General features: G+C 41.6%; 16 protein-coding genes across 17 annotated transcripts; 7 read left to right on the plus strand and 9 right to left on the minus strand.

Moving 5' to 3' along the window:
- The first annotated feature begins 2,151 nt into the window (after positions 1-2,151).
- Positions 2,152-6,837, plus strand: LOC306960702 (meteorin-like protein). The gene is made up of 5 exons (XM_079553178.1): positions 2,152-3,001; positions 3,661-3,844; positions 4,153-4,375; positions 5,870-5,929; positions 6,212-6,837. The coding sequence occupies exons 1-5, from the start codon at positions 2,907-2,909 to the stop codon at positions 6,526-6,528; spliced, it is 879 nt and encodes a 292-aa protein (XP_079409304.1). The 5' UTR covers positions 2,152-2,906; the 3' UTR covers positions 6,529-6,837.
- A 12,170-nt stretch (positions 6,838-19,007) lies between these two features.
- On the plus strand, positions 19,008-25,788 carry LOC306961072 (polymeric immunoglobulin receptor-like). The gene is made up of 9 exons (XM_079553683.1): positions 19,008-19,091; positions 19,332-19,658; positions 19,730-20,044; positions 20,711-21,019; positions 23,217-23,525; positions 24,854-24,919; positions 25,062-25,175; positions 25,258-25,313; positions 25,556-25,788. The coding sequence occupies exons 1-9, from the start codon at positions 19,058-19,060 to the stop codon at positions 25,685-25,687; spliced, it is 1,662 nt and encodes a 553-aa protein (XP_079409809.1). The 5' UTR covers positions 19,008-19,057; the 3' UTR covers positions 25,688-25,788.
- A 319-nt stretch (positions 25,789-26,107) lies between these two features.
- On the plus strand, positions 26,108-30,835 carry tekt4 (tektin 4). Its single transcript, XM_079553798.1, has 7 exons — positions 26,108-26,738; positions 27,048-27,118; positions 27,198-27,341; positions 27,425-27,511; positions 29,033-29,168; positions 30,182-30,336; positions 30,592-30,835. The coding sequence occupies exons 1-7, from the start codon at positions 26,211-26,213 to the stop codon at positions 30,803-30,805; spliced, it is 1,335 nt and encodes a 444-aa protein (XP_079409924.1). The 5' UTR covers positions 26,108-26,210; the 3' UTR covers positions 30,806-30,835.
- Positions 30,836-32,664: 1,829 nt separating this feature from the next.
- LOC306960349 (lysyl oxidase homolog 4-like) lies at positions 32,665-47,051 on the plus strand (the record flags this gene model as incomplete). The annotated part of the gene is made up of 14 exons (XM_079552778.1): positions 32,665-32,920; positions 32,986-33,623; positions 34,158-34,360; positions 38,615-38,653; positions 38,723-38,912; positions 39,687-39,867; positions 41,051-41,202; positions 41,286-41,453; positions 41,844-42,006; positions 42,085-42,328; positions 42,945-43,060; positions 43,247-43,383; positions 45,244-45,355; positions 45,980-47,051. 14 exons carry the CDS (start codon positions 32,665-32,667, stop codon positions 46,048-46,050), a joined length of 2,670 nt encoding a protein of 889 aa, XP_079408904.1. The 3' UTR covers positions 46,051-47,051.
- A 1,001-nt stretch (positions 47,052-48,052) lies between these two features.
- Positions 48,053-52,399, minus strand: r3hcc1l (R3H domain and coiled-coil containing 1-like). The gene is made up of 7 exons (XM_079554272.1): positions 52,262-52,399; positions 51,557-52,017; positions 51,238-51,425; positions 51,087-51,157; positions 50,908-51,003; positions 50,693-50,833; positions 48,053-48,847 (listed from the first exon to the last, which is right to left on the minus strand). The coding sequence occupies exons 2-7, from the start codon at positions 52,007-52,009 to the stop codon at positions 48,795-48,797; spliced, it is 1,002 nt and encodes a 333-aa protein (XP_079410398.1). The 5' UTR covers positions 52,010-52,017; positions 52,262-52,399; the 3' UTR covers positions 48,053-48,794.
- A 203-nt stretch (positions 52,400-52,602) lies between these two features.
- On the plus strand, positions 52,603-58,464 carry crtac1a (cartilage acidic protein 1a). Its single transcript, XM_079553055.1, has 14 exons — positions 52,603-52,697; positions 53,532-53,756; positions 54,856-55,052; positions 55,133-55,269; positions 55,487-55,643; positions 55,714-55,848; positions 55,929-56,065; positions 56,137-56,273; positions 56,521-56,603; positions 56,716-56,816; positions 57,029-57,197; positions 57,917-58,062; positions 58,139-58,178; positions 58,261-58,464. Exons 2-14 carry the CDS (start codon positions 53,563-53,565, stop codon positions 58,266-58,268), a joined length of 1,641 nt encoding a protein of 546 aa, XP_079409181.1. The 5' UTR covers positions 52,603-52,697; positions 53,532-53,562; the 3' UTR covers positions 58,269-58,464.
- An 873-nt stretch (positions 58,465-59,337) lies between these two features.
- Positions 59,338-63,515, minus strand: golga7ba (golgin A7 family, member Ba). Its single transcript, XM_079553057.1, has 5 exons — positions 63,360-63,515; positions 62,430-62,555; positions 61,203-61,355; positions 61,016-61,117; positions 59,338-60,634 (listed from the first exon to the last, which is right to left on the minus strand). Exons 1-5 carry the CDS (start codon positions 63,369-63,371, stop codon positions 60,551-60,553), a joined length of 477 nt encoding a protein of 158 aa, XP_079409183.1. The 5' UTR covers positions 63,372-63,515; the 3' UTR covers positions 59,338-60,550.
- Positions 63,516-64,481: 966 nt separating this feature from the next.
- Positions 64,482-69,146, minus strand: zfyve27 (zinc finger, FYVE domain containing 27). The gene is made up of 12 exons (XM_079553056.1): positions 68,877-69,146; positions 68,240-68,473; positions 68,087-68,157; positions 67,798-67,984; positions 67,534-67,629; positions 67,344-67,456; positions 67,153-67,271; positions 66,845-66,916; positions 66,006-66,147; positions 65,880-65,926; positions 65,037-65,118; positions 64,482-64,951 (listed from the first exon to the last, which is right to left on the minus strand). Exons 2-12 carry the CDS (start codon positions 68,467-68,469, stop codon positions 64,881-64,883), a joined length of 1,230 nt encoding a protein of 409 aa, XP_079409182.1. The 5' UTR covers positions 68,470-68,473; positions 68,877-69,146; the 3' UTR covers positions 64,482-64,880.
- A 714-nt stretch (positions 69,147-69,860) lies between these two features.
- Positions 69,861-72,080, minus strand: LOC306960991 (uncharacterized protein). Its single transcript, XM_079553602.1, has 3 exons — positions 71,380-72,080; positions 70,851-71,159; positions 69,861-70,574 (listed from the first exon to the last, which is right to left on the minus strand). The coding sequence occupies exons 1-3, from the start codon at positions 71,921-71,923 to the stop codon at positions 69,988-69,990; spliced, it is 1,440 nt and encodes a 479-aa protein (XP_079409728.1). The 5' UTR covers positions 71,924-72,080; the 3' UTR covers positions 69,861-69,987.
- A 4,086-nt stretch (positions 72,081-76,166) lies between these two features.
- Positions 76,167-80,557, minus strand: pi4k2a (phosphatidylinositol 4-kinase type 2 alpha). Its single transcript, XM_079553083.1, has 9 exons — positions 80,062-80,557; positions 78,729-78,929; positions 78,521-78,652; positions 78,293-78,446; positions 78,085-78,146; positions 77,900-77,999; positions 77,496-77,629; positions 77,340-77,399; positions 76,167-77,233 (listed from the first exon to the last, which is right to left on the minus strand). The coding sequence occupies exons 1-9, from the start codon at positions 80,395-80,397 to the stop codon at positions 77,072-77,074; spliced, it is 1,341 nt and encodes a 446-aa protein (XP_079409209.1). The 5' UTR covers positions 80,398-80,557; the 3' UTR covers positions 76,167-77,071.
- Positions 80,558-81,675: 1,118 nt separating this feature from the next.
- Positions 81,676-83,717, plus strand: pgam1b (phosphoglycerate mutase 1b). The gene is made up of 5 exons (XM_079553592.1): positions 81,676-82,014; positions 82,377-82,651; positions 82,732-82,912; positions 83,037-83,310; positions 83,563-83,717. Exons 1-4 carry the CDS (start codon positions 81,876-81,878, stop codon positions 83,204-83,206), a joined length of 765 nt encoding a protein of 254 aa, XP_079409718.1. The 5' UTR covers positions 81,676-81,875; the 3' UTR covers positions 83,207-83,310; positions 83,563-83,717.
- A 238-nt stretch (positions 83,718-83,955) lies between these two features.
- exosc1 (exosome component 1) lies at positions 83,956-86,617 on the plus strand. Its single transcript, XM_079553125.1, has 8 exons — positions 83,956-84,009; positions 84,795-84,910; positions 85,095-85,169; positions 85,271-85,359; positions 85,474-85,507; positions 85,577-85,627; positions 85,726-85,810; positions 85,943-86,617. The coding sequence occupies exons 1-8, from the start codon at positions 83,982-83,984 to the stop codon at positions 86,047-86,049; spliced, it is 585 nt and encodes a 194-aa protein (XP_079409251.1). The 5' UTR covers positions 83,956-83,981; the 3' UTR covers positions 86,050-86,617.
- A 146-nt stretch (positions 86,618-86,763) lies between these two features.
- Positions 86,764-89,228, minus strand: knop1 (lysine-rich nucleolar protein 1). Its single transcript, XM_079553161.1, has 7 exons — positions 89,132-89,228; positions 88,851-88,925; positions 88,636-88,710; positions 87,472-88,557; positions 87,324-87,395; positions 87,187-87,255; positions 86,764-87,071 (listed from the first exon to the last, which is right to left on the minus strand). The coding sequence occupies exons 4-7, from the start codon at positions 88,522-88,524 to the stop codon at positions 86,769-86,771; spliced, it is 1,497 nt and encodes a 498-aa protein (XP_079409287.1). The 5' UTR covers positions 88,525-88,557; positions 88,636-88,710; positions 88,851-88,925; positions 89,132-89,228; the 3' UTR covers positions 86,764-86,768.
- An 853-nt stretch (positions 89,229-90,081) lies between these two features.
- Positions 90,082-95,406, minus strand: gprc5bb (G protein-coupled receptor, class C, group 5, member Bb). Its single transcript, XM_079552971.1, has 4 exons — positions 94,803-95,406; positions 93,289-94,369; positions 91,436-91,551; positions 90,082-91,360 (listed from the first exon to the last, which is right to left on the minus strand). The coding sequence occupies exons 2-4, from the start codon at positions 94,367-94,369 to the stop codon at positions 91,316-91,318; spliced, it is 1,242 nt and encodes a 413-aa protein (XP_079409097.1). The 5' UTR covers positions 94,803-95,406; the 3' UTR covers positions 90,082-91,315.
- Positions 95,407-105,329: 9,923 nt separating this feature from the next.
- LOC306960608 (LITAF domain-containing protein-like) lies at positions 105,330-107,169 on the minus strand. Of its 2 annotated transcripts, none has more exons than XM_079553059.1 (4): positions 107,055-107,169; positions 106,317-106,367; positions 105,790-105,925; positions 105,330-105,542 (listed from the first exon to the last, which is right to left on the minus strand). In XM_079553059.1, the coding sequence occupies exons 1-4, from the start codon at positions 107,128-107,130 to the stop codon at positions 105,437-105,439; spliced, it is 369 nt and encodes a 122-aa protein (XP_079409185.1). In that variant the 5' UTR covers positions 107,131-107,169; the 3' UTR covers positions 105,330-105,436. The 2 variants fall into 2 exon arrangements, with proteins under 2 accessions (XP_079409185.1, XP_079409184.1); XM_079553058.1 differs by having other exon boundaries at positions 105,790-105,928.
- A 5,801-nt stretch (positions 107,170-112,970) lies between these two features.
- Positions 112,971-119,865, minus strand: LOC306960646 (somatostatin-like receptor.1). The gene is made up of 5 exons (XM_079553117.1): positions 119,095-119,865; positions 117,857-117,997; positions 116,312-116,584; positions 114,996-115,142; positions 112,971-113,557 (listed from the first exon to the last, which is right to left on the minus strand). The coding sequence occupies exons 1-5, from the start codon at positions 119,701-119,703 to the stop codon at positions 113,351-113,353; spliced, it is 1,377 nt and encodes a 458-aa protein (XP_079409243.1). The 5' UTR covers positions 119,704-119,865; the 3' UTR covers positions 112,971-113,350.
- Between the last annotated feature and the right edge of the window lie 8,695 nt (positions 119,866-128,560).

Consider the following 128,560-nt stretch of genomic DNA (forward strand, 5'->3'; position numbering starts at 1 on the left):
CCACCCACTGCACGGGACTGTAGAAGAGCTGTGCAGCTCTCTCAGTGGCAGACTGAGACACCCTCAGTGCAGGACGGAGCGCTACCGCAAAGCCTTCATCCCCACTGCTGTCAGACTGTATAATAAGACTGTGAAGTAACGCCGACTGTAACAAGTGAATTTCTCCTTTGTGAGATTAATAAAGGTTTATCTTATCTTATCTTATCTTATACCAAAGATTCTCACTGGGGTTAAGGTCTGGACTCTGGTGGTCAAATCATGTGTGAAAATGATGTCTCATCCAGGTGGCCAATTTATTTTGGTCAGGCAGTGTATATTCATATACTGTAGGTCTACCTTCCTGCCCCATATTAAAGTGATGAATCAATTATTAAATCAGTAGTTTCAGATTACTTGCACCTAAAACTAACTTTTTTTTATTTGTCTAATTTGTTCAAATGAGTCACTGTTATAATAATGAACTACACATATTTTTGTTGTTCTGTGTTTATTGTGCAAATACCTGTTCAATGGGGAGAGCTGGCTGGAGGAGCAAAGCATGGAGGAGGCTGAGGCATGTTGAAATGAGAGATAGACCTGTGTGTGTACAGCAGTGAGTTTGAGTGAATACTTCAGATAGTGAGGGGAGCACCTTCTGAATACTTCAGATTGTGAGTGGCAAGACTTAATCTGTGTTTTCTGAAACAAAAGGCAAGAAATTATGTCACAATAAACTGCCAAAGCAACCAAGAGTAAACATACATTTTTAAAGGTCATTGGAGAGACCCTCCGCGGGCAGCCTCTTTTTCCTCCAAGGCCGGGTCCTCTACCATACGCCTGGGAGCTTCAGGGTTCTGTGCAGTATCTTGCTGTTCCTAGAACTGCACTTTTCTGGACTGAAATGTCTAATGTATTTCCTGGAATCTGTTGTAGACACTCCTCCAGTTTGGGGGGCTCACTGCCCCGAGTGCTCCGGTGATCACCTTCACCCTCCAGGCTTTCTCAAGCTCTTCTCTGAGCCCCTGGTATTTGTCTGAGCAGAGATGCCCAGATTTCCCAGTCCCTGCACACTTTCTGTTCTGGGAGGTCCCTCTAGTGTGTGCTGGGTCTTCCCGGGGGCTCCTGCCACTGCAACATGACCTTCCCTTAGGAGGCATCCGAAACAGAGGCCCAAGCCACCTCAGCTGGCTCCTCTCGAGGTGAAGGAGCAGAGGCCCTACTCCGAGCTCTTCCCGGGGAACTGATCTTGTCCTTTTGGTCATTACCCAGATCTCCTGACTATAGGTGAGGGTGGGAACATAGATCGACTGGTAAATGTGTAGCTTTGCCCCCCGACTCAGCTCCCTTTTCACCACAACAGTCCAATACAGCAACCGCATCACTGCCGATGCCGCACTGATCTGTCGATCTCACGCTCCATCCGTCCCTCACTCGTGAACAAGACCTCGAGATACTTGAACTTCCCCGCTTGAGGCAAGGACTCCCCACCAACCTGGAGCGAGCAAGTTACCTTTATCCGCTTCACACTCTGCTACAAACCGCCCCATAGGTGTGCAACCATCGCTCCACTGTTCTTATGGTACAGTGTGAACTATTAGAAATGTAGGATCTTAATTTTATCCCCCATTTGGGGAAGCGCATTCCCCCATCTTTCACTTTTTCCGGGTAAAGGATCAGGGAACTATTTTGGCAGATCCAGCAAAGTTTTGAGATGATATTGGCCGTCCCCGAATCCATCACATCAATCCAAAAGTCTTCGTGAAAATACTTATTTACAAATGAAGCACTGATGTTAGCTAATTGTGTTAGAGAGTAACTGATGATTAGAACACCCTCATGCAATTATGCTAGCACTGCAGAAAACAAAATACAAAATATCGGATTGCAATACCAAGTACTTTATCAAGTATATACTTTCAATATCAGTGTCTGGAGGCATTTTTATCATGCACTCCTTTGTTTTCCAGTAACAGTTACATCACTGCACTTTTCAATAATAACACTTCAATAAATGTCAAATGGCATTTGGTTTATTAACTTCGGATACATGTTAAGGTAAATATATTACTTATCATAATTACTCATAATAATAACTCATTATAATAATAACTATAACTAATAATAATAACTGTATAATTAGAATAATATTATTTTGTGAGGGTGAGCACTGAAGTTGCGTAAGGTAGTTTGTTGTTTGGAAAGGGCCACAGGGTGATTCTGTTGGTATTTCTCGAAATGCACAACATTGCTCTGGCTGTCTGGGGGAATGTGACGAGTTGGTACCATCACCACAGCGGCTGTTTTCTCACGGGAAAACCAGCCAGGCGTTTGAGTCCGTATGACTTTCAGGTTCCCTCACAAAATGCAGTCTTGTTGTAGACTGTGTAGGCCTTATTGTTTAATAATACTTTGATAAGTGGTTTCGCAGTGACAGTAAAACAAAGCTGATTTATAAACATGTAGCAAATGCGAGTCTTGTTTTGCGCGCTGCTCGGGTTTCACTTTTTTAATGCCATACATCTGGTCCTTTCGCGAACCTCAAGTCTTTTATGAAACATGTGAGAGGGCTCTGCGTGTATCCATGCACTGTGCGTAAACCCCCGCTGCTATCCAGGGTCAGTGGGAGGAGGCCTTGGGCGGGTTTTGGAGAAAGCGCACGCGTCTCACTCACGCAGACTCAGCTGTTGGCACGCGCTCCTGCTGGTGACGTGAGGCAGAGCTCGAGGCAGGTTTTAAACAGCTCCTGCTGCTGTGCGCGCAGCAGTTCTCTGTCACAGTTCTATCAATATGTCCTCTCCCCAGAGGACGTGGACAGACTGAGCGTTATGCAGGATTTATAGCGTTGAAGGACGCAGCTCCGTTTGAGAAAGTAGCGCACGGCGCGCTCGTGTGCGGGGTTTGGTGAAGGACCAGGCGGTAACACGAGCATGTCTGAGGGGTGGACTGCGCACTGGGTCACGGCTCTGCTCTTCTGTCGCGCAGTGGCCCAGTACTCCAGCGATCAATGCAACTGGCGAGGAAGGTGAGCAAGAAACTTTTCTACAACTTTCACCAGGCCAGTGCCAAGTCAAGTCATTGTATTTACAAATGAATAATCAAACAAAGTGACCGAAGTGTGTTCCAGCAAAGAATGGTAAATGGTCTCAACTTATATAGCGCTTTTCCACCTACATTAGGCACTCAAAGCGCTTTACAGCAAGGATCCACTCACCCATTCATACTCTCATTCATACACCAATGTATGCAGACACTGGGGGCAATGTGGGTGAAGTGTCTTGCCCAAGGACACAACGACAATGTGCACTTTCAGGAGATGGGATTCGAACCCCCGACCTTCCGATCATGAGACGACCCGCTCTACCATCTGCGCCACTGTCCAGGGTATTTCTTCGGGGTAGATAGTCTTTTGAATACTCTAAATTACCTTCACTTTTATGCCACAGCAAGGTCTCAGTTCTAACTATCTTAAGTTAATAGAGCTCGTGTCGCCTTTGTTCAATGCATTGGCTTTGAATGTTGTATTTTGACAATTAGTAAAGGACCAATATCATTACAGCTTTGTTACAAACTCTATGTGACTATTATTCACTTGTAATCACACTTAATGATCCTCATTTAGGATATACACTTATCGATATAGGCCTATATAATCAAGATTATATCATTTGTGTTCCTTTGCAGTGGTCTGAGCCATGAGCATCACCGGCGGGACGTGGAGCAGGTGTACCTCCGTTGTTCACAGGGCTCATTGGAGTGGCTCTATCCCACTGGAGCCATCATCATATATCTGCGCTCAAACTCTGAGCCGCAGTCAGGGCATGAGACTGGCTTTCATGCATGCATTAAGCCCCGCTCCGATTCCAAGGTACACATTGCCCTCAGGTTTTTAGTTTTATGGTTCACCAAAATAGAGAAACATTGCACATTTTTATGAAATTATTGAATGAACACCAGTGCCATGGGGATTCTCAGTACAAGTTTTAGGCTAATGGAGGAACCTTGAGTATCTGGATAGATCCATCACAAACACAGGGAGAACACAGACCTTTTTATCATTAAATCAAACTCAGGGACGGTCTTTGTTTACAAGAAAATTGCCTGATTTTACTAAAGTTCCTAATACTATTATTTTCCAAATCAAGCTGTCTTTTACAACTATTCATTCCTATGTAGGGGTCTCATATATATTTGGAGCGAGCGGGTGAGCTTAAGCTGCTGCTGACAGAGGAACAGCAGGCCCAGAGCGCAGTGCACTGCTTCAGCCTGGCACAGGGGGCGCTGTTTGTGGAGGCGGCTGCTCACACCGACATCAGCCGGAGGATCACTGCCTTTCAGTATGAACTGGTGCCCAATCACCCAGGGGTGCATATGTACCCTTATCTCCACCAGGAGCAAGGTGAGTTACTGTCGATGGGTTTCATTGTAATTCTGATGTTTGTTTGTAAATGTGGAGTTAATGAGAAATCAGTGTTGATAGGGTTAAGGCTGTGCTTTTACAGTGACCACCAATCTCAAGCCCTGTGTTATAGAGGGTATGCACACAAGTTCTTTTCACTCTAAACGGAACAACATTCAACAACCCAGAATGTCATCTGCATACATAACTTCTAAACTGGTCTTAAAGGAGCATTATGCAGCATTTTATGTGAAAAAAAAAAACCAAACTGGATATTTGTGCATAATTGACCTATAGGTGACCCAATGGCTGGGGTGGGTGGTTAAATGGCGCCTTTACTTCCCATCACAGTGGCCTCTACAACAACCCAAATAAAAAAAGTTGCATGATGCACCTTTAAAATGGCTTATTCTCTGTGTCAATGTGAACAATCTGTTGGTGGTTGGTCATGTCTGAGCACCTTAATTGAACATAGTCATTCATTAACCTTATTATAAGAAGATGAAGTAAAGTAAATAGCTTCATTTATGGTTAATTGTAGGGCACAGTCATATCTCAACCATTTTGTATTACTTCTTAGTTCCCAGAATGTCTTTATATGGGACAGTTTGCAGCACTTTATCGTCCCACACCTCCATGATGCTTTTCTCCGCCCCTCCCCCGCCTCACTCCCACACTTTCTTGTGGACTGAGCCAGACATATGAAAACAAGCAGGCAAATCATAGGTCACCTCAGGGTCAACCACACTGGCCCAATCATCTCAGAGCTGTCAATCAAGAGCAGAGGTCTCCCTGGCCTAAAACGGGCATTTTGGGTCACCCACACGTATGAGCCTGCTGAGGGCGGCTCAGCGGAAGCCTGGCTTATAGCCGTAAAGGTCTCTCTGTTTGTGTCTGGCACTTTTTATTGCTGTTTTAGAGCGACCTAGGTCAAAGATCAGTCCACTGATTATAGCTCACCTGCTCTTCTCATTCACCGTCATTGTGCTTTGATGTGTCCTCAAAAACACTTCATTGAAGAGTTCAAGTGACCATACTCAAACCTTTTTCAATATGTGGCTCAGGAAAAAATCTCACCTCTTCTATGGACTATAGCAACTGGTTAGTTCCTAAACTTCTAAAGTTGAATTATCTCATAACCATAACAGAAATTAGAACAGGCAGCTTCTGGTATCCAGCAAAAAAATGGTGCTCATGGAAGGAGGCAATGGAATGTGCAGAGAAAAATCAGGTCCAGACACTCAGATTTTGCAAAAGTAGAAAAGGTTTTATTTATGGGCCAGAAACATTAAAAAGCACATCAACGCGTGTCGGCTTGCGCCTTCGTCAGGGTGACATAACCATGTTTAAAGCAATTTTCAAACGTTAATTCACCAGAGCCTAAAGTAAGAAACTTTAGCTACTTCTCAATCAAGAGTTTAGTAATGTAAAGCTTGTACTGCAAAACACTCATGAGAGGAAAGTCACAGTCGCTCTTGTGCTTTTTTTTTATAGTTGCATGTAAACCTTGCTCAGATGAAGAGCTCCTTATGGCCGTGTGCACCAGTGACTTTGGTAAGTACTCGGCTTACGCTATCTGTACATGGCATGTTTACTACTGTATTTCTGACATAAATTAGATTGAAAGGTAATGAAATAATTCTTTACTTTTTTTGTTAATTGTCTTGAGTGGTAATTTATGAGAACTTATGTTACACTATTTATATTTTCTCCTCAAACACAATCCCATATTTGAATTGAACTGTTGAATGAATCAATCATAATCATAGACACCTGATAATATTAAAATGATAGTGTCTTGACTTACGTATAACACTGCCTCTCCTGGTCTTTCAGTGGGCGTTGGTGTGTTCCACAGTGCCGCCCCCGTCTCAGACTCTCACTCAGAGGCTGTGGTGGCCCTGAAGCGACTGCTGCGACAGAAGAGCAATTTGTTCGTGTGGGCCGGGGGCAGAGGGCGCAGCTGGACAGGACGGGTGCGTGTGCCCGCAAAGTGCCCCCTACTTCCTCAGAGAGATCAGTACCTTCTGACTGGGTCTGTTCACTTTGGAGAGGCCTGGCTCAGCTGTGCACCTCGATACAGGGACTTCCTGGATCTGTATGAGAGCGCTCATGAAGCAGGAACAAATCCCTGTGAAGTCGATGTTTACTGATCAACATGTCTGGATACGGGAGAACAGAAGCACGTTTGTCTTACTGAAAGAGACGGTTTTCTACAATGTTTCTTAATGACGTCAGAGGATGTTTTAAATGGTCTTAAACTAGTCCACTCTGGTTTTCAGTGACCAGAGACACTCTTAAAAGTGTTAAATGGAGTGACTGTTTATGGAGAAAAATGCTTCTCGTGTGGTCATTTTTATAAATGAATGCCTGCTTTGTAAAAAGCTTTTATGTAAAAATGGAAGTGTTCTTCTGACAGAAGTGAGATATATGAAGCTCTGTGAGTCTTCAGTTCTTAAAGTGTGTGGTTTTATATTGAAAATAATAAATACCTATTGAAACATTATTATTTACTTAATTATCTTGGTAATATGTTGGTGGGCAGTGAAGCGTAAACTGAGGTGAATGACCCTAAACTGTGTGGAGTGATGCCTTTGCTTTCCTCAGGAAGAGCAAGAATGGAAGGAATGTCTCCTCCCACAAAAACACAGATCCAAGTGTGCTGCTGCTGTGCAATAATGCCTAAGCATCTGTATTAACTTATTATGGCTTTCTGTTTGGTGTTATACAATGTAGGCTATATGTATTTTGTTGATATAGATTGACTAATAGGGTAACGCTTTAGAATACGGCCCGGTAATTAACAGGTAATTACGGTGGTATATCCCTGGTACTTACAGAGGTAATTAACAGGTAATTACGGTGGTACATCCCTGGTACTTACAGAGGTAATTAACAGGTAATTACGGTGGTACATTCCTGGTACTTACAGAGGTAATTAACAGGTAATTACGGTGGTACATCCCTGGTACTTACAGAGGTAATTAACAGGTAATTAAGGTGGTACATCTCTGTTACTTACAGAGGTAATTAACAGGTAATTACGGTGGTACATCTCTGGTACTTACAGAGGTAATTAACAGGTAATTACGGTGGTACATCTCTGGTACTTACAGAGGTAATTAACAGGTAATTACGGTGGTACATCCCTGGTACTTACAGAGGTAATTAACAGGTAATTACGGTGGTACATCCCTGGTACTTACAGAGGTAATTACTATGTAGTTGCAGCAGTACATTCCTGGTAATTACAGAGGTGTGTTTAGGTAACTTAAGTGGTAGTAACTAGGTACTTTTAGTGGTAAGACCTAGACCATCAGTGATATATTGTAAGAATGGGTTTATGTAGGTTATGATAGCTGGTACTGATATGATGGTTGCTTATGATTATGATGACTTTGTGAATAAACAAAAAGTAATACATTTAATAACACATGAGTCTCTTTATTTTGATGAAAACACAGAGAAAGCAAGAAAAACATTTATACATTTATTACATTTTGGTATACATTCTCCTACATAGGTTTTCCCATACAGGCAAATAATCTGTATTTACATCCCTGGACTTTCATGTACAAATGACTGTAGTTAACCAGTAATTAATACAGCAACCCCAAAGACTTACCAGTTAAAACACTTGTAATTACCAGGTATTTAACACAACTCACGGGCCGTATTCTAAAGCGAGACAAAGCTGGTAACTACCAAGGACTTACCAGTTACAACACTTGTAATTACCAGGTAACTAACACAACTCACGGGCCGTATTCTAAAGCGAGACAAAGCTGGTAACTACCAAGGACTTACCAGTTACAACACTTGTAATTACCAGGTAATTAACACAACTCACGGGCCGTATTCTAAAGCGAGACAAAGCTGGTAACTACCAAGGACTTACCAGTTACAACACTTGTAATTACCAGGTAATTAACACAACTCACGGGCCGTATTCTAAAGCGAGACAAAGCTGGTAACTACCAAGGACTTACCAGTTACAACACTTGTAATTACCAGGTAATTAACACAACTCACGGGCCGTATTCTAAAGTGAGACAAAGCTGGTAACTACCAAGGACTTACCAGTGACAACACTTGTAATTACCAGGTAATTAACACAACTCACGGGCCGTATTCTTAAGTGAGACAAAGCTGGTAACTACCAAGGACTTACCAGTGACAACACTTGTAATTACCAGGTAATTAACACAACTCACGGGCCGTATTCTAAAGCGAGAAAAAGCTGGTAACTATAGGGACTTACCAGTGACAACACTTGTAATTACCAGGTAATTAACACAACTCACGGGCCGTATTCTAAAGCGAGACAAAGCTGGTAACTATAGGGACTTACCAGTTACAACACTTGTAATTACCAGGTAATTAACACAACTCACGGGCCGTATTCTAAAGCGAGACAAAGCTGGTAACTACCAAGGACTTACCAGTTACAACACTTGTAATTACCAGGTAATTAACACAACTCACGGGCCGTATTCTAAAGCGAGACAAAGCTGGTAACTACCAAGGACTTACCAGTTACAACACTTGTAATTACCAGGTAATTACCACAACTCACGGGCCGTATTCTAAAGCGAGACAAAGCTGGTAACTATAGGGACTTACCAGTAACAACACTTGTAATTACCAGGTAATTAACACAACTCACGGGCCGTATTCTAAAGCGAGACAAAGCTGGTAACTACCAGGGACTTACCAGTTACAACACTTGTAATTACCAGTTAATTAACACAACTCACGGGCCGTATTCTAAAGCGAGACAAAGCTGGTAACTATAGGGACTTACCAGTAACAACACTTGTAATTACCAGGTAATTAACACAACTCACGGGCCGTATTCTAAAGCGAGACAAAGCTGGTATGTCCCAAGACTTACCAGTTACAACAGTTGTAATTACCAGGTAATTAGCAGGTAAGTTTGTAAGCTGTTAAGTTGCATTACTTACCAGTTACATCACTTGTAATTACCAGGGACATTTCAGGATTTTTGACATGGGGCCTCATCTCCTAGTTATCCAGAGTGTTGTTGATTTCTGGAGATATATTTACTTTTTAATTCAAGCAGTCCTTATATTTTAAGAGTTTAGTGGTGCTAGGCTAGTGCTGGGCTAAAATCAACAGCACTCTGGATAATTAGGAAATTATGCCCTATGTCAAAAATCCTGAAAAATCCCTTAAACAGAACTCAGGGGCCATATTCTATATCGAGACAAAGCTGAAAAGTTCCAAGATTTACCAGTTACAACACTTGTAATTACCAGGTAATTAACAGACCTCACGGGCCACCTCACGCGAGACAAAGATGGCAAGTCCGAAGACTTACCAGTTGCAACACCTGTATTTAGCCAGAAATAACGGGCAATTAACAGTAAGGTTAAGTTTTCAACAGGAGTCTCTGAACAACGTGTTCTCAAGATCCTGCCTGCGGGTCCATAAGCCTGGTTTCCATCAACAAAAAACAGCAATTCTTCTTCTGGTTCTGAGGCTTCTTATTTTCTTTGGTAGCCAAGGAGAGGAGCCTGCGATTCCACCGAATGGACTGTGGACTTAAGAACTTCATTCAGTCATCAGTTGTCCTCACACTGGCGGGGTAGATACAGGTGAAGGTTACCTCTGCAATACATAATGTTTATAAAGTAATTGCGTGTTGAACATTATTCTGTTCTAACAGCAGGTGGATAGCATTATCACTTACGTTTGTTTTGACCCATCGGTGTGCCTCTTCTTGGAAGCAGGACCTAAAAAATGTAAGTGGAAGATGTAATTTTAGTTGCAAAGGTTTCTATATTTTAAACTTGTAATGAAGTTCACATAAATACACAGACTATTTTTATTTATTTATTTTGTGTGTGTGTGTGTGTGTGTGTGTGTTGGGGGGTCTTGCAATTGTAATCGCAATTGATCACATTTAATCCTGCTTCATTACGTAAATGTATCTTCTGTGAACTATAAGGAGAGTGTTCCTAACGTGTGCACACCTGAACTATGGCAATGCAAAGCTCCAGGTTAGGAACCACTGCTTTAGGCAACAGTTTGTGCTTCCTACTATACATTTAGTCCATCTGTGTCACACACTCACAAATTATTAGGATCCAATTTGTATACACGTGTGCCTTAGTCCATGTAAATGCGACCACATGAAAGAAAATAACCCCCAAATAAGTTTGTCTAGAGCCAGCTAAATGCTTCAGTGAAATTAAAATAACAAACAGCTTTAGCAAGTGCATTACATTTACTCACTTTTAAAGTGAAGAGCTGAGAATCTTTCAGGGAATGCTTCTCATCGTCACATGGAAAATGGTCCAAATCTACACGGCGCTTCTAATGTCAGTGCACGAGCGGCCTCAGGTCTACTGTAACAAAACTTTTAACAACATGCACATGTGTAAATACTTTAGTCATAGATGACTGAGTCTTTGTCAAAGTGTGTGCTTCATTTCCCTGCATTATTCTTTTCCGCATAATGCACGACATACTGGTGGATACTGGAAAGCCTTCATGTCTTCATCCTCACAGGCCTTTAGATCACAGTACCTTCTCTGGTATTTGTAAAATGGACAAACAGGATACTGAGGTGAGGACACTTAACCTTCCCACAACTATTGCAAAAGTCACTTTACCGTCTTCTTTGTGCATATCACTGAATTCCAATGTAGTAAGATGTTGTTGCTAGAGATGATTCTCTAGTTGTGCAGACCCTGGAGACAATGTGGGGGAAGTGTCTTGCCCAAGGGCACAACAGCAGCATGTACCTGTGGGAGCTGGGGTCATCTAGGTAAAAAGGAGAGAGTAAAGAATTAGCCCCATTCCCATTTGTGACAGTTTTATGTCAAACACCAAAAGAAACTGTCCTTTTTCTTAAATTAATTCCAATAGAATTCTCAGATTAAATTAAACAGATAAATGTAATGCACAGGGATGGCCTGGTCAACCAGCTGCTCTTGCTTTCTGCTCAAAGACAAGAGTATCTGGGACTTTTCTCACAGCCAATCATTCAACACATTTTATAAATCGATCCAATCAGAGACGCCAGTTTGTAAATGAAGACTCTCAAATCACATCGCATTCAGAACAAACTTTATCACTCCTGTTACCTGTAATTAAAATAATTAAGCGTTTTTCCTGATTTGACACAAGATGAGAGCAATATTTGACAATTAAGTGTAGTGGGATGGGTCGGCAATGGCATGTTCTCCAGATTACATGTTTCTCCCATCCTGCGATCAATCTACACATTTGTGTGTGAATTGGAGAAGCGCGTTAGCTCGCTGGCTCAAGATCCAGTGCAAGCAGGAAAAAGAGGCAAAAGAAACCCCAAAACACAACAAACAGATCTCAGAATCGATTTGATTCTACATTATCTTAAAAAGGGACCATTGTACTCGTTTATATTCCATCCTTTAAGGCCCCGTTTATTTTGGATCAGCACTTTTACTCAAAGATAATTTTAGAATCATTTCTTGCTTAAGCCCTAAGAAGTATCACGGAGTTAAATTCTCAAAACTCTGCCTGTTTGCGCCTCTGCTGCGCCTCTGCACAGACGGAGGGGGGCAGGGGCGGGCGGAGCGTCTCGGTGCTGGTGTTACGTTGAGGGGCAGACAGCGTTTAGGATTTATGGAGACAATGCTGAAAACAGCGATATTAACGTTACTTGCACTTTACAGAGGCTAATTGCGTGCATATTTAATTAGGTCCTCGCGGTCATTTGTAAGGATTTTTCTTGTAAGACTCGGGCGGATGTGCGTCACGGTCGCCGTTTTAAAAAATGAGCGGGAAAGGTCAGACGCTACGCTTTATCGACTAACAGTACAGTCTGAAGCATAAATAATTCTCCTGGGTCAAACTACCTGCAAACGGAAGTCAGAAATATCATTTCGTTGGATATTAATGAAGTATATTACCTTATTTCGGTGGCTTAGGTGGTCTACGTTGCTTCACTTCAGCTCCCACAGCAGCGCACTGCGGCTGCGCAGAACCAAAACGTAACTCCATCCGAGGTACGCAAGCGTCATGACGTCATGACGCTCGCGTCCACAGACTCCACACGGCGCTGAAGAGCGTAGATCTGCAGTCTGAATAAGGTACTATGCTTTATTAATATCCAACGAAATGACATGTCTGACTTTAGTTTGCAGGTAGTTTGACACAGGAGAATTATTTATGCTTCAGACTGTACTGTTAGTCGATAAAGTCTGACCTTTCCCGCTCATTTTTTTTAAACGGCGACCGTGACGCACATCCGCCCGAGTCTTACAAGAAAAATCCTTACAAATGACCGCGAGGACCTAATTAAATATGCACGCAATTAGCCTCTGTAAAGTGCAAGTAACGTTAATATCGCTGTTTTCAGCATTGTCTCCATAAATCCTAAACGCTGTCTGCCCCTTAACGTAACACCAGCACCGAGACGCTCCGCCCGCCCCTGCCCCCCTCCGTCTGTGCAGAGGCGCAAACAGGCAGAGTTTTGAGAATTTAACTCCGTGATACTTCTTAGGGCTTAAGCAATAAATGATTCTAAAATGATCTTTGAGTAAAAGTGCTGATCCAAAATAAACAGTATAAAACTGCTGTATGGGCCTTAAAGGATGGAATATAAACGAGTACAATGGTCCCTTTTTAAGATAATGTAGAATCAAATCGATTCTGAGATCTGTTTGTTGTGTTTTGGGGTTTCTTTTGCCTCTTTTTCCTACTTGCACTGGATCTTGAGCCAGCGAGCTAACGCGCTTCTCCAATTCACACACAAATGTGTAGATTGATCGCAGGATGGGAGAAACATGTAATCTGGAGAACATGCCATTGCCGACCCATCCCACTACACTTAATTGTCAAATATTGCACTCATCTTGTGTCAAATCAGGAAAAACGCTTAATTATTTTAATTACAGGTAACAGGAGTGATAAAGTTTGTTCTGAATGCGATGTGATTTGAGAGTCTTCATTTACAAACTGGCGTCTCTGATTGGATCGATTTATAAAATGTGTTGAATGATTGGCTGTGAGAAAAGTCCCAGATACTCTTGTCTTTGAGCAGAAAGCAAGAGCAGCTGGTTGACCAGGCCATCCCTGTGCATTACATTTATCTGTTTAATTTAATCTGAGAATTCTATTGGAATTAATTTAAGAAAAAGGACAGTTTCTTTTGGTGTTTGACATAAAACTGTCACAAATGGGAATGGGGCTAATTCTTTACTCTCTCCTTTTTACCTAGATGACCCCAGCTCCCACAGGTACATGCTGCTGTTGTGCCCTTGGGCAAGACACTTCCCCCACATTGTCTCCAGGGTCTGCACAACTAGAGAATCATCTCTAGCAACAACATCTTACTACATTGGAATTCAGTGATATGCACAAAGAAGACGGTAAAGTGACTTGTGCAATAGTTGTGGGAAGGTTAAGTGTCCTCACCTCAGTATCCTGTTTGTCCATTTTACAAATACCAGAGAAGGTACTGTGATCTAAAGGCCTGTGAGGATGAAGACATGAAGGCTTTCCAGTATCCACCAGTATGTCGTGCATTATGCGGAAAAGAATAATGCAGGGAAATGAAGCACACACTTTGACAAAGACTCAGTCAGAATGTAAGTAGATTTGAGTAAGGTTTAATTTGTTTACCTCTCATCTATGACTAAAGTATTTACACATGTGCATGTTGTTAAAAGTTTTGTTACAGTAGACCTGAGGCCGCTCGTGCACTGACATTAGAAGCGCCGTGTAAATTAGGACCATTTTCCATGTGACGATGAGAAGCATTCCCTGAAAGATTCTCAGCTCTTCACTTTAAAAGTGAGTAAATGTAATGCACTTGCTAAAGCTGTTTGTTATTTTAATTTCACTGAAGCATTTAGCTGGCTCTAGACAAACTTATTTGGGGGTTATTTTCTTTCATGTGGTCGCATTTACATGGACTAAGGCACACGTGTATACAAATTGGATCCTAATAATTTGTGAGTGTGTGACACAGATGGACTAAATGTATAGTAGGAAGCACAAACTGTTGCCTAAAGCAGTGGTTCCTAACCTGGAGCTTTGCATTGCCATAGTTCAGGTGTGCACACGTTAGGAACACTCTCCTTATAGTTCACAGAAGATACATTTACGTAATGAAGCAGGATTAAATGTGATCAATTGCGATTACAATTGCAAGACCCCCCAACACACACACACACACACACACACAAAATAAATAAATAAAAATAGTCTGTGTATTTATGTGAACTTCATTACAAGTTTAAAATATAGAAACCTTTGCAACTAAAATTACATCTTCCACTTACATTTTTTAGGTCCTGCTTCCAAGAAGAGGCACACCGATGGGTCAAAACAAACGTAAGTGATAATGCTATCCACCTGCTGTTAGAACAGAATAATGTTCAACACGCAATTACTTTATAAACATTATGTATTGCAGAGGTAACCTTCACCTGTATCTACCCCGCCAGTGTGAGGACAACTGATGACTGAATGAAGTTCTTAAGTCCACAGTCCATTCGGTGGAATCGCAGGCTCCTCTCCTTGGCTACCAAAGAAAATAAGAAGCCTCAGAACCAGAAGAAGAATTGCTGTTTTTTGTTGATGGAAACCAGGCTTATGGACCCGCAGGCAGGATCTTGAGAACACGTTGTTCAGAGACTCCTGTTGAAAACTTAACCTTACTGTTAATTGCCCGTTATTTCTGGCTAAATACAGGTGTTGCAACTGGTAAGTCTTCGGACTTGCCATCTTTGTCTCGCGTGAGGTGGCCCGTGAGGTCTGTTAATTACCTGGTAATTACAAGTGTTGTAACTGGTAAATCTTGGAACTTTTCAGCTTTGTCTCGATATAGAATATGGCCCCTGAGTTCTGTTTAAGGGATTTTTCAGGATTTTTGACATAGGGCATAATTTCCTAATTATCCAGAGTGCTGTTGATTTTAGCCCAGCACTAGCCTACCACCACTAAACTCTTAAAATATAAGGACTGCTTGAATTAAAAAGTAAATATATCTCCAGAAATCAACACTCTGGATAACTAGGAGATGAGGCCCCATGTCAAAAAATCCTGAAATGTCCCTGGTAATTACAAGTGATGTAACTGGTAAGTAATGCAACTTAACAGCTTACAAACTTACCTGCTAATTACCTGGTAATTACAAGTGTTGTAACTGGTAAGTCTTGGGACATACCAGCTTTGTCTCGCTTTAGAATACGGCCCGTGAGTTGTGTTAATTACCTGGTAATTACAAGTGTTGTAACTGGTAAGTCCCTATAGTTACCAGCTTTGTCTCGCTTTAGAATACGGCCCGTGAGTTGTGTTAATTACCTGGTAATTACAAGTGTTGTAACTGGTAAGTCCTTGGTAGTTACCAGCTTTGTCTCGCTTTAGAATACGGCCCGTGAGTTGTGTTAATTACCTGGTAATTACAAGTGTTGTAACTGGTAAGTCCTTGGTAGTTACCAGCTTTGTCTCGCTTTAGAATACGGCCCGTGAGTTGTGTTAATTACCTGGTAATTACAAGTGTTGTAACTGGTAAGTCCTTGGTAGTTACCAGCTTTGTCTCGCTTTAGAATACGGCCCGTGAGTTGTGTTAATTACCTGGTAATTACAAGTGTTGTAACTGGTAAGTCCTTGGTAGTTACCAGCTTTGTCTCACTTTAGAATACGGCCCGTGAGTTGTGTTAATTACCTGGTAATTACAAGTGTTGTAACTGGTAAGTCCTTGGTAGTTACCAGCTTTGTCTCGCTTTAGAATACGGCCCGTGAGTTGTGTTAATTACCTGGTAATTACAAGTGTTGTAACTGGTAAGTCCTTGGTAGTTACCAGCTTTGTCTCGCTTTAGAATACGGCCCGTGAGTTGTGTTAATTACCTGGTAATTACAAGTGTTGTAACTGGTAAGTCCTTGGTAGTTACCAGCTTTGTCTCGCTTTAGAATACGGCCCGTGAGTTGTGTTAATTACCTGGTAATTACAAGTGTTGTAACTGGTAAGTCTGTGGGGTTGCTGTATTAATTACTGGTTAACTACAGACATTTGTACATGAAAGTCCAGGGATGTAAATACAGATTATTTGCCTGTATGGGAAAACCTATGTAGGAGAATGTATACCAAAATGTAATAAATGTATAAATGTTTTTCTTGCTTTCTCTGTGTTTTCATCAAAATAAAGAGACTCATGTGTTATTAAATGTATTACTTTTTGTTTATTCACAAAGTCATCATAATCATAAGCAACCATCATATCAGTACCAGCTATCATAACCTACATAAACCCATTCTTACAATATATCACTGATGGTCTAGGTCTTACCACTAAAAGTACCTAGTTACTGCCATTTAAGTTACCTAAACACACCTCTGTAATTACCAGGAATGTACCACTGCAACTACATAGTAATTACCTCTGTAAGTACCAGGGATGTACCACCGTAATTACCTGTTAATTATCTCTGTAGGTACCAGGGATGTACCACCGTAATTACCTGTTAATTACCTCTTTAAGTACCAGGGATGTACCACCGTAATTACCTGTTAATTACCTCTGTAAGTACCAGGGATGTACCACCGTAATTACCTGTTAATTACCTCTGTAAGTACCAGGGATGTACCACCGTAACTACCTGTTAATTACCTCTGTAAGTACCAGGGATGTACCACCGTAATTACCTGTTAATTACCTCTGTAAGTACCAGGGATGTACCACCGTAATTACCTGTTAATTACCGGGCCGCATTCTAAAGCGTTACCAATAAGGGAAACTAATATTTACTAAACAAAACAACAGGCCGTTTTTCTCCCTAATGTTTAACGAGAGGGACTTCTATATATAACGTGTCTCAGTTTTGTGCACGCTGTTGTGTGTTTGTCTTGGGGCGCAGCCTGAGGGACCACAACACACGCGCCCTGCACACTGCCAACATACAAATATACCGCAGCGCAGAAACCCAACCCGCAGGCTCTACACCCCCTGGTAACCCGCTCTGGCACCGGCCCAGGGCCCTCTGGCATCCCCGCTAATTCGGGACACACTTGACTGCACGGGGACTTCATGGTAACCTTTCAATGGGAGGCTGGCGCGCGCGCGATATGGAAACAGTTGAGACGCACAGCTGCGCGAGTCAGCTGGAGACGCTGAGCTTAGGGGAAATACACGCGCGCCTAAGGCCATATTTATCCAACGATGGCACTGTCCTTTAGCCTCGTGCCATGCGGTGGTCAGGGCTGGGCTTGTGGTGACTGGACTCTGCATGTTAAGTTAAAGAGTGCTTGCAGAGGCATGGACTTGTTTTAAACTTGCAGATCATTTGTCTAACGGAATGTCACATGATCCACACAGAATGTTTTTAGTTCAAGCACAGCTACAAGCTTCTACATGCAGATACACAAGGCCTATGTTAAGGTCTGAGTGCCCTCTCGTGGGGATAAATTGTAATATCTAGATATTTGCAATAGCATAAACTCTAAGAAGATGCTCTGCTAAAAATCTCCAAATATATCTGACTGTCAAAAGCATTTCCATTAAATTCTACATAGCAGGGCACACATGTTCGTAAATGAACAAGAGGCATAGACAGTTTCATTAAGAAAACTGTAGTAGGCTAATTCATTTATTTACGTTGTGTTGAGTTCAATAAATTAGGCAAAGCAAGGCAAGTTTATTTGTAGAGCACAATTCATACACAAGGCAATTCAAAGTGCTTCACAGTTGCATAAATACAAGAAAACAAATAGAATCAATAAAAAACATCAACATAAAATTAATCAATTACAGTAAAAGGCGAGAGTGCAGATAAAATACTTTCAGTCATATGCATCGGTAAAAAGAACTGTTTTCAGCCTGGATTTGAATTATTTAAATTTTATTTAGTTGCGTCATTCAAGTACCCTGAAAATAATTCAGTTCTCACGTTTGTTGTGACACACATGAGCACGATTGTTCCTCATTTAGTGGTCATGAACACAAATGGGTTGACCACAGGTGAGGCAACAACCCAGGCGAGATGGGTACAAGGCCTTTACTGCCTGGATCAAAACACACACTTACTTTTTCTTTTTTCTTTTATTGTCCTATATATTGAAATTTTAGGCTACTTAAACATGCATGAGTGAAGCAAGACACTCTTTAAATGTTTTTTTTTTTTGGTAAAGAAACATATTTGTTGTAGAAATCAGTTACAGTGTAGCCTTATATTATTATAGTGTCCATGGTTTCTTCTCATGTCATTTTCCCTGAGAGGTTTAGGTGTAGTGAGTGTTTTTGTAATCCATATCAGTGCAACATCTAATAGATTTTCGTTTCCCATTACAATGAAAAGAGGAAGCCACTAAATTAAAATGTTAGGTGTGGTCCAAACTCATTCTTAACTTTCCAAACATACTGTATTTGTAGCAGCCCAATTCTTCATAGGGGCAGATTTCTAGGTATGTTGCAGGGTCCGCTTTCACAGAAATGGCAGAAAACTACCCTGCAAGTTTGTAAAGTGATACAAATGTTTGGGACGCAGTGTTTTTACCACAAATGTCTGAGTTTACAGGAGGCCAGTACCCTTATTTATTACATGAGCTAAGTGTCAAGGCGAAACCGGAAGTAGCACCCGGCCTCGAGCTGAGATCACTGAAAGGTGGAAGTGAGACTCTCACCCACACACACACTTGAGATTATTCATTTTTAATTTTCTCTTTCCAGTATGCGGACCTCACGGGAACTGCTCTTCAGTCTCTGTAAGTTTTTTTCTATATTATATGAATTTAAAATGCTAGGATTTTTGGATGGGATCACCACCAATAAATTAAAACAAATTATAAGAAATTTGCTCTGCACATTGTATCAAAAATAAACTTAAACAACTTAAATATGAAATGAATCAAGGCTGAAATAGAAGTGGAAGAGGCTCCTTGTGAATATCAAGTCAATTAATTGTGTGATAATTGATCATGATAAATAGTGTGTGTGTTTGCCAGGTTTTGTGACTTTTGGCACCACTGCTGCATCTGTGGTGCAAGTCTTTGCGTATATTGGGGAAGAAGCCAACGTTTCCTGCTCATACCCGCATGGATATGAGTCGTATGATAAGTACCTGTGCACTGAAAACTGTGGAGGTGACGACGTTCTGGTTACAACCACCCAAGGGACAATGAACAGATACTCAATAAGAGATGACAGGAATAAACAAACATTTACAATCACCATTTCAAATGTTGCACAGTCTGATGCTGGAAAGTACTGGTGCGCGGTGAGTAGGACTGGGAAGGACATTTACACTGAAGTGAAATTGCAAGTACAGCCAGGTAATGAAACTGATAATGCTCCATGCAACAGCCACATCTGTGCAAAACTTAATTATTGTTTGTTTTGTTAGATGTGTGTTGTGACGGTGTCCAAAGCGTCCAGGCTTATGAAAGCGACAGAGTCTCCATGACCTGTTCGTACAGGCCCGAGCTCGTCAACAGTTTCAAATACATGTGCAGAGGATCGCACCGCTCTACATGTCGCCAACAGGCTCTGGTCACTACCAACACGCAGCAAAACGAACGGTTCAAGTTCGGACAAACACAAAGTGAGTTCACCGTGGAACTCACGGGCGTCACAAAACAAGATGCAGGATCGTACCTCTGCGGGGTCCAAGGAGACAACGACTTCGATGTGTTTTCTCGTGTTGACCTGACAGTGAAAGGTGAGATAACATTATGAGACGCTAAAACTTCATACATTTGTACAGCTTTGATAAAGGATTAGCAAATGCTCAATCTTTTCATCATGTATTGCGGCTTCCAAACTAACCTTATAGCCACAGAGAGAATGAGTTCTATGGCTTGCAACTTTGTGAAGCGCAAGGAGGCTATGGTTACAAATATGCTGAAAAGTTAGATTTTGGTGCATTTATTGATTGACTGCGGAATCTGATGAAATGAAGAAAAACAGATGAAAAAATTGATAATAATGGTGAATGGAATAATGGGTTGGGCCAACAAACAATTATGGCATCTTAGACCTGACCGCTCTCATCTGGGCCCGAGGTCAGTGCGCGCCTTTACACTCACACTCACCTCACACTATGTCAATGTGTGACCCCACCTCAGCAGCACACGTACACACAAACACACAGATATGTTTCCTTCACAAAACATCATTTTTTTAAGCACAAAAATAGAGATTGGCTTCCTTACTTAAAAGGATATTGCACAGTGTTGCTATGGTAACCCACTGCATGTTTTGTTTGATTTTTAAGATGAATTAAGAAGTATCATATATAGGAACAATTCTCATGGTCGATAGTATGTAGCCTTTTGGAATGATTGCATCTCCCTCTGAAAGATGACACTTTCTCTCTCTTTGTCAGAATGGTGCTGTGTGAACTCACGTGAGGCCAAGGGTTTACTGGGGCAGTCAGTGACGCTGCAGTGCCCATATCCTGCAGAGCACAGGTCCAACAGGAAGTTCCTCTGTAAGGGAGAGCACAGGAACACGTGTAAGACTGTGGTGACCAGCGCAGGACCCACAGACAGGTTCCAGCTGCAGGACGGGCGCTCCTCCTCTTTCTCTGTGACTGTCGCAGGGCTCAGAGAAACTGACGCCGGGACCTACTGGTGTGGCTCTGACTCACAATGGACCCCCGGGAAGCACTACACCAAAGTACAGCTTTCACTGGGTCAGTTTCTTGAATCTATTCATACTGAAATCCATTCTAGTGCAGGCGCATTGAGTTGCCTTGTGTTCGAAATGCGCGGTATAAATAAACATGCTTTGCCGCTTTTACCGGGCGGCTGAGCGGTTAGTGCTCTTGCCTTACAGCAAGAAGGTACCACGTGAGCTAGATTCCCGGACATTCGGTCGGGAGTTGCCTAGCAGCCATTAGCCTGGCTCGGTAATCTGGAGATGGGTCCTCGGCCGCTGTGCTGCGGTCGCCCACTTCTCCTTATGGGTTGCCCCAGTGGCATTGAAGGATGGGTCAAATGCAGAGAACACATTTCCCTACGGGGACAATAAAGTACACCTAAACGTAAACCTAAACCTTACCCACACAACCTGTTGGCAAGAATCTTAAAGAAGATTTTGCCTTCCACACTGAGCAGGGACATGGTGCAGTACAGTGTGATGTCACTTGTGTTCTCCTCCTTGGTACCAAACACCCTCTGTGTGATGCCATTGCTGGGCCACCTTCCCCCTCCGCCACCCTACCCTGATGAATCTCTACAACCTCTCCAGGAGTCTCAGGCAATGTCTATAGACTTTGCATGGCACTCCACTTGGACCTGGGGCTGTGCTGGTACGTGCAGCTCGTACGATGTTCCTGACCTCTGCCAAAGTTGGCTCCTTGATGTTAAACTGGAAGGAGGGTTCTGGTGGTGTGGATTGCACTCTGCAGGTGGGCAGATTTTCCTCTCTTCTTCTGTTGCTGTATGTGTCACTGAGGTACTGGTTGATCTCCTCCTTTGGGCATCCCAGGGTCCCACTTCTGCCTCAGCAGCTGCTTAATAAACAACAAAACCATTCGCTTGCGAGCCTTCTCTCTGCCTCTCCTCCTATGCCACTCAGCCCGTCGCAGAGAGATGAGTTTCTGCCTCAGGATGTTCCGGAGCTCTGTCAGGGCTGGCCTTTCCTCCTCGCTCGCCTGACGGTTACTGACGGTTTAGGGCCTTTCCAGCTCTTTCCTAAGCTGGGAGATCTTGGTCTCATGCCAGTTTGGTCTGATGCTGTTCTGAGCCTTTGGTGATTTGATGCCAAATCTCTCTGCACCAATGCTGATGATTAGTGTGCTCATCAACTGCAGTCACTGATCAACTTCTCCTCTGCATGATGCATTTGGAGTAGCATCAACATCCTTGTCAAACTGCCGCCATGTGTAGCATGTTGAGCCAGGAGGTTCTGGACACTGTGGGGTGACTCTGGTTCCTGCTCCTCCTCCATCTTACCAGGGTCAGTCAGGGGTGGACTGGGACTGAAAAAAGGCCCTGGACTCAGACCAGCCTGGCCCAAATTAGTGTAAATGAGCACTTCCACAAAGACATATTTTAACCTCTTACCCCCCGCCTTAACCGAGCACATTTTCTCCAGTTCGGTTTCACCCAAATCTTCACTTTAGAGCAACAGAGCCACGCCTCATCTGAAAGCTAAGACCTACAAAAGTGATCATAACTTTAGTCACATTTTCTTCACTTTTTGGTTGCATTTTTGTTGCTTTTCCAGCACATTTTTGTTCCGTTTTCATCCTTGTTTTTGTCGCTATTTTTATGCTTTTCTTTTAAGCTTTTAGACTTGGGTAAAGCTCAGTTAAGGCGGGGGGTAAGAGGTTAAGGAGAAAATTGAGAGGCCAGACCAGTGGACCTAGAGCCAGTGGCTCTTCTGTGTTCTTCCAGAATGGACATATGGCCAGTCCACCCCTGGGGTTAGTGCTTAGCACTGGCTTTGTGCGTTGCTCCACTTGCTTCCTCCTTGTGCAACCCATCTTGGCCTGGTAGATCCTCAGGCCTCTAAGGTTCTTACAGCCCTTGCCTCAAAAGCAGGTTGCTGTCGTCGTCGAAAATCCATTGTTTATGTCTGGTACCTGGAAATCCGTCCATTTGGGGTGCTCATCCTCCCCCACTCTCAGGCACCCCTGGGGTATCTTTTTTTAGGGCTTTCTGTAGCAAAGTGTGGTTGCCCACTCAGGGGAGCTGCAGCTCAGGGCACTGGCCTTTACTTGTCACACCTGATTCTGCCGGGTCCGAGCAAAATGGTCAATGTGCCGACATCTTTGACCAAAGCAATGCAGTTAAACCCCATGTTGACCGCTTATCATTTTGGAAACTGGAAACCTTAAAATACATATTTAGTAAATGCTTCTTTTGGGCTCTTGTCTTTGTCAGAGTGGTGCTGTGTGAACTCACGTGAGGCCAAGGGTTTACTGGGGCAGTCAGTGACGCTGCAGTGCCCATACCCTGCAGAGCACAGGTCCAACAGGAAGTTCCTCTGTAAGGGAGAGCACAGGAACACGTGTAAGACTGTGGTGACCAGCGCAGGACCCACAGACAGGTTCCAGCTGCAGGACGAGCGCTCCTCCTCTTTCTCTGTGACTGTCGCAGGGCTCAGAGAAACTGACGCCGGGACCTACTGGTGTGGCTCTGACTCACAATGGACCCCCGGGAAGCACTACACCAAAGTACAGCTTTCACTGGGTCAGTTTCTTGAATCGATTCATACTGAAATCCATGTAGTGCAGGCGCATTGACTTGCCTTGTGTTCGAAATGCGTAGTATAAAGAAACATGCCTTGCCTTGCCTTGCTTTGTAGCTTTTACCGGGTGGCTGAGCGGTTAGTGCTCTTGCCTCACTGCCAGAAGGTACCAGGTGAGTTCGATTCCCAGACACTCTGTGGGGAGTTGCCTAGCTACCATTAGCCTGGCTCGGTATCTGGAGATGGGTCCCAGGCCGCTGCACTGCGGTCGCCCGCTGCTCTTTACGGGTTGCCCCAGTGGCATTGAAGGATGGGTCAAATGCAGAAAACACATTTCCCTAAGGGGACAATAAAGTAGACCTAAACGTAAACCTAAACCTTACCCATACTGAGTATGTTAGTGTTGACTAACTCCTGTGTATAATTTGTATCTGTGTTTGAGTACACCAATATAATAAGTGTGATAAAACACGGGACACAGATCTTTAAAATAAAACATTTCACCCAATAAAAAGAATCAAATACAATCAAGTACCTCAGTAAACAAGAGTCTTTATGGTGAGCAGTCTCGCCTGATTCTGCTGGGAGTGAGACAACACCATTTCATCTCCATATACAGGTGCTGCTGCTTTGCTTTAACTACAAGAGACCAAGTATTAAGTTTGTGCACTTCCAAATGCATTTTGATAACCCATTACAAAAACATCATTGGCAATGCCTAGTTGATCATTTTGCTTATGTATCTGTATTTTACAAACGTTTTGTTCGAGAGAAGTAGCAATGTACTAACCTTTTACTTAGTCAGAACAAAATGGTCAACGTGCCGACATCTTTGACAAAAGCAATGCGGATGGGTTAAACCCCATGTCGCCCGCTTATCATTTTAGAAACTAGAAACCTTAAAATACATATTTAGTAAATGCTTCTTTTGGGCTCTTGTCTTTGTCAGAGTGGTGCTGTGTGAACTCACATGAGGCCAAGGGTTTACTGGGGCAGTCAGTGACGCTGCAGTGCCCATATCCTGCAGAGCACAGGTCCAACAGGAAGTTCCTCTGTAAGGGAGAGCACAGGAACACGTGTAAGACTGTGGTGACCAGTGCAGGACCCACAGACAGGTTCCAGCTGCAGGACGGGCGCTCCTCCTCTTTCTCTGTGACTGTCGCAGGGCTCAGAGAAACTGACGCCGCGACCTACTGGTGTGGCTCTGACTCACAATGGACCCCTGGGAAGCACTACACCAAAGTACAGCTTTCACTGGGTCAGTTAAGTTTATCCTGGGAATTGTGGAGGCAGATCATGAATATTCACATTTACCTTGTCATTCTGACAGAACATTTTAAAAGCACTGTGTCCCCAAAGCAAACCACTAACCCAAGCGGATCGACACTTAGCAAAGGTAGATGTTTATCACACTTCAATGAACCAACACAGACGTCATATAATTAAGTGATGTTTTATTAACAGTTCTACATCAAAACAAAGTTAAAGTATTCAGTAAATAATAATACTGTTATAATACATTTGCTATTTTATCCCAGGTTCTGATGCTGTGATTTCTCATGTGGTAATGTATGTTTTGCCTGGATTGTTGCTGATACTGGTCGTGGTGACTTCAGTCATTGTATACAAATACTCATGTCTCAGAGCACAAGGTATGTGGACCAGCTGTCAGTCATTTTAAACCAAAGTCCAAAATGTTTTTTTTTTTTTTTTACAACAATTTGTGATTTGTAGGAGACAGAGACAGCAACAACATTAGTCGTGCAAAAGAAGATATTGCAGTCAGTGAGGTAAGATCAAACTATAGCAGATGCTTGGTTCAGCAAACTGAAATGGATAGAAATTTGAGAGGGAGAATCTGTGATAGTCACTACCACAGAATTTATGTAGGTGTACATTATAGTATATATTGTTTATATATTGTTTTTGAAAACTTCTATAATAATGAATTTTAGTTGTACTTTAAATAACTCATACAAATATATGTAACACATTGCTACTTGTAGTGATAACGTTCTAAAATGCTTTTCAGCTCTATTGTAACCAGGAAGTTGTGAAAGCAGCAAGGGTTAATGCTGATCGCCATGGCGATGACCGGTGTGTGTCCAAGGATGAGGTCATGTATGAAAACTTCAGCGGTGACAACATCTACAATAACTGTTAACGAGATGTATTTTTGTAATTGTAAATTGTTATTTTTTTGTATAGTTTCCAACTTAAATATTTTTATTAACCTGTATTTTGTTCGTTTCTCAATAAAATTGAAAAGGCTTTTATTGGCATGTTTTCATAGTGGGCACCATTTTGGGTATTTTTAAACTTAGTTCCTCTTAAGATCTTTTGAAAACTTTGTCACACATGACTTGTTCTGCTGACATTAGTATCAAGTAAATTGTGGAAGTGACTAAGTGTCAAAGAGTTTTAAGTTTAAGATTCTGCAGAAACACTACATTTGCTGATATGTGTTGGTGTTGTTGCTAACTGCTTTAGGATTAGGACACTTCATTCATGATTGGATATCTGAGCTGAGGCTCCCCTCGCCTGTATCCCAGCAACAGGAAACAAACAGAGTTTGGGACAGTAACCTGCTCCCCTGCCCTCATTCTTTTATAGGAACAACATTTTCCCCACATGCTAACACAGTGTAGTGAAAGGTGAAGTCGTTTTTCTCAGTGTCCTGCCCCAGCATGAGTTCAGAGGTGCTGGTGTCCCGTCCTCAGCATGATGACAGACCAGTGGCACAGGGTATCCCGGTTCAGGATCCCACTGTGGAGCCGGACGTCCCGCAACCGTCTTCCGGTTCGGCCCCTGCTGGGTACCGGTCGGCTAAGTACACACCGGCAGAGTGGTTCTCCAACTACCACAGCATCCTGCAGCAGGCCTCCACAGACCACGGTGAAGCAGAGAGGGTCCAGAGACGCTCCAAAGGCCTGTCCCAGGACACTGAGGCTGACACTCAGCACACGCAGGCTCAGGGAACGCGCCTCCTCGGGGACAGGCTTCAGGACATCCACTACTGGAGGTCCGAGCTGCAGCAGCACATTTCACAGCTGCAGGCAGATATTGAGGCTCTGGCCGGACAGAAGCTCAGGCTGGAGAGGGCTCTGGATGCAACTGAGATCCCCTACGCCATCGCTACAGACAACCTGACCTGTCGCACCAGACGACCCCCACCAGACCTCGTCAAAGACACCGTGGAAGAGGAGCTGCTCAAGGTGAACTGGTCCTGAGAAACTGTCTAGTTACATTGCCTAATAAGTGGGTAGTTTGACATAAAGCAGAATTAACCATTTTCTCACCTTGTATAGAAATAACTAAAATAATGGCCAGGAATTGTAGCTATAAGCTCCATATGGGATCCCTAAATGAAATAAACTTACATAACATCACATTTCAGACCCAGGCGGTCAGTTTGTAAAACATTTACACTTATAGACTATCACAAATGTCTGCAATAACTGTTGTGTTATTAAAAGCCCACCAGAGGGCAGTAGAGGGCAAAGTAAGATTGTTTTTGTCTGTAGGAGGTGGACCTAATCAAAAACATCCAGGCTCTGCTGAGGAGGACCACAGCTCAGGTGGTCAGTCAGATCAAGTCAGTGCCACTCCTTATCTATCACACAGACACATATAGAGGAAATAATTCACTTGTTTGTGCTCATACTGTGTCACAGAATCAACAAAGACACCAAACAGATGCTGGAGATGGACTGGTCTGACAAATATGAGGCCTATAACCTGGACGATGCATGTGGGAGATACAAGAACACCAGTCCAGACACCAAACACCACCCCAGCTCAGCCAACCTGCAGGACCAGTGAGTCTGCGGGAAGTCACGGTGCAAAACATAATGCATTTCCTGCACAGGGTTAACCCCATGTGCCGTCTGGTCTGCTGCAGAGTGAGCAATCCAGCGTCTTGGACCAAGTTCACACAGGACAATCTGACCAAAGCCACGCAGGAGGAACACGCCACTTACAGCCTCAGGTCAGCTGACACTCTCACACAAACGGCCTTTTCTATATACTAAAATGATATTATCCCAGTAGTATTGATTAGTACTGCTGTCACAAACTGTTCCACACCAAAAAGTAATTACCTGCTCGATACTAGCACATTCTCCATGTTGAAAAAAAAAGTGATGCTTGAAACGTCACTTCATGTGGTGCAAGCAATAAACATTTCTGGGAGCTCTCCAGCTGTGCAGAGTTATCATCATAAATTTCAGTGGTTACTTCTAACTCTTGCTCAGCCAACTTTGGATGTGCGGCTTTTGTACAGTCTGCATCAGGGCCGGCTCTAGCCAATTTGGCGCCCTAGGCAAGAATGAACTAATATATAGTTGTATAATTCTGTGTGTTTCTTGACCGAAATAGCATGCTATAGTCGTTGTTGTTTTTTCCCCCAATCTTTTTGGATATGGATTATTGTTATATTATGATTATCTATTCATTCAAATAAAAAAAAAAGAAGCATATGCATCATGAAACGCGAACAACACTTCTATTAGAGGAGAAACCTCTACTTCTGAAGTAAATTTACAAATTGTGATTTCATTGTGATGTTACGCTGCTCCCCGGAGGTGTAGAAGGACCAGGGAGGGCTCGTTGGAAAGACAGGAATCTCTAGTTTTCAACACAAAAAACACAATAGATCCGAAAATCGGCTATGTAAATGGCGGGAGTATGGGGTTCAAAAATTAAAGTGCAATTCTGCGCCCCTTCCAGCAGATAGAGCCCCAGGCCTGGGTCGCCTATGCCTAGGGCAGGCCCTGATCTGCATGTTATAAAGTATTTCTGAAATTATTTCTGTTTTCTACAATGTGTAATGACTTTTTATATAGTGTTTGTTGGTTATTGTACAATTGTTCACGATGTAATTTCGCCGGATTTTTGTGGAGAGTATCAAAACTATACATTTTTGAAAACTTTATTGAATAAGGAATCAGACAAAACAATGTTTCCATTTGCTCTGATATGTAAAAAAAAAAAGTGCGATAATAGCGATGATAACATTTATATGGGGAGTAAAAACATAGTTTGGCGGAAATTTACAAAATTTGCCAGAAAATTCCATTTGGTCGTTCAATCAAAAAAGTCACTTGTCATATGTTTCATGGAGTAACCGTAGCGATGACAGGAATTCCCCATTTACTCTAATGGAAAGATGCTATAATTGCACAATTTTACCAAATGACAAGGGCAATTGTTTTTCTCAAAATATATTTATATCCAAAATATATAGTTTTCATACACCACGAAAATCCCACAACAGTGGAAATCTAAACATAGTGAACTGGACTCCAAGGACTGCAATGTTTTGATCTGTGTGTGATTTGCATGTCATAGAAGTGTCAGTAAAGCTTTAACAGAACTGAACAGAAATAAATTCTGACAGACCGGTATCTCACCATTATAGATCAAATCAAAGCCGTGCCTCCAGTTTCATTGCATGCAAGGCTTTAAATTATAGTGGGCCTATTTCTATCCTGTTTTGTGTGTGGCTCAGAATGTTGGTGGAAAGAGTTCTGGAGGACACCACCAGAGACCTGAGAGTCCAGTGTGCGAGTGTGGACCAGGCCTTCAGTCAGCGCTGTGAGGAGCTGATAGAGTCCAAGACACAGCTGGAGACCAAGCACGGACAGGTGACCATCCGGGAGGAATACTTTAGCGTCTAATAGTCTTTATCCAGATGGCTCCAATTCCTCTGCTGTATCTATATATATCCGTCATATTCGCTCACACACCAATTTTCACGACATACATAAATCTAGTCTTTGGTCTTCCTCTGAGCCTGTTGGCGGCTCTGCCCTCAACATCCCTCAACTGATTTATTTACTGTACTGACTTTTCAAAGTACATGACCCAACCATTTCAGTCTGGTCTTGCTTACACCATCGTCAAATCATCTGACACCAGCAGACACTTTGAGGTACACATTTCTAATCTCTTTCTTCCTAGTCAGTCTTAAACTCTTAGCCCCAGCCTGCACCGAGCAGATTTTCTCCAGTTTGGCTTCACCCAAATCTGAAAAGCAGTAAAAGAGCGACAAAAACAGGGTGGAAAAAAAAAATACAACTAAAGAGCGATGAAAAAGCAAGAAAAATGCCACAAAAACACCCAAAAATAAAGGGACAAAAAAGGGACAAAAACTCAACAAAAAGTGAAGAAAATGTGACAATAACTCAACAAAAAGTGAAAAAAATGTGACAACAACTCAACAAAAAAGTGATTATAACAAAAAAAAATTGACAAAAACGTGACAAAAAAACTGACAATAACTCAACAAAAGAGTGACAAAAATGTGACAACAACTCAACAAAAGAGTGACAAAAATGTGATGAAAACACAACATAAAGTGGCCAAAAAAAACTACGAAAACAAGACAAAACACTTCAAAAATGTGACAAAAAACGCAGTGACAAAGCAAAAAAAAGGTTATCAGTTTAGTAGGTCTTAGCTTTCAAATGAGTAAAACAAAAAAGCTCTCAGTTAAGAGGCTAAAAAGAACCTCAACAACTTTAGCTCTGTAGTTTTCAAAATACTTTCAATATCTTAAAATTACAGTGGCTCGGTGTGTTTACAAGCACGACAATGAAAATTAGAACCTGCAACCGTCTGATCATGTGAGTTTCTAAAATTGTCTCTTTGTTTTTAGATTTTGGAGCAGATAGGAGCTCAAGAGAGGAACATTGTGGCTTTGCAGCAGGCCATACACGACAAAGAAGCTCCTTTAAGAGTGGTCCAGTCCAGACTGTTTGTGCGCTCCCATAGACCGAACATGGAACTGTGCAGAGATCCTCCTCAGCTCAGGTACATTCATATGCTACAGTAGCATTATGTGTGTGTACTAGGACTGGCAGGAGAATTAAATGTACCAGAATGATCCAGAGAACGCATTAAGGAAGATAAGGGTAAAGGGTATTTTGTTATGAATGTGTAAGAACCAGAACAACATCTGGGACTGAGTTTTATTCGATAATGATGGTCAATTCGTATGACTATAAGATTGTAGGGGACCAAACTATGACCTCTCTCATTTCTCCCCTTCCTCTCTCTTCTCTGCAGTCTCGAGGCAGAGGAGAAGCAAATCTACGCCTCTGTGGACTCTTTGGAGCAGCAGCTGAGCCAGGCCCGCGGCTCCCTGGCCTTCCTGGAAGAATCACGGATGGCCATTGAGAAAGACCTAGCATGTAAAGCTAACTCACTGTTTATCGAGAGGGACAAATGTATGACAAAAAGGAAAAGATACCCGACTATGTCCACCTTATCCGGTTATTGACCCTTTTAGTTGATCGGACATTGTGTCTTGTGCTTCATTTAAACTCCTATCACAGCTTCTACTATATATTTCCCTGTTATTTTAAACTCTTAACCCCCACTTTACCCGAGTGCTTTATCTCTGGTTGACTTTACCCAAATCTTAAAGCTTCTTGACTGGGGTTTACAGCCTATAGGCCAGTGTTACGCCTCATTTGAAAGCTAAGACCTACAAAACTGACTTTTTTTATTCATCACATTTTTGACATAACATTTCATCCCTTTTTATGCCACTCTTTTGTTGTGTTTTTGTCACTTTCTCATCGCTTTTATTGTCACTGTTTTTGTCGCTTTTTTAATTTCTTTTTTGTTGAATTTTTGTTGTTCTTTTCTTGCGTTCTCTTCCTCGTTTTCTTCTCATATTTGTCGCTATTTTGACACTTTTCACTTCAAGAAGCTGTTATAATTAGACATAGGGTCATCTGAAAATGTGTTGTACATTCTAACACCACTAGGGGGTGAGCAGAGCCCTCAAGTTTCGAGATGTATCACTTTCTCAACAGTTACTAACACAAAATGAGCCTAAGTCTGATCTTTTCCAAATATCCCCTTAGTTTAATATGTAGAATGATATGTACTTACAATGAATGATCTGAGAGAATGCAAAATAAGTGCTCAATGTCATTACAAAAATAAAATCCATATCTACAATAAATAACCTACTTTTGTGATATAACTGAGCCAGTTATTGTAGAATAATTGGCTTCATTGGTACAATTTTGTCTTTATTTCTTTGCTTTTCAGTCCTAGTTATCCCTCAAAGGGTTACAGAATGAAACGTGACCAAGTGAAATGAAAAAAAAAAAGAAAAGAAAAGTTATTTAACCTCTGTGTTGGGAATGGGAGGGGTGCATGGCTGATGTGAGGGAGTGACATGGGGAGGGCACAGAGAATAGGACAAGACCCAGATCACTTCTGCTCCTTCTGGGCTGCACCCTTCTTTCTCTCAGTGACTCTCGACTGAGACCGACCGACAGGTGAGTCCAGGAATTTTAATATTTCTTCTGACTGCAACAACTGATTACATTTTTATTCACAATTTTATTCCATCTATTCATGCTCAAGCACATATTCAATTTAACCCAACATTTTATACCAGCACCAAAAATGTAAAATGACTTCACTTGGATTTGCGTGAGATGAACCATAATTGAGGTGCTGTAGTTAAGATGCAGTGTAAGTGGCCCCTGACTGACCGATTTTTCATTTTCCGCATGTGCAGCGTAATTTCATTTATAAGAATAGTCCGAGACAAATGAATAATGGTTCATTAACTAAACTGTCTGACAGATGCAGACCTGCTGTTTTATTTATGTGTGAGAACATTTTTATGACAGTGTTTATTTGCTTTTTGTGGCTAAATACATGCAGCTAAGTTTGAGGGTTTGTGGAAAGCCAAAGTTTCCGTTGGCTGAACGAAGACGCTACTTTTAGCTCTGGTTATTACTCCCTAGGCCTAAATGGTCCAGACTAAGGGCCACGTTTTCGCAATATTTCACAAGCCTCTGACTGTCCTGTAAATTACTCTAATTATTATAAAGGATAAAAACATCTATGAATCTTCCTTTTACTGTGGAATGTCCCATTAAAGTTAGAGCACTAGTTTGTAATTATATGTTTTGTTGAAGATTGGAATGTGGATGTTGAAGTCACGACTTTGAGTGATTTCTTGGATTTTTGTGGTGTCACATGTGTATTTATATAGGGGCTCAGATCTGCACACACCTTCTCTGTTTCCTCCATCATTTCCTTCATCCCTATTTACCACTCGACCACTTCCTGTTATATTCATGTGCTGTTCTGGTCCCCGGCCTCTCCAGGATGCTGAGCCTCAGCTCCCTGTTGCTGCTCCTTCTCTGCTCCTCTCAGCTGTCAGCGCAGGACGTGCAGGTGCGACTGGCCGGTGTGGGCCGGCGCGGTCCTAATGAGGGCCGTGTAGAGGTTTTCTATAACGGAGCCTGGGGCACCGTCTGTGATGACGAGGTGGACCTGAAACTGGCCACGGTGGTCTGCCGACAACTGGGCTTCCAGCGCGGTTTCACATGGGCACACAGTGCCAAGTTTGGTGAAGGACAAGGTAAGTCCAGTTAAGTAACTTATAGGTGTTTTTACTACAGAGCTCATTTGTACTTTTGTTGTCAGGTTTAATCTGGCTGGACAATGTGCTGTGCAAAGGCACAGAGAAATCCATCGGTGAGTGTCGCTCCAATGGCTGGGGGATCAATGACTGCACACATGCCGAGGACTTGGGTGTCGTCTGTAGCCCTGAGAGGAGGCCAGGCGCCCCTCCTGCAACAATGGATCAAACCTCCTCATCCAACACACACGAGTCCCGACAGAGGAGTCCTGAACCGGTACAGCCTGTGGAACCTCCAGCCGAATCGGCTCCTTCACGGGGGCACCAGATCGCCCTTCATCGCGGGGCATCCTCTACACGCCGCGGTGCCCTTTCTCCACAGCAGAATGGACATGAAATCCAGATCCTCCGTAGACAGCGAGGAGGCTCCAGGCCGGGACTACAGGGCAACCCTGTCCCACAAGGGCACCAACTACCATCCCGCCTTATTAACAGCGCGGCGTACAGGCAGAGACATGAAAATACCAGGAACAGTCCACAGGCAGTAAGGGGAGAGGCAGAGGGCCAGGTGAACAGACCCCCAGGCCATTCACAGCTGCGGTCTGAGGGCCATCCTGACAGACAGCCCCTTAGCGGGAACCATGTGGACCCTGACCCTGTTTATCCAGACATGGGATACGAGACGGACACTCAATACACACAGGTGAAACCACACACACCAGTGCTGCACTAGGCTCCTGCTTTGTCAGGCTCTCATACATAAAAGTCATTTGTTGAGCCACAGTCCCGCGGACATGTATAATTAGAGTCAAACCTAAAACCAGATTCTCTCCAGTTCCAGCTCTAATGTACCAACAGGACTGAGGTTTCAACCATCCCATGAACAGCCACGTCCCAAAAGAGAGAACGTCCAGAGGAAATTGCATGACATTTATCACTTGTGTTTGACTTTCTTCCCTTTGAACTTTGAGAGTTTACACTTTCTTCAGTATTTGTAATCATTATGACACAGATCCTGACGTATTAAACAAACTGTTTAAGTTTTAGGTTCCTTCCTGATTCCAGTGCTAGCGGGTGATTAAAGAGCGCTCTGATTGTACGCAAAAAAAATAGCTTAGTGTGAATTGGCTCAAAATGTCTGAAATGATTTTGAGATTAGTCACTATTTGGTGTAGAATTAAACATGTGTAAATTATTTCCAAACAGCAATACTTACGCATTATATTGTTGTGAACAGGGGGCAGATTTGGAGGAGGCTCGTCTGCGGCCTGTCCTGTCCAGCAATCACGGCGGTCTGGTGACAGAGGGGGTCCTGGAGGTCAAAACTGCAGGAAAATGGCGTCACGTGTGCAGCCATGGATGGGACCTAAGCAGCAGCCGAGTCGCCTGTGGCATGTTGGGATTCCCCACTGCAGAGGCCTTAGACCTGAACCCCTACAGGTAACAGACCAGAGAAAAGTGTTTAGCTGAAACACACAGGTGGCTATAAAAAACGTGTTCGCTGATTACCCTACAATAATATTTTAGCAGGAGTTCAAATGTTCTGTGGAAAAAACAGCAGAGACCTATGTATTCTCTACAGACCATTCAATTGCAGACCACTCGCAATTACCATTGTGCTGTTTTTACATGGAACATCAATGCGTTCACTGTACATTGCTCATTAGATTAAACTGGTGTATGCATGGAGTACAGTGACCCTTGTAGTAAAAGTTCAACCACAATTGCTGTCATTAGTAAACCACATTTGGCATGACAAGTCCAGTGGCATCAGTGCAGTCAGGCTGTCCACTCCACTGTCGACAGAGTGGGACTCAGAGCAGAGCTGCTTCTAAAAATGTCCTCCAAAGTATATTATTAATGTCACATCCAGACTGCAAGATTATCATCATCATCATGGTGTATGTTTTACATGAAACCTCCCTTTCATGGTCCTTCATATAATTAGCAGGGTCTCATTCACTGTCTCCTTCTGAAGCCTACATAAAATGTCAGTGTAAAGTGACTGCGATGAGTCACACTGTAAAGAGAATGTACAATTATGGGTGTTCATTGTCATACACATTTATTCACTGCTGTATCTTACAGTAGTTTTGTAGTTCAAAGTTCTAAGGCATTTTAGACTAATTAAGCAGAAGTCTTGAGGGCCAGCAACAATTGGTCCCAGAATCGCATATGACCCGTGGGCCACAATTTGGACACTCCATGGCATGTTAAATGCACCTTAACAGAATAGTCTATTATGGACATGCCATCCTGCAACTCCCTATGTGCATGTTACTGTATTCTAGCAGTATAGTGTGCCTTTTTTCACATGTTTGATATGGCATAGCAAAATAGTAGCACAAAGTATAATATCAGTCATCTATAACTTAATCACTACAAATACTGTTTTCAGAATTTCATGTTATTATAGCACAATTACAAAAGAGCAAACAAGAAAAAAGCTAAAGATGTAGTTTATGTCGTTGCACCAAAAAACAAGTGTACAGGCGGCTTAAGTCTACACAAGCCCCCGTCTTCGGTCTAATTTCGGATCTAAATACCACTTGAAGCACCTACGCAAACCTGCAAAGTCTTTGGACACATATCATTACAGTCTCACTTACATTTATCCTAATGCATTCCTCCCCCGACCATCACGTTACAAGAACTTTACACAAATTACACCCAAGATCCACACATACGAGCAAATAAACACGCAAACACAAACACAGTCGCCCCTCTGTGTGTGTCCGTCTGTCTGCCCACAAAGCTCTTTTTAGGGCTTGGCTAACAGCACCACTGTACTGACCACTGACCGGCTCTGCACCAGCTGTCCATGCCACCAATAATTAGCCCTTGTGTCCACTCCTTCAACAGGAAAAAGACTATTCCCCTTCGCTTCCTCCCAATACTATGCAATTCAAAAATCCAGACTGTCCTATGTGTTGGATAAAAGCTTTTTTAATCACGAGCCTTTGAAAAAAATTAATAAATAAACAAGAAAATGCTCTTTGAGTATACTTGCTTTCCCCTCTCTCAACAACACAGATTCAAACTTACAGTTGTATCTTAACATTCATTCAACATAATTCAATACACTTGGGCAATACAAGTTCTTTGCCTCTCCATACAAGCATGCTCATGTAGAATATTTGTGGTGATGCCTCTTGTGGTTGCAAATTCATCTTCCTCTGAAGACGTTTGGTTTATTGATAAGTTAACGGTTAACATCAGAGCAGTTTTACAGGCCTGGAGCCGCGCTCTGGTTTCTGTGTCACTTTGACTGCAGTCATTAAGGACCGAGACATCCTCTAATCTAAAATAATATCACTGTCCCCGGGTCGTTGTGTCAGCACTTCCCACTCGGGAGTGTAGAAGTGGCTTCTTGGTGTGACGGCTTTTGTCTTTGCTTGTTAAGTCGCTCAGAGCGCTTTTGCAGATGTTTGAACTCACTAACTCACTTTGTAGCACTTACAAAATGCAAAGTGCAAAGCCATTTTCCATGAGTCCTGTTTCATCACATCCATTCATTTCAAGACTGATGGTGACTTCTGTAGCTCTTTTAATTAACTTTCACCTCCTGCTTTTTCACATTTGTCTTTGGTAAAATCCTTTAATGCCACATTGACAATGATGCTATAAGCCACATTTCATGGAAAATGTGGCATTATTTCCCTTTTTGTTTCACACAGTCTAAAGACTCGCTGTCTCTCCTGATTACCTCTCTGGACTAGCTGCTCTGTCTTCATGCAGCATAATAACCGGTTGCCGGCGTGGCTTATGGTATTGTGCGATCAAAGGCCCAGAGACACAAGATTCGTTTCTTTACATTACAACAAGCTGGTGAGAAAACCAGATTGTTTTGCCCGAGGCTTGATGCTGTGGTTCACTTGACTTTCCCAAAAAAGCTGTGTGATGCTCATAAAGTTGTCCTGTTGGGACGCTCTTACATCAGGGACGTGAGATCCCCAAAAGACAGTCACATTGGGTGAGCAAAGGGTAACAACACTGGGACGTTTAAATTGCATTGTTTTCAGAAAGAAGAGAACAGAGAGAGTTGATATGTACGTGCATATTTCCATGTCTGGTGTGTGTGTGTCAACATGCTACTGCTCGACCGCACTGCAGACACTGCCAAGCACAGCAGGCAATTATATGGGTAGCACACTCTCTCCCTGCTCCCCCCATCCTCCCTGCGAACTCACACCCCCGTGCTGTCTGTCTCCCTCGTTTTGATTTTACCGCAGTTATGAAACCATTTAAATTGCAGAGACGTGCAAAGCCTGTATTTTTAGTACAATTTTCACCTTTTATGCCATTGAGTTAATATCATTGGTTTAGCGGATTAGACTTTTGCATTTGATGCCACAGCGAGACAGAGGTGGGCTGAGAAAATAGACAGAAAAGTTTAGCATAAGAAAAGAAAACACAGGGAGAGGAACTGGAGCCAGTAAAGCTAAGCATTGGCCGGAAGAACAGATGAGAAATCAAGTGAAGCATGATTTTTTTTACGGAAGAAAGACTATACAAATATATATGTGTGTGTGTGTGTTGCTTGCACTGCTACTGTATTTGCATGAGTAGCTTCCATCTTTATGTAAGAAACTAAATAAACCTTTCCATCAATGGAGGTCCAGACTCCAGACTCCCACTAAATAATAGGTATATGCTTATCTGAGGCTGGAACTTTCCTACAGCAGTGCAAAAAATCAGCCTGTCTGTTCTTGTGTGTGATTTGTGGTAGCCCTCGTTCCATGGACTTGTCCGTGTGGCTTTCCCCAAGAGGCAATTCCCTTTCAAAACCTATTACTCACCTAATGTTCGGAGCGCTGCCGGACACGGGGACATCGCTGCCGAAGGAAATGTCTCTCTTTTTAGTTTGTCAAATATTTAATTGCATCATGAGTCTAGCTGTATACGGTAAACTGTCCCTCCATGGTCTATACTTGGAACTCATTCATGAAGGGCGTCAGTCACTCGCCACCTGCCTGCGGTCGCACTGGCTGATGTGGTTGGGAAATGAATGTGTCACAGAGCCACACTCCCCAGATTCGGCAGCTTTCTTGGTGATGTTTTCTTTCGATTTCATCTTTTTTGCCGTTCGGACAAGACCCTTTTTGTGTACACAGTTTTCTTGACTGCAATGTAAGGCGATATTTCTGCGACAGTCCATCGTTTAGAGAACGCTGTTGGGATTGGCAAACCTCAATAAGGCCCTTGGGAGGGATTAATGTATAGTGGTTTGTTTATATATTTTTAGAGTGTTTCCATGCGGATAGGCAGAGGAGACACAGAGGCGCATATAGAAAGTGTGAAACAAAAATAAATCCAGATGAAGCAACATTTTAAAGGGGGAAAAGACTAGGGTCGTAAGCCTACACTATTTTATCCTTTCCAGTGACATCATGCCAAAAGAATTATTTGAATAGTCCTATGTTAACCAAGTGACACGTAATGCCTTCATGTGCCTTGATTTCACTGTTTTGAAGATGTTTGAAAATATGAGGGAGCTGGGCAAATGTAAAATGAAAATAATAATAATTGATGATAAGTTCTTTCATGAGGTTAATAAAACATTTCGGTGTGACTATATGCAATAATATAATTTACTTATTTTGCTTTGTTCACCTCAAGTCTCTCCACAACCGACCCCCAAGATAGAGATGGATCATTCATAGGACCATAATAATGTTTTTCAATGTCTTTTAGGAAACTGTGGGACTCCAAACTGTCTGATCCTTCTTCAAGGTAAATTTGGTTTCTTTTGTCATCTAAAATGAGAGGGCTGTATCTGACCCCTTTTCCCCATGTCCTTAGGCTTAGGAGTCTGATTTCTAAGAAGGGTTACTGGGTGGAAAAGGTCCAGTGTCAAGGTGTTGAGGCCTCGCTGTCGCAGTGCCGGGTCCAGCTGTCCCGGCCGGACGTGCCCTGTAGCGGGGGGATGCACGCGGTGGTCCGCTGTGTCCCGGGACCTCAGTTCACTCGTTCTGGCAGAGCCTCCGCACCTGTGAGTGACAAAACAACATGAACTAGTGACCCTTTGGACCTTTAGTGGTGTTCTGTGTACCCCCTGCCTCAAAAGTTACTGCAGTTTATTTAGAAAGTCGTCACTTAAAATAACTACTTGTAAGTAAAAAAGACAATACTCCCCAAACTATGTTTTCTACAATAGATTTTTCTCTCAAAATAATGTTCACTTTCTTTTTAAATCTGAAATATTACCAAGTATCCCCCTCTAAGTCCTCTAGTATCCCAAGGGGTCCCCGTACCCCTGCTTGGGAACCACTGCTCTACTCAGTGGAGCCCAAACTTTTTTTCCTCGAGGGCCACAGATCGGCGGTCATTCAACATTCGACTGGTGCATTTAAGAAAGGTTTCCCACACCTTTATTTAGGCCTGGAACATTAATGCCAGCTCTGTCGCACATTGAAATTTTTGTTTTTGAGGTTTCAATCTTGTGGAATTATTAAATTGGTCTGTGGGCCGCATTTGGCCCACGGACCTCACTTTGGGCACCCCTGCTCTACAAAGCTACAATTACGATGCTTAGACTGTTTTCATTTTGTGGATTATAAATACATTACATTAGAAATGGAAAGATTAAAATGTTTACTGTGTAATTAAGATATATATATGTCTATGGTCTAAGTTATACAAGACTTTTCCATCTGAGCAAAAGTATTTATTTGAACTGGCTTGTTTGCAATGAAAACCTTTTCTATGATTTTATAATAAATAACGCAGTATTTTTCTTTAAATGTTTATGTTTTTGTTCTTAAAGCCAGCTGTACGTCTGAAGGCGGGTCCACGGGTCGGAGAGGGTCGGGTGGAGGTCTTGAAGGAGGGCAAGTGGGGCACCATCTGTGATCATCTGTGGGACATCAGTGCTGCCAGCGTGGTCTGCAGAGAGCTGGGCTTTGGGACCGCGAAAGAGGCCCTGAGACAGGCTCAGTTGGGACAGGGTAAGACACTGACTGCACTCACTGAGCAACTGCCTTTGAAGTGGAAAGCCAGGCCAGACTGCAGTACTTTTACTTCAGATGTCTGCTTTTTACATACAAATCAGATCATACACCCTGTGCTTGATCATTTAGTCCAAGCATTTTTTGAGACTAAACACGTTTCTGTCTAAATGACGCAAACCCGTCCGTCCAAGTACTAAGGACTGACTCTGCGCAGACAAATAAACCCAGTGCAAGTGTTTACTGCTTCATCTGAGATGTGGATTTCGAAGGAATTTACCCATGACCAATTAAACATGAAGCTTTTGTGACTCTCACTCTGCGGGTTTGAAAGTAAATCTGTTAGCTTTAGGTTAGTCTATGAACCAGCCCAAAAGCTTGTGGCTTATTTTGGTATCCACTATCCAGCTGGAATGAGTTTATGCCCACTTAATTTTTAAGAATGAAATTTGTAAACATGTTCTAGTTAATAGAACCTACTTTCTCACACTTGTTTATTGGGTCTCTGCTTTACCTCAGCTGTAATCATGTCAATTTCCTGCCATTATCTTTGTACCCAAATAAATAAACATGTCCTACAGTAGAGGGTGCATTTCCTTTCCTCTACTAAATGAACTGATACTACTCTACTTAATGATCCAAAACATAGAAACTTGTGTTTATCCACTTTAAAAGTAGATGCAACAGTACTGTGGGGTCTTAATAATGAACATAGTTGAACTTATTAACTCTGCATTGTGGCTGTTAATTCCCAGAATAACTGGTTAAGTATAAGCTGTCCCTCTGCACAGCAGTGGCCCATAAAGACTCGTGACCATGGTCAGAGAGCAGCATTATGAAGATGACATCATTAGCTATTTAAAGACAAATTACAGGGCTTTAGCAGGCTTGGGCCTCACACACCTACGCAAACAGTTTCAGAGATTTTCCCCCATTTAGACATTTTAGTATCTATTTTGGTGAATAAACTATAATCCTGGTGTGCTGCAGCAGCAGAGGGTAGGGTGCAGTCAATGGACAAATCACTTAGTTGGGGACCCACATCAGAGATCCCAATCATGTCTGGCCTTTTAATCCCTCTCCGTAGACCGGGCTTAGTAACTTTCTCGTACTGTGCACGTTTGACTCTTTGATGTGGTGTATACGGTTTGTGTATAAATCACTCCACGCCCTTCTTCTTTAGGCACTGGCCCCATCCACATGAACAGTGTGCAATGCACAGGCCGAGAGAGGTCCGTTAATGAATGCAGCTTTAGGCCTGTGCCTCAGTACACCTGCAAACACAACCAGGATGTGTCTGTTCGATGCAACATTCCCAACACTGGCATGCAAACGGTAAACTCCATTCAAAAGATTACTGTTCATGTTTTTTTCGCTGACTTCAGAAAAATAGAAAGTTACATATTCTCCAAATTCAGGTTCGTCTTGCTGGAGGAAGAGAGAAGTCCGAAGGTCGTGTTGAAGTACTTATAGACATTGGAGGCGTCAAGCGATGGGGGTCGGTTTGCAGTGAAAACTGGGGCATTAACGAAGCCATGGTGGTTTGTCGGCAGCTGGGACTGGGCTTTGCGTCCACTGCCCACCAGGTAAGATGAAAATCACCATTGGATCCTCTTTTTTTGTTCAGTTCTTGACTTCTTCCCGTGCTGTCCCTTGCACCGTGTGTCTCTGTGTGCTGTGTTATTACCGAGGCCGAGGGTAATTACAGGCTTCTCAAACGTCCACTTCCAGCGCAACGAAAATAAAAGAGGGAAAGTGAGGTGAAGAGAGGCTGAATTTTACCGAGCAAACAAACTCAAAATAGAAGTGTGCATGGAAAGACCAGTGTGTGCACAACTGGGGGAAAAAAAGTGGAAAATGTGCTATTGTGTTCCTCGCCTTTGAAATGCATCCCATTGTTTTGCTTTGCTCAAACAAATTCTCACATTGAATCTTACGTGTAGCCACAGTTCAAACAATCTTCTATGTCTTTGAAGGAAACTTGGTACTGGCCTGGCTCTGCAGACGCTGGGGAGGTGATACTGAGTGGGACACACTGCACCGGCACCGAAATGTCTATCCAACGGTGTCGTCGAAACTCAAATGTCTACTGTCCCAGAGGAGGAGACGGCCGGGCAGCAGGCGTCACATGTGTCGAGGGTAAAATCAATGTTCTCTTAGAACTACAAAACGTATTACATAAACAAAGACCTTTACCTTTCACTTTAACCCCTACAGCTGCCCCGGATTTGGTGGTGGATGCTCAGCTGGTTCAGGAGACGGCCTACCTGGAGGACCGCCCCCTGCACCTCCTCACCTGCGCCCAAGAGGAGAACTGTCTGTCCTCTTCCGCGGCCCGCATGCACTGGCCATACGGACACCGGCGCCTTCTGCGCTTCTCCTCGCGGATCATGAACCTGGGACGAGCCGACTTCAGACCGCGGGCCTCAAGAGAAGACTGGGTCTGGCACCAGTGTCACAGGTGAACACTGGAGGAAATCTCACTTACACCTTAGCATTTGGCCACATGGGCATCATCACCTCACACTGCATTATCCACACTGATTTGATGCACAATGAACAAACACACACACACACACATCAGCTCGAAATCAGCTTTGCAGAAACAATAGAAATAACACAGTTTTGACTATCGGTTTTGAGCTTTTCTACAGCTGTCCATGTCGTTTTTATGTCACTCATCAAAAACCGTGCTAGGAGGGACAGAGAGGGATGATGGGATCGGTCCTAAAAATAAGCGATGGGCCTGTTATTTAACTGTGTAAACACAATCTTTTATTCTCCACGGTGATGTTTATGACAGACATTCGCCGCACGGGTCACCTAGTTGTTAGAGTCAGAGCAGGCCATGCGCCTTATCTCAGCGGTTTGTGGTGTCGTCTCCTAAATCGGGAGGCACCATCTCTGTCCCACTGCAGCCACCGTCCCATCCACATGCTCACTTCACGTTCATCTCATTGTGTGTTTAAAAGGCTGTTATGTCCTTTACTCTACTTAAGATGAGTTATACAAATACACTGTGAAATGTGTTTTATGTCTGTGATATATTTCCATTCTGTTTCTGACCCATGTCTCAGGCACTACCACAGCATTGAAGTTTTTACCCATTATGATCTACTGACTCTGAATGGAACTAAAGTCGCTGAAGGTCACAAAGCAAGTTTCTGCCTGGAAGACACCTACTGCCCCGAAGGTGACCTTTTTATAAATGTCTGCTGATTGAGAATAAATATCTGCCATTACTAATTATGATCACTGTTTGTCATAGTAAAATAAATCTACTTTCTAATTTTGCATATTGGCTCTTAAAAAATGGAAATGCAAAAGTTAAAGAATGCAGTTAAAACGTGAACCTAAAAACAGTGTTTCCTGCGTCTAGGCCTCCATAAGCGCTTCTCCTGTTATAACATGGGGCAGCAGGGCATCTCTGTGGGCTGCTGGGACACTTACCGCCATGATATTGACTGTCAATGGGTCGACATCACAGATGTACGGCCCGGTGAATACATCTTCCAGGTAAGAAAACCTTATTCATTCATTCATTAATTTATTTATTTCAAGCAAATAGTGTGCCAAGAACAAAACAGAAAGGATACACAATAATAATAACTTATACGTACACTGATGTATTGCTGAGTGCTGCTTAAAGCAAAGTTAAAATGATATCCATAGACTTGTTTTTTGAGTTATTATAGTTGCATGAAATAATGGTTTAATCATTGCAGTTAAATGCTTATCATTGCAAACACAGAGTAAATGTTTCAACATCTACAGGCGCACGTCAGATAAAAGCTATGATAAAAGACTGTAATTACAGTGGATTGGGCTTTGGCTGCGACTCGAGCCATTCAGGTGAACAGCATGTGTGCAGCTTAAGGGTGTGTGCAGTTTAGGAAAGTGAATTTAGACTGGATTTATATAGAAAAAGTAGACCTGCTATTAGTCAACCATTTCACAAAGTAGTGGCTTATTGGCAGTGGAAAGCCTCTGTCAGCGCTCTGCATTTGTACACAGTTACACAGTGACTATTCTGTTTTCAGCTCATGCATCTTCAACGAGTGTTTTTACACATCTGTCATCTGTCATCTCTCTCTATCATTTAGTCTATTTTCTCCTGAGAGATGATGTTTACAGTTTGTCATTATTTTTAGCCTTTACATGAAATGTCTGACTTTGACTTATCTCTGTGTGAACTGTCGCAGATTACAGAACATTAACTTGAGTTCCTTTTGGGGGGATTTTACAGCTTTATTGTTTCAACTTGTTCATGTGCACTCTTAATTTACATACATGCACTGTTGTTCAGTTGTGGGGCTCGTGAACACTTTTCCTTTAAACATGTGCAGAGTCACGGCTTTTAGATCGACCGCATCGTGTCATCGTTGCACTTTCATCGCCCCGTTTTTTTTTTTCTTTTCTTTTTTTGCCACGACGGCTGTACTTTGCGGTCCCACAGTAGCCGAGGAGCTCATAAATTTGTGTCAGGAGTGCGAGACCGATGCTCGCTTGTCTTCCACGCAGCAGCTGGGTGTTTCTTTGTGCCTTACCTCAATCTCAGGGTGGCAGACATTTTTAGGAGCATGAATTTAGGCCCATGAGTCACGCTCACCTCATCTTGATTGCCGCTGATTGCTCCGCCATTTTAACATCAACTGCTCAAGCCTAGCCTTTTTATACGGCTGTGAGAACCTTTCATTGTTGTGTAAAAATACAATTACAACGGCTTTAAAACGGATCCTCAAACAACACTGTTTAATTTGCTGTTTTATGGTTAAAAAGTGAGCAGTGAATTAGTTTTAGTACAACCTAGTTCAAACATCTGGCAGAGGTTGAAGTCATGACATTAAAATAGTTTAGTAATGCGCTATTTGCGAGTGTTTCTCTAATTCCGACTTTGTGAGGAGAGGAGGCCAGGTTATCTCTTAGGAAAATTAGTTTGTGGAGTTTTCATGTATAACTACCCCATGCAGACAGACTGGGTGGAAAACAACAAACCATGGCTCTCAGGCTAATGATAGGCTCGGAGTTATATTCAAAACCCAAAACTGTCATCTGCATCCCGTTTCTGCACAGAGATAACAGGAGAAAGTGATGTCACGCTTCGTCTTCAACCCACAATTTATACATTGTGAGACTTATAGAAAGGGCTGAACAATATGCCGCGGCTTCTGAGGTGGCATTGACAGAAAACCTGTTGTTTCCTCACCGCCTCAACTTTCTCCGTGTAAAAATACACATGTCCGTGTACTTTGTCCACATTTTGGTCTGGCATTTTGAATGTACAGACATAAAATGGGGTGTGGACGCAGACACTCAGCAAAGTGCAGGCCATGTTGAGTCTTACTTTATTACTATAATAATTCTTTGTGCTCTCAGGTGGAGGTCAACCCGTCTTTAGACATGGCAGAAGCCGACTTCCAGAACAACGTGATGAGGTGTCGGTGCAAATACGACGGAGCTCGAGTTTACATGTTTGGATGTCACGCAGGTACAGTCTATTACCAAAGAAACATTTGTTTTCTCTTCCATTTCAATTGGAAAACATTTTAAAAATCTGAGGCTCAAACGTGAATAGAGCCGTGGGAAGATATTATAGTTAGGGGATGCTGAGCTACAAAATTTACCCCAAAAACACTTTTTTCTGTGCGTATTTCCTATTTATTAATATTGCCTGCCATTCGCAAATCATCCACCAGGGGGTGCTGCAGCCCCCTCAGCACCCTGGGTTCCCACGGGCTTGAACGTGAACTTTCAAATCTCACATTTTGTACCCAGTTTAAGTAAATTAAGGTAGACTCTGCACTCTTTACATTTGCCTGAGTTCTTACCAGCTACTGGTATAAAGTAACCAGGTTCTGCCATATGGAAATGCCATGATCAATATCGGCTGAAAGAACCTCTGTGCTAAAGTTCATTTAATCAGACGTCCCTCTATGTAGAAGGCATTCCTGGAAGCAAAGACAATGCCCCATATCACAGCAAAGTTGAAGGCTTAGTTGCACTCCAAAACACTTTATTTTGATTGATTTGTGCACCAGTAAGTGCAGATGGGGCTAAAGTTAGGCCTGTAAAGTAAAAGGCAAAGTGTGATTGTTCTTCTTGTTTTTATCAGGAGATGCCTACAGCGCTGAGGCGGAGGATTTGTTCGACCATCAACCTCAGATTTCAAATAACTTCCTGTGAACCCAGATATAATGATGAAAACAGCTGTACACACCTCAACATGCAAAGGGAAAGACATGACTTGGGCATATATAAGTTTAAACGAGTGGGGACCTAACTCAACTGCAGAGACTGTTTCTGCAAATCAAGGAAGAACTTGAAATAAGATACAGAAAATTCAGGAAAACATGATGTCACTATGGTGAAGGTAGAGTAGCTTACATTTTACATTTTCCAAATATATTCCCTTGAGTAAATCAAAACCACCCTGGCATGAAGGATTATGACGACCCTTGGATAACCTTGTCAGACAGCAGCAGACCGAAGGTTTCTAAAGTCATTTTCTTTTATTGTTTACGTTTCTAAATGTAACGTTTCAAACTGTGTGGTTTGGTTTTGTTCATTTTATTTCACGGTGCTAGTTTGCCATATTTGAATAAATATTGTAATGTAATGCAAATGTATGGTCATGTACAGTTTTATATTACCTCTTTAGACTATTGTTAAGTCTCTAATTTATGCAGAATTTAATGGATGATCAACTGAACCTTGTCCCTGTGTGGCTGTGTTTTGTACTGTTATTTTATTCTGATCCATGTTTTGCTTGTTTGTTTTGCACCTATGAGTGATACGAGCTGGCTATAAGTGCTCCTTCAGACTTTCTTGGCAATGACAGTGAAAGAATAAAGTCAACGTGAACGGTTATCTGAGCCATGGCTTTTTACCACAAAATAATGTTTAAATTTGTGTTCATTCGGTCAGTGAACAGTCATAAGAGGCTGCAATAGGACACGAATAGTTCAGTGGTGCACGAGAGCCGCCACTCATGACCCAATTTTAATAAGTGGTATGAAATAAATGAACGACTGCGGCTGCTATTCTTTTCCAGAGTCTGAACTGACCCTTGTTTTATAGTAGTTTCCACACCATTTCCTTTGGCAGATGCCTTCAAATGCATGTTGCACAATGGAAACTCTCACAGCATTCTGTATTATCACAGACTTACTACTTTATATTCCAAAGTCTGGGGCTTTGAAGGTGATGAACATAATACTTTTATACTATTTACGGTTATTGTAAAGGATGAAACTTTTTCCCCTCATTTTTGCACATGGATATGCTCCGATGCACCAAAGACAATGTAACTGTCTCTCAGTATGTAAAGCAGTAATGTCAAATGAGGCATTAAAGCAGATATTCATTGAAAAAGACCATGTTCATTGCGTGTCTATAATTTTTGGGGGGACAATGCCTCATGCCATGACAGAGTTACAGCAGTGCAATGAGGGCATCACAGTTAACTGGCACTTGAATCAACTCGCTTCTTGGTAGTGGTTGCTGTTGTTAATCTAATGAGCGTGTGGGAGACTTTAGACTGGATCTTCACTTTCCTCTGGCCACACTAAAGCATGGTATTACGGGCAGGGCTCAGATCTCACACGACGGCAGTAACGAGATGCTTCAGGTTGAGTTTTGGAGCTTGTGTTTTTGCGTCCAGGGAGGTCGACTTCCGCCACAGGCAGCATGAAATCTAGCCCATGTTTGCTTTTAATCACATGCCATTGGATTCATGGAAGGTTATGTTTTACATTAAATATAAAGGTAGTGCAAATAACGATAGGATCCATGAATTGTCCCTGTATAGATGTTGCCAAAAGAATATTGAAAAGCATCATGTGTAGGCTCAAGATAAAAATGTAAAAGAATCAATTCTCCAGTCCAATTACATTTGATGTATAAAATATTTAGGAAAAAGTAACTTCATGTAGCCTAATCAAAAAATAAAATATTACATATTACAGTAGTTCATGTTGGTTTTTGTTTTCAGTCTTTAATTTTCTCACAAGGATTTTCTCCCAGACACCAAAGACCTTCATTACAGAACAAAAATGTAACCTCAACTTCCGTTTTGGATGTTGACTTCATACAAGTTTGATTAGTTTTTTTTAAGGAAAATAAGAAAAGGACAAAGGTAATGTAATTGGTGTACTAAACATTAATTTAATTAGAATGGGAGAAACTCCTTTAGTACTTTTGAGGCCATTTGGAAATAGAAAATAATGTTTCCTTATACTATAATGCAGTTATTCCCAAGTCTGGAGCTAAAAATTACACAATAAATAACAAAAGCAATGACTAATAGGCTAAATACTGACATAATATTGTACATTTTAACAGGTTCATTGTACTCTCAAGGTATAGAATGGGGGTGGGGGCTGCAGTGTCTCTGACGACCCCCAGGGGGCCCCAGACCTCACTTTGAGAACTGCTGCTCTAATGCAATTATAATATTGTATATGAACATGCTAACGGTTGTAAACATTACGGTAATTAAAAATGAATATAGACACAAACTTTAAACATGCATCACTTCTACAGCAAGTCCGAACATTGATCCCTGAATAAAAAAGATGACTCAATTACAAATGTATATTACAAAGTTCTAATTTAAAATTACAACAGCAGTAACAGTGTTACTACCGTTGTAATTTCTGGTCTGGGCTTTACTAGAAAGACCAGCTCCAGCTTTCGTCTCTCCAAGTATGGCCCTATGGAGACCAATACTTAAGTCCATAAGGATCAGAGAGTTCTGGGATGGTTGGAGCAAAATCGGTAAACAAAAGCAGCAGAAAAGGAAAGAAAACTGTGGGAATCCTGTTCTGGGAAGGACTGCCAGTTTGTTGAGAAAAACCAAGCAGGAGGAGCCACGGGTTTATTGAAGAAACAGACGGCTTTATGTAGACGGGGGGTAGTTTTCTGTGGAGTCACTTTCCCTCCCAAGCATCTTCCCTTTGTTTGGCCGCTAGACGTTTTTGGTCTGGAAAACAACAATGTAGACTTCAATATTTAGCAAAGGACAATACCTAAATAACACTAATTAAGTCTTACTTAATTTGTTGTATTTTGCTGGAAACTAATCCCCTCTGGCATTGGCTTTGCATAATGTAACTTTAATTAAATGGATTGTGTACCTGAGCTTTATTTGGTGATTGAAAGTGGAAAACCGTTTGTGGTTTTAAGTCCCTGTACACATGAAGGATAAATCTCCAAGTTATTGAGCACTAGATTTCCTGGCAACATTGTGACCACAATGTCCTTGTTTATGCTTTAACAGCTCCCACTAGTGGCGGAAACATTGAAGTACATTTTTATCCGATCTCTCCCTTTCTTGTCAATGGCAACGTTTACATGGAGACCAAAACTCTGATCCTAATCTGATTTCTGGTGTTCTATATAAATAAAGATCTTCTTCTTCTTCTTCTTCTTCTAAGATTATTGACGTGGCATGTAAACAGCATAATCTATTCATATAATCTGATTTCTTCCTGATCTTTCCCACGTGTGCAACTGTGCATGACCCAACCAGGAAATACAGAAAAAAGGCCAAAATCATGTCAAAAAGACAAAGATCAAAATTTAGAAAAAGAAATAATCACAAAAGTTATCCATGAACTAAATCTCACATAAGTTTGAGAAGTTACTGTGCTGCTGACAGTCGATTGGTTTAGTGAGTTTGAGTCCCCACTGTGATTATTTACTGAACTGTCTCTTCACCCTTACATTTTCAATAGAAGTTAAAGCACAGTTGTGTGTTTTAATTTCTTTAATTACTTCAGAAAACAAACAGTAAACCAGATTTGAACCCTCGACCTTTGAGTTACTAAACCTGTGCTGTATCCACTCAGCACCAAGCACAAGAAGTTGCTGCCACATGGAGCACTTGGGGCCTTTCCGAAACCGCTCCCTCCTCCCTCACCCTACCCCCTAACACTCAATTTCGCGTGCTCGAAAGTGCTGGAAAGTGGGTGAAAAGCTCCTTCACCGCGAGTCTGCATCTATACCACACTTAACAGGTGTGTGTTACACCAGAGAGCAGTCCCACGAGCAACAGGCACCAAACAACCTCAGTTTCGTGTTTATTTAGGAGCACCTAAGTGTTCATTTGAACAACTTTATCGTCATATAGACATTTATTAATGACAAAGAAAGCGACAGTGAGACTTAATATGATTTTGTTGGGAGAGGAAAAGTTCTCACTTGTGAGTTTGAAGCTAAATTATATAATGTAAATAAGACATATTTGAATCTGAATTACTTTGTTAACTCATAAGAGAACCTTTGATTTATTTAAAAGTATGATCAGTGAAATTTGTGATTTTTGCCAAATTATGGGCTGTGAGGGCGAGGAAGAGTGCATCTGAAAGTCACAGCTTGAATTTCTCTGTTGAGTGAACCTCTGGAGGTCCCTCACTGAGGCCTGAGTGGAAGGGTGTAGGGGACGGGAGGAGGGAACGGTTTCAGAAAGGCCCTTTGACTCCAAGTGCAAATATGGAGACGCAATCATTCTCCACCTGGTTCTGCAGGTGGCCCTGATTGAAGACAGGGGTGGAGATAATTCAATTGTTCATTCCAAATCTGCTCTGGCTCATGTAGAACCGGTAGTTTTGGATTCTCAGATTTCTGAAGAGAATGTAAACGCATCAGATCTGATTATTGGGTTACCTGAATTTTCAGATCATGTAAACGGTTTATTGCTAGTTATTCAGTCATTTTCATCACACCCTGAGCCCCTTCTGGCATAAGCAGATTGCATTACTTTGATTGGAGTTGGGTTTAATTATACAATATTAAAAATCCATCTTTTATGGCATAGATGATATACCTTTGGCATCCTGGAGTTTTTTCTTCTCTGCATCGCGCTGCTCCTTTGTCAAGTTGCTCTTCACGCCCAAAGCACCAATCACAAGCTTACGAGCCAGGGCTGCACTGGTCTGAGGTCTCTCCTTTGCAGGCAGGAGGTAGTCTTAAAGTAAAATAAAACTATGTATATTTAACTGCATTTATTCAAGATCGTTATATAACTGAAGGTGACCATACCAGAGCAACTTCGGGCTTTGGCCTTTGTGGTAGACGACGATTTGGACAGTGGACGCATTTTCATCAACGGGTGTTTAGATCGAAGGGCTTCTCGAGCTAGATTATGATTATAATATTTATCACATTACAAACTTTCCCAATAATAAAATGACAAACTGAATTTTGAAATGGTGAAGTACCTGCTAAAGGGCTTGAGAAGAGGCCCAGGGCATGGGTGTCATCAATCCATTGAATGTCCAAACCTTTTTGTCTGAAAGCAGGTGTGAAGAAGACAGATCTTGACTACAATACTAAATACTAAATATAACTATGGTCATTTTTATAACATACTGGTTGGTATGAAACAACTTGAGCAGGTCTTCGATCTTAAACTCTGACGGAAAGTCGTATATCTCTATGATGTGTGACAGCTCATCGTCTGTGAGGTCAATGTCATCGCCATCATCTTGGTTCATGTTGTAGTTGTCAAATCTGGGATCCTGAAGTGACTCCTTGACTTTTCCACCCTTTGTGGAAAGCTGCAGAAATATTATTGCCAGCCACATTAAGACAATGGCAATCATAAGATCTTTGTAGTACACAAAAATGTAGGTGCAAGGCATAAAAGCCAATATTTTAAATACAACCATAAGGGGTTTCTCTGTCTCACCTCATCGTGTACGTGTGGATCAAGACACTCTCCATCGTCATTGAACAGTGTGTCCCAGCTTTCTTCTTCTCCATTTTCTTCTTGAGGTGCTTCCTCCTCCGGCCCTGACGTAAGATCTGCCCCTTCAGGTGTCTCATTGCTTTGGGCTTCTGTTCCCTGTAGCCGCTCCTCATCATCATTATTTTGTGCATCGGTTGTGCCCTCACCTTCCCCTGGTGTGGTGCTCTGTGCCCCAGACTGGCTCTTTTTGTTGCGTGCATTCTTTCGGGCTTTGTCTGTGTATCGTGGCCTGGGCCTTGGTTTAACCTCTCCCTGCGGCTGGGCTTTGTCTCCGGAGGACTGGGGACGTTGTTTGGGGTTGTACAGGGGCTGACTCGGCCGTTTTGTCCGGGAGGACGGGGAGGGTGAGGCTTGTTCTGGGGAAGAATCTTCCTTTGGCTTTTCCGCCTCCATTGTCCAATCTGTGTCGACATTTAAATAACACATAAGTATATTGCTTTCATAAGAGACTAAGTTTCTGTTCACGCAATTGGCGTAATGTTTTATCTTCAAATTGAACGACCAAAGCACTACTTCGTAATCGTCTTTCTCCACCAACCGAGTACGCACATGTGTCTAATGCAAGAAAGATTCACGTTCAACATTTAATTATAAATTCCGACAGAAACATTTCGTAAATACACACATTAAATGGATTTCACTCACCCGTGTTCGGCTTATTCTGTTACACAGCGTCGCATTAATGACGTAATCATAATATTAGCGCTAGGAATTATGGGAGCTGTAGTTCAAGTGACGCGGCAACTAAAAGACCAAAACCGAAATTACACATTTTATTTGCTGTCCACACACATATATATGTAATAAAACTCTACTTTTCTAATAAGCTGAAATCACGTTGCGTTTATTGTTGAACAAAACACACTCAAGACTCCCCGTCAACCCTCTTTGCTATTGGTCAAAAAACATCAGAGAGGTTTCGCTGATTGGTCGAGCGCCGAGCACTTATACAAGCTGTTTCGTAAATTGTAAACATGAAAAAAAAGAAAAGACTTGTGTAAGGTGGAAATTCTTCGCTGAACCGCAGGAACCAGAGGAGACTGTGGGTGAAGCCCTGACCAACACTACACCCTCACTGCGGGTAAGATGACTGGGATTTCATTTTAGGCATCTATCATCTGGCTGCAGGGCTAACAAGGATTATGATGACAGTGGTGAATGTGAAAAACACATATGGACCACTGAATTCGTTATAACACTTTTGCAGCAGAGAAAAAATAGTTATAATACGTTTAATTTGTTCTGTTAGAGAAATAACAATGGTGTTCGAGAGGATAGACGAATAACAGGCAGCAGTCTGGATGTCCTATGCAGGAGAAGTTTATTTACCATCGGTGTTGGAGCCATGTGTCACCACTAGGAGGTGCTGTGGTGATGCTCTACATATGGGGAGCCACACCTTAGTCACACAGGTGTTGGCAATCCAGAAGAGCACACAGTTTGTTGACCGCTTCACTGTGTGTGTTTTTAGCCCTTGTTTATGAAAGTAATGATTTGGATTTTATAATGAATTATTGAAACTTGACACTATTTTGAACCTAATAAAGCAGCTGTATTTTTGTACATTGGACTCTTCGGATTTGTATGGAAGTGCACAGTCAGCGCGTCACTTACTTTACCTGGATTTGCTGCCCTCATCGGTCTATGTGGAATTTAGCCGGAACAATCGGACCCGGAGACATGAACTCGAGACATTGCGCAAGTCCTACCATTCAAGTCTGTCTATGCTTCCACAGAAGAGGGATAAATACCCTCTCAGAGCGTCATACTGATACGCAAGCATTCAGTGGCAGAGAGTGGGCGCCTGAGCCTCACAGTCAAGGCTATGACAGAGATAGTACGACTGTACAGCCTGACCCAGTCTGATAAATAGCGATTTAATGTTATCCTCTAACATGTTCACTCTTTCCTTTAGCAAAAAACTCCTCAGCTGTCACAAAAAAGTCATGTGGGGTTGTTGGCTTCTCCTGGTGGGACTCTGGCAACATGCCTCTCGCGCCCAGTGCTCTGAGCCCTTGTTCCAAGATGTAACCCAGTCAATGCTGCCTCCGGACCGACTGCACAACCCAACGCAGCTCAACTATGGCATGGCAGTGACTGATGTCGATGGAGATGGGAGCTTGGAGGTGGTAGTAGCAGGGTAGGTATGACCTTCATCCTTTTTCCGCTTGTTCCATTATGCAGTTCAGAACCATTTACCCACTTATATACTAAAAATGCATGTCTTAAGATGATGAAAGGAGGCTCATCCAGAGAGAGATCACTGTAACACAAACATCTTAGCTGGAAAGCAAGAGCACTAACCACTCTGGGCCCCATGCTCTCTGACTTCACAGTATTACATAATTGAACAGTAAATGCAATGTTGATGTTTATCACAACAGAAATATAGAATCAATCATGTTTCAATTAGTCATGTTAAGAAGTTTAGTTTAGTTGTTGTAAAGGACAGTGTGTAGGTACATTAAAAAGATGGCTGCATCTGTAGTCCTACACAATTAAAATTCCATAACAAAAGGCAATTTACAACTACAAGTGCAATATACAAAGTGCAAGTTAAAAAGTGCAAATTAAGAATACATAGCCTAGTTTACATTCTCCCTGTTCAAGTCCTTATGTGTTCTGTGTTAGATGTCATCTACTTGAAACATGTTTTTGTTGTCTAGGATGCTCCAGGATCAATTGTTTTTAAACCCTAAAAAACAATTGACCCCGGAGCATCCTAGAGGCCACGGGGATGGAAAGTAAAGGTGCCAGGCTAACCACCCATACAGCCGTCACGGAAGGGTATAATACGCACTAATATCAACTTATTTTCCCCATAAACCGTTGGATAGTGCACATTGAAGTTAAACATGTTGATACATTAAGGCCTTTCGAAGATATGTTAAAATCCTGGTGACATGAGAATCAAACTTGTACATCACTGTTCATGTATTTTGTTCTTGCTGCTTTTGTGCTTGCCTGCCTTCTGCCAGCGTTTTTCTGCCTGTGTCTATGGTGTAGTGTTTGTAAAGAATGTTAACATAGGTTGTGTGTGAGATTATGCTAATGAATTGTGCTATCATTTATTTACAGGTTAATAATGATTGTTGTTGTTATGGTTGTTTATTGTGTACTGTTGGCAATCTACATCTTGCCCAGGGACTACAGTTGAAAACTAGCTTTTGAGCTAAAACTGGCTTATTTACAGTGATGTTAATTATGGTGAATACATATGGTGTTGCTCCTTCTTTCAGGTACAATGGCCCTAATCTGGTCCTCAAGTACGACAGCTCTCAAAACAGGCTTGTGAACATCGCTGTGGACGACCCCAACTCCCCATACTATGCATTGAGGGACACAGTTGGGAATGCAATCGGGGTCACCGCCTGTGACGTGGATGGAGATGGACGTGAAGAAATCTACTTCCTCAACACTAATAACGCGTACTCTGGTAAAACTTGCATGTGTTTTTTGTTTTGCTTGTTTTTTTTAATTACAGATTGCTATTTATTAAACTTTCCTACATTTCAGGAAGGGCGACTTACTCGGACAAGTTATTCAAATTTCGTAATGGCCGCTTTGAAGACCTTCTTAGTGATGAACTCAATGTACGCCGAGGTGTGGCCAATCACATGGCAGGACGTTCAGTAGCGTGTGTTGACAGAAAGGTAGAAACCACCCTGGTTAAATAAATGTGCAACAGAGAAACTGGGATAGAATTAGGATTATTACCATGAAATTATAAATTATTGTGTTATTACATGTTAAGATGCTCTGCTATTTCCACCCTATTACCATGCTATTACTGTGCTGTAAAGTGCTGTTTAATATCCCGCTACCTATAATGTTCCACTTCATTCCAAATCTCTTGCATCTGTATAACAGGGAACAGGACGTTATTCAGTCTATGTTGCAAACTATGCCAGCGGTAACATTGGGCCACACGCTCTGCTAGAAATGGACGAGACGGCGAGTGACGTAACCAAAGGATCTATCGCTCTTTCTGATGTAGCTGCACAAGCCGGAGTCAACAAACTTACAGGTAAAAACTTTGAGTGAGCATTTGAAAGTGAAATATAGATAGATTGCATGTGTAATGTGATTGTTCACAGGAGGTCGCGGTGTGGTGGTTGGACCGATCCTGAGTCAGGCGAGGTCCGATGTGTTCTGTGACAATGAAAATGGTCCAAATTTCCTCTTCAAGAACAACGGGGACGGGACTTTTGTGGACATGGCTAAAAAAGCAGGTACCGGAATATATTTCTCAAGATTAGAGCACGTAGGTTTTTGTATTTGTGTTTGAGGCATGGTTTGAAATTGTTCACAGGTGTGGAGGACAGGTCGCAGCACGGCAGAGGAGTGGCCCTCGCTGACTTCAATGGTGATGGAAAGACAGACATTGTGTATGGCAACTGGAATGGGCCCCACAGACTTTATCTACAGGGCAGCGACTCTAAATTCAGGGTGAGGGAGAAAGAAAGAAAACAATCAAATATCATTCTTATTTGTTTCCTCTTACATGGTTTGCTCGACAGAACATAGCGACGCGAGCCTTTGCCAACCCCTCGCCAATTCGAACCATAATTGCTGCTGATTTTGACAACGACAAGGAACTAGAAGTGTTCTTTAACAATATCGCTTATAGAGGAAACGCCCCAAACAGAGTCTTCAGGTAATCACTAAAGTATACACACGGTTTACTTGCCTAGAGACAGTTGTAGTTCTGCTGGTTAAGTGAGATTATGTAAACAAAGCAGTTTATTGTTTTTATTATGTTATTTTATGTACTTCAATATTTTCTGTGGAGCTCATTTAAATACTATAGCTTAAGTATTTATTGTTTTGTTTATTTTGGTCTATTTTGTTTATTTGGTCTATTTGAATGAACACACATAATATTCACATATAATATTCTTCAGGGTGTCCAGAAAGATTAATGCTGACCCTGTGATAGAGGAACTAAATGTGGGCGACGCTGCAGAGCCACAGGGAAGGGGAACAGGTAAGATTAGATTTATTATTGCTGGTACTTCATTAACCCAAGATAAAATGAGGCAATTAAAATGATACAAATGTATGAAAAACACTATAAATGTTATTCTGTGTTGTTGCAGGAGGCACTGTCACGGATCTGGATGGAGATGGGCAGCTGGACCTGCTGATCGCACACGGAGAGAGTGCCCAGCAGCCGATATCTGTTTATAATGTCACACAGGTGTGCTGTTGTTTATCTGTGTAATCAAACACTAAATTCAGGACTGGATTTTGGTTTGCCTTCTTATTTATCTTGTTTCCGTTGCCATCTTTTAACTTTGTTGATATTGTGGTTTGAGTTGAGTAGAGTCAGAATATCAATACATTAGTGCATAGTTGATAATGTTTACCATTTAGACACATACTGAATATCAAACCACTTCTTTGTTTCAGGGCTTGTCCAACAACTGGCTGCGGATCATTCCCAGGACTCAGTTTGGCGCTTTTGCTCGTGGGGCCAAAGTGACCGTGTTCACGAGTCAGAGTGGAGCGCACATTCGCATCATCGACGCAGGCTCGGGATACCTCTGTGAGATGGAGCCTGTAGCGCACTTCGGTTTAGGTACGTTACGTAACAGTATTTAGGACACATGAAATTCAGTACAACAGTTACTGGCAAAATAAGGCTTAATGTGGAATAAGTTGAGAAAATCTTGACTAATTGCTGATTTAATTGTTGGTTGGATTTGTGTACAGATGAGTTATTTGGTTTCTGTTAGGTTTTTCTGTTAGATAGAAAATCTGAACTTTAATGAAGTCTATTAGGAGATCTATGCGAAATTAACCGTGTTATAACATTCCCTCGTCATGTAGTGTTTTACTTCATTCATGCAGTTTTAATATATCCTGCTCATATATTTCTTCTAATACTGAAGGCTCAGATTTGTATCTCCTGGATTATATTTAAATAATATATATTTTTAAACGTGGTCCATCACCAGACCCATTCTATGCTCAAAGTGTGTTCCTCGCGGCGCTAATGATTAGCTTGCATGCAGTTTGCTAAAAGGGAAAGCTTGTATTCACAGTCATTCTCTCTACTGCCTGAGGAGGCCGCTCCAGGCTAATTTGTAATTCTTGATAAGCCCAGTCCGTCATTCCTTGCATGTTTTTTCTTATTAATCTTTTCTTTTTTTCTGTAATGTTTTTTAATGTTTTAAAATGTAAAATATAAATACAGAGGTGTCCAAAAACGGATAGTTGATGGTGACAATTATTTATCATGATATTGTTCTGATTTTTTGGAATACTATTTTGCCATTATTTGGTTTGTGGACACAGGAGCAGATGAGGGGAAAGTCTTGGAAGTGTCCTGGCCCGATGGCACCTCTCTGACCCGCCCTCTTCAGCCCGCAGAGATGAAAACAGTGCTGGAAATCGCTTATCCCAGAGATGGAGCAATGTCTGTTCTGGCTAATGACACGCAGGTAAGAATAGACTGTAATAAATGTTCAATATATATGAAAAATATTATATTAAATAGTCATATGGCTCTCATTTTAGTGCGGTCAAGGTTTTACTGTCAAGAACGGCCGCTGTGCAGGTAAGACCGCCCTCCGGAGTTTTAATCATCAAACAGTTTATTATATTTTTGTTTTACATTTTTCTTGTTTTTTGTTGCACAGGGATTTGAGGAAATGATGACAAAGATTTTTTTTAAAAGGTTATATTTTGTGTTCATTTTTGTTTGTGAAGAGTGTGTGTGTGTTCTTGTACTCATGACATTGTGAGGACCAGTTTGAGTTTTTAACCAACAGAGTGAGGACATTTTTGTAAAGTGAGGACATTTTGGGTGGTCCTCACTTATTTGAAGGACTGTTTGAGGGTCAAGATGTTTGAGGGTTAAAACTGGGTTTAGATTAGGGTTAGGTTTAAGGTTAGGATCTGGGTAATGTCCTCACTAAGGTAGAAGTACAAGATGTGTGCGTGTGCGTTCAACTAGAAAGTCTTATGTATTATGCTATGTATTTTAGAAATGCACTTTTTTATTATTTGAATGTGTGTTGTTTCTCTAGAGGGCAATATTTTTACTATGAATTATTTTTCACATTGGTGATTTAAAGGGTTATGTGTAGAATAATGGTAGCTCAACCATATACTGTCTTTCACTACTCATTTTGTTTTGTTCAGTGGTTCTCAACCTTTCTCTCAGTGACTGTCCACTTCGGCAACAGATACCCTTCTCCAAATTCTCAAACTGCTGTAAATGTTGAGAAAAATAAATACCCATTTATATTAATTTAAATGGTAAATAAAGATTTTCTAGAAAAATAAACCCTCGCTTCGCTATCAATCTTTGAACCTCACTTTTCAGAAACTGTGGCGTTTTGGGGACTTCAAGGTTGGGAATCACTGGTTTAAAACTTTAATTACTTTATGACATAATCTTCACTCAAAGTAAGGCTGAGTAATATGGGGAAAAAAATACTTGATAACAATCACCAGTATTACGATAAGAATGTTATTGACGTGACATTACTAGGCCATTTTAACAATTTGAATACAATCAGAAAGCAGTTTGTTTTTTCAATAAAATTGTGTCAAAACAAAACTAAATCAAGACCAAAACAAGGCTGAAGAGAAGATGAAACTAACTTTTTAACTTTTTTTAAGTTACTATGCATTCATGTTTAAGCTCTGTGGTTTGTATTGCAGTAACGATAATTTAGCCGTACAATATGCAGCCATCTCTTGAAGTGTTATAGCCTTAAATTCCATGAACTGTTTATCTCTCCTTCTACATCACCACAGCTCCGGCTTTTTACAACAGCCTCCACTCGACTGCGCCTGAGTATGACACGTGCTTTGTTACATCTTTGCCCCGGTGTGCCTTGATTGCATCTGTCCTTTTGACGTGCGTGCAGTCCTTTGCATCTTAGTCCCAAATCCCCAATTGCAATAAACGGAATGCGGAGTGGCTAAATATTTCTTAACTTTATGTTGGTTTGCCAGCGGTGTGTGTTGCATTGTTATAGGTGCACGGAGACTGTTGCTGGATCTGCATGAATCAAAACACAAATGCAAAGTGACGAAACAGTATTTATTAAACAATGATCATTTGCATGTGTCGTGTAATAAATTATAAATAATAGGAAAAAAATATTCTTCAAATGCCGCCGAAATAAAGGAGAGAATCCCACTTGTATGCTTCTGACAAATTAATCTTTGGGATGTTAATCCAGAAATTGAGATGGGTGGATTTTGTTACAATAAAGGAAGACTCTCTGACCCATCATTGATTGGCACACTGGATGCACAGTGTCATTTTGCATAATTACATTTTAGGAAGCATTGGTCTCACAATCTGAAACCCAGCAATTTGTGCACATATTTTGGGGATATAATCGAGGCTTAGGTGAGTTTTATGGAAGATCTGCTACATTGTAAACTTACTGGGAGACATTCGTTTGCTACACAACCATTTGATATTCAGCGGGGAAGACGGGGAGGAACTTAAACTATAACCAGGCCCTGGGTGAGTGAGAAATGTTCTTAATAAAAAGCTAGCAGCTCATGTTGGACAACATTTGCGTGAGGTATGAGGTTTGGTGAGGCCAGTTCGTCACTCCTTAACCACCCTTCACATCATCGGTGGTCAACTCAAAACACAGGCAAGACAAAAATGGTATGGTCTCACAGAGAATCACCAGCAGCTAATTTTGACTCTGCACTTAGTCAATGTGCAGCTTAATCCTTTATGTAAAAGTAGTTTGGCACGTCCAACCATAGCACATAGACATTTTCTCTACATCGAGACCACAATACAAGTTCAGTGCATGGTCTTATTAGTTAAAACTGCCAGTGATTTCTTTATGCGAGCAGACCACAGGAATGTATGACCTACAGTAGACATGGAGACAGTGCCTTAATCACTCTTGTAAGAGTATTTAGGGGGTGGGGTTTGGGGATGTCCGGTCATCGCGTGGTGCTGCCGGACACAGAGCTGCTGCTGGAGCTGGAGCCACTGGAGCCCCTGTCCTCGTAGATGGAGATCTCGATCTGTTCAGTGAAGTTAAGGCCCATTCCTTCTGATGGAGGAAAGAAAAGCTACTGGTCCTTTAAGATCTTTGTGTAAGCTTCCTGTCGCACAGGAGTTTTCCCATTGTAGAGATAGTTTTTAAGTCATACTGTACATTACAAGCTTGACAGGACAAGTTTCTCAAAGTGCTACAGTGTAATCATTATTCCCTCAGTCTACAGTTGGTGTTTTCATTCGCAGTTTCGTCGCTATTTTGACACCTTTTTCCAGAAGCTAAACTGGAGAAAATATGCTCGGTACAGGCGGAGATTAAGATAGTTCAGATATCATTCAAAAACAACCCAGTACAGATGACAGCTTGTAAGCCTTTTCTACAGCGCTTCTGTAACTTGTAAGGATACAACTCGCATTCCTCGTTCAATGGGATCTGTGATGAGCAGGCCTCTGGGAGCGTAAATCTTCTCGTTCTGCTCTTGGATGTACTTGGCAATCTTCTTCAACACCTGGAAAACAGAACAAGGAGAAACATGAATCCCTCAGCATCAATCATTCAACTTCCGGATTTGAAACAGGAGCGGCATGTCTGACCTTCTCGTAGCGTGTCTCCATACAGAGGAAGATCAGGTATGCAGTGGCACAGGCCAAACACCCCTCCAGATATGATTGCCCCCCGATCTTCTCTGCCTCGGCATAGTAGTTATTCAGTGTCTTCACAGTGTCCTCAAAGAGTGACCGCTCAATCTGCAGACATGAGGCTATAAGTGACAACGTACAGCAAGCACTGAGTTCAACAGAAAACAGTGATAATATAACGTGCAGTGTTGGGTAAGTTACTTTAAAACTAATATATTCTGTATTAGTAGCTACAGCTACAAAAATGTAACATGTTACATTTACTATATATTACTGTTTAAAAAGTGTAATTGAGTTGCACTACTTTGAGTTACTTTTGAGTTACTTTTGGCAAAATATAAACAGAAATAGTAATAATTCCACCAAGCAAAACTGCAGTCAAAGATTTTCTCTTTCCCCCAGTCTTTCTGATTTGTTTTTATGACGTTAGCTACACACAACAGCACATCTTATACGTCAGTGTCCGTTATTTGGGAGGAGTTTGGCTATTTTTGTTCATACATTTAAATGCATTTGTAACTCGAGTTACTTGAATTGTATTGACTTATATATTCTGGTATTTTGTGTAAGTAATGTTATATTCATTAGTTACTGAAAAAAGTAATGTATTTTTGTAACTCGCTACTTTTGTAAGACGTTACCTCCAAGACTGATAATGCGTGCAAATACCGTAATCAAAGCTAAAGGCAGTCCCTACAAAACAAAGTGTGTGACCTTTTCTTTTGGCAGTGGCCTGTCTTTATTTTAACCTTGTAATAAATAAATTATTTTTGGTTGAATGGACTAGAGCAGGAATACTGACAGGAATACTGTGCAGATTGTGGTCCTTTAAACCTGCAGAAAATATATGGCAACAGACAACTTCAGGTCAACTTTCCGGGGGAAGAAGCTCCTAGACTCCCCTCTCAGTTACATGACGCAATATAACTGCTGAGTGGCCCAAAAAGCTTATACTACAACAAAATAATATTTAAAAAGTACACTCTGCTGCAATTATCTTAACAAAGACATTGAGTTACTTGTAGCCTACTAAAGTCCAATTCTGTTGTCGGATACAACAACAACAAAGCCATCAACCAATGTTTGGGTCGGTTCTGGATGACCAACTCTTTTTTTCCAGTATAAACATGGTCCCACATACTATTCTTCTACACGGTATGACATCCGTGTTATTTTGATTACCCTGGTCTCCAGCTCAGTGGGAAACTTGGTCTGGAACTTGCAGGTGGTCCCCTCACTGTAGTCCCTCTGGACGAACACTTTGTTGGCCAACGACGCGCTGTGCCTCAACTCCTGCAGGTTGTGGAACTGCACACAAACAAAGGGCATGAAAACTGGCACAGTTTCCGCGTAATGAGACCCCCAGAGAGGAGCGAAAGCTACACCCTGGCGCGCCTGACGCTTGTAATGTGTGCAAACAGCGGCTGATGTTGGCGTTTTGAAAGCGCATGATAGTGATAGAGTAGGCTAAACGCGATCGATCACTCAGCCTTTTGGAACAGCTCCCAGTTTTGGACATACTATCTTTCCCACACACTTCAGCTGTCTCCTGTGGTCTCAGAGGATGCATCATCATTCAACTACACCCCGCAACAAATCAATGTGGCGGAACAAGACTCGTGGAAATGAAAAGGCTCGTTAGCAAAATAAGGCTCTGTCCGTGGTGCTGAACACTTAACTCCCCTATGTAGTCGGCTATAGGCTATAGAGTGGTCAGGGCTCCCACAGCGAACTGTCACCGGATTAACTGGGCGTCTCGACAGACAAAATCATCTGCCTCTGACCAAGGAGACGACGACGTAACACGAACAATAACATTTGCATTTCACTCATTTGTATAGTCTCTCTGTACAGTCCAAACGCGCCTGGATGTGGTTTCATATGCGTCTCTCCGCGCGTCAGGGCAGGGTGTATTCACTGGGGAATACATGTGGTAATGTAGGACATAGTCGTTCTAATTCATAAGAGCTGCAGTTGGACCAAAGCGCACATATCTACCCCCCCACTGACACGTGAACCAAACGCCCTGAGCACCGTTTACTATGAAGGACCTACAGGCGCGACAGAGTTACATGAGCAAAATCATGAATCAGGAGCGATGTCTGTTTTTACCTCTGTCGCCATGTTGCCATCCGTGTCCGCAAGAAGAGCACTTGCACGCGCTGAAATCGCTTTAGTGGGACAGAGCGAGGAGGAGGCGGGATCAGCGCAGCGAACACCCCACACGCGGCTTTCTAAATTCGGCGTCGTGGACAGTTCAGCAGTTTAAAAATGAAATGGTTTACAGAAGCGTAACTATTGGCCCTGTCATATTAGGAACATTCACAGAAGCAATATCTTTATATGAGTGGAAAAAAAAGGGCATTTTAGCCAAATGACAAAATTGTTTATTGTTTACTAATGGTTAAGCATAATTAAAAACATAAACCAGTGGCAATATACACAGAACATAATTAGGTCAAATGACTGGTCTGAATTTTAAATTAAATATATTAGCTTTGTGATAGAACATTTTAAGACACACAGTTACGATAAAAGCGGAGCATATATAATTACAATCATTGGTCTCTGAATCATGGTTAAAAATGTCCTCCAAGACTCATGGATAAAATGACAGTGTCTTAGCATTTTTTCTAAAAGTCCTGCTTTTAGGAACATGACACATGTTGTAAAGTGGTTGCCCGGTCCATGTATGGATGTCAATGACCAGCGAGAAGTACAGCGTCCTCTTTGTGCTTTTCTATAAAATGATGGGTAAAGACTAAAGCTAAACACTAAATGTAAACAAAATGTGCCACTGATCACTCTCCAACAAACCATTCGAAATACGCAGCCAGCTGTGAATGATAAACTCATGGAAGATAATCATAGTTATGTCACGCTCCATTTGTGCCTCTTAATCCCTTTAGGCGGGTGGGGGCCTTAGTTACAAACAGTGGATATGCAAATGCAAAGACCAGGCTGGCACAGCAAACAAGATAACTGTTGCTGATGAATGCCCCATAGCGTTGGTCAGATGATGTTTCAAAACTTGTAATCAGATAATTACACATAGCACTAAAAGGCAAAGTGTGTGAAGACTGCAGTTATTTTTGCTTTATGTCACGGATTCTTTTCATTGCAAATTTAAAGGCAAAACTAGTTGAGGCCCTAAGAAATGCAAACACACCTGCAAACTCAGCATCACAGACGGACTTTTTGATCATATACCCATCACTTTCTGAATCGATATCTAGATATAGTGGTACTGTCATGTTGCTGCATTTAAAAATCAAAATCAAAAGCCCACATTAGGAAAAGCAAAATCACCGACATATCATGAAACCAAATGCACACGACCCCACATCTCAGATATATAGACCTCTGCACAGCAAAGGAGAAATTACCAGGAAACGGTTTTTGACAAATTCCAGTAGGTCCAGTTCATCATTACATACAATGAACAGTAACGTAATACCCAACCAAAAGCAACATAATTAAAAAGGTGCAACTGAAAACAGGCAAACGGGAGGTCCGCTCGGGTGTGATTTTGGAGATATCTGAAAAGAAATGCCTCCAGTAACGTGTGTAAAGCGCAGGATACACGGTGAACGACTTGCCAATGACCACTGGGTGAGAATAACAACAAGCGTCTCATTGTAACTTGACGAGTGAGGAGTTACAGGCAGCGCAGACAAACACGGTCTCTCTTTGGGCCTCTGGAGCTGGGGATACAATGATCATACATGAGGAGACACAGCCATGACAACTGGAGTTATAAAGAAGCTATTGATTTAATGCAGCACTCACCAGTCGCCCCCATGAAAGATCTCAGCACCTTAAAGGAACAACATCGAGAGCAGAAGCTGTTGCCGCAGTTACTGCAGTTTCTCTGTGAAAACAAGAGCCACGAACTTTAACAAAGCTCTTTCACGCTATGTTTGCTATATATATATATCCCTTTTAGTCACCCAACGATTATTGTTTGGGGGAAAAGGTTTTGGGAATGTGCCATGTATATTTTCTCACTTCTGCCTCTCATCTGGGCTTTTAGGAAGAGGTCCATAATAAATAAGTTATAACGCTATGGTCTTCTTTTCTTTAATCTATTTACTACAAAAACACAATATACTGATCATTTTAATTATTTTTATCGCTATTGTTAGAGAATTAACAATGATGTTCGAGAGGATAGATGAAGAATTGGCAGCAGTCTGGATGTCTTATACAGGAGAAGTTTATTTACCATCGGTGCGGGACCCGGAGACATGAACTCGAGACATTGCGCTAGTCCTACCATTCATATCTGTCTGCGCTTCCACAGTAAAGGGATAAATACCCTCTCAGAGCGTCATACTGATACGCAAGCATTCAGTGGCTGAGAGTGGGCGCCTGAGCATCACAGTTATGACAGAGATAGTACAACTGTACAGCTTGACCCAGTATGATAAATAGCGATTTAATGTTTTCCTCTAACAGTTATGAGGATGGATGAAGAGTCTGTTTATCCTACTCAGATGAAATATGAACCAGAGGCACTTATGTTTGTCCATGTCCCTGCTCCCCCTTGGACATTTAGTATATTAAATATCATTGCAATATCCAGCCTATGAGTTGATGAGTTGCTGCACTTTATTATAAAATATATCTCACCCTTTTCTTCAACACTGAGAAAACCGCATTGCAGCTTGAACAGTTTCCTGTGAACAAAAAAGATTAATATAAACAGATTTGATATAATCAGATTTAAAATGTTTGTGTATAAGAGGAAATACTAACCTGTGCTGGTGGCAGGGTAGCGCTTACGCAGTCTTTCTGTCAGCTTTGACACTTTGCTGCGGATCGGCTCGTTGCGACTCAAAAGACCATTTTCAGAAACCGTGTCAAACTCTGGCGCACCAAGACCACTGTCATCATCCTCCTGAGAACATACGCACAAACATACACCGTGTATTTATGTCATTCAATTAAAATAAAGGATAACCACGAATTCACAGAAGATGCAGAGAAATTAGTACATTTTGGCGACATCAGTCCCTCTGACCACTGGGGAACTAACACAATTATGTTCATTAACTTAACATGAAGTGAAAACATGCTATGATTAAGTCAGGAGCATGGGGTTTCTACATACCAGCAGGACCAAAGGCGTTTCCTTTGTGGACAGCATAACACACAAACACAGTATTATATCTAAGGTGATAAACATCTATGACACAAACATGAATATGCACCAAAGACAGTGTTGGAACAACTGCTAGAATGCATGGATTGAGTATATAAAATTATATTATATTATTATATTAGATAATACACTACATCTTCACTCACAACTACAACACGAGACTTGTGTATACATACACTCACCTGCAGAGAAACTGAACTTTCCTATTGCCAAAAGTCAGCAGAGGAAAAAAAGAAGAAAGAATATGTGACATTCAGTCACCAGAGATAAAATGAGGAAAGCATGCATTACTTTCATTATTTCATTTTTGATGATTGAACACACTGGCTTAAAAATGTCTCCTCACTGAACAATTTAAACTGTTTTCACTGGTTTCAAGTTGCATAAGAGATAAGAAATTGCTTCTTTTTTCCTTTCTTTTTTTTTTTTTTACCTCAATAGCATCTTTGAAGTCCTCATCAGGCTCTGCTTCCTCTGCTTCCTCTATACTTCCAGGAGACAGGTCCTATGGTAAAGATACAACATAAATAAAACAGTAAGTAAAACAGTAAGTCCATGTCACGGACTGTGTTGGCACCTCATTAGAGAGGGTGGAGCTACTCTACGGGATGCACAATGGTTTGGATTTATATCATGATCCCAGATAGATGTCCTCTGAGCCCGCGGTCAAGGGTTTAAGAGGCTTAATGCCATGAGCAGTGTAACATTAACTAAAGACATAGTGTGCCTCTCTGTGCATACCTCAACACTGGTTGGTGTTGGTGTTCTTTCCGTTAAATGACTCGGGTCCTGTTCCTCGCACACACACCCTAAGGAATGCGACGGCCCCATTTGGAAGACACTTTTTAACTTCATCAAAACTGTAAGCATGAGAAGTAGTTTTCAATATACATCTAGTATGTTATATTATTTTGTAACATGCAAAAGCCAACCTCTATAAAAGTCATTGTTCCACAAGAAAAGGCCGCTGTTAAGACACGCAAGCGCCCATCCCAGAGGAGTGATGAAGAGCAAACAAACTGCTATCAACAGCCCTCCGAAAAATCTGGAAATGGCGAGAGATAAAAACAATTACATTTAAAATTGACATAAAAACAGCTTTAAAAGTGTATACAAGCCAACCTTGACGAAATAGTGTGATTATCCCAATAAAGGACTTTATAAACAGCCTCTGCAGCGTAACAGGCTGAAGACAGCAAGTCATCGAGGTGTTTCAACCTGAAAGCAAAAACAAATACTACTGTGAAATGAATGCTGCATGAGAGAATTTCATCACAATGTTTTCCTATGATTGACTGTAAGAGGAAATTAGCATTAATAAACATGTAACATGTAAAAGACATGTCCAACCACTTCCACAACAGACTGCTCCCCTGATTCTCTTACAGATCTTTCACTTCCATCATGGCCTCTTGTTTTGTGACATGTACATTGTGTAGATCTCTGCGGTGCACAGCATGGTAGCGCCTCCTCTGGAGCTCAGCCTCTGAGGTTCTGCCCGAGCACCTGTCCTGCAGGTAACCGAGGGCAGCAGGCAGTGACACGACCACAACTCCTACGGTGAACCATCCCACTAAACAGAGGAAGAGACAAAAACAAACAGCATTTAAGAATCAATCCATGATCATGCAAGTTTCACCCAAATACCGTCATTCAATATCCATTATAGACTAACCTTCATTTACTGTACAGAAGAACACATTGAGGGCTATACAGACAAGCAGCGAGCACAGCGGCATCCTCCATCTAGAATGAATTTCCAATTTAAAAGGAGCTTCAGCCAATGAAAAAGCTTTTATGTTATCTGACACTCAAGTCAAAAACTCACCCGAGCAGGAAGCGAGTCAGTTCCATCGCATCCGCCACAGGCTCCAGGAACAGCACTATCCTCTTGTAGGACACCACCATGTTGAGAAGGTCAAAGTTTGGGGTGGAGCGTGGGCTCCCTAATTCTGAGGGGTCAGGAGAGCCAGCAGTTTCTTTGGACAATGAATGTACGAGTTCTCCACGGTCTGTGGGACCCTGTGAAGAGTCCTGGGACACTCCCGTGCTGTGCATTGTCCTGCCAGAACAGTTCAGTAAAAGTCACAAAATTCATGAAGAAACACATTTGTTATTATAGTTCATCAGGAAGGACGACCCTCATTTTAGCATTGCATGACTTTCCAAACTAAGGATCTAAAAAACAGGACTGTGTATTTGATTGTGAAATTGTTATATTGGTATAACATGACATCAAAGTATAACTGCATCATAGATTTTATGCATTAAAAAAAACGAACTCACTAATATCGACTGAAACCACTTAGGAATTGACTGTTTATAACAAATATTAATAGTTTTGCATTGAAAGCTGAGAACCTTCATTCTGCTGATGTGCAGGCAACTGTGGCCACGAGCAGAATCTCCACCAAGTGTTTTTTTTTACAATACAACAGCTTTGCATTGACATTGCTCTGACTTACCCCGAGCTACTCCAGCCAGTTCACGAACAGCTGCGAAGAGACTCAGGCCAAATTATTTAGTCCAGAGACAGTCTGCCGAGAAACTGCCTCCTAATCCAACCCCGCCTAACATGACGGCAAACAGACCGTAACTGGATCTAATATAATCCACGATATCGGCAGGCTGGTTACGTCGAATAAACAATTCAAAACTACGACAAAAGAGCGCAGTTTTCAGAGTTAGCTGCGTTGTTAGCTTTGTTTTCTAACAGATCCACTTCCTACTTTAATCCAGGCTGGCTAATCGAGAGCAGAACAGAACAGATTGTGCGATGTGTTGCCAGATCAAAGGAGCGGTTTTCAGCTTCTAGTCGCATTTAGAAAGAAACAAATGTATATATTAAAAAAACATACTTTTAACACATTTAAATATGACAGTTCAGCGAGAGGAGGGCCATCCCCCCCCTTTTCTGAACAAAAACTGCTTCTGTTACTCTATTAGAAAACACAATACTTCACAAATCATCAGTGTACTGCATGATGCGTTTAATGGGGGGAAAAAATGACAATACAGCAACATATTTACAAGGGCAAACGTTTGTAGAACTGGTCTGTTTCAGAAAGACACAAAACATCGAACAGATCATTAGAACAAATGCTTATAAAAGTATTAATTTGTATTAATTTAATGCTGCAACCATATGAGCTCATCTGGTGCGTATGTCTTGCTATGGCCCGTCTATTTAGTCTTTCAAAATAAAACAATAATAATAATAATGCATTAGTTTAATAAAGCGCTTTTTCAGATGCTCAAAGTCGCTTTACAATTTCCGGCAGACTGACGGAAGCGAGGCAACCAGTCTGCGCCATCGACCCCTGCGATCACCACCAACCACTCACTCACACACACACACACAGACACAGACTACATTCACTCAGGCTTCCTGGTTCCCAAACGGTCTCCCATCCAAGTACGACCAGGCCCTTCCCTGCTTAGCTTCCGAGGTCTGACGGGATGGGGCGGGAGCAAAGGCGGTATGGTCTAAAAGCATATCTGGATGTGAATTTTCAATATTGTTTCAAACATATGTTGAACTATAGCCGAACAAGTCTTTTCTTGATAGCCTATTCTTCAATTCTGCAGCTGTTTGTTGTGTGAACGCTGATGAAATTTCAGTCCACCGCAGTTCCTGAAGGATTTTCCACACAGCCCACACACATAGGGTTTCTCGCCGGTATGGATACGGAAGTGGCGGGTTAGAGCCCCGGAGTGCCTGAAGGCCGTGGAGCAAACAGAGCACTTGTAGGGCCGTTCCCCCGTATGTATCCGTAGGTGCGTCTTGAGATTTTCCAGGCGGTTGAACTCCCGGTTGCATTCTGAGCACCGAAATGGGCTGCAGCCGGGAGGGTAGAGCTGCAGTTTGGTCCGTTTGCCTCCCACCGCGGGCACATAGACACGTTGGCTGAGCTTTTGCTGGCACTGACTGTAGTGGCGCCTTAGCAAGCTGGGCAAGGGGAAATTGAGACCACACAACTTGCACGTGTGAAGACTTAACTTGGAGCTACCCTGGCTAGAGCGAACATGGCTACCGCAAATACGAAGAGGTGGGTCCTGGGTGTGAGCTTGATCCGTCACATGAACCGGGAAGTTTACATTGAGAGATGATGAAGAGTCAAGAGCGGTGTCTAGACTGAAGTTCATATTCGAGGAGGAGGGACCTAGAAAAGGAAAAATGAAACAATTAAGCTTATGTGTCTTATATTATGAAACACCCTATGCAATGTCTTATTCAGGCTTGTACTTTTGGACATTTTAACAATTAGCATTTCACGATTGATAACTTAAAACAGTGAAAATACAGAATGGAGGCTATTTAAGCACTGGAAGGATCGGGTGGAACTTTAAACAACACACAGAAGATGGTTCTCGGTTCTTGAGAAGGAGACGGACTCAAGCTGAAAAGAGTCTGTTTAGAATTATAGGCGCAATCTTACCATGTGCTTGACCGTGTCCTTGAAGAGTGACATTTTGTTCTTCACTTTCAAAATGACAAACTCCTGGTGTCCACTCTTGCAATATATCAGACTGAAGTTGGGATATTTCATCCTCTTTAAAGGAGTTCACCAGACTGCCTGAGTCAATTAGGGTTTCCTCTGGTTTTTCCATCTTCACTTTGACCAGCTGAGGCGCACCATTATCAGAGGAGGTCACTGCTGGGGGAGTGTCAGCTTCCACAACCATACAAGGCCGGTTCATTCTTTCCACTTTAACACCACAGTCATGGGATATTTCTTTATTGGTTCCTGCAAATGCAAAATCGGTTATTAACAGTATAAACAAATGAATAAAACCACTGAAGTGTTCAGTGTGAGCACAAAGCAACACCTTTTGTTGCCATAGCGGATGGTGTGTCTGCGTCAACACTTGTGTGGAAGTGTGAACACAAGTGTGTGAAGTGTGAAAGAAGTCTGCCACGTTTGCCTTTATGCATATTTAACATTTTTCAACTATTTGTCGACTCACCTGTGCTTGAGTTTTTGCACATATGGCTTGTACTCTGCTTAACTTCTACAGTGACATTTGTCCAATGTTGTATTTGTTCGTGTGAACCGGAAACGGCATCATCTTGGCTTGTATAATACTGCACAGCCTCCTCCTCGCCCTTGTGATGCTCACTTGAAAGCGGCGGATCCACTGAGCGCGTCCCTTTTCTCTCTTGATCACATTTGTAAACATTGCGCGCCGCTGCCGTGGCATTTGGCTCGATGTTGTCCAGCAGAAGTTGGCCGTTTCGAGGGCTAACGCTGGCCTTACTGCACGAGTCTATAATGGCCTGAGCCTTTTGCAGTTCCTCCTTCAGGGTCTCGTTCTCCTGTCGTATCTTGTCATACATGTCCCCGGCTGCTACAGAAATTAATTTCGTCACCTCGAGAACTGCGATTTCCACCGCGACCTCAAACGCGCCATGAATCGCCGTGGTGAGGTTCTCCTGCAGAGACGGAGGGATCTTAAAGCCGACAGGTTCCGAGCGGCTAATTGGGTTATTTTGAGCAGCGATTGCCTTCATTGTGACGGTACACAACAACAACAAAAAAGCTGATGAAAAATCTCTTGACTGCGGGTTCTTCTTTCGTGGTTTCACGGACGTTAGGAAACCGTTTTCAGGTCAAGTATTGCCACCTACTGGACCGGGGACTGTAACTACACCCAAAAAAATTACTTTTGAAATTCTGAGGAAAATAAGCCAAAAGGAGCATTTTTGCGTGCTGTGGCAAATCAAGAAACGCAGAAAATACAACAAAGAGGTTTGGCGTGTTGACGAAGGCCAACACCTCTTGCAGTTTGTCTGACTAGTTTAGAAGCAGAGGTCTAGGTTAGATTAAGCCATTTTATTTTATGTATTTTAAGTTTTTTGTCATATAGCCTATCCATGTAAGATGCAAAATAATAACAATACCAAGATGCAGTCGGTGTAAAGGAGCTTTATTAGGGGGATTTCGACATTACCAGACCAGTTCAGTTCACTTGAGACCGGTTCATTTATGGAGGGGCAGCGTCCGCAAGTTCCAAGTGTCTGGGTCGTTATGGGAGTGGCCAAGGACATTATATTCATGTGGCAACCACCACAGCCTGATATCACTGTGCTTTAGTCCTGCATCAAAACACCTTTGTATATGCAAAATCTGGCCAATTTTACATTGAACAGGAGGAAAAAAACGTATGCAAATGTTTTCCTAAACTAATTTATAAAATAGATTTTAATATAGCCTGCCCATCTCTGATCGGCCTCTTAGTTCAATCCACACAGAAACGAAAGTAAAAAATCAGCTGTGTCATGTGCCTATGATAACTATCACTTAGACAGTCAGGCCAAAGAAGCAGCAGCAGCAAGATCTTGGAATTTTGTATTTGCGACTCTCCCTGAATCAAGTAGGCTATGTTTTAACCGTGGGATTATATTTACAAATGTATCATTTTATCGAATGTTTCCACATCAGAATCAGACATGTAGGTTGCGAGTAGAGATGGCCAAAATTCCCTATATTTTCTGTGAACAAGTCATCATAGAGCCTGGTTTAAATTTGTGAAGAGAAAGCTAACTTTGAATATGCAAGTTGATATTGCCTTTCAAAGGCCTGACCAATCAGAGGGGGGACATGCCCCCCTCCCCTTTCCCCCCAAACAACCGCTCCAGACCCCATGGCTGAAGTGGTCTGGGACTGGAGCGGTTTGGAACCCCTTTTGGGAGCGGAGCCGTTCACTTTTGTCTGAGGAAACAACCGCTCCGGTCTGGTCCTCTATCTGGTCCCCCATTGCAACACTTTCAGGTTCCATTCCCAGCCCTCAGTCACGTGATTTGTACTGGTTCAAATGGGCAAGTATCCAACCTGAAGGTCCCAGGACGGCCAAAGTCATCACAGACAAAGCAAACACACTCTGCTGTAGAAAGACAGAAAGATAATTAAATACATACACCAACACTTTTTCCATTCAGCTAAAGACCTTTTTATTTATTTTTATTATTATAAGCAATGAAAGAGAAAGCCACTAAATTAAATTGCATCCAAACTCATTCCTCACTTTCCTAACGGACATGCAGCCTCCCAGTTCTTCACAGGGATGAGTTTATAGGCACTTTGCACAACTAGCGGGGCACTGTCACAGAAACCTGTAATTTCATTAAATTGGTACAAATAGTTAAGATGCACCATGACTTCCCCATAAATGCCTGAGTTTACAATAGCCTATAGGAAGACGAAACAAATTTTGTTCCATAATACCTAAAAAAAATAAAGTCAGGTATAGCGCGTTTAATCTTTTTTACAACGCCATTTAGTAGGCTACATTTGTCACACTCACCACGGCGCCAACTTTAGATTTTGGGGCCTTGCCATGGATGTAGGTTGCTCGCTGTTCAATAAAAACAACCCTGGGAGCAAGAGCACGTGGACCTCTCAGCAGTCTGCCTAGAAACCCACTCGTTTTCTTTCTTTAAGCGGAAAGTCTCTTGATCTCACTCAGTATCTGTCCGTCAGAAGTGATTCCATCAAAGGCCTGCTTGAGCTGGTGGCCCCTTTAAAGCGCACTTGCTCATTGCTCTAATAATTGATAAGGTTACGTTGCTTTTGAGGACAACTGTAATTTAAACTTTTAATAGATTAACCAGTAAAACGGCATACGATTTACTTTGTAGCGTTTTTCTATGCATTACTCTGCGGTTGTTTTGGGAAATGTGTCACATAGGCTGGGTCATAGTGGGATTAGACTTTGATTACTCCTACCCGCACCTCGACGCGCCAGTAGGCTTATATGGGTCGGCCTGGCATTAGCTGAAGTGAAGGTTGCAAACAGACGGATCAGTTACTCTTTGAGCATTTCATAAAGGTAAGACAAGTATTCTTCTCTTCCACGCATTGGCCCAGAATCGGTGATTTTATTACTCAAAATGACCATGTACCAACCGTGTAAAAAGATTATTCATCTACTTATTATTAGACCAATATTCTGAAACAGATTGTGAATTTGCCAGAGGGACAGACCCTAGTGGGCTCACTTTTGTCTCTTCTTTTTTTTTTTATGGAAATAGCCAAGTCTGCAGTACAGCTGTGGATGCTGTAATTAGACAAAACGCAAAATAAAATACAATAATAATCTGTAGCACAAAATACACAAATTTCTGATTTGTGAATATAAGGTTAGGTTGTGGGCTATTCTTAGAGGCATTATGGGGAACTGTTTATTCTTTTAAAGTGACCTATTAGTTATGTAAACTGTTGGAGCTGTCCTTATTACACGGTGCCGGTCAAATGTTTGGAAAGGTATTGTTTTTTTCCTTTTATTTCAACACTATTTAGATTGTAGATCATCACTGAAGGCATTAAAGTCCCTACAGTGGATTTTTTTGTTTGTAAATATATACATAAATATATAAAACATATTTTGAGTTATTTTACCCTTTTTCGGTTTGTATATGTCCATGTGTTCATTCATAGTTTGATGCCTGTAATGAGAATCATACTATGTAAATAGTGTTGAAAATAAACCAGTACTGACTAGTACTGTATGTACGTAAACCTTAGTTTTACTCCATTTCTCTCAGATTTTCTTTCTCAGATTTTCAACCATGAATGACTCCGCTGCCACCCCCACTGAAGAGGATTCTTGCCTTTCATGGGGCTTTCTACAACGCCGCAGCAGAAAGTCAGGTTGCTCCAACATCTTCTCAGGAATCAACATACAACAATTGCAGCGGCTCTTCCAAACAGCTGGACACAAGGACGCAGAGCACCGGGCCAGGCTGGTCTGGAGAGGGCAGGAGGATGAAGATGACAGCCAGCGCACAGATGGGGTGAAGGGGACAGAGGAGACCGGGGAGGAGGCAGAACTGGCCCAGGCTCTGGTCGCTCTGAGGATTTGTGCCAGGACTAAAGCTGGTCTTAGAGCAGAAGGGCCTTCTAGGGAGCAGAAGTGGCATGGAGCATACCCCCACATGCAGTAAGAGACTGTCAATCTAGGAGATATTCTCAAACTACACATGTCCTCTAGCACTCTGGTTCACACCAAGGACCACCTTTTAAATGGCTGGTCTATAAAGGATCTAAAGTAAACCAAAATTTGACTAAATTGTTCATAAACTGGGTGTAAACCATGTTTAAATCAGAAAGACCAAACTTAAGTGCATTGTTGAAACATGAAATAAATTATCTCTCTTTAGGAAGAAAAAGTCCAAAATTACACTCTACACTTTTGTAATTATTTTGTTCTGCATAGCTTCTTCTTCTTCTTCTTCTTCTTACTGAAGAAACTGCATAAAAACTTAAAAGCTTTTGTCACTTCAAAGAGGAGGACAACTGCAAATAGTATCCCTCCCAAAATAGTGTGAAAACTGTCATGTGCTTAACAAACTGAGCGTGACCTCACAGGACAGTGGTTACTCACTCTTAGTCACGCTTCACTTTGGACATTCCTCTTTCAAGAAATTAGATTCAAATAATAAAATCATGCCACTGCCAGTGTGTTTTATACTGCATCAATAATCTTGTGTATTTTGAAGGGGGCATAGGTGGGTTAAATGATTTATAAAATGCTATTCTATAACAACCAAATATGGGAAACATGCAACCACATCATAGTTTAACAGAGCATCAATGCCTTTCAAATGTCTTTCAGTATATTCTCTACATTTCTTCACTGTACTCATGCTACGACAATGCTCTGTGTTTTTCAGGATTAAAAAGACCTTCTCTGAATATTCTGTTATGGAAGAAGATATTACCTCTGTGAAACGTGATTCATCATTCTTGAATAAGTCATCTTGGAGGTTGGGTGTGTCAAGGCATGAGTGTGTGAGAGACTCGGAGCACTACCTTCATCGAATCCTCCACTAAAGACTGAAGCATAGTGTCAAAAACTATTTATTTACCAAGAAGCACCATTGGTATCCATATTAATAGTATTTTAATTAATCTAATCTTTAAATATTACATACAAATTGTACAGTGCATTTTCACAATACAGTTTAAGTCTGTTCAGTAGCTGGAGGTTATTTTGTTTTGCATCCATCCAAGAAACTTGACACAGAAACCAGACAGTGTTGGTGCACTAGATCCAACCAATGCCAGTCAAAGATGCAGCTGTGTCATAAGTGAGATTATATGAGAACTGATACGGCCCTGTTCATTTCTCAACATACACAATCCAATGTCTTGCTTCTCACATGTGAAACTAGTTTGTGCACACTTCCCAAATCCTGCTGACTGCACCGAACCAAACCTAAAATACTTCAGTATTGGCACTTTAGCCGTCACAAACCTGGGCCTTCTTTTAAAATATCGCCAGAGTTTGAAGGTAAATGTTTAAAAGGCAGAGAGGTGTAACAAAAATGTGGAATGCAATATCTACCATCAAAACACAACATTAAAGGCTTCCGGCTGACATGCATGTGCATAAACAAATATGTGCACCCACAGGTCTAAATTAAAAGCCTTCAAGTCGCACCTTTAAATACAGACTCAGAAGCATTATTTAATCAACTGTTAACTTCAGCAACGTCTGCAAACTCAGAGGTGAACCATGACGATTTTTTGTTCATTCTGGTCAGGCCTTGTATTACTATCCGTTGTTTGAAGGAAGTGGATGGAATTTGCTTAATGAATAAAAATCCTTCATTCAAAGTCTCTATAGTGGGTCCATTTCATGCTGCAGTAGTCCAGTCCTACCACCAGGTGAAGAAGGGTCTTCTGCTTTGGAAACTCTGCGTGTAGGATTCATTGATGGCTCGCTGAGGTGCTCTGGCCGTTTCTACTATCACTGGCGGCATCTGGACAAGCTGTAGAGGAGTTTTACCTTCCTTCAGGGCTTGGCATAGATTCAAAATCTTTGAAAAACACAAACATGGGGTAAAAAAAAACATTCTAGTTCTTGTGAAAACAAACGGGTCAAAGGTCGCAGCCCTACAAGGATAAACCACGAAGAGAACTCACCTGTCCTCTCATCACTGAGACTTGTTTCTGGAATTGACCTCTGTCAAAACCAGGGTCTTTCTGTAAAGAAAACAATTGCAAAAACAAATGCAGTTTACTTCAGCTTTACTATTCTTGTTGATATGGAAAACTTTCCTACAAAACATTGCCCCGTACCTTAAACAGTTCATACAAATCCTCTTCCAGGTCTTTGATAAAATTTGGGTCTGACAGTTTGGGCACAACCAGCTCTTTGATTTCTTGTGAAAATGGGACTTTGGCTTGGGAAAGCCATGCCCAATAGAAAGGATCTGTAGATTAAAAAGTAGATTAAAATAATTATTATATTAATATAATCATTTATTTGTGCAAACATTGTGTGACGTGTGACAAGACTCAAACTAAAGCCATACACAGACAAAGATATCATCACATAATTTAGAATAGCACAAACCAGAATCACCAGAAAAAAACATCAAACCAAAACAGAAACTAACAAATGGACGGTGAATATGATTGGCTCTTTATATGGTGTATTTGATCTTCTTCAATCTCTCAAAGGACGCCAGAATTAGACTTACATGCTCTCCAAGAATCTGGATGTTTCAGAGGAAATGCAAGTCCATTATCTATTGCTGCTAACTTAATAATTGGATCCTTGACCACCACCCAGTCGCTGTCCTGAAACCGAGAAAATCAAAAAAGCGAAAAATAATGTTTGCAATTTGAATATCATACATTACAGTATATGTTTGTTTGTGTTTACCCTGTTCCCTGCAGAGTCCATAGGGCAATCATATTTGAGCAGCCAGTTGTCATTCCCTCGGTCTAGAATAGCAAAGCATAAATTACCAGATTTATGATTGAGAAAACGCACTGATGCCTTGAGTTTGTCACTCACTAAACAGGTGTTAATTAGGTTTGGAATAGAGTTTCCATACTACATCACTGCGATGTGCTGAGCCATCACTTGCCTGTGTTTCTGATGATGTAATCAAGGACTACAAGCCGCTCAAATTGCAGCTGTAGCTGCCGGTTGGTATTCTCAGGCAATGGCTCTGCCTCAAACCTACGCAGCCAGAAATCTGCATCCTTGTACCCATCAACAAAGAGCTGGAAAGAGCCGACCTAGATATGGGTACAGGATCAAAAACATTAATAATTTACACACCGTTTTAAATTATCTAATAAAAATTGGTTACCTTGGGAGGCAGTCCAATCCTATGGAAGCGTTGGCCCACTTTGGGGACCTTTTCCAAAGCAAGCTTCTTTCCCCGAGATTTGACCCTATCAATGGCACTGTAGTTGAACGTTTCACTTGCCAAGTATACAACCTAGGAGAGATGAAGCATTAGTCTTGGACACTTTGCTTTACACTTGCAGCCGGTGAGTAGATTGAGGGTGTTGTACCTTGGTCCTTGGAACAATATTGAGTTCTAACTTTTGGTCAACCAAGCTGGCCCCAGCCTCTGAAAGGTATCCCTGGTTAAGAACCAAACAGTCACGGCCAAAGCAGCAGGGGCAGCAGAGCTTCTGTAGCCACTTGGTCCATTTGGGGTTTAAGTGACCATAGGGCTCTTCATTTTTTGGCTTAAACACCCCAATTGTCTTCTGTAAAAATAACCAGAAAGAAAAAGACAAAATTTTGCTTTAATATTCGTAGCGTCATGAAACGTCTTCTTTAAGATGGGATGTTTTGTATATTTTAGAGCAGTCCATGTGTCATTTTAGCAATTCTCTTTGTGTTGTTCCAGAGTGCGTCACATCACATGCAAAACTTCAACAAGGACACATATATAGATTACACCAATTACAACATAAAACTCATTCACTGAGGAGAATTATATCCTCCTAGAGCTACCATGTGACTACTAAGCACATTGGTGACTAGCTTTCTAAGTGGGGGCTGGTTACATTATAAACTCCAAACCCTTTTCAAACTGAAAATACTACATGTAAAATGTATTCAAATATTAGGGAATCTGTGGTTCAGGTAGTTTTAGATCCCAATTCATATAGAAACAAACCTTATGTTGCACTTCTCTATGGTTGTATTGAACACTAACACAAGTAGGTCTGTAGTTGTACTATGAGCTTCAAAGATCAAAGTTTACTGCTCTTTATAAGTCATACTTACAGAGAGATCAGATTAAAAAAAAAAACTAGGTTAACACAACTACCAGCTTGTGTAGATCACCTTTACCCTGTGAGCTACATCTACCTAACAAGCAGAGAGCTACAATATGGTCTGACAACACTTAACTATAGGACTGAGATGAAGAATATATATCCTTTCCACAGTTTACAAATAAGGTTAGATGTTCACATCAAAAGGGAGTGACATTTCATCCAGTACATAGAATAAGAAGCAAGCACTTAGTTTATTACAGCTATTTTTATTGTTGAAAAATACCTAAAAACAACCAAATAAACGTGTGTTTGCTGTTAGTGGCTTATTTCTAAATATGTCATATTTTCTTTCAATAAAACCTGTCATTTTACTGGGAGCAGAACGTCTCCAAGGAGATGCTGACTAAAAGCAGCCATTATATCTATCAAAATCCATTCTTATTACCCCACAGCAAAAATTGTGTTTTCTGTGTCTAGCAGTCATGAGGAGAATATTTTATACCAGCAACAGGACAATCCAAAATGTTACGCAGTGTGCCTTAAAATCAATGTTATTAAACTTTTTCCAGCAGTTTGAATTGGATGCATGCGCACATGATAAAGCCTCTCTTACCCCCTGCGAGTCTTTGACAAAGTAACTGCCACTGGATCCCTGGTAGATCCTCTCTGGGTAGATGCCCTCCTCTATGGCTCTCTCGGCCTTTCGGATGATTTCCCTGAACTCGGGATCTTCGGGGAACTCGTTACGGTGCGGGTCCCGCGGCGAGGCCCCTCGGTCTCGGTCCAGCAATGGCTGTCTTTCCCGACTGCGCCCCGGACTGCCAGCCGGGATGCGCACCACGGAGCCCGGTGTGCCTCCCAAAGCGCCCCGCGGGCTGGGGGGCTCCGTGGGACCGTAGCTAAACTCGGAGTCGCGCAGTGGAGAGACAAGCGGGCTCGTCTCGTCCATGTTTCAAACTGGACAAGAAAAGTGGATGAGAAGTGGAGATGATGAAACTATCAGAAGGTAAATAAGGTGGTTGTTGTTTTGTTGGCTAGTCCAGGCCATAGGTCCAGGCGCAGCTAACAAGGAAACAGCACAGGAAAAATCATCTGACTCTCAGCTTCCGGGAAAAGGCGGGGCCTCACGAGTGTAGTTTTCAGCCTTTAACCAATCAGCGTTTAGAATGTCTGTAAATATAATTATCTCGAAAGATCATTGGTCACGTCTCAAATGTACGGAAGCCACGTGACAGCCCCTTCAATTAAACCCATTAACCATCAACAACACGCTGGAGAAATATTTTTGACTCTGGAAAAAGAGGCGAAACGTCAACAAAACCTGTACTACTCTCTATATCGATTGTCTTTTAACGCTTTATGTCAGGGGTAGGCAACGCGAGGCCCGAGGACCAAATCCGGGCCCTCCAGCATAGAATCTCTGGCCCTCAGGATGTTTTGAATGATTTTGAAGATGACATTATTATAAAAATCAGAGATCAAATGCCCGTTGGAGGACTCAAAAAATGTGTGAAATACAGTCAATTCTTTCAAAATTTCAAAACAGAAGCTAGTGTGACTCAGCTAGATCTTTGAAACAGTAGCTGTATAATACAAACATATTACATTGTTAAAGCTGCAATCACTAATATAGAATAAAGTACAGGTTTTTTTTTAAGTAACTTGCCCAACACTTGCAATGTGGGGAAATGGGGAATCATTTGGGAGAAAATAGGGAAAATATTAGTAAGAAATAGGAAAAATGGGAAAAACAAATAATTTTTATTTGAGCTGAAACAACCAAGTCAGTTCCTGGACCAACACGCTAATGCAGTTTTTTTCTTCTTCCCGTACCTGCTTTAGACACCAGTAAAACCTAAACTCTTTTCCCCGATACCAGACTGGCATCGTTCAACGGTACCTAGCTCTACTCTTGTACCTACAATGCTGGCATTTGGAGAAAATGGTGTTTTACATTGGGCTAAAATTGACAGGTTCGGCCCTTGTTCTTTTTACAATGAAGACATTCGTCCCTCTGCCATGCAAACTTGCCTACCCCTGCTTTATATTGTAGTATGTATGTCAGGAAATTGAGAATTGTCAGGTTTTAGTGAATGAAAGTCGCACGTCAGTCAAGTTTTATTATTATTACTATCCCGCCTCCTCGGCTGCGCTCACAGCCTGCTCACAGCTCACAGCCGGTGTGTGATTGGCTCACCCTGGATTGGCTGTAACGCAGTGGAGAGAGAGAGACAGTGCACCGTCAGTGAGTCCAAGATCGCCCTCCAAACATCAATACGCGCAAGACAAATACGAGGATTTGGTGCTAAAGCCAACATTGCTTTTTTGCTTCGAGGTGGTTTTGGCAGTCTTTTGCCTTTGGCTGTGCTAGTCAAAGATCGTGGCCAAAGTTTCCGGAAATTCAGCGTAGAGGGCATTGGGGAGAGGATGGCTGCGCACAAACTTGTCCTGATCCGCCACGGAGAGAGCTGCTGGAATCAGGAGAACCGCTTCTGTGGTTGGTTTGATGCGGATCTCAGTGAGACTGGTGAAAAAGAAGCCAGGAGAGGAGGACAGGCTCTAAAAGGTATCAGCACGGCATCGCACAATCCCAGGATCTAATCGGACAGTGGTAGTCATTGGATTAAACTGCTGCATGGTACAGTTTATGCAACAGCAATAGACAAACTTGTGCATCATGACAGAACGAGCTTAGGCAATCCATGGAGCAAATGCAAATACAAACAGTAGCACAACATTGACAGATATCAATAATAGCCATACAAAATGTATAAAGACATGTTCCAGTTTGAGTTTAATGTAACAATCTAATATGTAACTGTATAGACTATATCAAACCAACGCTGAACAAGCCTGGTGATATTCTGATGCAGGAATGCTTGAAATGAATAAACCAGCATTCATGACCATGCCTTTTATTTACCACAGATGCTGGTTATGAATTTGACATTTGCTACACCTCAGTTCTGAAGAGAGCCATCCGCACTTTATGGCATGTACTGGATGGCGTTGATCAGATGTGGCTGCCTGTTCACCGTACCTGGCGTCTCAATGAGCGCCACTACGGTGGTCTAACTGGGCTGAACAAGGCTGAAACAGCAGCCAAACACGGAGAGGCTCAGGTCAAGATCTGGAGACGCTCTTTTGACATCCCACCTCCACCCATGGATGAAGCTCATGACTATTATCAGAACATCAGCAAGGTAGTTCCCGTGGACAAGAGTTGTATGTGTAATAACCTTTTATGTTTTAGGTGTAATAACCTCTTAATTTGCTTTTATAGGATCGACGTTATGCTGACCTCACGGACGATCAGCTTCCAACGTGTGAAAGTCTTAAAGACACAATTGCTAGAGCACTGCCTTTTTGGAACGAAGAGATTGTCCCACAAATTAAAGAAGGGAAAAGGGTGCTAATTGCTGCTCATGGCAATAGTCTTCGAGGAATTGTCAAACATCTTGAGGGTATGTACACGTAACCATACGCTGAATATTGAAACAAAAATACATATACAGCATGTATTTTAAAACATGCAACACCTGATTATAATTCAGTATGTTTGTTTTATGGGCTCTTTTTTCTTTTTAGGAATGTCTGAAGAAGCCATCATGGAGCTTAACCTGCCCACTGGCATTCCTATTGTGTATGAACTTGATAAAAATCTGAAACCTCTTGGCCCCATGCAGTTTTTGGGAGATGAGGAGACTGTAAGGAAGGCTATGGAGGCAGTGGCTGCTCAGGGCAAAGCCAAAAAATAGACATCCTTTTACAAATAAGGGTTCAATATATTTTCATTTGGAACGTGATCAGTATCATTTGAAATCATCTGACTCTGAAATGCACTTATGATAGAAGCATATAGGCCAGGGGTCACCAACGTGGTGCCCGCGGGCACCCAGGGGGCCATTTTCTTGAATCTAATTCTTAAAATTAGTTATTTCGGTTCTTGTGACTTGGTATGAGTTTAAAATAAAGCTATTTTAATATAATATGGGGTCAATATCCCATAAGTGAACAGTGTATGTTTAAGTCTTTAGGATTTGTTTTTAACTGGTAGCCCTCGAACAACTTAATGCTCTGTGTGCTGAAATACGGTTGGTGACCCCTGATATAGGCTATGTGCTCTTTATCTATAGCCTCCCCTGCTTGTACACAAAAGCACAAGTCTACAATAAATGTATATTTCACTCCTTCCCTTTGGAAAGTGTTGAGGATATGATGCACTGCTACTTTGTCTTTTAATCTGCTGAGTTAAGAAGATGTGTGTAAGATAATAAATCTCTACTGTGTGCGAACATTTTGACTTTTGGTTTTGTGTCATTTTACAAACAACACACAACCAACTACCTCCACATATTACCTACCTCACCTTTAGCTATTACAGTTTTGTTTTGCCCTTAACAATCATGACTGCCAGGCCTCATATGCGCCCACTTCTTATTTACTTCCGCCTTGTTTTTTGAGCGTCCAATCAAAGCTCACGTTTGTCTGACGTCACAACCAATCGCCCGACGTTCAGCTCTTCTCGAAAACATGTCGCCCATGAAGCTGTGTGTTCCAGGTAAGTCCCGTAGTTTTCTCACTAAAAGCCCCTTAAACGTTGTCGCTTTACTATACAAACTAGCAGTATAACTTATAAATATGTTTTTTATTGTATGGTGTATGTGGATATTGTTAAATAACCAGCATACTAGTAATGTTAATCATTTCCATCTGCCAGCATGTGATCAGCATGCCTTCAAGCAAAAAGCAATAGAGTTGTTCTAAATTGTTATTTGTTTTTAGTGATTTCATAATAACGTATACAATATCGTGTTAAAAGTTTATAAAACAATATTTATATCAAGGCAGAGATTGTGTCCACGCTTTCCAGTTTTTACTTTCTACTATCAGTGCCCTGCCCATTGCCTGGGGCAGGACGGCAGCATTCCTTCACTATTTTGACTCGTGCTCACCCAAGCTACAAATGTCAGAGTTGTTTTTAAGGAGTTAAAACAGCCGTAGTGGTTCGCTCAAACGGACCTTCTTAGCAATAAACATGCATGTAAACGAGTTTTTCTCTCTCATGTATCGTCAATAACCTGTATGCCCAGCGTTGTTGATCCAAAGTTATAGTTATTACTAAGCGTGTTAATACGTTGCTAAGTTGCTCCTGGATAAATTTCACAAACACCGTTTTTGAAATTATATGAATCAAATTGTAAATTGATTGCAATGTGATCAATGCATTCCTTTATACTGGATGAAGATGAACAAATCAATTTCTGTTCCCATGTTGTGGTTTGTAAATACTTTCATTCTCAGGACTGTTCTTACATGTAGGATCTCATTTCGGTTTTTCTCCAGGTGACAGGCTATGCAGCAATGAAGACTGTATTCCTGGCACGGGAGTCTATCTGCGGCATGGATACATTTACTCCTCACTTGCAGGTTATGTGCTCAAGAAAAACGAGGGAGAGGAGGTGAGGGGTGTGTCAGGCGTTGAAAGCATGTCTTAAGCTGTCAGGCTTGCCAAGTAATGTTGTTGCGTAATGATTGTGCGTCCTGTCAGATGAAATATATGACATGTTTTTTTATTATGTTTTCAAACTGGTTTTCAGGTTGTGTTTGAACTGGTCCCTTTTGTAAATGTATCTATCATTTTAGTTGCCAGTGATCTCAGTAGTGAGGGAAACGGAAACTCAGCTATTGCCAGATGTTGGAGCCATTGTCACCTGTAAGGTACATTGTGCAATATTTGTTTTAAGTGAACACTTTGGCTCATGTGTCTATCCCATGTATTTGTACAGTTTTCTAAAACATTACCCTTACATCATTTTTAGGTAACCAGTATAAATCCACGGTTTGCAAAAGTCCACATTCTCTATGTTGGCTCCACACCACTAAAGGACCGCTTTAGAGGAACAATCAGGTAAAATTATTCCTCCATTAAAACCTTTAATAAGAATATTTGACTCAACACAAGCTGTGTAACATGTTATTACTTTTTAATATATAATATACTTTTCCTGTTACTACCAAACAGGAAAGAAGATGTTCGTGCAACTGAAAAAGATAAGGTGAGTGTAAAGCTCCATTTTGAGACTATTGGGTTCATTTTGTCTGACATTTTTCTTTTTTGATCTCAGGTTGAAACTTACAAAAGCTTCAGACCTGGTGATATTGTCCTGGCCAAAGTGGTATCCTATACATCAGATTTAAAAAAAAAACTATTGAATTATTGTTTTGTTTTTGTCTGAATTGGTCTAAATGAATTAACCTTAACACGTGACTGAAGATTTCTCTGGGTGATGTGCAGTCCAACTACTTATTGACCACTGCTGAGAATGAACTTGGAGTAGTGGTGGCTCACAGTGAAGCAGGTAAATTATATAATATCTCTCATATAATTTCCTCAAACCTATATTTGTTAAACCTTATTTTGGATTTGATAATACTCATAAGATATTTAAACATGCAGCATGTTACAATACTATTAAAAGTTTTCCTTTCAGGTTCCCAGATGATCCCCATCAGCTGGTGTGAGATGCAGTGCCCTCAAACGCATGCCAAGGAGTTTCGAAAAGTGGCCCGTGTGCAGCCCGAGTATCTGGAGGCGTAAAAGACTTTAAAGTGCACAAGGAACACACAGCTTCTGAGCTTCCGCTCCTCATTCCCTTTCCCTTGGCGGCATCATAGCTCACCATTCGTTCCTGATGACTTCCGTGGAAAGGGGTTGTACAGTATATTGTTGGCTACTTGTGGTTTCACACTTTCAAGTGTTTCCTTAAGTTTTTCTTTCCCAATGTATTGTCATTTTATGGAGGTGAAAACAAACTAAAACCTCATCACAGTAAGAAATGATGTAGCTACATAGGAAATTCCCTCAACATCAAATGCTGGCAATATACATTACTTTGGTGCTACTGAACATGATTAGTGTAGTACTAAGTATGATTTAACTGTTCGAGAACTCTTTCTTTGCAGTTTTTCTACAGTGTGTCTGCACGCACTTTGAAACTGAAGTGCTGCTAGCAGTCTTTACTACTTTTGAGGTTGCCCGATCCGTGACTATATATCTACCATGATGATGTCAGATGAGCCCGGATTATTGAAGTTTTGTACGATAGTCACGATAATTTCATTGTAAGAGGCAAAAACCTTCTGTCTTATATCTGTGCATTTTCTTTAACTTCAAAGAGTGCTATTTGAAATAAAATGACTATCAAGCCATGGCAATAATGGTGGAATTTACTTTTTTTTTTCTTTTCTTTACAATGAAAAACATATTTACAAATAATATATTCATTCAATTTACAACTTTCACGACAAAACATTTTTTCAGTCATCAAAGCGGATGGAACGAGTCACATTTGCATCGATAGAAAACTTTTTAGATGAAGCCGTAAAACCAAGTCCAGCACCTCTGTTACTAGAGTCCATGCGCCGTGATTGGGCGTGCTCAAACTGCCCCAGAAGTCCTTGTTGAAGCTGCTGCTGTGCTTCTCGTCCCAGAGCCATGTTTCCACCGCCACCACTTGAAGATGCAGGCTGAAACCCTTTTTTGAAGCCACCCATTAAACGGAGAAACTTCTGCTGCTGTTCAGAGCTTCCAAACTCCGCCGTGCCCCACTGTCCCAAACCCTGTGAAACGCACACAAAGTCACTTTGAAGGCACTTGTCATCTTATAAACTAACAATATTTTATTCTGAGACACAGTGATACTTTTGTTTTATTGAAAAAAGGAAAATTACTCACCAAAGGTTTTGCTGTTTTTTGAGGCTGAGATGCCTGGTCAATCTCCATCTGCAAGGCCTGTCTTCTCGCCTATTAGACACCATAGTGAAGATGACTGATTTAATCTAATTGTCCTTGGAAAACACATTTGTTTTTACCGTGTTGATGTTTACTTCATCAGTATTCCCAGTCTTTTCTGAAAGAAACATCACCTCCACTTGTGATGGCTCCTGGAAAAAGTGCATAGCAAACATAAATATTGCTTTTAAAATTCCAACCTTTTTTTAACTACAAGATGTTATGTACCTCAGGGTCAAGTTGTTCTTTTTTAATTTTATTTTTCTTCTTTTTTGGTCCATCAGTCTCGGTGTCAATTTTGTCGCCCCCCTTTTTGGGGCGTTTCTTTTGTTTGTCTTCGCTCATGGCGTCAGATTCAGAGTCAAGCAATAGTAAAGTTTCTTTGACATTTTCTTCTTGAGTCTTTTTCTTCTTCTTCTTCGGCACAGGCTTATCCGTTACATCAACAATATCTTGTGCTTTCTTACATTTTTTACTATCCACAACCGTCTCTATTTCTCTTTCGGACTTTTTTTTTTTTTTCTTCTTTAATTGGATGAAGTCTTTCTCCTTCGTTTCCTCTTTTGCATTCTTTGAAAAATTATCTTTCATTTTATGTGTTTTTTCTTCATTTTCTTCAGCTCTAGATTTGTCTTTCTTCTCTTTCTTTTTTACCTTGACATTTTTAATCTGATCACTCTCACAACACTTAATTTGTATTTCTTGTTCAGCTGGTTTGGATTTTTTTTTCTTTTTTGTCCCACTTTCAATAATAGAAAAGTCCTCCTCAGCAAGCTGCTTAGTTTTCTTCTTTTTATCTTTCTTAATTGTTTGTATTTCCGTAACTACAATCTCTTTTGCTTTCTTGGCCTTCTTTGATTTACTTTTCTCTTCTTGTAAATTGTCCATAACATTATTTTCTACTTTCTCTATTTTCACTATTTCTACATTAGACTCAGTTTGCATAGACTTGCTTTTGGATTTTCTTTTCTTTTTTTCTTTCACTGTCTCTTCTACAAGTAAAAGATCTGCAGTTTCAGTTTGTCTTATATTGTCGACGAGCTTCTTTTTCTTTTTGTAGACTTCTTCAGCCTCTGGATCTGCATCGTCCGTTTCAGCAGTGGTCGAGACAATTCTTCTTTTCTTTTTCATTTCTTTTTTAGACATTTCACCTAACATTATCTCAGTCTTGATTTTACTCTCCATCTTAATCACTGGGATTTTGTCTTTCTTTTGTTTTTTAACCTTCTTCACAAAGTCTGTTTTAGTCTCTTCGTTGATGGTCATTTTCATGTTTTCCATCAATCCCTTTGCATGAAAAGATCTCAGACTTCCCTAGAGAAAACAACAAAATATAGTTAACAAAATACTAAGAGGGTAAATGTTTTATTTCGTAATGGGACTGTGACCCACAATGCTGTCAGATGTAGGTGTCTGGTATGGCAGTGACTCATCATCAATTTCCCTCTGTAGAACCTGTAACTTTCCCTAGAAAAAAATCAGACGAGACACAAAAATAGCGTAAAACATAACTAAATGTGTACTTCCAAATTATATGTAATGCAAAGGTCGTTAGCTCTAGTAATCCCCCTCATTCATTGTGATAAATCAATTAGCACAAACTTTACCCAATCAAAAGGGATTTCTGGAACTTTTTTGCCAGGCCTTTCACGAACAAAGATCACGTCCTCATCTGAATCCGTCTGAAGCATAAAATGGCATATAATATTCATTAGTGAATGCAGTAGAGCGTGTTTATGCTAGTTAGCTAGCTAGCTGTTACATTGTTAAAAGCTTAAAGCGAACACTACGAACACACTACCAACACAAGCAAGAAAAGTACACTACCACTCATATAAGATCCAAATATATACATGTTAAATACAATATAAGAGTAAAGGGAGCTTACTTTGACGATTTTGAAGGTAATACATCAGTAATTCACGTGTTGAGCGATTTTATACTTGACCCGGAAGTAAGCCGGTACTTCCGGGCGTCGTTGAGCGCCATAGCAACGTGGGGTTGTTAAAATCCACAACTGATATTTTAGTAAAAAATATTTCACCATCAAGTAACCGAAACAAATAATTAACAGAGGTAAGTCATTCCAAATTGCCAATCATTTTGTTTCTTCCATCTCTTCCATGCTTTTGAAAATATGACTTATTTTGAAGGATAACTCAGTTCCAAGTTCATCATTTTATTTCAGGGAAGCAGCAATTTTAATGAAGAAATGTTGGGGCAGAAAAGTATTTTTTATTTGAATTTTTAAGATGCTGACTGGAAGTGACATAGATGAAGGTAAAGTTCAGTAGAAGTTTGACGCACTCATTTCTCATTGACATGGCAACTGTTGTTGTCCCTGCCACTTCCTGTCAGTGTCCAAAAGTGAAGTTTCACCACAAATTCTGCCCAATGTGTCATATGCACTTTAAGTCAATTTACGGAATGCTCTCAACTCCCATTTGTCAGTTTTGAAGTTCAAAGCCGACCTGTTCTGGCTATATTCTTCAGGATCGTGATGTCTGTCGCTAAGCATCATGGGATTTGCTTGTTATTGTTCACATTAAAATATTTGGACACTACAATGTGTTGTGACTCAGCAGCATCTCCACTGTAGCACTGAATTTCCCCTATGCAGATTCTATTTTTATTAAAATCTAAATAGAAATGGAACCTCATATTAAAGGACAAATCAAAGAACATCACACATAAGCTCTATTAGGCTTACCTAATGAACCAGATTGTCAGTCAGAATGCTGTCCCAAAGTCATTTTATAAAACAAACATCTATTTAAGTACATTTCCATTACACTGATCAACACATATGCTCAAAAAATAAATGCATCTGCTTATAATTTTTATTAAATAGTTTGCACTGCACACAGCAAAACACATATGTAAACTTGACTGATTTGTTTTCTTAAAATATTGCCAGCAACTTTACAACAATGACAGTGTGTGCTTATACCACCGGATCAAAAGGCAGTTTAGGACCAAAAACAGCAAATGTCTATTCTAGTTATTAATTACGCTGTGCAAAACACACTAAAACTCATGTAAAGCTGCCATATAACAGTAACAAGAGAAATATAGTATGTTTTTAAAATTCATACTTTGATGATACATTTTCACATACAAAATGCTCTCATAACGTTAAAGAACAAAAGTGTGCATTGAGCACTACAATGAAATTTGTTTTTCTGGTGCAATAACAAACGCATTTACAAACAATATAAATGACAAAGATGTCTTAAAATGGTGAATGTTAACATCATAAATCAGTCAGTGGATTCTGTAAATCAGAGCATTATGACTAATGTCAAGTTGCAATAGTAAATTGTAGGCACTAGCCATTAACAAGCTTTGTAAACATTTAAAATAATTACATGTTATATCCATACATATATAACAAATACAACGAAATCTTGAAAATAAAAATGTACTAAATGCATCACCCATGACATGCAGGTGACTGTTTCATAAAAAGCACTCACAAGGTAAGTATAAGGTGCAACATCCACACTGTTTGGTTTACAGTGCACTAATAGATGGCTTTTAGCAATTAAACAACTAAACCGGTAAGATAAATATTTCATAGCATCAATGGTACAGAACTGGATCATAGTTTCAGATAAACAAAGGCTATAGGCTTTGATGTTGTTTTTAAACAAATTTAGGAGTGTCAAAATTTGTAACTTCTTACAGCTAATGAAGTCAAAAAAGTGTACCGTAATGAACTTGGAGCTGATCAGGCAGAATGGCTTTTTATCACTACATTCAAATACTAGTTTATCATTTTACCCCTGCAGCTGCATGAACACCCTGAAGACCACCGTATTATAAACTACTCTCATAATGACACCTCCATGGTCAGCTTTTATACTAGAAAAATACTGACTCCATGTGTTACATAGGTATGGAGAACCAATTTCCAGATTCCTCTCAGATTTAACAATAAAGTAAGTAAAGTTCTCATATGCACAATGCTCCAAACCATGTTACTTCCAATGAGTCGTAAACCTTGGATTGTTGTCATGTCCTCTGTGCAGAGTTTCTTATTCTTGGCAACACACAATGTCTGTCTGGTCATTCACCATAATCTTCGTCCTGTGTAGTTAACTGGAGCGGTTGGCATCTGAAAGAAATATTACAGTAGCTCATAAGCTCGGTGCCAAACAGATCAAAGCTTACTGTTTTTGGCCATACTTACTGTGCCACCATTCATTACCAGAGCCATCTCAGTGGGTTGGTACACATGACCTCTGAAGGCAATGCCAGGTCGCACACTTCCATGACTGCTGCTGTGGTACGTTCCACTGCGAAGAGCTAAAGAAACAAACATGATAATGTTTCACATTTGCAGCTAGATTGCATGTTGTAAACTGCCTAGTGAAGGCAGTTTGAGGGGTGAAATGATCAAAAAGAGTCCTATGAATGTCAGTGATCTTTAAGAACAATAGGAGCACTGTGCGATGTTGACCAGTGTGAGAGTGTGAAGATGTTGGTTACATTTGCAAATAAAGTAGTCAATAGACTTTAGCATTGTATTGGACTTTTTTCAAAGAAAGCCTCACATTATCAAGTAATAGTGATCTGATTCAGTAATGACAACTGAGTCTAAATTAAGTTGCGAGTTATGAATTGGACTAAATCGTCAGTATATTAAAAAGAAAAACTATTTATGCTGTACATACAGTACGTACCGTGTAAATGTCCAACGTGAATGGTGACTTACTAAAGCTATAAATTCATTTCAAGTATGTAATTAATTCAACAGCTCTATTAACATCTTAGTCATAAATTCCCTCTACATTACAGCACTAATGATTGCACTGCCTCTCAGTCTCACCGCTCTGGCCTCACTGTCCCTGCACACTAAAGGGCCTTGATTACATAATACGCCTCTTTGTTACCTTTTTTTTTCTGTCACAGCAAGTACCACTGTAGCCACATTAGCTGCTTTGTGAAATGTTGCATTAATAATTCCTCATCACAGCCTGTTCCTTTGTGTTTAACCTAGATGCTTTGGGCTTATTCCTCCGTCTGTACCAAGAGCCATCCAAGTGAAATGACTCATGCAGCACATCTCTGCAGAAGATTCAGGTGCTAAAAATGGATGGTGGAGTCTATATGAAAACAGAATGCGGGTTTGATTGTGATTGCATTGGTAAGGATACATTCATTTATGGTTTTATATATTCATACTGTATATTTGGTTTTAATATGTTTTGAGAACTGCGAGCTCTGCATCACACCACAGAACACAACTCAATTTAAATGTAAGATGATCATGTGGTAGTTTTAATGGCCATACAATTTGCTTGATTTATTTGTCACTGGCTAAAGAAAATGTGATAATGATGATGATGATTATAATAATAATAATAATAATAATAATAATATTATTAATAATAATAATAATAATAATAATAATAATTATTATTATTATTATTATTATTATTATTATTATTATTATTATTATTATTATTATTATTATTATTATTATTATTATTATAGTCCAGATGACAACTTTATGTTTTGGCTGTTAAGTATCAACGTCTTGCAAACACTAAGTTGCACCACAAAGCATTAGATAAAGATGAAATCATCAATGCTGGGAGGTGTGTCAGATTTTAACATTCGAGGTCTGTTGCAAAGAGTTGCTAAGCAACAGGCATAACATACTGAAGCAGTACAATACATTTATGATATGGCACCTCCTATAGAGGTCGGGATTGTGTCATCAAAAAACGCTAAGATTTTTGGGGGTTTCTGGCGAATTCAATAATGACAAACCAGTGAAAATGTAAATACTTCAGTCACCGTTCACATACAATCATTTGGACAGTGTATCAGATGTATTTTCCAGTAGTGTCTTGGTTATTCCACGGCTCTTGAATCTACTTTTTTTTATCTTGTTTTGGCTCATGTTAATCTATGGACATCGTGGCCTTACGCCGGGAAAATTGCGGATTTCTTTTGTAACATTGAATTTATAACATTGAATCGTAAACTCTATAGAAATGTGTTTTAAAATCTTTTCAAACAAACACAGAAACCTACTTTCGCTCTGCTCCTCCACCGCAAAGGGCCGATGAGAGTGTGACGTTTCTTCAAAGTGGGATGAGGGATTGGTCTTACTGGTCTCATAGTAGTCCTGTGTGTTGGACTCCTGTGGTGTCCGGAGGCTGAGGTGCACCTCTGGGATGGCATGGAATAGCAGTAAAATCCAGCCTTGTATCACAAGAGCCACTGCCAGAGCAGGTTCGTCCAACACCCGCATGTCTTTGCTCTCTGCTTTCCCTGATCGTTCTGCTTTGGCCTTTGCCTTGAGCTGACTGCCGTACAGGTAGAAGCCCAGCCAGGCCACCCAGAGCAGCGCTGACGTCAGGCAGGACAGGAACAGCCACACTGCGTTACACTTCCACCTCCGTTTCTCACTTTCAGACTCTCTGTCATCATCACTGCCTCCTCCATCTGCCCCCAGCTCCCCTCCACACAGGACCACCCCCAGTGATAGGCCCATGGCTATGAGGAGCAAGCCCAGCGTGTAGCTGCAGATCAGTGCGAAGTCCAAAGGTGGGTATTCACAAGCCGGATGTCCCTCTCTGATCACAGTCAGCAGGACCCACTCCGCAGAAATAATGCCTTGAACCAGGGCAAGAGCCAGGCCCAGGGCAGCCAGGGTGCTGCCTGAGGGGCTCGTCCTGCCAGCCACCAGCCTCCGCAGCCTCACGCCCTGCACCACCAGACTGGAGAAGCATAGGGCGAACAGGGGTCCCCAGAAGGCCCTGCGTACCACACACAGCCACTGGTTCTTCCCCACCAGAAATGCCAGTGAGATGGTGAACAGCCCCAGGAGGGTAGTCAAGAGCAGGAGCAGAGGCCCCAGTCCCGAGCGGCGAGCTGGGTCCGATATGGAGCGCAGTTTTACCAACATGAACACTGAGACGACCAGAGAGGTGATGCCCCCGCTGCAGGCCACCGCCTCCAACACCACACCCCACACGGACTCCAGGTCACATAGCACTCTGTAGGGAGCATCCACATCCACACTGCACCCCCGGGGAGGAGGAGGCGAGGGTTGAGCTGAAGAATAGCTCAGCAGAGCAAGCAGGCAGATGATGATGGAGCCAACGGCCATCTTAGAAATAGAAAGAAAGTGAAAACCTGTGAGTGTTAAAGCACAGACAGCCCTGGTACATTCTGTTATTTAACAGCTGCTCTTACACAAGAATCATTACTGTAATGGCTCAATTATTCAGCAAACGTCTCACTGAGACGCATCAGAAACACTCACATTGGTGTCACAGATGAGAACTGCATTTAGCACTGGGCACTGGTTTCCATGGCAACGGGAAACAGCGTGGGACGACTACAGCTAATACTGGCCTTTCAGGAGTCATTTCAGTATCCGAAAGTCTAATCACTGCGCAGCACTCATTCACAGCATTTAAAAACAAAATTACATCCTGGATCTAAAATGTGGTGGATTTTTTTTTTTGGGGGGGGGGCAATTTTAAAGGAATTATAGATTTGCACACAAAGCTATGCGACTCAAAACAGACTGTACTCACCTTGGACACTGTTGATTGTTTTGAATCCTGGTTAGTTGGATCCTTTACACTGCGCAGCTGAGAGCGTTTCCATCTTGTTTGAGAAAAACAATGCCTCTCCTCTCTCTTAACTCAGCGTGCCCAGTGATTACAAGTACAAAAGGCACCGCACTTTGCTCTGCCACTGGCGTCCTGCTGTTTCTATGACTTGTCCGGTGGGACAAATCCACAATTATGATGCATGCCTTGACACAGCGCACACCCACAAAGTCAAATATATCCCCAGCCTCTTTCCGCGGTTCCGTCTGTCCTCTTCTTTGTGCTCTGTCTCTCTTTTTCTACATGTCTCTGTGGTGCGCTCTCTTTCTCCCTGCTTAACGGCGATTGTGCGGAGGAGTCAGCGGAGATGCTCCTCACCCTCTCACCCACACACTGGCAAAGGGAGGGTGTACCTAATGTATGTCACACAAGAGATGTTGGCAATACAAGCATTTCAATTCACAGCCAGTCCAGCATTACTCACTTCACATGTGTGATATAACCTGCTGTCATACTGCTCCCATTACTTCCTCTCATCTTCTATGCATGTTTCTTACAGGCTACCCAGAGCAACTGCAGGAGAAATGACAGGATTTACTGCAATCTACTGTAGACGCAGGTAACTGCACAGGCCACGTGGACAAGCATTACATAATAGCAACAAAGACATGATTCAGCCGAGTGTCCATTCGAAGTAATCTCCCGTGCGGATGGCTGTATGTGAGCCCATGAAACAAGGCACTTTCCAAGCTAATTGACACGGCAAGGATCAGTAAGAAGTGAGAGATTGACACTGACAGGAACCAGTAAGCTTAAGGGGTCAGCTGGGGGGCATAGTGCTGGTGTCATGGGTATGAGACTGAAAACACTTGAATAAAGTAAAGATAAGATAATGATTGTAGACCTGTCACTACAATAACTATAGTGACCTATCGTTCGGTATTCAATTCATTTTCTCCTTAGCTTCAGTATACATTTTGTATATACCTTTATTTTCAAATTGAATGGTTGCAATTAGCAATCCGCAAAGGCTACTTTTTAGGTAGCACAATATTCTTTGCAAAAAACATTTCTTGTTTCCACTCTCTGCGGGGTCTTGTATTAGTTTAACAGTTCATATTTCAGTCTTCTCTCTCATGGTAATGCCCATAGATGTGTTTCAAATGTGCACAGTCAGCTGAATCTAATTGCAATCAGATATTTTATCAAAACCATGCAAAGGCCATGCCACCTTTGCACTGCCCGATCCCGTCAGATCTTGGAAGCTCAGCAGGAAGGGCCTGGTCGGTACTTGGATGGGAGACCGTGGATGGGAAGCCTGGGTGAATATAATGTGTGAGCGAGTGGTTGGTTGCCAGGGCAGCTGTGGCTACAATAGTAGCTTTCCATCACCGAGTGTGGAGTGAATGAATAATGCATGAAATTGTGAAGCAACTAATGCATTATTATTATTATCATAACCATTAAAATTATTGTAAATTACTTTAGTTTACCTTGCTGTACAGTAGTTTTTGTCAGGTCGGAGGAACAGGTCTGTTGAGGTCGCCGATGTATTTACTTGTGAAATATTCACAGAGAAAAACATTGAGAACTACTGCTGTAAAGAGTTGAATTAATATCCATATCTAGACAAACCAACATGCAATTATAGCAAATCAACTTTGTTGTTGTTTATTTTATTTTTTTTGCATCATTAAAACACTAAATAACAAATAACAATGAGATATAAGTTTTCAGCATCCAGGGTGGGGTTCCACCTGGGGATAGTCAGCCCAGGCCTCCCTCTAGCTCTGCCATTAGGCCCAGCTACAATACATTGGCAACATTTATGCCTTTAACTGAGCTGCACACTTTTTGTAGGCTGTTGCATTTGTCTCTTGTTTTGTTGAACTAATCGTCAGCTGTTGTTAGGGATGAGCTGGATAAAGGATGAGTTGCTTTGTCATTGAGAGGAGGCAACGGAAGTTGGTGACAGAGAAGAGCTGACTCACTTGGGTCAGCACTCCTAATCTTTTTAATCCAAAGGTAACTCCAGCAGGGTCTTGTTAAGTATGGACCATCACTAATCCCAAATCCATCCCACGTTTTCTTCTTCTCTTGACAGGTAATACATGTGAAGGGAAAGTGGGGTTTCATTTGTGTAGTGCTGTTCATTTATTTTAGAGGCAGTTTCGTAAATGTTTTCCATCCTCTTTTGAATGAGGGAATTTTTGTTTTTTGTTTTTTGTTTTGTTACAGTGGTATAGTTCTCAAACATTTTATCTGGTTAAGTAAGGGTCAAAGAAAATATATAAAAATAGAACTGGTTTAGATCTGACAGTGCTCAAAAGAGACATTTTTTTGCGATACCTGGTTATACTCGGTAGACAATAAAGTAAGATTTATTTTGAAAAGATACAAGTGGCCCACTCATTCACACCATAAGACTAAGTGACATTTTGCTTCATCAGACCCTCCTACCACATCCCAATGTCCCATCCTGGTACTAATCAGTATTCAGACATTCACAGGTTAAAAAACTGCTCTGTAGCATTAGCCTACTCTGAATTTGATATAAAACATAAAATAAAATAAAAATGAATATTTTTAAATTGGAAAAAAAAAAAAAAATGTTTTTCATATGTATTGCCAGAAGTGTATTTATATATTGGACATTTTAGACCAAAATCTTCACTAAATTATGGCAAATAAAAGCTTAAAAAACGAATACAAAACATATTTATTCATTCATTTCATGTATTTATTTATTTGAGCAGAAACGTATTTAAAACATTTTTACAGAAGAAAGAAAGCAAAACATAGAATATATATATTTTTAAAAATAGTCTAGTCTGTGTGATAAAAAAGGTTAATGTAGCTTATCGTCAAAAAGCAGAAAAATGTGTTTATGGTAGAACAAAATGTGCTATTTAAATATTGCTTGAATAACAATGACGATTCATTTCACTCTCTCCCACAGTGACATTAGTTGCCCTTTCAGATGATTGCTGTGTGCATAGTAATTTCCTTTATCCGTCACGACAAAACGCCGCCAGTAATATATTTTCCATTGTAATAAACATTACAGACATAATTATGTGCAGTCTTTAATGATAGTGATCAGAATAAAAATGTTTTTATTCTTGAAAAAGAAAGTGTGACGTGGGATTGACTCTATGTTGACCATTTGTCCAGCAGATGGAGCTATGACTTCTTTTCTATATTTGATCTAAACCACAGCTGCTCACTGGAATAATGTATTTATTTTTAAGTGACAATATTAACAAATTTGCATCACAACCTCAAAGTCCAGCATTACTCAGCCTTTTCAGTTACCAAAAAATCAAAAGCTTTGATAACTCACAATAAAATAGCCAAAAACATCAACATGAAAATATCTACACACTATATTTGACAAGTTTCTTATTTTACACATATATCAGTGCATTAGTTTGCATAAGTTTAAGAACGCTTATCCCTGTGTTTACAGACGGGGGCTTGATTCATGTGCTCGTATTTGTTTAGTCTCATATGCGCTTGTAAAGATGAAGAACATTTTGGCATGACGGGCAGGAGTGCTCCACGTCTTTGCATGCGTTCACACAGAACGGGATTAAACAGCAGGGCCAGAGCCTGTGGGAACAAGTTGCACAAAATCAAAATAAACAACAATGCCTTTACAAACCACAATTAATCCATGAAATTCCCATTCTTTGGTTGCTTTCATTCTCCATTATACTATGAAACTGAAAGATTCCTCATCCTAAATCAATCATTCAATCAGTTAAAGATCTGAGGTGTTTGTTTCAAAGCACAAAAGCTCCATTGTTAAGAACGGATCTTATCATAAAATTGGAATAAGTAAGTACTAAGAGGTGAGAGAATGGAACAGATATTTGAGTGGATGTATCTTTTCCATTGAAGTGCCGTCCTACAATTAAACGAATGTGTGAAGACGGTAGGATGTTTTAGGCTTGAGTGAAATGTGATTATTAATTAGGTTAGTTGTCTGTATATTGTGATTGATTTTTACCATTCCTTAATTCATTTTAAGCGCACCCATTTGTGAAGAGATCAATTAGCCTTGCCTTAAGGGATGATCTGAGATTGCTGGGACAATGTTAGGGAGTAAACTGGAAACAGTTTGTTGTATGCGTACACTCTAATGGAACCAACAAATAACTAAAGTAAAATGGCACTTGTATTAACAGAAGGAACAGGACGGAACATGGCGCACCAGTGAAATGATACTCACAAGAAGACAGCCATTCCTCCACAGATGGCCCAGGTGAGCAGCCCATTTTTGTATTGTACTACCGTCACTACAGTGTTACCACAATGTGGACACTGCATCTGTCCTGGGACGTCTGTGGGCTTTGGTTGAATCACTACTGTTATAAAACAAATAGCAAGATGCATTTCAACGATAGTCATCCAGTTTCACTCTTCATCTCACGCATGTTTTACACAGAGATATGCACTTACCTGTTTGTATTTGTGGTTGAGGCTGGACTTGGTATGTATAAACAACTTGTTGAACAGGAAAAGTATAAGATAGTATGTGTTAGACTCAGAGAACTGTACAGTAGAAGTATGATGTGGTCAATCTGAAATGAGACAGAACTCTCTCTTGTACCTGGTTGCGCCTCTGCTTGTACTACATTGTACTGGGGTGGAGGTGGGTGCTGCTGTGCGGGCACACCAGGGTACTGCGGGGGATACTGCTGTGCAGGCACAGCGGGGTACTGCGGGGGGTTCTGCTGTGCGGGTATTGCATGGGATGGCATGGGCATGGGCTCCTTACCATTTTCCATGGTGTTAACCTACATCGACAAAGGCAAGTATCATATGAACACAAGGAATCCTTTAATCAGCCATGAAAGTCAACTCCCTGTCACGTCACAGTAGTGGCTGATCCAGTTATGTAACATTTCAGAGCACTTACCGTAGATAATATTTTCCTGGTGGAAAAAAAAAGGTATTGCAGATCACACGGTACACAGCATATAGCAAATAATACTCAATTACTGCATTTACACAAATAACTCATTCAAGAGCTAAGCTGGTCAACACACATCAGGACCCTTTTTCAATCAATAATCATAACAGCTATGCTAAATATGATCTCAATTACTGGAAATGTCATATTGGGCATACATATTACTAAAAATCTTTCTCTAATCTTTGCCCAACACATTCTTAAACAACAGAAACTTTAATCAGTTTCACCTATTTTCAGTAGTATAGTCGTATGCAAAAAATGTCTTTTCCAGTTACTGTGTGCTTCCTCATTCCTCCATCCATCCATCCATTTTCTTCCGCTTTATCCGGGGCCGGGTCGCGGGGGCAGCAGTCTCAGCAGAGATGCCCAAACTTCCCGATCCACACACACCTCCTCCAGCTGTTCTGGGGGGACCCCGAGGCGACACCAGGCCAGCTCGGAGACATAGTCCCACCACCGTGTCCTGGGCCTTCCACGAGGCCTTGTCCCACTAGGACATGCCTGGAACACCTCCCGCGGGAGGCGACCAGGAGGCATCCGAAACAGATGCCCGAGCCACCTCAGCTGGCTCCTTTCGACGTGAAGGAGCAGCGACTCTACTCCGAGCTCCTCCCGGGTAACTGAGCTCCTCACCCGATCTCGGAGGGTGCGCCCAGCCACCCTGCGAAGGAAACTCATTTCGGCCGCTTGTATTCGCGATCTTGTCCTTTCGGTCATTACCCAAATCTCATGACCATAGGTGAGGGTGGGAACGTAGATCGATCGGTAAATCGAGAGCTTTGCCCTCCGACTCAGCTCCCTCTTCACCACGACAGACCGATACAGCGACCGCATCACTGCTGACGCCGCACCGATCCGTCTATCGATCTCACGCTCCTTCCGTCCCTCACTCGTGAACAAGATCCCGAGATACTTGAACTCCTCCACTTGAGGCAAGGACTCCCCACCGACCCGAAGAGGGGAAGCCACCTTTTTCCGGTGGAGAACCATGGCCTCGGATTTGGAGGTGCTGATCCTCATCCCGGCCGCTACACACTCGGCTGCAAACCGCCCCAGTGCGTGCTGGAGGTCCTGGTTCGTTGAAGCCATCAGAACAACATCGTCCGCAAACAGCAGAGATGAGACTCTGAGGCTCCCAAACCGGACACCCTCCGGCCCCTGGCTGCGCCTAGAAATTCTGTCCATAAAAGTAATGAACAGAACCGGTGACAAAGGGCAGCCCTGGCGGAGACCAACACGCACCGGGAACAGGTCTGACTTACTGCCGGCAATGCGAACCAAGCTCCTGCTGCGGTCATACAGGGAACGGACAGCCCTTAGCAGAGGGCCCCGGACCCCATACTCCCGGAGCACCCCCCACAGGGCACCACGAGGGACGCGGTCGAACGCTTTCTCCAGATCCACAAAACACATGTGGACTGGTTGGGCGAACTCCCACGAACCCTCGAGTACCCGATGAAGGGTATAGAGTTGGTCCAGTGTGCCACGACCAGGACGAAAACCGCATTGTTCCTCCTGGATCCGAGGTTCAACTATCGGCCGGATCCTCCTCTCCAGCACCCCGGAATAGACCTTACCGGGGAGGCTAAGGAGGGTGATTCCTCTGTAATTGGAACACACCCTCCGATCCCCCTTTTTAAAGAGAGGGACCACCACCCCGGTCTGCCAATCCAGAGGCACTGTCCCCGACCGCCACGCGATGTTGCAGAGACGTGTCAGCCAAGACAGTCCTACAACATCCAGAGACTTAAGGTACTCAGGGCGAATCTCATCCACCCCCGGAGCCTTGCCACCAAGGAGCTTTCTCACCACCTTGGTGACTTCAGCCCCGGTGATGGGCGAGCCCACCTCCGAGTCCCCAGCCTCTGCTTCCTCATTGGAAGACGTGACGACGGGATTGAGGAGGTCCTCGAAGTACTCCTTCCACCGCCCGACGACATCCCCAGTCGAGGTCAGCAGCCCCCCACCCGCACTGTAAACAGTGTTGGTGAAGCACTGCTTCCCCCTCCTGAGGCGCCGGATGGTTTGCCAGAATCTCTTCGAGGCCGACCGATAGTCTTCCTCCATGGCCTCCCCGAACTCCTCCCAGACCCGAGTTTTAGCCTCTGCGACCGCACGAGCCGCAGCACGCTTGGCCTGCCGGTACCTCTCAGCTGCCTCAGGAGTCCCACATGCCAACAAGGCCAGGTAGGACTCCTTCTTCAGCTTGACGGCATCCCTTACTTCCGGGCGCCACCACCGGGTTCTGGGATTGCCGCCGCGACAGGCACCAGAGACCTTACGGCCACAACTACGAGCAGCCGCATCGACAATGGAGGAGGAGAACAGAGTCCACTCTGACTCCATGTCCCCCGCCTCCCCCGGAATCTGGGTGAAGCTCTTCCGGAGGTGGGAGTTGAAGACCCCACTGACAGAGGGATCCACCAGACGTTCCCAGCAGACCCTCACAACACGTTTGGGCCTGCCAGGTCTGACCGGCTTCCTCCCCTGCCAGCGGATCCAGCTCACCACCAGGTGGTGATCGGTTGACAGCTCAGCCCCTCTCTTCACCCGAGTGTCCGAGACACGCGGCCGGAGGTCAGACGACACAACTACAAAGTCGATCATCGACCTCCTGCCTAGGGTGTCCTGGTGCCACGTGCACTTATGGACACCCTTGTGCTCGAACATGGTGTTCGTTATGGACAAACCGTGACTAGCACAGAAGTCCAATAACAGAACACCACTCGGGTTCAGATCGGGGAGGCCGTTCTTCCCAATCACCCCCTCCCAGGTCTCACTGTCGTTACCCACATGGGCGTTGAAGTCCCCCAGCAGAACAATGGAGTCCCCAGTCGGAGCACTATCTAGTACCCCTCCCAGGGACTCCAAGAAGGCCGGGTACTCTGCACCGATGTTGGGCCCGTAGGCCGAAACAACGGTGAGAGACCTGTCCCCGACCCGAAGGCGTAGGGACGCGACCCTCTCGTCCACCGGGGTGAACTCCAACACGTGGCGGCTGAGCTGGGGGGATATGAGCAAACCCACCCCAGCCCGCCGCCTCTCCCCGCGGGCAACTCCAGAAAAATGGAGAGTCCAGCCTCTCTCCAGGAGTTGGGATCCGGAACCCAAGCCGTGCGTGGAGGTGAGCCCGACTATATCTAGTCGGTATCTCTCCACCTCCCGCACAAGCTCAGGCTCCTTCCCCCCCAGCGAGGTGACGTTCCATGTCCCGAACGCCAGAAGCTGTGCATGCGGACCAGGTCGTCGAGGCACCTGCCTCTGACTGCCACCCAGTCCTCTTAGCTTCCTCATTCCTACCATATACTATTCCTAAACACAAGTAACTTCCCTCTCTATGCCATTACATAAGCATTATTGAAACAACATACATATTTTAAAGTTAGACTGATATGATCTTAGTCCCCTCTTACCTCAGAGGAGAATGCAGAGTGGTACCTGGAGAGGTGCTTCTCTGCGGCTCACTGACAACCAGAGCAACAGGCGACTCTCGTTCATTGGAAGGAGGGGCAGCCAAGAATGGTCATTTAAGTGTTGCTTTATACACATTGTTTCCGCGGGGCATTGAAAAGCAATAAAAGTCATTAAATCAACTGTGCCAAAATCAAGTTCATGCCATTAAAAACATTAAATTGGATTCAAACTGGCATTAAATCTAAATTTATTTGAAAATTATGACATTGTTCAAAAACTTTTACTGTATAAGTTCATCAAAAATACCAGTTACAGTGTAAAACATATTCTATCACAGTTTTGGCTGATATTTGCCAATTTTTTCTGCATTTGTGGCATTAAAAGGATATTTCAGGATTTTTGACATAGGGCCCCATTTCCTTGTTATCCAGAGTGTTGTTGATTTCTGGAGATGTTTTAATTTTTTTTTGATTCATGCAGAAGAGTTTAGTGGTGCTAGGCTAGTGCATGTCTATGGTAGCTAGTAGCCTGCATTAAAAACCTCTTCAAATTCATCGGGCAGTCCTCCAAACGTTGCCATATCTGATTTGTAGAAAGCTCCTTTGTGAATTTCACGTGTTGTAATGCCGGCCGCAGGTAAACAAACCTGTAGATCTGGTAATGTAGCAGTTCACCCCGCAGCTGCGTAGCTTACAACCAGGAAGCTGATGCTGCTCAAATATAAGTTCTTTTAAATGCAAAATGGTTATATTTCAAAAATTATTCAGTCAACACAGACACTTATATCGGTAGACTGGTGTTATAAGTGATTTGCCTCAGGTGCACTGGGTCAGACTGTTTTTAATGCAGGCTACTAGTTACCATAGACATGTGCTAGCCTAGCACTAGCCTAGCACTAGCCTGGCACTATTAAACTCTTCAAATATAAGGACTGCATGAATTAAAAAGAAAAAAAATCTCCAGAAATCAACAACACTCTGGATAACTAAGAAATGAGGCCCTATGTCAAAAATTCTGAAATATCCCTTTAAGATATAGTATTTGGGTATGAAGAGTTGCATTAAAAGCATTACATTTGTCTTGCTTCTTCCTGTATAAACCATGTATACAGCACCAAACAGTATTTTACAGTTTGAGTGAGTGTATTTGTTACTATACCACACACAAGAACACAAATAAACTGAAGACAACATTGTCTTTAATGTGCAGAGGTCATGTTGAGAACAAGTTTATGTTTCAGTTTAAGATGTTTTAAGCCTAATTTCATGTTGGGTCTAGGAATGTCTTAAACGGAGCCACTGGGAAACAACCTCATTCTTTTGTCATGGGACATTTTGTCCCAGTTTTATAATTTTACATTATAACATAACATATTGAAATGTTGCTATTGAGCTGTCATCACACAATTAGAGTAGTCACATATGTTAGTAAGGGTCTAGTGGAGTTGATTTGTCCTTTACTGTCCACTGTGATTGAAAGTTTTAGGCAACAAAGACCTTTTGGGTGGAGCGAAAAAGAGGCCCTTCTTTCAGCAGCTTCTTACATTTTCAGCTTTGTGTGTGGAAACCTGGAGGAAATGATCTCTAAATAAGATTTTTGCTAGTGATCCACAATATTTTATTTATCAATTTAAAGGTATTGCTGACCACATGATCGTACTACAGTAAACAGGAATATGAAAGAGCATACAAACATAAATTAATTCATAAATTAAAAGATAAATCAATGGTGCTTTTCACTAAATAATACAACAAAAGTATGATCAATTTGTCAAAGGTATTTACACAAACAATACAACACATTACAAAAATCCTTCATATTTTGTGCATTGCATTTTTGGTGAAGTCTGTACTTCGATTATACTGTGGTAGGTGGTAAGTGTAGCTTAGCATAAGCTCACAGGCAGAAAAACCACAAAAGTATCTCATAAAGCATAAGTTAGGACAACAAGATTTGGACTTTGGATGGACTTTCAAATATTCAGCCGTAAATCCTGGAAGAAAACAGTTTTTAATTGTTATCATCTGTGCTGGACTGTTGAAGAATTGAGGATGTTTTGCCTGTCACTTGAGGCATTATCAGCATGAAAGAAAATCATTGCAGTAACTCCATGATTGCTAAAAAGTCTAGTGTGTAGATATTATGGTGTGACAAAATATACATATATATGGTGGTATATTGTAATGGTAAAGTAGAATCCTGTTTCCACTGATTTAGTTTGTTAAAGCCGTTTGTGGACATGGAGGACATTGCGACACTGCGGGCAGGTGTGCTCCACATCTTTACAAGCATCGATGACGAATGGGATCCAGCAGCAAGGCCAGAAACTGTAGACACACATCACACAGTAAATGAATAGATGGAGGCGTATCAATACTTCCTGAACCCACTGCAATGTTTAATGAACACCTTTTTAATCTGCTTCCACATAGGTGAGGCACTGCGTTTTCTGACAGATTTTTTTTCACTATTCATTCAGAGTAGCAATTTCACTGTCCTTCACTTTTCCTCAGTTTAAAGCTTTGACCAACTGTAACTAATGCTAAAGAGTTATTTAGATAATATTTTACTCACAGGAAGATACCGATTATCCCACAAATGAGCCAAGTGAGAGCACCATTTTTGTACTCAGTCACTGTGACCACATGGCTCTGACAGTGAGGACACATCATCTGCCCAGGACAGTCAGTGGGAGTGGGCTGCACAAACACTACTGTAAGAAAAGCACATCATCTGTAAGACTCTATGAAAGACACACATGGATTAATATAACGTGGCTTCAGAAAAAAAATCTAACTCAGGTTTATGTTGAGGCCTAGATTTTTGAGTTTTGCGCAATGAATACAAATTACCACAGACTGAATCTGTTGTGCGCTCAGTCCTGTTGCCCATGTTTATACAGTAGAACAAAACAGAACAGAATTTGATTGTCTACCAAGGTACAAAATCTTCTTCAGCTCACCAGCACGTTAAAACACAAGGTCAGCATGGTCAAGGGGAAACTTACGCAGACACAATTTTTGTTTTATTTTTTTAATATTTTGCAAAATAGGTCTAAAGGAGGTCTAAACCGAGTGTATAAGAACTTAAACTCCACTCACCGGGCTGCACCACATGTGGCTGGGCTGCATACTGATAAGACGCTGGCTGAGCTGAAAGTAATAACAATCATTACAGTCTCAGTCAATGATGTGTAGGGGTTAATGTCTTGTAAATGCAACAATGCAAGTGCTCTACATGGACATCTCATGAGCTTTAAATATACAAAACAAATTACATACAACATGGAAAAAACCGAAGAGCTGTTCAAAATGATACAATAAGGACGTGTGTCCGGTGAAAGGATAAGTCTAAAGAGTCTGAAGTGAATGAATGTGAAAAGAAGTATTTGTGTCCATGTCATCAGTATCAGGAAAACTAGAATGAACTGATTCATTAATATAAATGTGAATAGGAGATAGCAATGCAAGCAGAGTGTTTGAAAAATGACCTTACTTCTCTAATGTACAAGTGAGTGTTTTGCATTATTTACAATAGGCTTCACTCTTCTTGTTTCTCTTAACTGAGGTCATTCACGAGACAGTACTAAAAGTATAAAAGCAGTAAAGTGTGATCGAAGTACTACAAATGCAGAATAAAGTGAGTAGTTCAGTCATAGTGTGTTCTACCGTGTTAACGACAACTTCAGGAGAGCTCCATTTTACACTTTTTCAATAATAATTCAGTAATGAGCCAATAATAAACCAGTAACTATTTCCCTGTTGTTGTTTATTAACCAAGGAGTGTAATGTCAGTGTGATGATGTCAGTACCTAATCGAGCTAAAGAATTTGGTCGTACCTGTTTCAATGTTAAACCCTGGTCCGGGTGGTCCGGGGTATGGTGGGGGGTCCATAGCCTCTTTACTCTTGTCCATTTTATCCACCTGAGACTGAAAGACCTTTATGTTACTTATACAGCACCAGTGTGTCAACTGATGATGCGTGGAAAGGCACACGCTCCTCACCTGAAAATCTTGCTCATCCAGTTTTTTAGCATTTCCATGAGGACACAGAGAGAAAGAGAAAGGGGGGGGGGATAAAAATGTCAAATTATAAATGTTACCCATTTCATTTACAAACGCACAAACGGGTTATTTTGTTTAATCTTTATTGATAATTGACGTATGTTGACCAAATAATCAATAATAAATGACCAAAAACCTTTCATATGGCTTAATCAAATGACGCAGTAAATACCTTGAGAGTGAGCCTCTGTTTCACTGAATGTCTGCAGGTAGGCTGTAAGGAGTGGCTGGAAACTAGTGGAAAAGTCAACACTGCATTGGGCGAGGATCACATTTACGCGTAAACATAGTGGACATTCGGTCAAGACAAACTTTAAGGTTAGGTGCGAATGTATTGTGCAAATAATGGCACAAGTGGCAATGAACTGCATCAATAAACAGTAAGTTTGTGTTATTCTAATAGATACAGGAAACACAAAGTAGGACGCAGTGTGCTATAAAAATCCATTTGCCCATGAAAGTGACACTTCAGTGGTTCAGGAGTTATTAACATATACGGTATCCATCTTCCGAATTATGCAACGCTGCATTAAGCCGCTGGGTGGCAGCACGGAGCCATCTATCTGTGAATCACACCCCTGCTATTTCTGCCCACTGGGGGAGAGTTGTGTCATGTTCAGATGGATTCAAATGTTAAATTAGGTTGGAACGAATGAAGATGCAACTGCTAACATAAACTTAGTAAAATGTAGCAACCAGACAAAAGCATTTTCGGCTCTATATATAATTTAGTGTAATGATGTCTGCAGCAGCACCTCTGAATCACTCCTAATTAAACAAGTTAGTAAGCAAGTGGCTTGTTAAAATGTCTAATTTCTCCCTATTCACGTATATCTTCATCTGTCCTTACTGTTAACATAACAGTGAGAGCATGTGGCCATTGTAGGGACTGCGTTTTTTAAACCCCCACCTGAACCATGCACATTTTTTTTTACCAGTTTGGCTTTACCCAAATCTAAAAGCTTCTTTTAAAAAAGTGTCAAAATAGCAACAAAAATTAGACACAAACGAGGATGAAGAAGTGACAAAAATGTGGCAAACAAGTGACAATAATGTGTGACGAGAACACAACAAAAGTGTGATGAAAAGATGTCAAAGGAAAAGAGTTTAGATGAGTTTTGTTGGTCTTAGCTTTCAAATGAGGCTTTAAGCTTATAGATTTGGGTAAAGCTGTACAATGAGAAAGTGCACGCGGTTAAGGCAGGGTAAGAGGTTAACATTAGTCCCATTTTACAGTTCGTAGTCTATTTTTCAATCAATCAGTCTATTATTCTAAACAAAACAAGTGTCACATCTACTGTGGCCTCACAACTGGATCAATCAGATGTAAGTCAACAATACAGATGTTACACAGTGAAGCACAAATGTAATGTTGACAAAAAGCGCAAAGTGAATTTAAGGTGGGCTCAATATCTTTCTTATTGCATCTCTGTGTCGACTGAACAATAATGCGGGTGTTTGAGTGGTGAGTGAGTGTAGCAAGTTCATTCCAGCTCTAGGCCTTTGGTATAAGCAAGTCTTTGGGCACTTGTAAATTGTGCGTGCGTGTGTGCGTGCGTGCATGTGTGTGTGGGGGGGTGGGTGGGAGTGGGTGTGTTAGCCATTCTCAATGTTAGTTAAATGTAAATGAGCTCTTTAAGTGAAGGTCACCATCATATATTTGAAATAATTGTCTTTCCTGAAGTGAGTGAGGCCTCGAGTCTGGAGTCTGTGGGGACTTTGACTGGACTGTCCTTCTGAGCGGTCGTCACTGTTGTGAAGATTTCCTGGGCGACTGTTTAAATCCCTGCTGGTTTGTTCTGGCGTGTGTGTGGAGTGTCTTTTTAAATTATAGTCCTATCTATGAATCTCAAGTGATGAAAAACTAGGACTGTTGCCATAGCAATTGATAATAGAGCACTAAATATTGTATCTTCTTTCAAAAGAGGAGTCCACACCAGGGGAAAAGGTCATATGTCTGAAATTAATAGACAGAGTGATTTGGTCTTTGCACATAAAATGATTGAGTTCTGAACATTTTGAGTGCAAACTGGAAGCATTTTGGTAAATTCAATCAATCAATCAATCAATCAATCAATCAATCAATCAATCAATCAATCAATCAATCAATCAATCAATCAATAAGTCAACCAATCAATCAATCTTTATTTATAAATGATTAGAGAATTGACACAAAATGTAATTCATCCTCAAAGCATCAGCAGCTCTGCTGATTTTATTTTGTAAAAGTTGTTAGGACAATGTCGGAGACCCTGCTTCTGATTAAGCTTTGTTTAAAACCTTTGTTTAACGCTATGTAATGGCCTGTTTTTCATCATTTACACATATTACACATACTACATACTACATATATTACTTTTTTTTTTAAACTGTTTTATAGCAGTTTTCAACAGTTTCTTTATGGACCTTACATTTGGCATTAGGGAGAAAACATTGCAAACTAGGATGACCCTCAAACCGTTCTATATTATCATGCATGTTTTTTATTGTTTATTTTGTAGACATTTGTTTCTGTAAATTAAGTTTTATCATGTATATTGGAATTCAAGTTAGCTAATTCAGCCCTAACTCCTGTGCATGCAAACCGCCTGTATGCTGCCACACGGGGGAGTGAAGCTGTTTAAAAGAAGCTAAAAAGTCTGCCTGCTAGTAGAATGATTTCTGTCATTGTTTGCGGGCAAATTGAACACTGAAATGATGACTCCAGGGAAGCGGTCGGAACTTTAATTATACTGAAGCAACACATCATGACATCAGCTGGTGGGGCTAAGTGTTTAGAGCTGTTGAAAAGGAGGGAGACAGACTGAATTGAATCTTGAATGCATGATTGAAACAAAACGGCAGGTATGTATGTGATGTGGGAACAACAACGTATTCTGAATTTCCTCTGTTTGTGTGACCTTTGCTGGAGTAATTAGAGTAAACAAATGTTGATTCTGGAAGGGCGCACTGGTTTTTGAGCGCTTTGCAAGAGTTACTAGTCTGGTGTTTTTTATAGATTATTTCCAACCCTTTCGGACATTTATCAATTATGGAATAAATACTTTTTTTTTTGTATTTTACTGGACCTATGGACTCTGCTTAGATTAACACAAAGCAGCAGGTAAACAGTAGCCGCCCGACGCGTCATACCCACTTACTGAGGCAACATCTCACTCGCCCAGTATGAGACTACATGTGGTTAAAATGGAGAAAAGGCTTTGCAGAATATGGTCCATGCCAGGTGCTCTTCTTAGCCAACCCTCTCAATAATCCTGGACCCAGTAACAAAAACCCGCGCTTCTCTATGGCAGAGTTACTTCCTGTTACTTGCAAACTAATGCACTTGGAAATGTAATCATAAGCAGATGACACCCATGTTCCCCCCATAATTACATTTTCTCAACCTAGTTGCTTGAGTGTTTGCCCAGTGCCACCGTGCGAAAAAGGTTATATAGGCTCGAAAGTAGAGTGAAGTTGACATCTCGTCAGCGATCATTAAAAAGATGGGCCGCCTCCCAAGACCTTTTCAACAACAGACCCATCCTTCTGAAGGGGGCCGCCTTATTAAAAACTACTTAGTCTATGAGTCATGGCATGAAGGTGAATAGAACAGGGACAATTCAACTGCCTACATTTTCAATCACAAGGGGAATGTGTATCAGTGATGCACTGCATGTTCATCTTCCAAGGATATTTTTACCTGTGCTTTCTTCAAGATTGAAAGAAATTAGTAACAAAAGTATTTTTGTTGCAACTGATTATAAATTAATGTAAACTACTGAATAAAATATGGGGTGACTGTGTCTCAGATAGATAGAGAGGGTCCTGTTAAAACCACCAGGAACCGCCTGGTGGTTCAAATCCCATCTCCTGCATTTGCAAACTTTCATTTAATCCTTGGACAAGACACCTCCCCAACTTGCCTGTGTGTAATTGTGGTGTGTGAGTGGTTGGTGTTGGTCGGAGGACCTTTTAGCATTTTGTTCAATTTTCATAAATGACCAGTGGTGTCAACAACTCCATGACACAGATATGGTGAATAACACATTTATTTATTATTCACATACATATTTTTTATTTTGCATCATAAAAACATTTACTGAGATTAAAATAAACGTGCTGTTCGCGGATCTCAATTCAAGAGATGGAAAATATGGATCACTGCCATAGAAATCAACCAACAGAGAAAGTCAGTCTTTTGCCGGGTCAAAAGTACTTAAACTGGCAGGAAAAGGTCACATAACTGAATCCCATGGATAAACACCAGTTGAAAAAGATGGTACTTTGTCTTTGGCCGGGCGGTTAGCACTCTTGCCTCACAGCTCCTGGGTTCAATCCCCGGTTGAAGGGGGCTTGTGGAGTTCTCTCCAGGTCTGCTGGGGTTTCCTCCAGGTTTCCTACATACTGGTCAGGTTGGCCCACAGTGGTGGTGCACAGAGTCGCAGCGGATTATCCGATTATCTGATACGCAAAAAAAACCGTCAATTCTCATTTAGTACAGTGTCTTCTGCATGTTGTATCATTTGTTTGTTTGTTTGTTTGTTTGTTGGTTGGTTTGTTTGTCTCTTTGTTCATTTGTTTCTTTGTATGATGTGTCATGTTGTACATGTTTTGTAGTACTCATATTCTGTGTTTTTTACTCAAACGGCCGTTGGTGAGCTAAATCCGGTGTATTTAAAGCACTAGTTGTCTGTTCTTAACCCTATGGAGAATCTGTGGGATGTGCCGGAGAAGGCTTTGCACACTGCTCACACTCTCCCATCATCAATACAAGATCTTGGTGAAAAATTAATGCAACACTGAAATTGTGTTCCAGTGTTAGTCCTGAGGTCACTGAGCCGCCACTGAGCCGCCACTGAGCCGCCACTGAGCCGCCACTGAGCCGCCACTGAGCTGCCACTGAGCCGCCACTGAGCCGCCACTGAGCGCACCGCCACGGTGGGCGAACCTGACCAGCATGTTGGTACCGCAGTTTATATAAAAACTTTCAGGAGGTCCGTAAAGAGCCATGTATGACCATATTGACACTGTTTACATTGTCACATTAACACATTTTCACAAAGACATTATACGTCACAAACCCTCATCCCACCGTAAACAGTTATTTACAGCTCTTATGTTATAAAAATATGCTAACTTTTTCATAGACATGCAAATACGCTCACAGAGGGCAGTGTGTGCTGCTGGCTACAACTATTTGCACGACAATGAGCAGGCAATTATCACCCTCCCCTCGGGCTGTAGCAGGCTGTAAAACACAAATGCTAACCAAACAGAGATTACAGTTGGCTCAGTTCAAAAGCAGTAAAGGATGTAGATGTCTGTATGAAATGCATTCACATAAGGATGGGATGGCGTACATTTTTGCACCACATCAATGCCGTGTTATGACTTGTAAAAGGCAAATCTATTCACCTAGAGTGTCACAGTTTCCCCACATTATTTCCTCATTACAGTCCATCTTCCCTGGGGAATGGCAGACAGTTTTTGTTGCTGATGATGTTTATTTCTTACTTTTTGTAAACGTTTCTTGTAGCATAATTTAAAATGATCAAAATAACCACCACCAACCGCTCACTCAGGTTCTCCCAAACCAGGCCCAACCTCATGTAGCTTTGACGGGATCAGGCACGCCAAGTTTGCGAACCCTTGATAAACCCACACAGACACAAGATGAACCTATGACCTTCTAGCTGTGTGGTGAGATTACTAACCACTCATCCACTATTTCTCATCTTTTCTCTCGTCAAACACTGCCTCTAAGAAGAAATGCATTGCTTTCTCAGTACTTGACCTTTTTGAAGCCCCTTTTAGTGAATGCGTGACATGTTTTCTTATGTGGTTTCTAAAATGAAAGTGTGAGGAGATGGAGGCAGAATGGTGGAAAAGGCACTTACTCACCACGAGATGGAAAGAAAAACATGATTTGCCATGTTTATTCAAAACGGAAACTCATCACCTGAATGTATTTTGATATGAACGCAGATGTTCCTATGCATTTAGAATGAGTCTGCATTGGATGCTCAGATGTCTCCATTTGTCCAAAGATGTCACGTAATATTAAAGCTGTTTCCATTGTCCTCTGGCATCACTGCAGGGGTGCAGAGGCAGACGAGGGAGAGGTGAGCGCCGTGACGGTGGGCGGTTTGTCCAGGTTTACAGTGGTGGCTTTCATATTGTGGGGGTTGTGTCCCATTTCTAAACCAGAACAGAGGGACTGCCTGCGCGGGGAGAAGGGGTGCAGGTCGGCAGCAGCAGTGTGGGACGTGGGAGATCCGGGGGGCTGTGGCGAGACCTGTGGGGAAACATTCATATGGTGAAGAGGGAAATGAACAAAGCATTACTAATTACAGTCTCAATATGGCAGATAGAGGGGCAAGAGCCTGTTTAACTCTGGATGATTCAGTGTTTTTCACTAAGTCGCTTAAATTCATACTAAAGAGATATAACATCGCCACTTTCAGGAATTGTTTCCATAAAATTCTATTATTAAAATTCTAATTCTAATTATTAAATATAGGCCTTGACTCGTTACAGCTCAACTTACAAATTCAAAGTCTAATGAATTTGTCAAATCTGTTGAAGCAGTACACTGCTGTTTTAAATGTTTTAATGTAGCCAGAATAATGCATAGTGTAATGAACTGAAGGATTGAACACATTGAATGCAAAAAACTTTACAATACACGCCACAACACCATTTCTACATACTGCTTACTATATTTATCCATTTCAATCTAAATCTGCACAAAGGGCCAACGCATGATTCACACAGTACAGAACATGAAAGTAGGAGAGAGAAAAAGTCATATTTTAGGGCTGTGCATCTGAACTATTGGATCAACTCTTGATTAAATATTTGGCCAGTTGCAATTATCTGCTTGGTACATTATACGCCATCCAGTCCTGTGCCAGCTCATTGAAGTTTGGACTCGTGAATGATGAAACTGTTTATTCTGAAAGTCTTTTCTGAATTTGTATATTAAGATTAGTCTGAGGGGTAAAATGCTGTTCAGCATATTGATCTGTCCTACTCTGTAAATAAGTATGATTAGCTTTTCCTTTAACGTGTAGTAACTTTTGAAGCACGTATATTTCCTAATTTGTGTAAATTCTCTCACAAGTTCTATGTATGCAGCCTTTTCTTTTCAAAAGGCTCGTACTTCACAGCAAGAAGGCCCGATTTCCACCTGGACGGGGCCTTTCTGTGTGGAGTTGTTGATGTTTTCCCCATCCGATAAGTGCCCCCTAAATTCACACATGCACCTGCGCCTTGTTGATTTATTCATTCAAGTGTTGTACTCTCCCTGGCTGCTAGTCGCTATGAATCATACTCATTCTTAATGTGGACAGAAGGAAAAGGTTTTGCCTTTGGAGAATTATCAGATTTTAAATTATTGATAGGTTCATTTCACTTTGAACATTAATCATTCATGTAACTTCGGTTTGAAATTCTGTACATTATTTTCTTTTTCTAGAAAGTGTTATGCAGGGGTCTCCACAGTGTACCTCAGGAATTACCTCCACTCCTTTTCAAGTACCTCCCGAAGGAACGTTTCTACAAACAGAATCGAAGAGTGAAATTTGATGACAGTTTTGCTGTCTCTTTTGCCGTCTCATTTGCCTTTTTGTGCTATCAATTACTACAGTATAGTGTTTATCAATGTGCACCATCCATAGTCACTCTGGTAGAGCAGGGGGAATAAATACTGGAGACCCCGGAGTAGGTCATACCTGGCTGCACTGGAGGTTGCGGTAGACCTGGTTGCGCGGAGACAAGGGGAGGCAGTCTTGAGCGGTGGTTTTTTCGGTGCGAGGGGCACTCGGGTCCCCATCTTCAACGCCATTAACCTGGCAGCGCACACTCTTCACACATAACACCTGGACAGTGGAAATATATGAAAATGTCACATTGGGTACAGTGTGTGATCTCCAGAATCAGCAGTTCTCATTTGGTTGGTCGGGACCATAAATGTGGCTTGCGGTACCATTTTCAGGGGGTTCTTTCCCAAATTAGCCATTGATTTTTAAAAAATGGATGCTGTATTTTTATTTTTAAAGACTTATGGTTCATACTTGAAGGTGCATTATGCAACTTTTTATGTGGAAAAAAAAAGTTGATGTTTGTGCATTTGACCTTGTGGTGACCCAGCGGCTGTATGAGTGGTCAGCATGGAGCCTTTACTTTCAATGGTGGTCTCTACAACGCTCCAGGATTTGTAGGTCAATTGATTTGGTTTTCTAGTGAGCAGTGAAAACCTTCCAAACAATTTAGGATTTGTGATGGAACGTAAAGATGCCATGCTGACCACTCATACAGCTGCTGGGTCACTACAAGGTCAAATTAACATAAAAAGTTGCATAATGTACCTTTAAAGCAACAGAACCCTGTGACAATCATATGACAATAGCTTGCCATGAAAGGGTGAAGGTATCTCCCAAAGCTTCACCAGTATTTTCACTAATTCTTCTGTTGAACTTATATTTGAAAGGTTCTTCCATGTTAGTGCTTGACAAAACTATAAACGTTTAACATTTATAAACTACCACACATTTAAAGCAGCTTTATAGTCGGGAGGGAGGAGTGGAGCACGGCACTTTGCTGCCATTAGTTCTCCTTGAGCACTTCGCTTCCTCCTTTCATACACTTGAATTGATTAGTCTGCATTAGCATTAATGTTTGCGTTAATGTAGTTGCAGATTTTGTCTAAAGTGTCAGCCCAGGTCTAGGCCTAGACAGCTAGAACAGCTGGACATTAACCCCAGGACTTGAATAAAGAAAAATGTAAAATGCTACTTTTAGTTTTATTTTTCATCGACGTACAGCTAATTACTGTCCCATCATGCTGAAAAGCATGTAATCTCTCAATCGTCCAGGCATTTCTAATCTCTCCATACTTCAGGACAATCAGTAATATAACAAGTTGATACTGTAGGTGTAAACGAGAGGTTACGGCGAAGTCTAAATCCATGCATAAACCCAGCTTCCAGACCAGTCTATATATTTAAAGCACCTCTTCAAATAATGCGTGAAGCAAAATCACACATACTTTTCTGAAACTCTGCTTGAAGTTGTCGGACAGGAAGCCGTAGAGCACCGGATTGGCGCAGGAGTTAGCGTAGGAGAGGATCACGGTGAAGAAGTAAATGCCGGCCGTGGCGCTGGACTCGGGGATGATGACCACGAGGTTGACCATGTTGATGATGAAGAAGGGCAGCCAGCAAAGCACAAACACCACCACGATCACCACCACCATCCGGGTCACCTTTCGTTCCGACCGCCGCCGCTTCGTGAAACCGGCCCGGGCGCTTGATGACTTCACCTGAATGAACAGGTCAGGGTGGACACAGTCATTAGAAGAAGGAAAAGTAATTGTTAATGAATGAAATGAGATGTGTGCCAATTCAACAAGAAGTCTGTGGACCACCAACAATTGGTTTGAGGGTCACATTTGACCGCGGCTGGACTGCACTTTAGGCACCCCTGCCTTCTTTATTTATTTATCTGAGGGATAAAGGAGGAACAATGCATATTAATGAACATCTAACAAATGTACTGGAAATATGCCAGATTATAGCCTGGTGCTAATTTCCATGTGAAGGCCCCCCTGGCAGGTTGATGTTATAGACAACATAGAAACACCATCCATCCATCCATCCATCCATCCATCCATCCATCCATCTTCTTCCACTTTTCCGTTTCCGGGTCATGGGGGCAGCTGTTGGAGTTGCCCAAATCACATTGCACCAGCCCCTTATGGCTCCACTTGCAGGTGGTGGGTCCACAGAAGGACGGCCTCACGATTAACCGGGCCTGTTGGTCTCTCATATATGAACCACTCTTTGTCTGACCCGTCACCTAGGACCTGTTTGCCATGGGAGACCCTACCAGGAGCACGAAGCCCCCGACAACAGAGCTCCTAGGATCATTCGGGCGCTCAAACACCTCCACCACGTTAAGGTGGCGGTTCCAGGAGGGGACATAGAAACACAAACTATACAAAAGATATTATGTACACAGACTATACTGTACAGAGACAGCTGAACCCAGACAAGAAACATGTGAGACGGAGTATGACAAACAACGGGAAACAACTTGAAACAATGTATTGCACAAGTTCTTATTGCACAGATCCCTATTGTACTGATCCTTATTACACAGTTCCTTATTGCGCTGATCCCTATTGCACTGATCCTTATTACACAGTTCCTTATTGCACTGATCCTTATTACACAGTTCCCTATTGCGCTGATCCCTATTGCGCTGATCCCTATTGTGCTGATCCCTATTGCATTGATCCTATTGCACTGATCCCTATTGCACTGATGCCTATTACACTGGATGCACTTATCCCTTAGACAGTTGGCTTTTTTGGACGGGGCAGCAAAGTTTAAAGTGTTCTTTAAAAGCCCAAGTCTCACCCTTAGACTCACATTGTCCAACAACTTTATGAGGCAGTTTCCACAAATGAGTGGAAGTATCAAACACAGCAGCCTTCATTGCCACTGAAATCAGTACTGTTATGTAAAATTGTTGAGCGTGTTGGTCAAATTTTAATGTTTCTGTTTGTATCAAGACGTTTTGTAGAGTTCACCTTGATGACGATGAGCAGGTAGCAGAGGCAGATGAGTAGGAGGGGTCCAAAGAAGCCCACCGTGGCTGTGTACAGGATGAAGGCTGTCGACCACACGTCTTTCGGCTCCGGCCAAATCATGTTGCAGGAATTAAACGTCTCCTAATGATTCACAGTCACATTGAAGAAAGATTTGTGTTTTCACATATAAAATGATCAGAACAAGGCTGAGTGAATCTATTGTGTGAGCGAGTGCAAAATAGTGATAATGGAGACCGTTATCAAACCAGTGACCTTCAATCAAACAATATTCTGTCTCATAACAACTTTCTCTTTGACGCTCATACAATTTTGTTTTACTTGCACTTTACCTTTTTATTTGTTTTTAAATGAATGGCAACTCAATCTGGCTTATTTTCTCTTTCTTGTTCTACTCCTTCATGTGTGTTTTCAGCAGACTACATGTGTAATTTTCATCTACATGCTGTATCTTTGATGTTTCCTACTATCTCTCCCGTATTTCTTCATCATTTTTTATTTGGGAGCTGTTGACAAATGCACTTGTAAAGATTCTGTCCTTATTGTAATAATGATTTAACATCTGGCTGTTAATTTTAAGGCCATTTAATACTAAACCTTCGGATCAACAAGCAGGTATAAAAACCAAACCCGCCTTTTATCCAAATTATTCTATAGGAGAGAACGGTCCATGTTAACTATGTCTATGTTAAGCGTGTAGGGCAGGCTACACCAGTGGTTGTCAAACAAGCATATCAAATAGATTTTTAACAGTTATTTGTGTATCACAGTACAGATGCCTCAATCAGATACGTTAGTTATGCTTGTTTTGTACCACATGACAATATATTGCTGATACGATATACTGAGCACAGCCGTAGTTTACATTGAGTTTAGCCACAAATTTGTCCAGGTCCGTTTAAGACCTTTTTTGACCTTGGTTTTTGTTCTGATTTGATCTTGATCTGGGCATGGTAGCACTTGTGAAAAGTTGACTTACTGACTATTTAAGATTTTGAAAAATGTCATTTTTGTGATGTTTATTGTTTTTACATCATTGCTTAAAATGGGCAGGATGTGAACCTTTTAAACTTTCCCGAATAAAATGGCCACTTTACTGGTGCAACCTCGTTACAGTCATTAGAAAAACTTGGAAAACTATCATTTATTGCTATTGTAACTTAAATGTAAGGGTTGTTTATAAAATACCATTGCATTAAACCTTGAAATGTGATATTTACCTGTACGTCAGAAAAGATGACCACAGGCAGCACCACTATAAAGGACGTAGCCCACACAGCAGCGCTCACCACTTTAGCCACCCGCGGGTGTCGCCACTTGGTGCTGCGTATGGGGTGCACCACGGCCAGGTATCGGTCTATTGACATGACCGTGAGGCAGAAGATAGACGTGAACTGGTTCATTGAGTCCGCAGTCATAACCACGCGGCACATGAAGGAGCCAAAGGGCCAATAAGAGAGCACGTTTTGAGTTGTGAGGAAGGGTAGTCCAAGTATGTACAACTCATCCGCCACCGCCAGGTTCAAGATATAGATATTAGTTACTGTCTTCATCTTGGCGTAGCGGAGGACGACGTATATGGCCAAGGTATTACCGATCAAACCGGCCATGAAAACAGTGAACGAAATGAGGGCAGTCACGAGCGTGCTGCTGCCCTCAAACGGGACGCTCTGAATCGACATGTTGTACGAAAAGTTGAAGTGTCTTGGAAAAGAGTGCTTTAAAAGTGATGGTGTGGACAATGAGGAGTTCACGTTGAAGTCCAAAGAAACAGGCGCATAGTAGCGCTGGTCCGGCGGATCCATCATGTAAGAGGCGTTTAAATTCATCGGTCCGTCGCTTTTGTTAAGAAACCGCTATATGTATATAAAAAAAAAAGTCAAAATAAATCAGAAAAGCATTTATGTCAGATAGCGCGCACACCAGAGTGTAGCCTAATATTGGATCTTCTTGTTCACATCAATGATTCCTGCAAGCGCAAATACTGAAATCTTTCACATGAGCGTCGTTCTTCTTTGTTGTAGTAAAAAGTAAAAGTAAAATATTTTTTTAAGGATTAACAAGAAAGGATAAGAAATCCACAAGTCCTCAGCTGATAAAAGTCCAAACGAAACTTGTTTCTGTCAGGAGTGACGTTAAAATCCACTTGATGGTCCACGGTGATGTGCGCGCCGCGATCGCTGTCCGTGGTGCTGACACTGGGGCGGAGGCGACAGTCACGCTTGAGCTTTCTTCTTCTTCTAACCCAACTTTCTCCCACGCTCCTCTTTGTGGACAGACAGACAGACAGACAGACAGACAGACAGACAGACAGACAGACAGACAGACAGACAGACAGACAGACAGACAGACAGACAGACAGACAGACAGACAGACAGACAGACAGACAGACAGAGGATGTGCGTTGTTCAGTTCGTCTGTCTTCTACTACTACTGTGAGCAATCAACAGTTAATATATATATATATATATATATATATATATATTCGTTTATTCACAGCTCAAGGCTTGATATTAACACTATCCAAACATTGGTAGATTTATATTTTGGTTGCAACCATTTCGATGAGTTTAATAATTTCATTTGGCTCAAATTTTATAAAGGCTACAATATGAAAATCAAGCTTATGGCACAACTAACACACAAGCCATGTTTTTTTTTCTTTATTTAAGAATCCCCATTAGTCTTTACAAAAGGAAAGACTACTCTTCCCGTGGTCCATAGATTAATCTTCATGTGCCATTGACAGGCATTTATTGTCTATTTCCAAAGTACTAACTTAAATTGTGGTTGAAAACTTTTGACCTTGCCCTCATTTAGTTTTTTTTTTATTGTTACAAAGCCAGATGAAAATATTTTAATCAGCCGTTTCCATCCATCCATCCATCCATTTTCTTCCGCTTTATCCGGGGCCGGGTCGCGGGGGCAACAGTCTCAGCAGAGATGCCCAAACTTCCCGGTCCACACACACCTCCTCCAGCTGTTCTGGGGGGACCCCGAGGCGACACCAGGCCAGCTCGGAGACATAGTCCCATCACCATGTCCTGGGTCTTCCACGAGGCCTTGTCCCACTAGGACATGCCTGGAACACCTCCCGTGGGAGGCGACCAGGAGGCATCCGGAACAGATGCCCTAGCCACCTCAGCTGGCTCCTTTCGACGTGAAGGAGCAGCGACTCTACTCCGAGCTCCTCTCGGGTAACTGAGCTCCTCACCCGATCTCGAAGGGTGCGCCCAGCCACCCTGCGAAGAAAACTCATTTCGGCCGCTTGTATTCGCAATCTTGTCTCGGCAGATAGCCGTTTCCGATCTGTTTAAATCTGGCCATGCGTGATTATGAATATTATCCAGGGTGGTCACATGAGCTTATATCCATATGCAGTTCCTGATAGAGACCAATTTCCCCGTAGCCCCAGAATTGAATGTGTCAGGTTCACTTTGCACATGCAGATGGTGTGTCACATCTCCATAAACCCATGGGCAGCTTCAGCGACATAGAATGACTAGCAATGTACTCAGTTATAGTGTTGAGTGTCCGTCTACAGGAGCCGGGAATACTGAGATAGAGGTCTTACAAGTGCAGTGCAACCTAAACCCAAGGCCATCCTGTAGCGGCAGATTTTTTAATCTATGTAAAGATGTTTCTCTTGCGTAACTTCAGTGTCACACAACAATAGAAGGAGTTGGCGTTTTGTCTGAAAAATATAATCAGAAATCAGATGTTTGTTCCCATGGGAACAATAACATTGACTCGGCTGAAACTTTTCACCAACATCATAATCCCGCATCTGAACAGAGAGGGAAAAATATGTTTTCTCCTGTTGTTGTTTTGTCTTGATTGTTTGTTTTTCATCAGTACGGAAGACCCGGAGACATGAACTTTACACCACTACACCAGTCTGACCATTCAAGTCTGGTCGTCTTCCTCAATTAATTTCACTTTTTTATTTACTTATTTATTTTTTCTTGATTGAAAAGGAGCACACAAAGAAGACACGGCTTATAATGAAAAAAAAAAAAGGTCTAAAGCGGAACAAACAAAGTATTCATTCAAGTATTCACTTCATACCACACCGACACAGGTTATGTTTATACAAAACAACAATCAATCGATTTTTTTGTCCATTTGAATTGTCTTTTAAATTGATAGCACAGTGGAGGAGTTCCGTAAATTCAAGTTCACATGAAGAGGGATGAGTAACCTTTTGTTGTGCGTCATATGCAAGCCAAAACATACAGTGCCTGAGAGCAGCATGACCCCTCATGATAAATACAGCAATTTAATTTTATTCTCTGACTTTTTGAGGGGAGGAACATGAAAGAAGGAGAGCAATGTTAGTAGTAGCAGTGAAAGTATTATTAGGAGTCAAACTATAGTTGTATTGCAATATTATGTGTGTTTCCATTTCTGAATATTGAATAGCGAGAAATACTGCACAATGTTAATAGGGTTCAAAAGTTGGTGATATAAGGTATATCTCTAACCTCCCCTCAACACCGGAATACAAAGCACTTAACTTTGTCATTGAGGCTGACTCATTTTCTGACTAATTTGGCCCTCAGTTCAAGTGCTCTGCTGCTTCAGTGGACAGGTCCTGTTGTCAGTGAAGGACAAGGGATGACACTAACACACTTATTTGAAAGGCAGAACTTGACTCCTTCTCCCATCAGTGGTGCAGACTCTAACAAGTACAAGTGTCTGTCATTTGCATAGAGTTCACCCCAGACCAATAAGAGGATTATATCGTGGGTAATGGAAGAAGAAGCAACTTCGAGCCAGGTCAAAGGGTTTTACATTATGGACATTGGTTTCAACAGTGTGGAATTAGAAATATGGAAATTAATGAAATACGTCAAATCCTGTGGCAAGGCTTTACTGATCTCACACTGGAGAAATTTACTGCAAATATGCGATAAAATAACAAAGATAGAATAAACATCTACATAAAGAATAGTACCTTTAAAGGAATAGGCCACCGTTTTTACATACTGAGATATGTTCTTACCTTAGCTTTGACGAGTTCTTTAGGACCTGTCTGGTCTTCACCCGTGCCTTCAATCACGTTAACACAGGTCCTAAAGAACTCGTCAAAGCTAAGGTAAGAACATATCTCAGTATGTAAAAACGGTGGCCTATTTCTTTAAGAGGACGGCAAAACCTAGAAATCAAATCAGAATAATGTATTTATTTCATTATTTGCAATTATACAGAGTACGTAAATCAGTACTGTATTAAATTGCACATCACAAGTTTGTTACAAAGTATCAGGAAGAGAAATCAGGAAGAGACAAACTGTAAATAGAGGGTATTCAAAAATAGCGCTTTGTTACTCACTCAATTGAGCCCTTTCTGAAACAATGCTCTCTCCAAATGCATGGTCTTTTCACTCCGAGACTCATCTTTGTGAACCTGATGTCTCTGGCGGCTTGAAATGTCCATCCAATAATGCATGACACCATGGCAACCAGAGTGATACCATAGACGTGGATTTTCCTTTAGGAGTAGCTTGGTTGGAAGAGAACATGTTTGTGAATGGCTGGAAAGATGTCTACAGAATAGACAACAGTATGTTCAATTGGATCATCTAAATTCATAGCGTGAAACTGTGGTATGTGGAATCCCACAGGGTTCCATAATTGGCCCCAAACTTTTTATTTTCTTTATTAATGATATCTAAGAGGTAACAAAGAGGATGGGTTTTCTATTGTTTGCTGATGACACAACCGTGAATAAATCAGAAAGTGACCTGGATACATTATTATCTTGTGTGAGCACTGAACAACGTTATTTAAAATGTATTATAAAACGCCTTCCTTTGTCGTTCTTTTGCCAACTGCAAAACCATCTATGTAGTATACAGGATTTACTGCGATTGTGGATGTTTTTACATTGGACGCATAAAGAGAAAACTCAAAGAAAGATTTGCTGAACACAAATGTGCAGTTAGAACTCAAAATATGGACTACCCCATCGCAAAACATTTAGAAAACTCTGGCCACTCAAGCTTAAACAACCTGAGAGCGATGGGCATTGAAACTGTTGAAATGGACCCCCATAGTGACAACAAACTAAAAAAACTTTTACAACTTGAAACATACTGGATTGACACACTGGGAGCCACTCGTTTACCTGGGTTGAATGAAGAAATTGATTTCTCTCCTTTCTTATGAAAGGTCATTATATTTACCACTATGTCGTTCATGTTCTCTCTGTGGTCGAGGTTGACTTATTTTGTTCCATTCTGTCTCATATTGGTCATGACATGTTTTATGATGATGCATGTACGTACTCTTGTTCACTGGGTTACTTTGCCTCCAGTGTCCATTCGTGGATGTATCTTGTCTTTATGTTGTGCTTCATGTTTCTCCTCTGGGTCTCTCGTTTTAGTCCTGGCCAGGACAATTTATTGTGCTGTATTATATTGTTGTTTATCTGTCTGCCCTTGCTCATTAGTCTCTTGATCACGTGACATGTTTGATCACATGATCTCTCCTTTAAAAATCTCCACACCTGTGATCAATTTTACATGCCCTGACGAAGACCTGTGCGGTCGAAACGCGTAGGCTGGTCCATTGTTAATAAAGGACTTTTCATTTTTGCTACTTGAGTACTTTATTTAGCTTTTTTTGACTGCTTTCGCTACCTAGCACAAGCTGTTCTACAAGCCAGTCTCAGCTAATTTATTCCATGTAAAGCTCAGCCCAGTCTTTGAACAGCACCGGTCTACCTTTTCACTTTTTCCCAGACCCTTGATGCACTCGCCCTCTTCTGTTTTCATTATTATTGATGATTTAAGGATTGAAAGAGTTACCAAGATTACATTTCTGGGAGTTCTGTTAAAACTGTATGTTCTTGACAAGGCTTCCTTATTTCTTTTATGTTCTTCATTAATTGTTCCTTATTTTACATATTGTACTGAAGTTTGGGGAAGCGCATGCAATACTGCAATAGATCGAATGTTTTTGCTTCATAAAAAGGCTGTAAGAATTACAAGGCATAAAGGCAGAGAACACACATGACCTTTTCTTTTTTAGCTGAAACAGTTTTTTAAATTAAAAAATCAAATGTATTGACCATGTGGATGATTAAGCATAAGTTGGTACCAGAACACATTTACAAGACTTTGATCACAGATGACACGAGACGAAAAGGAAAAAAAATATGTTCAAAGAAAAGCAGCTTGAGGAATATAAAAATATACGAATTGTTTGTTGGAATGGGAATAATTGTTTCTAAAATTGTTTGTGATTTTGAAACACCAAAAAGTGTGTTACAAATTGTTGTTTTTCTCACCGCCGCTTGGTCATCAATTTTCCAGTAATAATTGCAAAGGGAGGGACAGTACATGGGTGAAAAGTATGGGAGTCCAGGTCCTTTTCACCCATGTACTGTTCATATTAATGACCATGGATGAATACAGGAACTTTTTTTTATTTTTATGAATGAATGAAATTAAAAGAAATGAAATAGCATGGCCCCTATTAGCATAATGACATGGTCATTCTGGTAAGGTCATGGAAACAGGACGCACCTCCAAATTATTTTTCTTTGATATGATTAGTCACAGTCTTATCTCAAACACTAGCCCAGTTGAAAGAACAACATTTCTAGTCTTTTGTTAATAATACGGAAATTGAGCATTTATCCCCCGTTATCCCATTTCCAGCCTATTACTACTATATACAGTACTATGCATTGATACATACTGAATGGAGTGGCACATATAGACAGTTGATACATTAAAGAAGTTCAGAGCTCAGGTGCTCAGGAAGTTTGGTGAAGGTGCTCTTTAGGGTACAGAAGCTCATGAAAGAAAAGAAAAACCAAGGCACTTTTCCTGCAATAAAAATCCCTATTTACATTACACACTCCCTGAAGAAGACTGTTTGGTTATGCTATGTGTGAGATAAAAAAAAAAAAGCATTAAAGATTTCATTTCCTCTTTATAGCTTCTTAGGGAATTGACATTTTGTTGCCGGAAAAGTGCTTTGTTATTTATTTCCTTTTTACTGAGCGTTGAACTGTTGCATCAAATTTGTGTGTAAACTCACTAAACAACTTTCCCACCTGTTACTCCTCCACAGCAACATGGCACTAGCATATCGCACTGTCTCGCAGCATATGCCTCCATATATACCATTAACATATTCAGCCTGTGTTTATTCTTCCCATGTGACACTTACCACTCTGCCATGTGAGTTCTTCTCTCTGCAGGGAACGCATGAATTAGAGAAAACGTTTCTACACCTCCAGCACTGCCTTAACACACGGGTATGCAGGAAATAAAATGGAGATAGATACGGACACCTATCTCCTCACTAACCTCCAGTGTACCCATCGCACGCCTGCCGAGTTGACCTTTGCAGTCTGTCAGGGGGCATTACTGCATGTGTGCAGGAGGGTGACGGAGAGAGAGACACTGGTAAAAACACTGTTTAATTTCTTCACTGTGCTGTTACAATTTGAAGTTAACTAGGCACTGTTACAGCCTAGTTATGCCATGATGAGGCTGAATAAGTAATTCATTGGTGTGATCACAGGTGGCCTTTGGATATAAAATGGACTAATGTGATCACTATCAAGCACCTTGTCAAGTTAGAATCAGCAAAACATTATCTGAACACCTCTAATGGAAACATATTTATGTAGTTTTCAGAAGTGTACACCATGATTTCATTAGCAGATCTTAACACTTTATTTTGTTGGTGCATAAGAAGGCCTATAAATAGCCACTTCTTCCCAAAGTCAAGAAGCCTGCCTTGTCTAACTCTGAAAACGTGCCTTTGCCGCTGTGTTATTTGTGACCTGTCTTTGCACTTTGATTCACCGTGTTCAGGCGTCGTCTTCAATCAGAGCAGGCACATGTGTCACTCAGTTTCACCCTTTTCCTTGAAAGTGTCGGCTCTTTTCTCACTCATTGTCAGAAGGATTTTTCTTACTGTACTGTCTGCATGTGTGAAACAAGCAGTCTACTTCTAATTGAGAGAACACATTACCAGACATTTCCAAAGCACACATTCCCCCAGTGGTGGTCTATGTAAGGGATAATGTATACAACGTTGGTCATTATCGTGAAAATAAGTACCGACAGGGCGAACTGGACGCGTCGGGGTCTTGTTTCGTCCTGAGATAGTGTCCGCTACTACGTACGTGCGGAGTGATATGAAAGACCTGTATTACAAGCACGAATTCCTTTGCTATTGGCAGCGGTCATTATTTTTCTCAGAGGTCCTCTATCAAAAAATAATGACCGGTAGAACGTTGGAAAATCCCATTCCCCATGGAGCGTTCTACTGTTGTGAAGAGCCGTATAATAAAGAGCTAATAATTGCTTGGATTTGCTTTGCACTTGAAATAATATCAAGACAAATGAGCACATGTAAACTAAATTGCAGTGGGAAAAGTGCATTTCATTACTTCACCCATGTTTGGACATTTAACACAATGTCGGTTATAGCGTTTCTGTTTATGTAGGTTCATAAACTAAAACAATTCTATTAGGGATGATTGTTTTGACCATAACAATTTGAGTACCCAACGGACAATCAGACTAACGTCCTGGCGAAGTGTTAACAAGCAGCAACCTCCCTCTCTCTCGGTACAACTGCATATTTTGCCTTCTTCTGCAAACTGCATTTGTGGTTTCTGTGCTCCACTGGACACTTTTGTATGTCTTTGCCATGTTTTTGTGAGGATCCGTGGATTTTTTTCTTTTTACTTTGAGAGTCCATAATGGTCCTGAAGAAAGCAGCTATTTAAAAGTAAACAGCTAGCTTATCAGCTAAACACATTTGAGACCTACACATTTCTTTTCCTGAGACATTGAAGAGGCACCAAGAGCCCCCCACACCTGCAGCACAGTGGAGGTATCACAAGGAGCTACAGGAAACAAAAAAGGGACAAACAAGGAGGTATCCGGGCGAGACTCAAAGCTAAGCCACACATGCCTTCTATTGTTCTTACTAATGGACATTCCCTGGAGAATAAAACAGATTAACTGCTAAACTCTTCCCAGAAGATGGTGAAAGATGGTTGTGGAGCGGAGGGAGCTGCGCAGGAGGAAGAGGAAGGAGGAGGTGGAGGAGCTGACCAGTGCAGGACACCACGCTCTGAAACAGGGACAAACCCAAGAAGTGCTGCACCGTTTCAGAGGATCAGAAGAGACTAGGGCAGCCAGCCAGGTGTCCTCAGGGTGCTACGGTTTCCTCTATCTCCAAAAAGTGGCTGTGCGGCTCAGTCACAGTGGCTCAGGACTAACACCTGAACATTATTTAGTTTTTTTCGTACAATGACAAATGAAGCACTTACTTACTTACTTACTTGACTAGACCAGGGCTTTCTAAATGTTTTTCATTGAAGCCTGTATTGTGTGAAGGGCCAAGATCGCTGGTCAATGCACTGGAAATTCCAACTGGATGCATTTATAGCAGTTTTCCCGTTCCCCCACACCTTTAATCAGGCTTGGAACAATAATGCTAGCTCTTTCTCTCAACAAAATGTTAGTTTTTGAGGTTATCGTGTAGAATTATGAAACTTAAGGTAAAAAGTACCATCTTTGGCGATGTGTGCCAATTCAATCAGAAGCCTGAGGTCCACCAAGTCTAGAATAACTTGATAAAAGATATACTACATTGATTTGCAAACACCCACTACAGCAAAAAGTGGCTCTATAGGCTACTCCTGAAG

This window comes from Gobius niger (assembly GCF_951799975.1).
Source record: "Gobius niger genome assembly, chromosome: 3".
In the NCBI taxonomy this organism is placed as follows: Eukaryota; Metazoa; Chordata; class Actinopteri; order Gobiiformes; family Gobiidae; genus Gobius; species Gobius niger.

Coding starts and splice junctions, on each gene's coding strand:
- gprc5bb (XM_079552971.1), bottom strand. CDS start 94,369: ATGGCCGTTGGCTCCATCATCATCTGCCTGCTTGCTCTGCTGAGCTAT. Junction 91,552..93,288: donor GGTGGAGGAGCAGAGCGAAA/GTAGGTTTCTGT, acceptor TTGTTTCTTTAG/CTCTTCGCAGTGGAACGTAC. Junction 91,361..91,435: donor TGGTAATGAATGGTGGCACA/GTAAGTATGGCC, acceptor TATTTCTTTCAG/ATGCCAACCGCTCCAGTTAA.
- pgam1b (XM_079553592.1), top strand. CDS start 81,876: ATGGCTGCGCACAAACTTGTCCTGATCCGCCACGGAGAGAGCTGCTGG. Junction 82,015..82,376: donor AGGAGGACAGGCTCTAAAAG/GTATCAGCACGG, acceptor TATTTACCACAG/ATGCTGGTTATGAATTTGAC. Junction 82,652..82,731: donor ATTATCAGAACATCAGCAAG/GTAGTTCCCGTG, acceptor TTGCTTTTATAG/GATCGACGTTATGCTGACCT.
- LOC306960991 (XM_079553602.1), bottom strand. CDS start 71,923: ATGAAGGCAATCGCTGCTCAAAATAACCCAATTAGCCGCTCGGAACCT. Junction 71,160..71,379: donor GTGCAAAAACTCAAGCACAG/GTGAGTCGACAA, acceptor TTGCATTTGCAG/GAACCAATAAAGAAATATCC. Junction 70,575..70,850: donor AGGACACGGTCAAGCACATG/GTAAGATTGCGC, acceptor TTCCTTTTCTAG/GTCCCTCCTCCTCGAATATG.
- exosc1 (XM_079553125.1), top strand. CDS start 83,982: ATGTCGCCCATGAAGCTGTGTGTTCCAG. Junction 84,911..85,094: donor AGAAAAACGAGGGAGAGGAG/GTGAGGGGTGTG, acceptor CTATCATTTTAG/TTGCCAGTGATCTCAGTAGT. Junction 85,628..85,725: donor ATATTGTCCTGGCCAAAGTG/GTATCCTATACA, acceptor ACGTGACTGAAG/ATTTCTCTGGGTGATGTGCA.
- tekt4 (XM_079553798.1), top strand. CDS start 26,211: ATGAGTTCAGAGGTGCTGGTGTCCCGTCCTCAGCATGATGACAGACCA. Junction 26,739..27,047: donor TGGAAGAGGAGCTGCTCAAG/GTGAACTGGTCC, acceptor TTTTGTCTGTAG/GAGGTGGACCTAATCAAAAA. Junction 27,342..27,424: donor TCAGCCAACCTGCAGGACCA/GTGAGTCTGCGG, acceptor GGTCTGCTGCAG/AGTGAGCAATCCAGCGTCTT.
- golga7ba (XM_079553057.1), bottom strand. Junction 61,356..62,429: donor CCACTGAGCTGGAGACCAGG/GTAATCAAAATA, acceptor TCATGTCTGCAG/ATTGAGCGGTCACTCTTTGA. Junction 61,118..61,202: donor TGGAGACACGCTACGAGAAG/GTCAGACATGCC, acceptor TCTGTTTTCCAG/GTGTTGAAGAAGATTGCCAA.
- LOC306960608 (XM_079553058.1), bottom strand. CDS start 107,130: ATGGACAAGAGTAAAGAGGCTATGGACCCCCCACCATACCCCGGACCA. Junction 106,368..107,054: donor AGGGTTTAACATTGAAACAG/GTACGACCAAAT, acceptor TATTACTTTCAG/CTCAGCCAGCGTCTTATCAG. Junction 105,543..105,789: donor GGGATAATCGGTATCTTCCT/GTGAGTAAAATA, acceptor GTGTGTCTACAG/TTTCTGGCCTTGCTGCTGGA.
- LOC306961072 (XM_079553683.1), top strand. CDS start 19,058: ATGCGGACCTCACGGGAACTGCTCTTCAGTCTCT. Junction 19,092..19,331: donor GGAACTGCTCTTCAGTCTCT/GTAAGTTTTTTT, acceptor TGTGTTTGCCAG/GTTTTGTGACTTTTGGCACC. Junction 25,176..25,257: donor CTCATGTCTCAGAGCACAAG/GTATGTGGACCA, acceptor TGTGATTTGTAG/GAGACAGAGACAGCAACAAC.
- knop1 (XM_079553161.1), bottom strand. CDS start 88,524: ATGGAAAACATGAAAATGACCATCAACGAAGAGACTAAAACAGACTTT. Junction 87,256..87,323: donor ATGAAGTAAACATCAACACG/GTAAAAACAAAT, acceptor GGTGTCTAATAG/GCGAGAAGACAGGCCTTGCA. Junction 87,072..87,186: donor AAAAAACAGCAAAACCTTTG/GTGAGTAATTTT, acceptor TGCGTTTCACAG/GGTTTGGGACAGTGGGGCAC.
- LOC306960702 (XM_079553178.1), top strand. CDS start 2,907: ATGTCTGAGGGGTGGACTGCGCACTGGGTCACGGCTCTGCTCTTCTGT. Junction 3,845..4,152: donor AGCCCCGCTCCGATTCCAAG/GTACACATTGCC, acceptor ATTCCTATGTAG/GGGTCTCATATATATTTGGA. Junction 4,376..5,869: donor TTATCTCCACCAGGAGCAAG/GTGAGTTACTGT, acceptor TTTTTTTTATAG/TTGCATGTAAACCTTGCTCA.
- pi4k2a (XM_079553083.1), bottom strand. CDS start 80,397: ATGGACGAGACGAGCCCGCTTGTCTCTCCACTGCGCGACTCCGAGTTT. Junction 78,000..78,084: donor TGGACTCTGCAGGGAACAGG/GTAAACACAAAC, acceptor TCTCGGTTTCAG/GACAGCGACTGGGTGGTGGT. Junction 77,234..77,339: donor TCTCAGTGATGAGAGGACAG/GTGAGTTCTCTT, acceptor TGTTTTTCAAAG/ATTTTGAATCTATGCCAAGC.
- r3hcc1l (XM_079554272.1), bottom strand. CDS start 52,009: ATGGAGGCGGAAAAGCCAAAGGAAGATTCTTCCCCAGAACAAGCCTCA. Junction 51,426..51,556: donor ATCCACACGTACACGATGAG/GTGAGACAGAGA, acceptor ATATTTCTGCAG/CTTTCCACAAAGGGTGGAAA. Junction 51,158..51,237: donor AAGTTGTTTCATACCAACCA/GTATGTTATAAA, acceptor ACCTGCTTTCAG/ACAAAAAGGTTTGGACATTC.
- zfyve27 (XM_079553056.1), bottom strand. CDS start 68,469: ATGCACAGCACGGGAGTGTCCCAGGACTCTTCACAGGGTCCCACAGAC. Junction 67,630..67,797: donor ATGATGGAAGTGAAAGATCT/GTAAGAGAATCA, acceptor TTTTGCTTTCAG/GTTGAAACACCTCGATGACT. Junction 67,457..67,533: donor AATCACACTATTTCGTCAAG/GTTGGCTTGTAT, acceptor CGCCATTTCCAG/ATTTTTCGGAGGGCTGTTGA.
- LOC306960646 (XM_079553117.1), bottom strand. CDS start 119,703: ATGAATTTAAACGCCTCTTACATGATGGATCCGCCGGACCAGCGCTAC. Junction 116,585..117,856: donor ACCTGCTCATCGTCATCAAG/GTGAACTCTACA, acceptor CTGTTCATTCAG/GTGAAGTCATCAAGCGCCCG. Junction 113,558..114,995: donor GCAACCTCCAGTGCAGCCAG/GTATGACCTACT, acceptor GTTTCCCCACAG/GTCTCGCCACAGCCCCCCGG.
- crtac1a (XM_079553055.1), top strand. CDS start 53,563: ATGTGGGGTTGTTGGCTTCTCCTGGTGGGACTCTGGCAACATGCCTCT. Junction 55,270..55,486: donor TAGCGTGTGTTGACAGAAAG/GTAGAAACCACC, acceptor TCTGTATAACAG/GGAACAGGACGTTATTCAGT. Junction 56,817..57,028: donor CTGTTTATAATGTCACACAG/GTGTGCTGTTGT, acceptor TCTTTGTTTCAG/GGCTTGTCCAACAACTGGCT.